The sequence below is a fragment of the Pinus tabuliformis genome, chromosome X, assembly GCF_031772625.1.
Source record: "Pinus tabuliformis cultivar Carrire ecotype Pingquan chromosome X, CPIR1, whole genome shotgun sequence".
NCBI lineage: Eukaryota > Viridiplantae > Streptophyta > Pinopsida > Pinales > Pinaceae > Pinus > Pinus tabuliformis.
In genome coordinates this window covers 1,717,971,900-1,718,100,982 of record NC_142308.1, presented here as the reverse complement: position 1 = coordinate 1,718,100,982, position 129,083 = coordinate 1,717,971,900, and the positions used below count along the sequence as shown (strand labels likewise).

Sequence of the window (129,083 nt, the reverse complement as noted above, 5' to 3'; positions counted from 1 at the left end):
GATCTCCTCAATTGACCAACTGCCCAGAACTTGTTGTAGACCAGCCTTAGAAAGTTGGTCTGAGACTTCATTTTTGTCCCTGTAGATATGGCATATGGTAAAACTGATATAAGAATATTTTAGTGAGTTAATTTCATCAACAAGAGTCTTCAGTATTTGATTTTGACAAGATGCATTTCCATTGACCCATTTAATGACATTGAGAGAATCCCCAAAAATTTGGACTGAGTTGATATTTCTGTGAAGAAGCCAGCATAAGAGAAGGCACAAGGCGGACAATTCAGCATAGTTATTTGTGCCAGTGCCCAACCCTACAGATGCTTTTAAAGAGTGTTCTGGGTTTATGTGTATGCACATGCCCGCTCCAGCCTTATTATTTTGGGATGCCCCATCGAAAAAAGCCCACGGCATGCCTTCCTGAATAATGATTTGGTTTTGTTTGTTTTTGGGGTTTCTAGCTTCAGGAGGCGGGATGGCTGAGTAGATGGCAGCCACATTGGAAGCGGCGATGGAGATGGGGGTATCCTTGTCTTGGAACAGGCTTTTGTTTCTAGCCAGCCATACACCCCAGAAGAAGACAAGTGGCAGATTTCTCATGTTCCCCTCCGGAAAGTTGTGCCACCATTTCCTCCAGGCCTCTTCCAAAGGTTCATGACCCCACTGAGCTTTTACCTTGAGCATGGTAGTAACTTCCTCCCAAATCCTTTTTGTGACTGCGCAAGATGTAAAAAGATGACCAATGGTTTCCTCTTCAGTCTTGCACAGGGGACATCGCCCAGGCCCTGCTAGAAACCTTGCTTGTAAAATCTCCCATGTTGGGATTTTCCTTCTTAGGATACACCAAAGGAAGAGCCTGGCCTTTGCTGGACCCTTGAGTTTCCAAATTTTATTTGCCCACCAGACTGGTTCTCCCCACCCCTTCTTGCTCATTAGAAAAGAGTATCCTTCTTTGGGAGAGTAGTCCCCGGTTTTGCCTTGAGCCCACATCAGGCGATCTGGTTCCTCTTTAATCCTTACATTTGAGCGATGTAGTTCTTTGAGGTAAACCTCCCATTCATTCTTCCATCTGTCATTTATTCCTAGATCTTCGGCTCCCAGCCACGCCTGTCCCCAAAAGGTAGATTGTCCCACTTTTTCCACCTGATTTAGGGAAGTAATTCCAATGCTGTCTAGGTGTCTTAGAAACCCTGGGGACAGGGCATAATCTTCATTGCACCCTATCCAGGGATCTCTGCCAATACGCACCTGTTTTCCATCCCCCACTTTCCAAGCTAAACCTTGTTCAATTACTGAAAAGGCTTCCACCGTGACCTTCCAGATGGCAGAGGTATTCTTTGTCTTCTTGTTCTGACTCCGAATCCAATCTTCCAAGGGGACGGGATCAATGTATTTCCTTTTCACTACCCTAGTCCACAGATTCTCCATAGTTATTAATCGCCAGCCCGATTTTGCTGCTAGTGATAGGCTGAATTCTGGGAGTCTTTTAATACCCCATCCACCCCATTCTTTTGGCCTAGCTACTTTGTCCCATGCTACCCAAGGCAGAACCGAGGCCTCATTTGTTCCAGCCCAAAGGAATCTGCAACATATTCTTCTGATTTTTTCCATTATACCTTTGGGAATCCAAGTCAAGGCAGCCCAGTAAACAGGGATGGCTAACAGAACCGATTTGATAAGGGTCAGTCTGCCAGCTCTGGAGAGCCACCTAAAGCTCCAGTGAGATATTCTGGTTTCTATTTTAGCTACAAGCCAGTTCCAGTCCTCTTTTTTGTATGAACCTGGTTTTAACCAAAAACCCAAATATTTGAAAGGGGAGTCCAAAGCTTGAATGGGGAAAGGGAAAAGATTTGCCATTCTGTCCCTCTCTCTTCTTTCAAAATCTGCCACACAGACTTGAGATTTACGAGAATTTATCTGCATTCCAGTAGCTTTCAGAAACAGTTCGAAAATGCATTTTAATTCCTTTAGTTCATTGAGAGATCCATTGGTAAAAATCAGTATATCATCGACAAAAAGTAAATGAGTGATATAAAGATTGATTGCTACCTCAATACCTTTTACCTTCACCTCTCTTCTGGCTGTGTGGATCAATCTGCTTAGCCCTTCTGCCACAAGGAGGAACAGGAGAGGGGAAAGTGGACATCCTTGTCTAAGGCCTCTTTGACAGTTAAAAAAAGAGGATGCTGCTCCATTGATCAATACTGCAAAACTGACATTTGAGATGCAACCCATAATCCAGCGAATAAAGGTGTAATTGAAGCCCACATGAGTAAGCAGCATCCGGATGTAGAGCCAGCTAATTCTATCATATGCTTTTGAGAGATCAATTTTGATAACTGCACCCTTTTTTTTCTTCAATCTGACACTATGAATAACCTCCTGGGCTACTCCAATTGCTTCATGGATTTGTCTGCCATCCAGGAAACCAAATTGTTCCATTGATATATTCCTTGACAGGATAGGGGCAATTCTGAGAGCAATGACCTTTGCAATGATCTTATAGATACAGTTACACAGGGAAATTGGTCTGAAATCTTCAAAACTCTCCGGATCATCCTTCTTAGGAATGAGAGCTATAAAAGTAGAGTTGAAGGGTTTGTAAACTTCTCCTTTCTGTCTTGACTCTTCAACTACCTTGGTAATCTCAGAGCCTATAAGATCAAAAATGATTTTTTAATCTTATACTTTAATGTCTTTTATGAATTTATTACTAATAATATAATATATATTATATGGTTGTCTTATTTATTTAGCTGTCGCAGAGTATATATATAAACTTTAGATAGAAGGAAATTTATTGAATTTTGAACCGATGGCCAACATTTATTCTTTGAAGAATATACTTCATCTGAACATCTATCTACGGTGGAGAGGAGGCAAGGTGCCTTGGTAGCCTCGAAGGGGTTTCACCATAATGTCAACGCTATGTAGTGACTCCATATTTTGGAGCATAATGTTAATGTTGTGTGGTAAATTGTCTTTGCGTTGTCGTTGTCGGGAGATTCTCCACATAGAAGCCTCCATGTTGTATTGAAGGTAGAGCTCAGTGAAAATAACTTTCGAAAACCATGATTACTAATTGGAGTTTCAAACAATTTCTTAATGCAATGTTTTACTACTAGCAGGTTTGATGTCGTTACAAGGACAGGTTGAAGGATGTTGAATCGATATCAGCGGAAAAATGCTACATAATAGCCAAGATAAACAATGAATGCATTTGTAATGAAAGTGAATCTATCTTAGAGAAAATATTCGACTGCTTCTATTGTTTCCACATCTTCCTCGAAAGTGAAGATGAAGGCCTTTGAAGGTGAAAGTGACAACTCAACTTTTTGAGGCTTGTTCCACACCTACATATATGCGTTCACCCTCCTCTGTCTGTTTGTGCAATGGCAGAGTTCGAATCGTGGGCAGAAAATACTGATATGTCTTTTTGTTGAATTCATGGTTGTCAGTGCAGGAATATCATCTTCATTACAAGATGTTTTGTAAGGTTTTCAGTGGAAATTCCCTTTTCTTTTAAATGTTGCTTGTGTACTTTATTCCGACATAAATCTGTTGGTCTACCGCCATGAAATGATAACCTTCCCAAACTTTAGGTTAAGTTAAATTTGGAATTACAAATATGACTATTATTAAATTTGGAATTACAAATATGACTATTATTAGTCCGGAATTACAAATATGACTATTATTAGTCCATGCCATCTGGCAATGCCCAGGGACTATAGTAATCGAAAACCTCGATGCTAGCATTGGAAATGCCCAGGGACTATAGTAATCGAAAACCTCGATGCTAGCATTAGTTAACCTGCTTGTGAGCTGTTTTTTAATGGCAGTTGATGGAGTATATTGAAAGTTTTTTAGTACATGGTAATTTACCGTGTTATTTGGCCTCTTCCTGAGGCGGGGAGGCAAAAACATAGGTTATATTCAATTTTTTGCCATCAATGTTAGAGGCAGTTTAAAACATCTGCTTAATGCTAGCATTATTGCTAGGCATTTAATGCTTGGGACATTGTACTGAGACATACAGGGTTGCTGCATGAAGATGGGAAGACAGGTAGCCTGCCGCGTGGCGAGAGAAGGGCTACAACTTCTTGAGCATTGCTAAACGACGCTTAGATTTAGGCTCGTTATTACATTTACATTCTTCCATTGATGTGAATGCAGCAGCTTCATTGCTGTACTTCTCCCTTATTCCAGCTGATATTGAAATTATCTGGTCTACTGAGGAGGATCTGGTCATAGGTCCAGTTGAGGAGAGCTTTGGTTGGCCCACTGTGAACAACAACAAAGACGTCGCACCCCTTGCGCACCGGAATCTGCCTTCTGCTGCAATTTCTTCAGTGGCCCCAGGGTGCCACAGCCGCTGCCAACAACCTCTCTGAACAAGAACAGTCAGGCTGCCAGCAACCTGTTTGAATAGGAATAGTCGCCCTAGGGTGCGCTACCAGAAACCTCTTTGAACAGGAACAGTCGTTGCAGGGTGCCATACCCGCTGCCAACAACCTCTCTGAACAGGAACAAAGACCTCGCACCCCCTTAGGCACAAAGACCTCGAACCCCCTTCGGCACAGCGAGTCTGTCTGCTGCAAATCTCATTTCTTTAGTTGGCACAGCGAGTCTGTTTGCTCCAAATAGCCTCACTAGAATGAGCAAATGTTGTTGAACATACGAATGTAAAGCATGTGTCTCAGAAGCTGAAAAGCGATTGGAAACGCTGAAATGCGAGTGGAAGGGCTCGGTTCCTTCACTCATACACCGAAATTATCCCACACAATCTCACCATATTAGGGAAAGTCTCACCATATTAGGGACAGGCGAGGAAGGTTGGAACCAGGGTTGGAATTTGGATTTCTCTTTACCCGTCATACAATTTTTTTTTGACGTTTTGGGTATTTAGGCTTCCCGTCAATAAACGTTATGTTGAAAATTTTGCCCTTCAAGAGTGACGTTCTCATAATAAATTAACCCTTCACCAATAAATGTTTGATTAAAAAATTACCCTTCAATAACATAATTATGTTTAAAAATTTCATATATTTATCCCTTCAAAAAACCAAAATATGAAAAAACTAAATTGTGGAGGTTTCAACAAAAAAGTGTTAAACATTTGAAATTTGTTGATTGAAAGTATATAATTAGTCCTAACTAAAATACAAGATGGTTATCCATTGTATATATCTAAATTATCATTTAAAACCAACAATTTGTAACTCAATTGTGGAAGTTTCAACAAAAAAAAATGTTAAGCATTTGAAATTTGCTTAGTATATATAAGAGTTGTCCGAGGAATTGCTCGGACAGCCAAAAGTGGCCAGAATCTGGGCAAAAAAATTTCAAAAGATCTTGTAGAGGTAATGTTTGAATCTTGTTTTTGATGGTGGAAATGGATTCAGCGCCATCAAAAACATCTAGGACACTTAAAATTTTGAAGTTTAACAACTATAACTTGGATGTACAAAAATCTTTGCCGGATTTTTTCTAAACATAACCGGAATTTCCATAACTTTCCAAGCAATTCCTCCCGCTAATTAGAGTACGCTATATATAATTAGTTCTAAGTAAAATACAAAATGGTTATCCATTGCATATATCTAAATTATCATTTAAAACTAACCATTTATATTATGCAACCTGAATATTTAGATGCCTAATCTTTAAATTATCATTGAAAATCAACCAGATTTCTAATAAAACTAACTTGCATATAAATTCAGAGATAATTTCTGACATTATCTAATATAAAGATATAAAATACCCGGTGGGCAAGTTGACGAGGAAGCTGAGCAGCATCTTGAACATACTTCCCGTCATAGGCCAATCTGGCATGCATCTCCACAGTGATGGCGTCAACCAACTGCCTCAAACGATACAAAGGAGTAGAGCATCCCTCCTCGAAATCTCGCAGAATGCCCAACACACGGTTCCACTTGCCTCGACTCCTCACCGGCCTCGCCGCCAACAAAAAGGCAACCTTGCATGACACTGCAATGCAAGCCACAGCCAGTCCCAACGTTGCTTTACTGTTAACCCCCGCTCCAATACCACCTCCATGGAAATCGACCACAAACACCAAAAATAGACATAAATTCTCATCAATTACCCCCATAGCAGTAGAAGGCGTTCACTAACCCAATCCATCGCTCAAATAGAACCCAAGAATCCAAATCCAACAGAAATTCGCTTCTCTGAGTTCCTTCCTTCGACCCAGAAGAGTCAAACCAACCAAGCAATCGAATCAACTGTCATATCCTATGAAAATGCCTTTCGCGATTCCAAGAATCCCCCGCGCTCCCCCACCGGATGAATTCCTTTGTCCGTCCTCTCAAGACGGGTGCGTATTCCCGAGGACCATACGGGCGCCTGGCTGGTTGGCAGGTCAAATGCATTAAAATCCTTCAAACAAGAATACTCGGAAAAATGCAAGAAACCGCCATAAAATCATCAGCAAGCGCTCAAATTTGCAAGCAAATTACTTGATGAAATGTTTGCACTGCGATGACACAATTTCCCAGCGTTTGATTTAAATTATTATTTTCTGCTCTACGCAAGGGAAAGGACAAGGGCAGTTGAGGGGGCCTTGGTAGCGATGAATCTGCACCCATCTTTCATCACATCAATCCCATTCAAACCAGAAAAAATACCCAAATATTTTGAAGCCCAAATTTTGAAAAAAGAAAAAATAAATATAAACAAAAAGAAACTCTTGGTAATTTTTTGGGCTTTCTATATACCATCCGGAAAGTTACCCTTCCTACTCTGTATCTAGATAATGCGATCCGTAATTTAATATGTTTATTGGTCACCCACGCTGAATAGAATTTAGCATATTTTCAGTGAAAAAAAATTGCCCAAAAATTACTCTATTATATGAAAAATAAAAAAGCATAAGAACGTTTTGGAAAAAATTCCAAACGTCAAAAATACGTTTTTTACTCTTCCGAACAAGTCACTTAAAATGGTCATTGACAAATTCCAGCCGTCAAATACGTTCAAAAAAACCTTTTAACGGGCAAAATGCCCGTCAAATTCCATCCCTGGTTGGAACGACATCCCTCTGGGAAATTCCCCTGGATGATGGGCTACTTCAAATGCCAACCTCACTGATAGCCACTTCCGGTTGAGCTGGATTTCTGAACTGAGTCAACTGAATCACATATATTATCTTTCATGCAACCTCACTGATAGCCACTTCCGGTTGAGCTGGATTTCTGAACTGAGTCAACTGAATCACATATATTATCTTTCATGCAACGTTAAGTGGTGTGGTTAGCGATTGCATGCTATGTAATGGGGACAAAGGAAGGAGCGGTGAGGCACTTGGCTCTCATGCGAGGGCCCACATAGTCCACTAACTTGGTTTTTTATTTTTTTGATTCCACACATTATATGGATATTTTCAGAGACCTTTCTCATCTGGGTCCCCTTAACCTTTTCTGGTAATCCTTTGCTGTGAAATAACTGCAGATTTCATCATTTCGGTGGTAATATCGTTATTTGATTTTGGGCCCTTGATGTGAGGAAAAGGGGATTTGCTCAAGTCGGTTGTAAGTTTTTGAGCCTGAAAGGTATTGGAAACATTGGAATAATGGTCAGTTTAGAGGCTTGGGGGAAGATGGAGGGCGTGCAAGTAGCTGGAATGGGGGTTGCAGACGAAGTGAAGGAACAACAGCTAAAGGAAGGCAATGATAGTGATCTCCTCAAGGGAATGAAGAAGGCAAGGCGTGAGAGAGGATCAACAACAAAGGAACGGATTAGTAAAATGCCTCCCTGTGCTGCTGGAAAACGGAGTTCTATCTACAGAGGCGTCACAAGGTTAGAAATACATGTTACTTCCTCCTAATTTTTATTATGCTCATCGCTTTTACAGATATTTGCCATTGATATGCCCTTCTATTTTTCTTTAACCCCGGCCTAGGTTTATCCTCCTAGCCTCTTGTACAATGCGTGGGCGTGTGTAATTTTCAAGTCAATTGTAAAGTATCAAAGGTCATGTTTATATTCTTAGTGTCAACATATGATCTCAGTACCTGCAATAACTGTTAAGGATTCAAGGAACAACTCTTGATACCAGGGCCTCACCCTTGCCTGCGTAAGTTTTTTCGACAATGATCGTGAATTAAATAGAGTTTTTATATAGGAAAAGTACAGGACTTGTGGCTATATCCGAAGGGTTTCTGGGTACATAGAGACGGAAGCTCTACTGACTGATTCATTACAAAATCCCTATTTATATTGCTTTGACTGAATGTTGCAGAGGGTACTCTTTCTCAAATTTTTAGTATATATAGTACTATGATTTCTTTGACCAGCAACCTTTACACAAAAATACCGAGGGCAGTTTGATTAAAAATCAGGACTCTAGTCCTTATAAAAACCGGTGGCTCTTGCCTCTATAGGAGAAAAAATCAGGACTCTAGTCCTTATAAAAACCGGTGGCTCTTGCCTCTATAGGAGAAAACACAGACTAGACCGATAATTACATACCATATGATATGTGTGTCTGTATGTGTATCTAAGTTTAACAAAAAGAGAACGAATGTTAATGAATTTTTTTATGAGTTTTATGAAAAAAATTAGCTTGTAATTATATTTGCTAAAATACTTGCTATTAAATAAAATTTTCTCAATTAAACTCGAAATCCCCCTTAAATTCACCAATGCTTGGGATTCAGCGATATTCATTTTTCTTTTCAAAAAACTTTGCTGAATGCGTTGACCAAGGCTAAATCCTAAGGGGTTTGTTTGCAGTTGGAATCATAAGTGAGCTGTCATTCGATACCTTTGTCAACCATTTATGTGAAGAAATTTTTAGCTCTGTCATTCTCCAGAGCGAAGGACCGGCTCGAATAGCCTCATCGTCTGCTAGACGGAAATGTCTCGAACTCTTGTTCATATGCTCAAAATGGCACCCACAGTGTTTCATTGTTCACCTTGATTCACTGGAAGTACAAAGCATAGAGAGAGACCCTGCTATCTGGACCATGCCATGGTCCAAATGCTTTGGATCTTGGTAAACTGTTTAGTTATAGAAAATAAGAGAATCAAGCTTCCTCCTCTCAGGGTGGTTTTCACTGCTCAAAAAGTCAAGCTAAATAGGATAATCCTAAGTCAAATTGACTCGCCAGTTTCTGTTTCTCTGATGTTTGGTTAAATTATATAGTTTTCATCTCTTTTTATACTGAGCTACTCAACTGTGGATGTTGTGCATTTTGGCATCACAAAATTTAATACTAAATCTTTCGTTGCCCCTCGAATGATGGATTCGAGCACCCTTGGCGATAGAGCGCCTTTCACCGCATACACAGAAGAGAGAAAATGCTCTAAAGGGGAGCTCGAATTTCCAGTGTTCGGGTGGGAGTCACAGACCGCCATGTCTAAACGTAAAATCGACCTCAATCCCATGCCAGAAAAACACCAATCTACTTCCTGCACAATGCCCCAAAAGCTGCAATGCCACAAAATCTATCTTGGCTTTGAACAGCTCCAACTCCTGTCTGCGAGTATCATTGAAGAAAGGGAACTTGTATGCATGTTCATTTTCGTCTCTTCGTCTGTCCATTGCCTCTGTTTTCCCATTTGTTTCGTCTCTTCATTTACCCATTGTCTCTGTTTTCCCATCCTGTTGGGAAAGGGATCATAATAACAGTCACATTGTCGTGTGCTTCTGCATGTGTCACTGTGGGCATGTGTCGGTGTGCTTCTGCGTGTCAATATGTTCTTCATTTTGTTAGAATTATGGCATTTGTAATTAAAAGCGAGATTAATAATTAACTTGTGACTATAGAGCTTGATTACAGCTTCTTGGTGTTCCTCTAGAGCGCCCAGGTCCACAATAGGCTTAATCATAATTTTTTTATTCTCTTGTATAATGTTTGTATTGTTTCCAATAAGCCGTGTGTGCTTCAATCTAAAAGTCATAGGACAAAATATTTGTAATCTTTTTCATGTTCATTATTTTTATGTTGACAACAAATTTTCTATCTGAAACATATATCAATTACATCTATCAATTATGCTGCCAAATGAAATATATTATAAAGGTATCAAATGTGATCTGTTCTATGAGTGTGAATGTCGGCGTTCCTTTAACATGACATTGACGTTGCTAAGCACATGGAATTTATGCTAATATTTATAATTCTTGCGATCATTCATTCCTATGCATCTACAAAAATATCAAGTTCAATTTATTAATTTGCAGAAATATAAATATACTGTAAAGTGTTAATGTTGAATGCACAAAATATACGAATGCCCCAGTTTGTCTAGTCTTCTTCGGGCGAGCATGTCCCTGTTTATTTGGTCTTCTTCAGGTGAACGTGAGATTGCCATCAGAGAGGCATACTACTTCTGCTTTAGATGACCTGCGACTGTTGCTGGTTTTCGAACAACAAGCTCCCAAAGATCGAAGAGTGAGTGGGACTAATTCAAGTAAGCAAGACCTTACAGCCCATCATATGCATAGATAGATCTCTAAAAATAGAAATCTCTACATCTCTAGATCGATATCCGGTAAACAGAACAGGTCATGCACGTGGGAGGAAGGCCTGTAGGCTCTTTCACCTTCTTCTCCCTGTTTGCTCAATTGAACATAATTCTACCGATCATGCCGATGGATTTAACTACTATCACCCTGGCTGCTTTCTCTACTTTGCATTTCAACTACATTCACTGCTTTGAGGATACTTTACTTTACACAAACATACTTTTGCGACCTACATATTGTTCTAAGTCAGTGCTATGGCTGATTTTTGTGCAGGTCACTGCTTTGATTGCCATGGAACTAAGCCACATGACACTAAGAATATTACACAAAATACATGAATTTAAAACCTGACTGTCTGTCTGTTAGTCTTAGATTGTATTACACAGAATACATGGATTTAAAATTTGACTGTCTGTTGGTCTTAGATTGTATTTGCCTACTCCTGCCTCATACAAATGCATTTTCTTGAAGCTCCCCACCTCGTACAGATTCGTTTTCTTGAAGCTCCCCCCGGCAGGGACTTGCTGCGATGCAACCCTTCTTGTTAATCTATGGTTACAAGCGCATAATGGGTCACTGTATTGATCTCTTTTTCATTAACACATAAATATTATATTTGGTTATTGCGAAACATAAAAAAAATAAAAAAAAAGTTACTATAGTGGTAATATTACAAGTGGTATCGAGATAATAATAAAACCATAAAACACTTAATTATAATTAATTAATTATATTTATTGAAAGAACAAGTTCACATTTAATATTTGAATATTTTTCTCTTGATTAATTACAATTGTCTTACCTTTATATCATCGTGAAGTTTTACTCCAACGTTTTGTGATGGTTCATATACTTACTATATGGTTATTTATGGGGCTAAGTGTTAGAAAATGATAACAATGAGGGCTCCACGATAGCTAGTCCTTGCCTTAAGTGGGAGGAACATGAGTGGGTGGTTGAGGATTGCATGGGTTGACTTCAAAGTTAAGGCAAATCTGAGGAACCCATTGAAGCTCCCAAAACCTGTAAAACGGATTGCAAAGGCATAGAACTACTGCTAAGACATAAGATTGCAAACATGAGAGCGACCAAATTTCACCAAATACAAACCTATCACAGTGACAATCATAGTGAATCACTGAACTAGCATGTGATGTTGAAAACTTGAGCTCAAAACTAAACAATTAGGGTGTATTTCATGTGTTACCCACACCAATGAACATATAAGAACCATGGAATTAAGATTGGGAATGGTTTGTTATGTTTCTGAAATATATATTCCCAACCCTACAAGGAAAAATATCAAAAGGAACTATGTACTAAGGTCACAAATCAGGGCAAAGGCCAAGCGAGCCCAACAATGCATATGATTACTCTACCACAAAAATCAATGTGCATATCAATAACATTGGCAGTGTTCACAAGTAATCTAATACACATATAGTATTGATTGAGGGACTAAGCCTAACACTATAGATAAAGGAGTGTGAAAGTTGTGAGTATGAGAAGCTCTATGTTCCTCTATGTGTTGCTCTAGAGTAGAGTTGTTTAGTGAGGTTCTTGTTCCTAGATCTGTTGATCTAGATATTTAAGAAGAAGTATTAAGCCATAAAGTTCAAGCCCCATGGACTGTCTATAGAGTTCATTAATAAGAGCTATTGAGTTCTCTCATTCATTCAAAGCATGCATCTACTAGAGCTAGCCTCTCATGTAATTCATTGCACAAGCCATGATTGCATCAATTAAAGATTTATCTGTAATGCCCAAATAGCTTAATACAAAGGCTTGATCATTCAATTAGTTATGAATATAATGCTAGTTGTAGGTAGATAATCCCACACACATCTTCAGATGAATTTTTGTAAGGATTCACTTCCATTACCAGCAAAATAATGAATGTGCAAACTCAACACATAAGAAGCCAGAAACTGACAATTCTTTCGACCTCCAACACTTAATAAGACAAATAGATCCACAAACACCACACCACAAACACGAGTCTCTGGGGGTGTCGGGCTGGATACCCCACAAATGAACTCTCCATAATCCAAATAGGTGCACAAAACATACAAGTGGAGTTGGGGTTTGGGATGGATACCCACAAACACATGAGGACACAAAAGTCCTGGGTGTGGGAATGAATATCCATAGACACGGGACACAATGAAACTTATAATAACCTAAACAGATCCACTGAACACACATGTGGGTATCCAGAGCGTGAAATAATGACATGTGATTACCAAAAAGATACAGATAAAGCATCAGGATGGATAATCGGGAAGAGTTAGGTGCTTCCATGATGGTATAGACAAAAATAAAACTTCAATGTACCTTAAGCCATAAAATCAACGGGAACTTTAAAGGTCAAGATGAATATCACATTATTCATTTTATAATCAACTCTTTCCTTACAAAAATTTTGGCCTGCTCTGTTCCTATGGATCAAAGGTTGGTACAAATCCGCTAGTGACATGCTTTCCCAACGTTAGAGTATTATTTGCACTTAGATAAAGTAGTACTGCTTGCCTTTATAGAGTAGAACTACAAGAAGTTGGCCTGTACCCACCATCCATAATGCCTATAGTTATGGCCTTGAGAGAGAGAGAAACACCAACTTAGTGAATATAGAATATTAGCCATCCTTCATGCCTTACCAAATCTGAATGCAAATAAAGAAATAAATAAAGAAAGCCATTCTTCACCTGAGACATTTTCTTTGTCTGGGTTTTTGCTGTGGGATTTTGGTACAGGATGAGAGTTGAAAATGTGGACAAATATTGAGGCATGGTTGATTGACTCAGGTGCATCCTTTCACTTCACTACCCATAGAGAGTGGTTCTGCGAGTATGAGAAATATGATGGTAGTGATGTCTTCTTGGGGGATGACAGGAAGGCTAAGATTGTTGGTCACAGAAAAGTTAAGTTGAATTTGCAAGGTGGAAGGATTATAACACTTCCGGGTGTTCTTCATATTCCTGCACTGGCCAAAAATATAATTTATGTAAGAAAGCTGGATGATGCAGGTGTAAAAACAATGTTTGAGAAGGATACCTGCAAGATGGTTCGGAGAGCACTGGTATTGATGCGGCGAGTTCAGATTGGAACTCTATACAAGCTGCAAGGTAGCACTGTTGTTGATGGGTGCAACAGTTCTGTGGTTCCTGAAAGCGGAGCAGAAAATCTAGTGGTCTCTGGAGAAAATACCATGCTATGGCATCAAAGGCTTGGACATATTAGAGAGAAGGGCTTCCGAATACTTCATGGTAAAGGTATGGTAGAAGGTATGACTAATAGGTCTCTGGATTTTGATTTCTGTGAAAGTTGTGTATATGGGAAGCAGAATCGGGTGACTTTCTCCTCTAGTGGTGTTGAAGCCCCGAAAATTAGGTCTACAACAAGGGGGATACCCACAGGGTCCAGACCTTGGTTAGCAGCTCCTTTTCCGTCTTGTATAGTGGGTCCGACTGGGGATATGGGACCAGTTTCCCAATTTATGTGTGTGTGAGTGAAGGATTGATATTTCTCTTTCTAACAGTTTCTAAATGTAATACTTTTATTCTAAATAAAATATCTAAGTCTACACTAACCCAGGTTGTAATCTTTCCGTTATGCGATCTAAAATGATTTCAAATAACAACTGGTAATATAGATCATTCAACTGTTATGAGAAAAGAATTCAATAAGGATGAACTACTTCGTATAAAAAGTTAGACGAAACAGTTGTGAAAAACATATCACATAATAAGCTACTCATACATTAAGCATAAATAAATAGCTATCACCGTACAAAAGTGCCAAAGGATAACTCAGGCATTTACGCATCAATATATAAACAATTGAACATGAATATCACTTTAACACAAAGGCAGAAATAATTAAGAGACAGAAGTACCATTTATAACTAGTCCTACTCATGAGCTTCAAGTGATAATGATTTATCTCTTCCTGATCTAACACCCACTAAGAGTACAAAAGTGCAACATCAGTAGCAGATATTAAATTCAAATATCAATAAATCTTGTTCCATTCATTCATCAAAACCTCCTCAGAGGGTACAAAAGTGCATGTTCTGGGGATAAGTTTTTGACAAATTTCAGAACCCTTCTCTAAATGCATTAGAAGGGTTTAAATACTACTAACTAAATCTAAAAAAAACTTATTACAAAAACGTAGGATGTGGTTTAAATGATCGTCCTCATTTCAGGAAAAAATAAAACAAAAGTAAAACTAAAATTGAATCTAAAATTAAAACTACTTCTGTATCTGCTCCTTGAAATTGCACGCATTCAACATCTGTTTGAGAAGAGCCGGCTGGCCGACTTCTGATTTTAGCTGACTTGAGAAAACAAAATCGGCAAGAGCTGGCGCCATCTTCTCGGTAGAATTGATGATAAACTTGAGAGTCATCCACTGACTATGTGGCTTTACCAAGTATGCCCAGTATTAGTCCCAGTTCAACTTGGTTAACCCTTAGATTGCTTCTGCCTTTTCTTGAGCTTTCTGCCTCCAGTCTGTTTGTAGTTGCTGTATGTTAGGTAAATACCCTGGAGTGGTTTCTGCGATCAAATTTTCCCTATGCAAATTTTCATTTACACAATCAATAATATTGTTTGCTGCCGTGGCTGCTCCTTCTGTTGCTTGCTCTGCTTCCCTGATTTGTTCGTCCCATTTGTTAAAGAGAATTTCTTTGTGATTTTCATTGATCATTGGTGCACCTGCTCTTTTTCCCTCGTCTGTTTCTTGCCAAGCCAAATATTCAGTAACTCGTTTATCAACTAAATCATAATCACTTCGTAAATCTACAACTTGATTAGTGGTTTTATCACTTATTTCACAATAATAGTTCCACTGCGATATTTTTTGGCCCAATGCTTCCTGCTGCTACAGTAATTGTTCATTCAAGGAAATGGATTCTGTGATGAATTCTGTAAGTTTAGGATTATCCTTGTGCATCTCCTGTAAATCCTGTAACTGCTTTTCTTTCTCAACCAAACTGTTCTGGTAGCCTATCTGCATTTGTTGGAAGTCCTGTTGTAATCTTTCAAGCTATTTTTGTGCTTCATTGTTGGCGTTGGCTTGTTGCAACTATTGTTACAAAACTTGTATCTGGTCTTCCTTTTCTTTTAGCAATTGTTGTACCTCAGATGCTTTATCAATAGTCGCAGAGGCATATGCTCCTACGATCTGAGATAGTTTGGTGAGATTCTCAGTGGGATCGGTAGTGGGATCTTGCCATAGGACGTCTAATTGTTCTATGTCATGAGAGAGCACGTTTTCCAATTTCCTTTTCTTCCTTTGTCTTCTCAGTACTACTTTGTGCTGTGGGCTATAAAATATATCAAGAGGAGGAATTTCTTCTATCTTGAGCATAAGCTCAGAGGATGGGGTAATAGGAATATGTTCCATATCTGAGACATTGGTAATTATTCTTGTGACTACTTCTTTTGTTGCCTGTGCATTGCTCACAGGTGTCTTTATGGTTTGTCCTTCAAGATTGATCAAGTCATTGAAGGTTTCCCATTCTTTATCTAGTTCGGTTCTGACTGATGGTGGTTGAACGATGAGAGGGGGAGGATCTATTTGTGGGGAGGTAAAAACCTGTTGCTGTAGAAGTTTCGTTGACTGGGAAGTATCCTTTACTGACCCTTCGCTCTTATCCTGTTCACTTTCGGATCTTTTAGAATGTTCAGATGTTTCTTTTCCAGACTTGGATTTAGATCCGTTTGTTCCTGAACTTCCACTAAGACTAACACTTGGAGTTGGTTCCCTTACGGGTTCTAGGCGTATTTTTTCCAAAGGAATACTGGCTATCCTTCTTTCCCTATATATTTTGAATTGTTGAAATTCTTCTGGAGAGAATTGCATTTGGGCCACATGTAGAATTTCTTCAAGTGTGCTTTTCTGTTGGAATATGTCATCGAACATATCATCTTCTCCAGAAAACACCTTTATCTTGACTGCAGTAGTGAAATTCTTATCAATATCATGAGGGTCGAACGGTCTTCCTGAAAATTTGAATAACTATAAACATGTTATGTTTTTTACTTCTGTGAATGCATGGCCTACATCAAATAGTGAAAAGGCCCCACAGGCTACAGGAAATTGTGGCCAGATAGCCTTCTTTTTGTCTTTCAAATATTTAGTCAAACCTCCTTCTCCACAGGTTTGATAAGCAATTTCTCGAGCCATGAGTTTATTAGGGACATACAAAGGTAGGACGTGAGGGGAAGCAGAACTTCCGAATACCCTGACATAAGTAAATAGTTCCTCCCCGAACCATCTCGCGACAGGGAGTATGTCTACCTCTGCTTCAAGAGAGCATCTTGGAGCATCTTTATCATACAACATTCTGTACAGGGGCAGCATGATTCCATGAAAAATCTGGTAGAAGTGCGGAGCGAACTTAGAGTCCCACAATTCTTTATGATAGATATGAATGGGTAAGGGGTCTTGAGTTGTCCATTTCCAACCCATCACAGGAAACTTAGAAACATAACATATCGCATCCATCACATACGCAGATAGGTAAAAAGGGGGATAAATTCTCTGAGAAATAGTTCTTTTAGACCGGTAATTTACAATGGTCGTGACTAGGTTATCAGACAATATTTTAGCCCAATCTACAATAGTGGCATTCGTGGTGGCATCCAATAATGGTAGCCATTCAGATGAAAATTTATTAATGTCTGGCATTCCAAAAAGTCTACAGAGCATGGCAGCAACAAAGCAATACGGGGAGGTGAGAGAACCAGTACTATACATACCATGTTTATCTTTCTTCAGCGGTTCATCCCTCCTCGACCAGTCTTTAGTGGTTTCTGCCAGGTCTTGATTTTCTTTTGCAAATTTCTCCATAAACTGCTTGTTATAAGTTGCCTGTGGCTCTGGTAAATGATACATGAGCTTCAAATCCTGTGCAGCGAATGAGCCAATGAGTCCTTGACCCTGAGTTTTAAACTGTCTATTTCTGATATCAACGCTGTCCAGTATCCATTTAACCATGTCCGTGTATGGGAGAATTTTGGGCCTTGCTGCTATCTAGTGTAAGAATGAACAAGCTAGCTCTGTGATGGATTCCTCAAAAGAATTATGTGAGCCCATAGTAGCAGTAAATTCCATTACTCTGGGATTCTCCTCCTCAAGTAGATAGATTATACATGCCTTCCCACGTAGCAATACCGACATCTCTGTTAGAAGCGGTGTCTGTATACAAGGGCGCCATTTCTTTCTCTTCAGAGCTCGGAGCTTTGCTTTTCTTTCCCATAATATCCTGTGTATTGCTTTGTATCATTCTCTGTTCTCCGTTCCTGCAATTCACAAGTGAAGTGAAAATAATGATAAGGAAGGGTGATGGGAAAGTTTTAAATGCCGAAGACGTATAAAATATACCACCTTATGTGAAATGTGTTATGAAACCAGCTCAAGAAAAGATAGAAAAGATAGAACAACGCCTTAGAATTCAGCCTCTTCGAGGGGGCAACCTCCTTTACATTACATAAATGAACAATTCTTGGATGATTCAAATGACAAAACCTCCTTTCTATATATAGGAGTGTAAGGAGTCACAATATAACCCAGCCGACCTAACAATAATAATATAAAGCCACAAAAATAACAATAGAGGGATTCTATGGGGCACATTAATAACAATATGGGGAAAATAGGGGCACAACAATATTAATAAGGGGTACAACTACAATAGTAATGGGGTAATCACTAGTATTATAGGGACCCAACATGCCCCTCTCCTTCAAAAAAGTGTTGTCCTCAACGCTTGAGTAGTTCTGGATGCTTCTGTATAAAATTCTCATCCTCCCATGTGGAATCTTCAGCAGATAAGTTCTTCCACTTGATAAGATACTCTGAAATTGATCGATTTTGTAGTGGTCGAGTTCTTGTTTCTGTGACTGCTTCTGGTTCCAATATAATTTTTCCTTCCTCGTCAAGTTCTAGCAATATTGTTTGAACTGGGAGCTTATCGCCTATAACCTTCTTTAAACATGAAACATGGAAAATTGGGTGCAATTGAGAAGCTGCAGGAAGCTCCAATTTGTATGCCATAGTACCAATCTTTTGCAACACCTTGTACGAACCATAATACTTTGGTGATAATTTATTATCCTTCTTAGCATGCTTGAGGGACATTTTCTTATATGGTTGTAGCCATAGGAATACCCAATCACCTACATCAAAACTTCTTTCACTGCGATGTTGATCTGCCTGTTGTTTCATTCTATTCTGTGCCAACACGAGGTTATCCTTTAAGAGTTAGAGGACTTGTTGTTGATGTTCGATGTGATGTTCCACTGCTTGAACCTTAGAATTTTCTCTTAAATATGATGTGATGGATGGTGGTTGATACCCATAAAGTGCCATAAATGGGGTCATTTTTGTTGCTGTATGGAAGGAAGTGTTATACCACCATTCAGCGAGAGGCAACCATTTTACCCATTGTGTCTGTTTATTAGATACAAAGCAACGAAGATATCCTTCCAAACATTTGTTTACTATCTCAGTTTCCCATCAGATTGAGGATGATAAGATGAGCTATGAGCTAACTGAGTACCAAGACAAGAAAATAATTTTGTCCAAAATTTCCAGTGAAAATGGGATCTTTGTCACTTACAATAATCTTTGGGTTTCCATGTAGCTTTTGAATTGTTTCCATAAATGCAGTAGAAACTGTATTGGATTTAAATGGATGTGATAATGCAAAAAAGTGTGCATACTTGGTAAGTCTGTCAACTACCATCATGATGACACTCTTTCCCTCAGACTTGGGTAAACTTGTGATAAAATCCATTGAAACCTCCTCCCAACATTGGTTTGGAATGGATAAAGGTTGTAATAGACCCGATGTCTTAATTGTTTTAACTTTATTTTGTTGGAAAACCAAACATTCCGCCACAAACTTTTGAATATCGGATTTAAGGCCATCCCAGCAAAATTCCTTCTTAACCTTGTGGTAAGTTTTTAAAAATCCCGAGTGCTCTCCTAAGGGAGAAGTGTGCAATTCCATAAGAATATTTTGTTTTAGATGGGAATTCTTACAAAGGTATAAGCGATCTTTGTACCATAACGAATCATTTTTCCAATTAAATGTATCCGACGTACTGGAATCTTGTTGTAACTTTCGAATAAGTTCCCACACTTCTTCGTCATTCTTCCATTCCTCCCTTGCTTTTTTTATCCAATCTGGTTGGATAATAGAAATGGCGCACAACAATGCTTCCACATCCTCATCCTTTCTTGAGAGTGCATCTGCCACCACATTTTGCTTCCCTTTTTTGTAGATGATTTCAAAGTCATAACCCAACATCTTTGTGACCCACTTTTGTTGCTCTTCAGAGGATAATCTTTGTTCTAAAAAGTATTTAAGGCTATCATGATCCGTTTTTACCTTGAAGTGTCTTCCCATTAGGTAGGGTCGCCATTTCTTAAGTGCATGGAGTATTGCCAACATTTCCTTCTCATAAATAGCTTTGTGTAAAAACTTTCCCTTGATTGGACGACTTTCAAAAGCAATGGGTCTTTCATCTTGCATTAAAATAGCACCAATTCCATTTCCTGAAGCATCACATTCCACAATAAAGGTTTTTGTGAAGTCCGGTGTAGCTAAGACAGGTGCTTGGCACATTGCCTCTTTAAGATGTTCGAAGGCCTTTGTTGCTTCTGGAGTCCATGAAAATGCATCTTTCTTCAATAATGTTGTTAGAGGTGCTGCTATTCTCCCATAATTCTTAACAAACTTGCGATAATACCCTGTCAACCCAAAAAATCCTCGCAGATGCTTTATGGATGTGGGGATTTTCCATTCCTTAATGGCTTTAATTTTGCTAGGGTCTACCTTAACTCCTTCATGAGATACAATATGACCCAGATATTCCACCTCTTGTACTCCAAAGAAACATTTGGATCTTTTTGCATATAATTGTTTCTCCTCCAATAGTTGTAGCACCCTGTCAACATGATCCTTCCAAGACTTGCTGTAGATTAGTATATCATCAAAAAATACTAACACAAATTTTCTAAGGAATGGTTTGAAAATTGAATTCATCAAACCTTGAAATGTTGAAGGTGCATTGGTAAGGCCAAAAGGCATGACCAAAAATTCATAATGACCCTCATGAGTTCTAAATGTTGTTTTTGGAATGTCTTCAGTCTTCATTCTGATTTGATGATATCCTGAACGAAGATCCAACTTGGTGAAGTAAATTGATCCATGCAATTCATCCAGTAATTCATCAATGACAGGAATGGGAAACTTATCTTTAATAGTGAGCTTGTTGAGCTCCCTATAATCCAGACACATGCGCCATGATCCATCCTTCTTGTGCACCAATACTACTGGAGCAGAGAAAGAACTTTGACTCGGTTGAATTATACCAGCCTCTAGCATTTCTGCAACCATACGTTCAATTTCACTCTTTTGGGCATAGGGATATCTGTACAGCCTGATGTTTGGAGGAACACTTCCTGGAATCAGATGAATAGCATGATCATGATCATGAATAGGTGGGAGACCTTTGGGAGTCTCAAATACCTTGGAATGATTGTCCAAGACTTTTTGGAGATCTGGAGAAATAGATGATTCCAATGTGGAAAAATCTAGCGAACATAATTGTGCAATTACACCTTTTTCGTTCTTTTTTAGAAGCTTTGTCATACTGTTAGAGCTGATTATCTTTCCTGGTTTCCCTGCAATACCCCTTAATTCAACTTCCTTTCCTTCCACAGAAAATTTCATGAAAAGTTCTTGAAAATTAAAAGCTATTGTACCCAAGGATTGTAGCCATTGGACTCCTAATACAACATCAACACCTCCCATTGGAATGGAAAGCATTGGGCTAGTCAATACATATTCTCCCATGGATAGCTTGATATTATGGCATTTTCCAAAGAAATTTATTGTTCCTCCATTTGCAACCATCACTTGACACTCTGGTGCTTGATATAAGAAGCAATTCAATTGTTTTGCTACCTTACAATGAATAAAATTGTGGGTACTTCCTGAATCAATCAACACTATTACCTTTTTCTTCTTGATTTGTCCTTCTATCTTGATCGTTTGAGGAGTGGTAATTCCCACCAATGCATTACAAGATATGGTCGGATTCATTTGTTCTTCATCTAGGCTTTGTTCTTGGAGTATATCCTCTTCTTTTGACCTTTCTTGCTCCTTTTCTTCTTCCTCTTCACAATCTATGTAGAATAATTTCTTCTCAGCACACTTATGACCTTTAGTGTATTTGCTATCACAACTGTAACAAAGCCCTTTTGCTCTTTTTTCTTCCAATTGTTGTGGTGTCAACCTTATAGGTTGTGGAAGACTAGCGGCCACAACACTTCCGTCCTTATAGTTGTGAGTGGTATGCTTCCTGGTTGCCATAATTTTTCTTTCCATTTTTCTTGCTAACCTGAATGCCTTCTCTAATGAATCAGGTTCTCAAAGGCGAACATCATGTTGGATATTATCCTTTAAAGACCCTATGAACACATCAATCCTATGCTCCTCTGGAATATTTTGTACCCTTATGTTCAATTTTTGGAACTCCTCAATGTGCTCCATTATTGAACCCTTTTGTTTGAGACTTATCAATTGGCTAAAAAAAGTGTTGATTTTTGTATCCTCATAATGTGCTATCAATTTTTCCGTAAAAATTGCCCAAGTGATAAATTGTTTACGAGAGCAAAGCCATTGATACCATACAAACTGATTTGGTTCCAAATATAAAGTTGCAATACGTACCTTTTGTGTGTTTTTCACATTATTGAGATCGAAAAATTGCTCCATCTGTAATATCCATGTTGCGGGATCCTTGCCATCAAACTTCCTCATATTGATTTTTGGAATATGGTGCATCTTTGATCCAACATTAGAGTCTATGAAATCATGATTAACATTTCCTTTGTTTGCATCATGAGTTTCCTTTACTCCCCTTTCACCATTAGTAAGTATTTCTTGTAGAAAATTTGTCAAATCTGCCTTCAAATCTATCTTCAAATCATCAATCTTGGCTTCCACACCCTTTATATTAGATTCCATGCCATTTATCTTAGCTTTTGTTAGCTTTTGTGAGAGTGAAATTTCTTGCACTTGGTCTTGTAATTTTGATATATCATGTAGCATTTCTTCCTCTTCTTCATGAGTCATGCTAGAGATTTCAGATTGCTTACTAGGTGTTTGCATTTTCTTTCCTCGGGGCATCAGTTACCAATACTAATGCTCTACTATGCCCTTTGAATTCCTTCAACATAATTTTTCAAACCAAGCTTAAGCAAAAATTTAAAAAATCTACACACCTTTTTTCACTTTGTAGGAGCTCGATATTCCCTCTGATGTATCTTTGTAATTTCGGATCATCCAATTATGAAATTGTAACCTGCGATAGCCCTCTTTGTCCTCTTTCCAATGCCACTAGTCCGACTCCAATTAGATTCTCCAATGAAGAGTTATGCCAAATCGCCCACAGTGACTTGATTATAGACTAATTCAGTAAATCGAACTTGTACGACGTTCCACGAGTCACTGTTTTGACCTTTGGCTCTGAAAAATATATACAAGAAACTACAGTCCGTCCTCTTTCTGTACCTTCTTACAAAATTTCAATCCGATGCTCATAGAGAAAGTTATGATGATTTTCCCTAGGTCACATGTTTGGAATGTAATTCAGGAGTCTGCAAAAAGACTAACTTCCTCAGATCATATCTCCTCAAATATAGCGTGAAAAGCTCTGAAATTCGGACCCGAGGTTCAGCTCGATTTCTTCTCAAATGGGTTTTTTTTTAGCTTCTGAAACGTCGCAGAAAAAAAGTTATAGCGAAAATGCCACGATCACCCGTTTGGAGTAGCGAAACCTTCGAATCCAAAGCTCTGAAACCAAATGTTACGAAACCAACTCAAGAAAAGATAGATCAATGCCTTAGAATTTAGCCTCTTCGAGGGGGCAACTATTGTGGTATCAGAGCTCCAGTAATGCTGCAGTGGATGTGAAGAGGAGATTCCAGCTCTACAAGTTTGTGGAAAACTCCGTTGAAGTGATCAGCAAAAAAATGGTATGAAATTTGCAACAATTTTTTTTTATTGATTTTAGATCTGTCAATTCTAAAATCATTTAAAAAAAAAAAAAACAAAAAACGCTACTGGTGGAATGGTTGAGCTGGCATTGAACGTATTTGGTCAACGAATTATGGCGGTTTAAAGTCGGCTCGCTTGTGTCGTGAGTCAGGATTAGAAAAATGTCTGGAAATATTGGATTGGAGGGAATCAGCATAATCCCACATAATTAATTTTCGTTTCGATCGTCACTACTTTATTAATAATCATGTGGACAATGACGTGTAAAATTAAAAATTAGTAAGATTCCTTGGCCTTGAAGGAGACAACGTTGTGTAAAACTGCTGATAATATTATACAGTTCAGGAATATCCAAAACATTCTCTTTCCACTTAGCCTGCCAAAGAATGTAAACTATTCTGGACGCTCTTTACTTTGAATATTCTGTTGAAAGCTGAACAGGTGGATATGTTTAATTTGAGTCATGTTTATGTCTTCTAACCCTGAAGATTTCAAAAATTGACGCCTTAAGATACAGTTTATCTGGATTCATTTTGTCTTTAATAAGCCATTGTGATCAGCATGAGAAACCTCTGCACGTTCTGGCTTTTCACATAAACTTGAAAATGCATGACAAAGGCGAGCAATAAGGAGCTCCGTTCATTACCAGGTAGAAGGCCAGAAACCGTGGATCCCGTAGCCAGGGAAAACACAGTTCTTCACTGAACATGGTAGAGTTTCTACAGTGAGGGATTCTGGAGATTCAATTTCCATTGGATCAGCAACACGTGAATGCAAAAAAAAGCAGTGTCAATAAAATCTCCAAGAAAAGATGAAGCAGAATTAAAAAGAAATGTAAATGGGAGTGACATAGCTTCTGAAGCTGTCCAGAAGGACGAAGGACATGCCATTGGAGGGCCTTACATGACAAGTTGTCTTTCTCAAGAAGTTACGGCTTTACACCCTGGTTTAGCATGTGGATTGAAGATCGGGGGTAATGGCACAACACCAGAGCTACCGTGGGTATCAACAACTGGGCGCGGCGGAAAGACAATATGTGGTGGCCTATGCAGGTCTAATGCAAACCAAGTTAATGTAGTATGCGCCTGCCTGCTAGCAACAAGCCAGCATGAGCCAACCTGCCAGCGACAAGCCAGAGTGCCAGCGATAAGAATTTTTTATTTTGTAATGTTAATGAAGTGATAAGTGGAGTTTTGTTTCTTTTAATGGAGTGATAAGGTGTAATTATATTTTGAAATTTTGTATTTTAGTGGAGAAATAAGGTGCAATAGCAATTTGTAATTTTTGGAGCAATAAGGAGTTTTTTTTGTGTAATTTTTCAAAGGAGATAAATGTAACTCAAAGTAATTTTACTTTGAGGGGGGGGTAAATTTTTTTTTTACCAGATTGTGCAAAAGCACCATTGTAAAAAGTCAAATTTTGAAAGTTGCCTTGTAAAACTTTGAGAAATTGACTAGAGCCAAGTGCAAAGCTCAGTCAATTTTCTCCTGTTTTGACGACTATTCGAGGGTCAAGGCCAAGCCCCGATAGATCGTGTTTTTTGCGTGGTGTGTTGTGTTGACTATCTTGTCCTTTCTATTCTGCTTCTTGGTGCGTCTCTTCATCGCTAAAAATGTCTAAGTTGATTAACTTATTTTCTGATTCCGACAAACTTGAAGGCACCAAATCTTATAAAACGTGGCATCGTCTTATTGAAAGCACACTCATTTACAATGAATTATGGCAAGGAATATGTGATGGAGGTGTTAAGCCGAATAAACCCACAGATGCAGATGCACTGGCAAAATGGGAAATCAAGAATGCTAAAGCCTTAGCTCTTATTAAATCGTCTGTGAATGATGAAATGTATGTTCATATAGAAAATGCCACAGATGCATGGACTGCCTTGAAAACTTTTAAAGACCTCTTTGATACTCAGCCTGAATCAAAGAAGGTTGATCTACAGTCAAAATTGTTGCAACAAAAATTAACTGAAGATGGTGATATTCTTGAATATCTCTCCAGACTTAAGAATATTAAGCAGGAAATTATTAATGCTGGTTTTCCCGCAATTGATGATAGATTTATGGTCACAATTGTAATTGTTGGGCTTCCTTCTTCCTATACGCATTTTTTAGAGACTTTACAAGTAACTGGGAAATTAGAAAAACTAAAGTTTGATGAACTTTGTGAAATGTTAAGTCAACATGATAAAACTTTTGGGAAGAAGAAGAAAGTTGGTGAAGATGTTTTTCTCACAGAAGCCAACACAAGTAAGTCATCAGCAGATAGTTCTCGAGGAAGAGGCAGATGGAATCAGAATCAAGGAGCACATAATCGAGGTCGAAGCCAAAGCAGAGGAAACAATTTTAACAGAGGAGGAAGAAATAATTTTCAAGGTAGAGGAAACAACCAAGGAAGAGGCAATTTTCAAGGACAAGGCTATAATAATCAAGGTCGAGGACAGTCTCAAAATATAAGTCAAAGCAGAGGCAGAGGACAATCTTCAGGAAGAGGAAGAGACTTAAGTCAAATTGTTTGTCAAAGATGTAACAAAGTTGGCCATTATGCTGAAGATTGTCGAACTTCACTTAATAAAATTCCCAAGTTCAGCAGCCTTCAACACAATTTGCAAATGATCAAGATGAAGATAACTAAGAATATGTTTTTACTTCCTCACCAGCATCACAAATTTCATCTCATCTTAGAAGTGACTATGAAGATGACTGGATCTTGGATTTCGGGACAACTCAGCACATGACTTGTCGACGTGATTTTTTCTGGAATTTTCAAGAATGCCATCTTAATTCAATTTTTCTTGCTGATGATACAAAACATAATCCTTATGGAAAAGGAGTAGTAAAAGTTTTTCTCCCTGACGTTGGAAAAAAAATGATTTCCAATGTATGGTATGTACCCAGTTTCAAGAAAAATTTGCTCTCTTTAGTCACGATTCGACAAGCAGGACATCAGGTGATTATGGAAGATGGTTTAGTGAAGATTAATTCAGTGAAACAGAACTTGAAAACAATTATGACAGGTTATGAAGATGGAAAACTGTTACGGATGAAAGGGACAGTTATTCCAAGGCATTCTGATTTTGCAGGGGCAGTGACTACAGGTATTTCACCTATACGACTATGGCATGTAAGATATGGACATTTGAATTTTAAGAGTCTTTCTCAATTGCAGAAACAAGGAATGGTTAAAGGACTTCCCACATTCAAAAGGGAAAATGAAAAATGTGAAGCTTGCATTTATGGGAAACAAAATCGCGAAAGTTTTCCAACAAGTTCATGGCGTGCAAACAGGTGGCTACCACTAGTTCACAGTGATGTTTGTGGTCCACTACAAACTTCATTTGGAGGTTGCAAATATTTCTTACTATTCATTGATGATTTCAGCAGAATGACTTGGGTTTACTTCTTGAAGAACAAGTCAGAAGCATTTGATAAGTTTAAACTTTTTCGCCAACTTGTTGAAATTGAAGTCAAAGAAAAGATAGGTACTCTCAGGACAGATAATGGGGGAGAATTCACTTCAAATGAATTCAAGAATTATTGCAGTGAAAATGGCATAAGACGACATCTCACTAATGTTTACACTCCACAGCAAAATGGAGTAGTCGAAAGAATGAATCGCACTTTGTTAGGAATGGCGAGATCCATGTTAACCTTCAAGAGGTTAAGTCCAACATATTGGGCGGAAGCAATTCATACAGCTGTCTACTTAAGAAACATATCTCCAACTGCTTCTTTAGACGGAATCACACCTTATGAAGCTTGGTTTGGTTTCAAACCTCGAGTCAAACATCTTAGAGTTTTTGGGTGTGTGTTATGCCTTATTTCTGAAAGAAAAACGAACTAAGCTTGACTCAAGAAGTTTAAAATGCACAATGATTGGCTATTCAGATGAGAAGAAATGGTATCGTCTTTTGACCAATGGAAAATTCATTGTGAGCAGGGATGTCATTTTTGATGAAACTGAGAGTAAGAGTGCTAAAGAAATTGAAAATCTTCTTCACAAGTTAGAAACTAAAAGAAGTAAAAGAAATGGAAAAATGCAAAGTCAACCAACTTCACCAAATTGGTATGAACTTGATTTTCCTTCCTCTGAAGATGAGTCATCAAGTCCATCTACATCAACCACATCATCTGGGTCTTCTAGCAGTTCATCCGCATCTCAAAGCAGGAACAGTTCTTCAGACAGTGAGTCTCCACATTCTTCACCTGAACGACGTACATCAGTTTATATTAATCCTCTTTACAATGATGGGGACTTTACAGAAGCACAAACAAGTGAGCACCAACTTCTGAAATGGGCAGTTCAACTTTTGAAAGATGTAAAGCCTGATGAACAGAATAAAACTGGCACCAGAAGGACACATAGAAGTGAAGGCAATTTTTCCTTGATAGCAAATGATTTTACTGAACCTTCCACATACAAAGAGGCAGTAAAACATAAAGAATGGCAACAGGCTATGGTTGAAGAATATAAAGCAGTAATTGATAACAACACTTGGAAACTTGTTGATTGTCCAGCAAATGTTAAACCCATAGGATGCAAATGGGTTTACAGAATTAAGTATAATCAGAAGGGTGAACTTGAAAAATATAAAGCAAGACTTGTCGCAAAGGGTTTTGCGCAGCAGGAAGGCATTGATTATGAAGAAACCTTTGCTCCAACAGCTAAATGGAACACCATCCGATTACCACTTGCATTGGCCGCTCAAAAAGGATGGAAAGTTCATCAAATGGATGTAAAAAGTGATTTTCTCTACGGGGATTTACAGGAGGAAGTGTATATGACCCAACCACCAGGTTTTGAAGTTGAAGGACAACAACATAAAGTCTGCAAATTGATCAAGGCTTTATATGGATTAAAACAAGCTCCCCGAGCTTGGTATGCTAAGATGGACGAATACCTTAAGAAAGTTGGTTTTCAAAGAAGTGAATCGGATGATACTTTGTATGTGCGACAACAGGGCAAATATCTGGTACTTCTTGTTATGTATGTAGATGATTTGATCATCACTGGCAATCATGATGATCATATTGCACAGGTCAAAAAGGAGCTACATGCAGGTTTTAAGATGACAGATTTGGGATTACTTCACTACTATCTTGGAGTTGAAGTCTTCCAACGTCCACATCATATTTTCATTTCTCAGAGTAAGTATGCCGCAGAGGTTCTTCAGCGATTTGGCATGCAAGATTGCAAGCCCGTTCTCACCCCCATGGAGCAAAACTTGAAACTTTCAAAATTTGAAGGGGGGGAAAAGGTGGACAGTACAACTTACAGACAGTTGATTGGCAGCTTGATTTATTTGACAAATACTCGTCCTGATCTATCTTATGCAGACAATATTCTTTCAAGTTTTATGCAGGAACCACGAGACAGCCACTGGAATGCAGCCAAAAGAGTTCTTCGATATATCCAAGGAACAAAAGATTTTGGTCTTCTTTACACAAAGACTAAAAATTTTGTACTTGGTGGATATTCTGATGCTGAATTTGCTGGGAGTATTGATGATCGAGCATCAACATCAGGTTATTTAATGAATATGGGGTCAACAGCATTATCTTGGAGTTGTAAAAAAGAAGCTACAGTGGCCACTTCTTCAGCAGAAGCAGAGTACATTTCAGCATGGGAAGCAGCATGTGAAATTGTTTGGTTGCGCCGAATTTTGCAGGACTTGGGCATTTCTCAGGTAGAAGCTACATCATTGTTCATTGATAGCCAGTCAACCATCAAACTTGCCAAGAACCCAGTTTTTCATTCAAAGACAAAGCATGTGGACACCAAGTATCATCATATCAGGTCTCTCATTGCCAAAGATGTCCTCAAACCAGTTTATTGTCCTTTCGAAGATCAGATCTCCGACATTTTCACAAAACCGCTTGGCAGAATAAAATTTACTAAGTTCAGGGATGAACTTGGTATCTGTTGTAATGTATCTTTGGATCATAGGGGGGAAAAAATTTGACTTTTATTAATCAGAAAAAAATAATTACATAATTGATTTGCAAGAGCTTACATTCGAACAACCAAACACTCTTGCAATGAGCTATTTATAAGCTCCATGTCCTAACTACCTCTAAATATGGATCACTTATTAAATAACAAGTGTCCATTTACAATAAATGCTATTTAAACCAACTAGCTAACTAATCTCCTCTAATAGAGCCTAAGATACGACACATTTGGAGAGTCATATCTAGTTACAACAATATGCTAATTCTAAAAGTCTCCATTAAATAACTAAACATTCTAGAATAATAATTATTAATTTAATATCTTAAATTAATAATTATTTTATTCTAATTTTATAACCTATGATAAAAATGTATTTTTGGATCATCTAACAGCAACCTCCTTTACATTACATAAATGAACAATTCTTGGATGATTCAAATGACAAAACCTCCTTTCTATATATAGGAGTCTAAGGAGTCACAATATAACCCAACCGACCTAACAATAATAATATAAAGCCACAAAAATAACAATAGAGGGATCCTATGGGGCACACTAATAACAATATAGGGAAACCACCGTTGCTGGTTCGAAACGTCGATCAGAAAAGAAAACTAATGCGATGTATCCGGAAGATTATCTACATAAATATGGGGAAAATAGGGGCACAACAATATTAATAAGGGGTACAACTACAATAGTAATGGGGTAATCACTAGTATTATACGGACCCAACAAAATGATTTTTCGATAAGCACGAAACCATATTCCATTAATAACTGGCAACTAACTCATTAACTAGCATTAAAGCGCATAACCAGGTGTCGGTTTATGGAAAATACTTTTTTGAACCACGAGCCCGAAAGATCTGCGATTTTGCAATTTTGCGATTTTCTTCGCAATATCGCAGGGACGTCATATATGGCAATCTTCATTAATCTATTTTCTGTGAAATGCGATTTGCGATATGCGTCATCGCATATCGTGATCTCGCAATGTTAGAATTCGGCTTGTAAGGAGGTATCCTGTTATCCATTTGCGATGCGATATTTCCTAAGGAAAGATTTTGTCTTATCTTATAATAGAACTTAGATTTTTAGATTTTTCAAAGGGGTTTTCCTATGTTTATGATGGTAAGTTTTATTAGGAGAGGAAATTCAAGCACTAACTTGATTTTTTAAAATTTTAACTAAGGGTCCCCACTTATTTAGTATTAGGAATAATACTAAATAAGAAGGGGGGTTGTTGCTGGCCACAACAATTGGCGATTCAATTGGAAGAACCAGTTATCTCTGTTGTTCTTTTGGATTTTCAAAACTTCCAAAACAGAAAATTTTCTAGAAAATTAAACTTTATTATAGAAATATTAAGTACATTATGCTTTTACCTATCAATGATATTTCGTTTCTTCTTTTTTCAACTTTGATTATTTACTCCCTCAAGCTAGTCCTTGTATCTACATCAGTCATTACTTGGTTTATAAAGATAAAAACAAAGTCTTCTCTGCAAATCAATTTTAAATATGCTCATTTGTCGTAGGTAGAGCCTCTGCTACCAGCAAGCGTTTATAGCTTCGACAGGGTTACCTGTTACCCAGCAATGATCCTGTATCCTACTTAGAGAAATTTACAATTTTTAAAGAAAAATTCCATTTCCACACTTTTCGCTTTCATTTTATTTTTATCCTTAAAGAACAATGTCTTGGTTTGGTAGCCAATTCATGACACAACCATTCACTGATTTATAACTTTGCTGAACAAGCTGGCTCGTGATGAGACCCCTTGTCTTATGATTGCAACAATCTTGAGTCATTGCCCTGTTGTGGTATGTAGTATTGGCAAAGTCAGCAAGCTATAATATCTATGATCATGATAAGTCAGCTCGTGATGAGACCTCTTACTCTTTAAGTTAAAGTGTATCTTTGGATCATTCTCCGAATGTTGTAGTTTCCTAGGCGGGGAGGAAGACATTGTTTCCTTAAGACAGCTCTGGACGACAATGATAGAGTTTTTGGAAAGAGCTTTTCTACAAAGAATCTTCATTTTTGTTATTGATACCTTTCATTGGACTGAAATAAAACAATTTCTAATTAAAGGTATTTTTTGTCAAAGTTTATACAGTTGAAACTAGTATCATTTCTAGGTCTAGAGTCTTTAACTCATCTTTCAATAGTAATGATCAATTTTTAGAAAGAATTCTATTTATACAAGTGAAAAAAAAACAAAATCTAAAAGAGAATTTGTGTCTTTTTCGTGAATCTCAAATGTAACCATTTACAACTGGTTTTATTATGGAAAGAAAAACAACTAATCTACAAAAATAGAAGAATGATCTTCTATGGAAAATATTTTTTGAGGATCTGACCATTAATAGGTAAAGAATCTCTTTTCCCTGTTAAATCCTGTAACATGAAAGTAGACGGACCTATGACTTCTATGATTTGAAAAGGACCAAGCCACATTCTTTGAAATTTTGTATGTTTCCCTTTTTCCTCATGAGCCTTGTCCCATTTTAAAACTAGATCTCCCATCTGAAAATCTTTTCTAGATATCATGTTTGAATCAAAAGAAGCCTTCACTAATGCTTGGTGATGAGCGTGAGATATCTTAGCCTGTTCTCGTTGTTCTTCTAAATTAATTAATTCCAACTACCTTAGTTGTAAGGAAGAAGTTGGTGCTTCATCAATATATTGAACCAAGGCTAAAGAGGGAATTGCCAAATGAGTTGGAAGAACCACTTCTTTCCTATAAACTAAATTAAAAGGAGAAGTGCCAATGGAGGCTTTCTGCGTTATTCGATCTGCCCATAAAGGATATATTAAAGACTTATGCCAATTTTTATGATTTTGGTCAATGGTTCGCTTAATGATTCTAATTAAATTCTTATTTGTAGATTCAGCTAACCCATTCCCTTGTGGGTAATTATTGGCAGAGTATTTAAGCTTGAAACCCCTTTTGAGTGCAAATTCAGTCATTGCATTACCAGAAAAATATGATGCATTATCAAATATTAAAGCGGAAGGAAACCCAAACCTGGTGATTATGAACTCAATGATATTTTTAGCATTAGCCATCTTGAGTAGAACTGCTTCTACCCATTTAGTAAAGTAATCTGTCGCTGTAAGGATATATCTATGTTGTTTAGAAGAGTGAGGAATGATCTCACCTATTACATCCAATCCCCACTGATCAAAAGGCTGTTCAATGTTAACTGGTTGTAGTGGCAAGGATGGTTTCTTTTGTCTCCTAGCAGCGGTTTGACAGACTTGACATTTCCTTACGTAGTTATGTGCGTCTTTGAATAATGTGGGCCAGTAATAGCCTGCGCGTCCAATTTTGTGAGCAGTTGCATCTCCGACATAGTGTCCGCCTACTGACCCATCGTGGAGTTCCTGCAAGACTTTTTCAGCTTCAGATTTCTCAAGACATCTAAGGAGAACATAATCATAATTTATTCTAAAAAGAACATCATTCACGAGCTGATATTGTTTGGATTTTAACCTTAGAGCTATTTTCTTGGTATGATCGGGGTTTGAAGGAGCATATCCATTCTTTAGATAATAAATAATATCAACGTATAATGACTCAACATCGTTTAGGATTACCTCATACACTTGTACCTTTGTAGATGGATTTTCAGACATTAGCGATGCTCCAACCAACATTTTGCAAAAGCCTTGACCTTTTACAATACTTGCTGGTTTGATTTCTACGTCATATTCCTGTAATGGAGTAACCCAATTGGCCCTTTTCTCACCCACAGCCTTCTGTACTAGAAGATTTCTTACCGCTAGAAACGGTACTATGATTTTGGTATGTGTTTTGAGTAAAAAAGGTCTGAAATATTTAATTGCTTTGAAAACAGCATAAGATTTTTTCTCCACATCTAAATAATTCAATTCAGGTCCTTGTAAATTGGAACTGAAAAAATCAATTGGGGCTTCCGTCTTTTCTTGATTTGCTTGAGTGAGTATCACAACATATGATCTATCCGAGGCAAATGTATACAAAATAAAAGGGTCGGAAAAATTTGGAGTTGCTAAAGATGGAGCATTAATAATTGCTTGTTTGATCAGATTGAATGCCTCATGTTCATCTTGGCCCCATTTAAAGTTTGCGTTCTTTTTAATCATTGCTTGTAAAGGAGACACAATTCTTGAAAACTCTGGAACAAACCTCTTTACAAAGTTGATATGGCCAAGAAAATATTGCATGGATTTCTAGTTGTGAGGTAGGGGTACTGCGGAAATTTCCTTGATTATGTCAGGATCAATGTGAATTCCAGATTTTGATACTATGAATCCGAGAAGTTTTCCTTCACTTAATGCGATAAAAGATTTTTTCAGGTTAAGTGAAATCCCATACCTTAAACAACGTTGGAAGATTTGTTTTAAATCTCTGAGATGGTTGTTTTGTTTCTTGGAATACACAGTTATATCATCCAAATAGATTACCACTGATTTATTAACTAGCCCCTTGAATGCGATATCCATGGCTCTCTGAAATGTGGCACCCGCGTTAATCAAACCAAATGGAATCTTTTGATATGCGTATGTGCCACATTTAGTTCTGAATGTATTTTTTAATTGATCATCGGGATGTACCAACACTTGATTGTATCCTGAGAATCCATCCAAGAATGACATTAATTCTGAGCCCACAACTACCTGCAGTATTTGTTCCATGGGGCGCAAAGGAAAATTATCCTTTTGGCAGGCCATGCTAAGATTTCGAAAGTCAATGCAGATTCTAATATCTCCGTTTTTCTTTCTAACAGGTACCATATTGGAGACCTATTTAGAATGTCTAATGGGAAAAATTATTTTGGATTTCAATAACTTATTGAGTTCAGTTTTGATCTGGTTTTCTAAATTGGGATGGACCTTTCTCAACTTTTGTTGGACAGGTTTTTCATTATCGATCATTGGAATAGTATGTTTGATGATGGAGGTGTTGTATGTTTTGAGTTCTTCGTAATTCCAAGCAAAGACACTTTTGTATTGTCTCAAGAGACGAATATACACTAATTTTTCTTCAGGGGCTAGGCCAAGGCCTAGGTTGATATTCTGCGGTTTGGCATCAGTTCCTAGATTTACTAATTCATAATTCAAAGTTGAGCTTTGGAGTTTTGAATTGGTAGATCTTTTGAATCGATCTTTCAAATCATAAAGGTCTTCTAACTTGACTACTGATTTAGGTATAGCATTGTTAGTACTATCCTGTTGCAATTGTTGGTCATGTTGGTCTTCGTTAATTATTTGATTGGTGTAGGATCCTTCAGATGTGAGGAAACTCATGATATCAGGATCATCGTTGAAAATCCTCCAATTGGTAATGTTATCAGGAATATATGGTCTAAAAATTAACTCAATTGAAAATCGGTCAGGGCTAAAATATTCTGAAGGAATGAGCTTGGAAGCTACGTTGGCTAAGAGGTCTGCGCTAGCATTCTGGAGTCAGGGAATTGATGAAATATTAAATGCTATAAAGTGTTCAGTCAGATCTTGAACTAAAGGTTGGTAATGTTTTAAATGACCTGATAAAAAATGTATAGTATTACGTACCTGTCTGATTACAATTTCGGAATCTCCGAAAACTTGAAGGTATTTGACGTCTAATTCGATTGTTTTGTATAACCCTTGGATTAAAACCTCGTATTCTGCGGTATTGTTGGTGCAATAAAATTCGAGTCTGCAAGTTAGCATAGTTTTATCTTCCTCTGGGCTTATTAACACGCATCCTGCTCTTGCTCCTTCGTTAGACTTAGAACCATCAAAAAATATCTTCCAAAACAAAGAGTTATTTACAGGACTATCTATAAAATTAATACATTTAGAACTATCTGTTTGAGAGAAATTTTCTACTTGAGATAAAACAGAATGTTCTAAGTAAGGTGAAGTATGAGCATTAAAATTTCCTAGGAAAGAATCTACTGAATAGTTGCCAATGATGTTATTGCTATATGCTACTGGTTCATTTTCTCCCTCTAGTTCTGTTACTATGTATTTCTGATGTCGTTCGCGCTCAACTTTTATTTGGTTTGGTTTACCATTATAGGGGAGCCACATGTGGGACCAGTTAGTTGCAAAGTATTTGTGAAGTTTTTCTGACCAATATCTGCTAAGGATTAAGCCATAAAATTCTGGAATATCAGCAACTAAAATGTCGATAACTTGACATACCTTTGGGTTGGATGACAGCCTTATGGTAACCTGATTTAATTCTCCAATTACTTCGACTTGCGATCGATCTAATTGGACTATGCGCACAACGGATTTTTGGGGTTGAACATTCAATTTTTCACATATTGAATTTGGTAAGATATTCGATGAAGCTCCAGAATCCACTAAGCAATTATGAAATTTTTATTGAAAATTTCATAACTAAGGAGAAATGGGGGAGTATGAGATCTCGATCTTCCTCCATTTAAGGCGATATCGTTTGGATCAACCTTATTCATCGCATTAGTTGGAGGTCTTCCCATGTCATGGGAAGCTTGAGAGATTACAATGGTGGGCAAAGGTGCAACTGGTACAACATGTAATTCTTTCAAAAGTACCTTTTGCTGGTGTTTTAACTTGCTCAATTCGTAAAAAGTGATATTGGCCCTAGTCTTTTTCATGTCTTCTATGATATTATACTCCATTTCATCTGAAACGATCAGCGTTTTAGATGGAGTTGATGGGTCTGTTTGGACTGGGCTGGTTTGAGTCGCTTTAGATGTCGTTTTCTTGGTTGCGACTTTATCCTTGGTCATTGAGCTTGTGCTCTTTGGCTTAGGTGTAGGTTGAGGGGGATCAAGTTGATTTCTACTACGAGTACTAACCGGGAATGCCTCTTGGTCCTCTTCATCTGGGAGGATGAAATCCCACATACCTTGTAACTCTACAACTTCTTCCTCATCGATATGTTCTTCAGTAGCGATTTCCTCTTCTTCTTCTTCTGATTCAGCACTTGTAATTACGTTAGGGGGTTTGGAATCGGTTGAAGGATTTCTTTTAAAAGGCCTATATGGCTTTTTAGAAGAAGTTTCTGCCACTTGTTTCTTAATGTTGACCATCTCGTTAGACATGGTCTTCAAAACTTTTTGTAATCCTTCTAAATCGAATGGATCTTTCGATTGTTTTTTCTTGGGATCTTCTTTGAAAGAAACCTTCTTGGATTTTCATTCTTCTATCGCGTTTTTCTTTTCTAGGGCCATAATACGTTTCTCTACTGCTATTGCTTCTTTCATATTTTCAACTAAGGTTGTTTTGTTAGCCCTATCAACAAAGATTTCTATGTTTGATGGTAAAGCAGTGATGTACCATTCACTTCGCACTTCTTCACTAGGCTGAGAAGCAGTAGGAATTTTTTTTAAGATTTTATTGAAACGTAAATTGAAATCTTTGATAGGTTCTCTTGACTCGGCCCTAAGGTTAGACAAGTCGTTGATCAGTGTCGCCGTAGACCTGTCATCCCCGAACTTGGTCAAGAATTGTTCTTGGAAGATGTCCCAACTAGTAATAGATCCAGATGGTAATGAGAAATACCATGATCCGGCTGTTCCTTGCAGAGTATAAGGAAAAAGTCGAACAACAACGTCTTCATTGGTAACTCCATTGAGATTTATGGATAGCATAAAGTTATTTATATGTTCTTCCGCTAGCATGCCTGCCTCAGGATTAAACTTAGGCAACCATTTTTCAGGATGGGTCGGTAGTTGACTCAAGGGTGCAGGCATTAAGACTGCCCCTGGGTTATTCCATGGAGATTGGGCCATCGCTGAACTACTAACAGAGGAAAGTGTAGAAGATGATCCCTGCGGTTGAGAAGATGAGGATATTACGACTCCAGATGGTTGAGAAGGAGTTGTGGAAGTTCCAGTGGGCTGATGGAAAATGATCTGAAGTGGAGGAGTGGATGGTTGACTTCGCGGTGAAGAGGTTGAGATGGATGATGATGATGAAAGAGTCTTGCTATCTGACCCTTTAGGAGACTTTCTTTCTCTTTTCCTTGTAGGTATAGGTAACTCGGTTGACTGAACACCAAACTTTTCGCTCTTTAATCTGGTAAGAGAATGAGCAGGGTTATATTGCGAAGTCACGCTACCTTGAGATTTATCAGATTTTTGAGGAGATATAGAAAATCGTTGAAGTTTGTGAATCAAATATTCAACTTCAGGAGGTTCAATAGTAGATTGTTCTGAAATGTCAGGATTTTTAGCAGCGGCTGTTGCTCCAGTGAATTCTGACTCTGGATTTAAAGATTCTAAATGCAATGGAGAAGTCGGGGGAGATGGTGAGGGCAATTTACTCTCAGAATGGTATTTAGATTTAGATTTGCTTGCCATTCACAGTTCGGGACCTCCCTCTAGCGCCAAATATGTTGAAGCCCCGAAAATCGGGTCTATAACAAGGGGGATACCCACCCGGTCTGGACCTTGGTTAGCAGCTCCTTTTCCGTTTGGTATAGTGGTTCCGACTGGGGATATGGGACCAGTTTCCCAATTTATGTGTGTGTGTGAAGGATTGATATTTCTCTTTCTAATAGTTTCTAAATGGAATACTTTTATTCTAACTCTAATATAATAATATGGAAATTGTATTCTAATAAGCAGAAATATCTAAGTCTACACTAACCCAGGGTGTAATCTTTCCGTTATGCGATCTAAAATGATTTCAAATAACAACTGGTAATATAGATCATTCAACTGTTATGAGAAAAGCATTCAATAAGTATTAACTACTTCGTATAAAAAGTTAGACAAAACAGTTGTGAAAAACATATCGCATAATAAGCTACTCATACATTAAGCATAAATAAATAGCTATCACTGTACAAAAGTGCCAAATGATAACTCAGGCATTTATGCATCAATATATAAACAACTGAAAATGAATATCACTTTAACACAAAGGCAGAAATAGTTAAGAGATAGAAGTACCATTTATAACTAGTCCTACTCATGAGCCTCAAGCGATAATGATTTATCTCTTCTTGATCTAACATCCACTAAGAGTACAGAAGTGCAACATCAGTAGCAGATATTAAATGAAAATATCAATAAATCCTGTTCCATTCATTCATCAAAACCTCCTCAAAGGGTACAAAAGTGCATGTTCCGGGGATACGTTTTTGACAAATTTCAGGACCCTTCTCTAAATGCATGAGAAGGGTTTAAATACTACTAACTAAATCTAAAAATAACTTATTACAAAAATGTAGGATGCAGTTTAAATGACCATCCTCATTTCAGGAAAAAATAAAACAAAATTAAAACTAAAATTGAATCTAAAATTAAAACTACTTCTGTATCTACTCCTTGAAATCACACGCATTCAGCCTCTGTTTGAGAAAAGTTGACTGGCTGACTTTCGATTTTAGCTGAGCTGAGAAAACAAAATCGGCAAGAGCTGGTGCCATCTTCTTGGCGGAATTGATGATACACTTGAGAGTCATCCACTGGCTATGTAGCTTTACCAAGTATGCCCAGTAATAATCCCAGTTCAACTTGGTTAACCCTTGGATTGCTTTTGCCTTTTCTTGAGCTTTCTGCCTCTAGTCTGTTTGTAGTTGCTGTACGTTAGGTAAATACCCTGGAGTGGTTTTTGCGATCAAATTTTCCCTATGCAAATTTTCATTTACACAATCAATAATACTATTTGTTGCCGTGGCTGCTCCTTCTACTGCTTGCTCTGCTTCCTTGATTTGTTCGTCCCATTTGTTAAAGAGAATTTCTTTGTGATTTTCATTGATCATTTGTGCACCTGCTCTTTTTCCCTCGTCTATTTCTTGCCAAGCCAAATATTCAGTAACTCGTTTATCAACTAAATTATAATCACTTTGTAAATCTGAAACTTGATTAGTGATTTTATCACTTATTTCACAATAATAGTTCCACTGCAATTTTTTTTGGCCCAATGCTTCCTGCTGTCGCAGTAATTGTTCATTCAAGGAAATGGATTCTGTGATGAATTCTGTCAGTTTAGGATTTTCCTTGTGCATCTCCTATAAATCCTGTAACTGCTTTTCTTTCTCAACCAAACTGTTCTGGTAGCCTATCTGCATTTGTTGGAAGTCTTGTTGTAATCTCTCAAGCTATTTCTGTGCTTCATTGTTGGCGTTGGCTTGTTGCAACTGTTGTTGCAAAACTTGTATATGGTCTTCCTTTTCTTTTATCAGTTGTTGTACCTCAGATGCTTTATCAATAGTCGCAGAGGCATATGCTCCTGCGATTTGAGATAGTTTGGTGAGATTCTCAGTGGGATCGGTAGTGGGATCTTGCCATAGGACGTCTAATTGTTCTGTGTCATGAGAGAGCACGTTTTCCAATTTCCTTTTCTTCCTTTGTCTTCTCACTACTGCTTTGTGCTGTGGGCTATAAAATATATCAAGAGGAGGAATTTCTTCTATCTTGAGCATAAGCTCAAAGGATGGGGTAATAGGAATATGTTCCATATCTGAGACATTGCTAATTGTTCTTGTGACTACTTCTTTTGTTGCCTGTGCATTGCTCACAGGTGTCTTTATGGTTTGTCCTTCAAGATTGATCAAGTCATTGAAGGTTTCCCATTCTTTATCTAGTTTGGTTCTGACTGATGGTGGCTGAGCGATGAGAGGGGGAGGATCTATTTGTGGGGAGGTAAAAACCTGTTGTTGTAGAAGTTCCGTTGACTGGGCAGTATCCTTTACTGACCCTTCGCTCTTATCCTGTTCACTTTCGGATCTTTTAGAATGTTCAGATGTTTCTTTTCTAGACTTGGATTTAGATCCGTTTGTGCCTGAACTTCCACTAAGACTAACACTTGGAGTTGGTTCCCTTATGAGTTCTAGGCGTAGTTTTTCCAAAGGAATACTGGCTATCCTTCTTTCCCTATATATTTTGAACTATTGAAATTCTTCTGGAGAGAATCGCATTTGGTCCGCATGCAGAATTTCTTCAAGTGTGCTTTTCTGTTGGAATATGTCATTGAACAGATCATCTTCTCCCGAAAACACCTTTATCTTGACTGCAGTAGTGAAATTCTTAGCAATATCATGGGGGTCGAATGGTCTTCTTGAAAATTTGAATAACTGTAAACACGTTATTTTTTTTACTTCTGTGAATGCATGGCCTACATCAAATAGTGAAAAGGCCCCACAGGCTACAGGAAATTGTGGCCAGATAGCCTTCTTTTTGTCTTTCAAATCTTTAGTCAAACCTCCTTCTCCACAGGTTTGATAAGCAATTTCTCGAGCCATGAGTTTATCAAGGACATACAAAGGTAGGACGTGAGGGGAAGCAGAACTTCTGAATACCTTGACATAAGTAAATAGTTCCTCCCCGAACCATCTTGCGACAGGGAGTATGTCTACCTCTGCTTCAGGAGAGCATCTTGGAGCATCTTTATCATACAACATTCTGTACAGGGGCAGCATGATTCCATGACAAATCTGGTAGAAGTGCGGAGCGAACTTAGAGTCCCACAATTATTTATGATAGATATGAATGGGTAAGGGGTCTTGAGTTGTCCATTTCCAACCCATCACAGGAAACTTAGAAACATAACATATCGCATCCATCACATACGCAGATAGGTAAAAAGGGGGATAAATTCTCTGAGAAACAGTTCTTTTAGACTGGTAATTTACAATGGCCGTGACTAGGTTATTAGACAATATTTTAGCCCAATCTACAATAGTGGCATTCGTGGTGGCATCCAATAATGGTAGCCATTCAGATGAAAATTTGTTAATGTCTGGCATTCCAAAAAGTCTACAGAGCATGGTAGCAGCAAAGCAATACGGGGAGGTGAGAGAACCAGTACTATACATACCATGTTTATCTTTCTTCAGCGGTTTATCCCTCCTCGACCAGTCTTTAGTGGTTTTTGCCAGGTCTTGATTTTCTTTTGCAAATTTCTCCATAAACTGCTTGTTATAAGTTGCCTGTGGCTCTGGTAAATGATACATGAGCTTCAAATCCTGTGCAGTGAATGAGCCAATGAGTCCTTGACCCTGAGTTTTAAACTGTCTATTTTTGATATCAATGTTGTTCAGTATCCATTTAACCATGTCCATGTATAGGAGAATTTTGGGCCTTGCTGCTATCCGGTGTAAGAATGAACAAGCTAGCTCTGTGATGGATGCCTCAGAAGAACTATGTGAGCCCGCAGTAGCAGTAACTTCCATTACTCTGGGATTCTCCTCCTCAAGTAGATTATACATGCCTTCCCACGTAGCAATACCGGCATCTCTGTTACAAGCGGTGTCTGTATACAAGGGCGCCATTTCTTTCTCTTCAGAGCTTGGAGCTTTGCTTTTCTTTCCCATAATATCCTGCGTATTGCTTTGTATCATTCTCTGTTCTCCGTTCCTACAATTCACAAGTGAAGTGAAAATAATGATAAGGAAGGGTGATGGGAAAGTTTTAAATGCCGAAGACGTATAAAATATACCACCTTACGTGAAATGATTTTTCGATAAGCACGAAACCATATTCCATTAATAACTGGCAACTAACTCATTAACTAGCATTAAAGCGCATAACCAGGTGTCGGTTTATGGAAAATACTTTTTTGAACCACGAGCCCGAAAGATCTACGATGAAGAGATTTTGCAATTTTCTTCGCAATATCGCAGAATCACAACATCGCAAAGTTGATAGCTCGCTATATCACATTATCGTATTGCCGCTTTATCGCAAAACTGCAATATCGCAATATCGCAGGAATGTCATATATGACAATCTTCGTTAATCTGTTTTCTGCGAAATGCAATTTGCGATATACGTCATCGCATATCAACAATTTAAGGGGCTTCAATGTAAGTTGTCTTTGATGTATGCGATGCGATATTTGTTTATTATCGCGTATCGCGATCTCGCAATGTTAGAATTCGTCTTGTAAGGAGGTATCCTGTTATCCTTTTGCGATGCGATATTTCCTAAGGAAAGATTTTGTATTATCTTATCATAGAACTTAGATTTTTAGATTTTTCAAGGGGGTCTTCCTAAGTTTATGATGGTAAGTTTTATTAGGAAGGGAAATTCAAGCACTAACTTGATTTTTTAAATTTTTAACTAAGGGTCCCCACTTATTTAGTATTAGGAATAATACTAAATAAGAAGGGGGGTTGTTGCTGGCCACAATAGGTGGTAAGAGGGAGAAACAAATATTAGAGCTTGTGCACAATGATGTATTTGGACCTGTGAAGGTTCTATCACTGGGTAAGTCTATGTATTATGTATCATTTATAGATGACTTCTCAAGGAATACATGGATATATTTCCTTGAGAAGAAATCTGAAGTCTTTGACAGGTTTAAAGAATTTAACGCTCTCGTGGAAAGCCAAACAAAGAAGAAGATAAAGGTGCTAAGGACAGATAATGGTGGAGAGTTTTGCAAGAAGGAATTTGAAGAATTCTATAAGAAGTGTGGTATAGCACGGAAGAAGACTACTCCATACACACCTGAGAAAAATGGAGTTGTAGAAAAAATGAACAAGACGTTGATGGAAAGGGCAAGAAGCATGCTTAGTGGTGTTGGGTTAGGACAAGAATTCTGGGTAGAGGCGGTGGAGACTGCATGTTACCTGGTCAACAAATCACCTTCATCAACGTTGGAGGATAAGACTCCACGAGAGGTATGGACTGGTAAGAAACTATCTCTTTCACATCTGAGGGTATTTGGATGTGATGCATATGTACATGTTCCAAAGGATAAAAGAACAAAGTTGGATAGTAAATCTGAAAAGTGCATCTTTATTGGGTATAAGGATGGTTTAAAGGGTTATAAACTTTGGAACCTAGTAACAGGGAAGGTTGTGTACAACCAAGATATGGTGTTCAAATAGGTGAAAGATGTTATTAAACATGAAGTCCAACCAAAGGAACCTAAGAAGATAGAATTTGAGCTAACGGAGGAAGAATCAGACTCTACAACAGAAGAGGAATCAGAAGATGAACATCCACAAACTCCAGCTATGAGAAGATTAGTTTGAGAAAGAAGGTATCCAGAAAGGTATAGTCCATCTTCTTTCTATTCAAATCTTGCTTTATCTATTACTGATGATGATCCCAGAACTGTGAAGGAAGTAGTAGATTCATAGGATGGAAAACTCTGGAAAGAGATAATGGTTGATGAAATGGTATCTTTGCACAAAAATGAGGCTTGGGATCTGGTGGAGTTGCTGGCTGGAAGGAAACCCATTGGCAGCAAATGGGTGTTCAAGAAGAAGACAAATGTAGAAGGAAAGGTGGAGAAATACAAATCTCGATTGGTAGAAAAAGGTTATTCCTAGGTGTCGGGAGATGATTTTGGTGATATTTTTTCTCCTGTTTCCAAGGTAGCTTCTATTAGATTACTGTTATCTATTGCTGCTGATTTTGATTTTGAGGTAGAACAGATGGATGTGAAGACAAAAATTATTCACGGGAATCTGGAAGAGGAGATATAAATGAAGCAACCTGAAGGCTTTGTGGTGAAGGGTAAGAAAGAACTGGTATGCAAGTTAAAGAAGTCTCTGTATGGGTTAAAACAGTCACCAAGGACGTGGTATCACAAATTTGATACATTTATACGGAGACTTGGTTTCATCAGAAGCAAAGCAAATTATTGTGTGTATTTTAAATTAATTGGTGACCGTGTTATTTATCTAGTCTTGTATGTGGATGATATGTTGCTGGTTGGAAATGACAAAAAAATTATATAGGGTTTGAAGACCCAATTGTCCTCCAAATTCCACATGAAAGATATTGGTGCTGCAAACTATATTTTGGGCATGGAAATCAAAAGATACTGGGCAAAGAGGAAGCTCTGGTTAAACTAGAGGAAGTATGTCAAGACAATAATGCAAAGGTTTAAAATGCAGGATAGTAAATCGGTGAAGTTTCCTATTCCTGTAGGTGTAAAGTTATCTGCTGAACAATGTCCCAAGACACAAGAAGAGGAAGAGGACATGTCCCGTGTTCCATATGCAAGTGCATTCGGTACCCTGATGTATGCGATGGTCTATACTAGAACAGACATTGCACATGCAATGGGAGTATTGAGCAGGTTTATGTCAAAACTAGGGACGGAGCATTGGACATCAGTGAAGCAGGTTTATTTTTGGGTCAAACACATGGCTCAGAAATTAGCTAGAGTCCTGTCAAAAGAAGTCAATGCAATCCCCTGAAATTTGTCTTTAAGCCCATAAGAATGCCAAATTCTTTAAACACACAAAATGAAGTCTGGATGAAAAAGTATGGTTTTGATACATAGCCAGATTACATATTTGAAACGACAAACATAAATAAATGTTGGGCATGGCAAGGTAACAACGAAGCCAGATATGACTTTACGAAGAACAATCTCGATAAAGACTTGGAAAAAACTGAGTTTTGTTAAATTAATGAGGCTAATAAAGTCCATACTCCAAGTTATTTATAAAAATGACTAGCTTTCCAAATTTTTAGGCTTCCATGATCCATCTAGTAGAATATGCATTGACATGTTTAGAGCATAGAATATATCCAAACTATAAAAAAATAAAACTAAAAAAGCTCCATGCCAGTTTGAGAATTAAAAAAATTATAATATCATTCAGACATTGCTTAATCAACATAGCTTACACACGTAATTATAAAAAGATGAACACTAGCTCAAGAACTGTAAGAATATCCTGATATCTTTACGATGTCAACAGTAATATGTACACTTCTCTAAATGAAAACTAGAAAATGGGAGACAATGACTAGTTCTTAATGAATTGTCAAAATGTAATTAGCATAATTATGTATAGAAAAGGAAATGAGGGATTAATACCGCATGTCCTCTTCCATAATAGTGAACTTTCATCAACTGTGACACAATTATATCATTTTCAACACCTTTTGGAAACTCGATAATGGGATCTAAAGGTTCACCATCCTTTGTTATCTTCTGTGTCTTTGTATGGGTCTGTAAGAAGTACATCAAAATTTAACAAAAACAAACATATTAGCTATTAAAGGTACATAAGACTTACTAAAAAAATCAAGATAACAAATCATTCATGCCCATAATTTTGTTTATATAGACTAACAAACAAGAAACTTGAGTGATTTTCAGAACAGAACAGATAAAATCCCTATTCCCTGATATAGCATACCTGCATATGTGTAACGACAACCCATATTGGATTTGTCAACAGTACATTTAAACACCTACATAGAGAATGGCATAATAACTAAGTTTTACAATGAATTTCAAATTCAAAACTATAATGGTAGTCATAATGACGACAACATAGTCATGTGAATTGATAAACAACATCAAGCAAGACAAATTTTTAAATCTATGCATCAATTACCATATCCTTTCAGCTGAAGGGATTGAAAGACCCACCCAGATAATGCTGCAACAAGAAGAGAAGAAAGCCTTCCAACTGAACCATCTCTTGCACCCTTTTTCTCACGATTGATTGCAACATTTTCCACTTTACTTCTAAATATTTGATTGAAATAATAATATACACCTTGTACATACAACAACCAAATATAATTCTGACCTCTTCTACAAGTGATATACGGTCATGATTAACTGTGTTCATACAGTCCAAGCTCAATAGGAATCCAACAACTAAATTTGGTTGAGTAATTTACTAAAACTATATCAATCTATTGTAAAAATATTCCAACTTTAACACAACACTGTTTAGGCTCTGTCATAATTTCATTAATATGATACTTAGCATTGAATATGAAAAAATAGTAAAGGCCTATTAATAATAAACATAAGGTAAAGGCCACATATGCAATTGGACCTATAACGTTCATGAACCTGATGACTACTTTGGGGGTTTCCAATGCGGAGTGGGCTTGCACTGGTGGGTTGTGGCTTAGTGGTTGGGATGGGTTGCTACCCTGCAAACAACCTAGGTTAAAACCTCAATAGGTGGAATGCCTTTGTTTGTGAGTGAGGAAAGACATCTGACCTCCCTAAAGTTAGTTTCCCTACATCAATAAAGGGCCTTAACACATATTCGACAAGCCAAATCAGTTTGAATGAGCATTAATATGGTATTTTATCCTTTATCCTTACTCGGGATTGCCTGTGGTTAAACATCAAATACTGGAAAATAGACTAGACCTACTTCATTATAAAAGAAATGGTTACTTCTAGCTAAAGTTCATACAGTTTAAAACAAAGAGTGTGTAAGTTGCTCCAATTATGATCTAATACACATGTGAGATTCATCAGCATTCAACTGACATACATAGATATATATGTGTGTATGTATGGTAGATCACCTCATTTTTTTATTAGGAAGCATGCCTGATAATAGTGTTCTAATGAAATTGAACACAATATCAATTGCATAATGTGAAGACCATTTTTCTTCTTATTTTTCGTGCTTGTTTCTTCTAACATGTAGCATTTTAGCCTTCATTATTTAATGAAATAACAGATTCCAAAAGAACAATTTCAATTACTTGAGATGCGGTAGTTCCCACTAAAGAAGGCGTAAGCCCACCATATAATCTACCCCAACCTTCATCCCTTATAACCTGCAAAAGAAATTATGCTTGAAATATGGGTCAAGATTCACTTGTACTTTCGTCATCTATCAACATCCCTCTGATAGAAAAATAAATAAATAATATGAACTTAGAAACAGGACAAAAGCATGTTTGTCACTATTCTAAGATATAAACATAAGCTTGGTAAGATAGAAATCCTCAATTGGTAAATTCCATTTGATGAACCGAGCAGAGAACACAAATACTTTCATAACTTCCAATCCATTTCAAAACATATATATATATATATATATATATATATATATATATATATATATATATATATATATATATATATATATATATATTATTTTTATTTTCTGAATGAAAAATCAAAGGGTGGGTGGGAGTAAAATAACCTGACACATTTTGATGAAAGGTCCCACTATATATATATATATATATATATATATATATATATATATATATATATTATTTTTATTTTCTGAATGAAAAATCAAAGGGTGGGTGGGAGTAAAATAACCTGACACATTTGATGAAAGGTCCCACTAGGCTTCTGACGTTGTTCTTGTGATATACTCTCCACATCCTGTGTTAAATATTTTTTGAGTTTCCTCTCAGTTTGTTGTCTTGTATTGACCTGCTTGTAGGCATGTGTATAATTAGTGCCAATATATATCAAAATGATTGAAAACTTAAAAATATAAACCTACTTTTCGGTAGAGATATAATGCATTTTTCTACTCCTTTTTTTAGAGTGATGCTTCATTGTTCCATAGGAAGAATTACGCCATGGTCCTCTTTTGTGGACGCAACCACCTATCACGGGTCAACTGCCTAGAAAGGGTCAATCTTCTATTCGGTTAGGATGCCGAAACAACAGGTTAACTATTCTATCAGAGTTGCTCAGGACTTGCAGCTGGCCCCAACTGCACCGTTGCAAGCCTGAAAGTGAGAGGACCTCCCCTATATTTGAACACTCGTGGATAGCATAACAAGTCATCATCCTCACCATTGTGACACCCCATTGACTGATATAATTACAAAATATAGATGTAGTGTAAAAAAAAAAGTACAAAATGTGAAGCTGGATGAAAAATAAAACTTTCACAATTGAAATATTTTTGTACTTCCAACAAGATCATTGTTTCACAGATGAAGGCAATGAAAAGTTAATTTGTCCCATTCATGTTGTGGTTTGGACCATGCCCCACCCGCATGACATGAATTTCAAAGGAATGAGACCATGTGTAAGTCCTGGGAAAATTTGGTAGAATTGTTATACCTTGGATTTTGTAACCTGAGGCAAAGGGCATCTGCTCTTTGCAGTGTTGCCTATCAGTACATGTTACTCAAATAAAAACGAATAAAATTGGGTATTTTGCTGTAATTAGGACAAAAACAGATAAAAATGTTGAATGTGTAAATGCTGACCTTGATTCTGGGATTTGGAGAAATAGGTATTCCAAAAAGAAAGAAACAAGAAAGAAGAGGAGAGAAATATATGAACAGTATTCAGAATCTGGATCTGGAATAGAAGAATAAATATTTTCAATTTAAAATATAAGCGACAAATATTTTAAAGTAGAAAATCTGAGTATGGGTTAAACACAAATGAAATCTTAAACCTCCTATAGTTTTTGCTTACAGTTTGTAAAGGGTATGTGATCAGCTGAGTAAGAATCCATGTCACGAGACCAGCCAAGCCGTTGATCAACGCGTCAGACATTCTGTCTATTAACAAAATATATGAAACTAATAAACAAGAAACTAAAAATATTTTCTTTACAACTTAAATTACCTGACCTGGGTTCCAATGCAGACTAAGAGAGCAAAAGAAAATATTACCTTCTAGAATGATTACAAAATAAGACGAAATTTGAAAACCACTACAATAGAACCCCAATTGAGAAAATGTAGTGTTGGGTGTGGAGCCTGATTATCTTCTATATTCAAAGGTATCGCCACATAGGACCCCAGTTCGAAATGGGGGTGGCAACGTCGCCCATAAAATATTCGCTGCAGGGGGGGTCCAGGGGGGGCGGTTGCGACCTTTGGGAGCCCCCCCGAAGCTAAAAACAGCTGTAAAATTGCCTTGTAAAAGTATAGTAATTTTTAGTCAATCTGGGCCGTTCATTAGGCGGATGATTTGACGGTAGAACTTATGTTTAGTTTAGGGTTTTTTTCCCTAGAAGGCAACCCCTCTCTTTGTATGAGGGTATTGTATTTGAGGCTGTGAGATAGATGTGTATTCTGTGAGCGAGAAACAGAGAGGTGAGACTGTGAGAGAAAACAGAGGATATTACAGCGGATTTGTTGTAGGTTGTGTCTCTTCATTTTGCTGGATAATAAAAAGGAAGGACTGGATGTTCGGGGTGGACGTAGCCCAAACTGGGTGAACCACGTATATCTGTGTCTCTCTTGTTTTGTGCGTTTTCTGTGTTTATATTTCTGCAATATTTTATGTGTTCCATTGCTCCGTAATATATAATTTTCTAACAACTGGTATCAGAGCCGAAGGTCTATTTGGCTAATAAACTCACAGGAAAGAAGGATTCCTGGTTCGAGTGGGAGCAATGGCGGAAGATGGTAAGTTTAGGGTCGAGAAATTTAACGGCCAAAACTTCTCGCTGTGGAAGATGCAGATGGAAGATTATCTGTATCAGAAAGATCTATACCTACCATTGGGCGGAAAAACAAAGATGCCGACGGCTATGAAAGACGAAGAATGGAACCTTCTCGATAGAAAGGCACTCGGAACAATACGGTTGTGCCTTGCTGCATCATTCGCCTTCAACATTTCGAAGGAAACCACGACAAAGGGTTTGATGCAGACGTTGTCGAAACTATATGAAAAACCCTCGGCCTTAAACAAGGTATTTCTTATGAAACGGTTATTTAATATGAATATGTCGGAAGGTGGATCTGTTGCAAACCATTTAAATGATTTTAATACAGTTACAAGTCAGTTAAGTTCTGTAGGGGTAAACTTTGATGATGAAGTTAGAGCTCTGTTATTCTTGTGCTCATTACCAGAAAGTTGGAATGGTTTGGTAATGGCCATTAGTAACTCCGTTTCTGGATCTAGTACTTTAAAGTTTGATGATGTTGTCGGTGCTATCCTTAGCGAGGAAATGCGATGGAAAAGCTCAGGTGAGACATCGGGAAATGCTTTGAGTGCAGAGTCTAGAGGAAGAAAAATGGAAAGAGGAAAGAGTTCAGGATATCGCATTAAATCAAGGAAAGGCAGATCCAAGTCCAGATCGGGGATAGTGTGCTGGAAATGTGGAAAGAAAGGACACCTAAAGAAAGACTGTAGATCTCGGAAGGGAAAAGAAGGAGATGCACAACAAGAAAACAATCATGAAGCAAATGTGACAGGTGAGGTGTTACAAGATGCTTTGATTCTTTCTTTCGAAAATATTACTGATTCCTGGGTGGTAGATTCAGGGGCTTCATTCCATGCCACACCTGATAAGAAATACTTTCATGACTATGTTCAAGGAGATTTTGGACAAGTTCGTCTAGGTGATGATAAACCCTGTAAAATCGTTGGAATGGGTAAGGTTCTTGTAAAACAGCAGAATGGAAACCAATGGCTTTTAAAGGAGGTAAGGCATGTTCCAGATCTAAAGAAAAATCTGATTTCAACAAGGCAGTTAGGCGGTGAAGGTTGTGTGACAACTTTCATAGATAAAGCTTGGAAGGTCACTAAAGGAGCCCTGGTAATAGCAAAAGCCGAAAAGGTTGGTACATTGTATTTATGCAATGGTATTTCTAACTCTGTTAATTCTTTAACTTCCAGAGGAGCAGATGCAGCATTATGGCATCATAGGCTCGGACACATGAGTGAAAAGGGGATGAAGATTCTTCACTCAAGGAATTTGTTGCCGGGTTTGAAGAATGTTGGTTTGGACTTCTGTGAGAACTGCATTTATGGAAAACAGAAGAGAGTCAGATTTCTCAGAGTTGGGAAAGAAAAGAAGAACGAAAAATTAGAGCTTGTGCATACAGACGTATGGGGACCTGCTCAGGTATCATCTCTCTGTGGCTCTCGTTATTATGTTACTTTTATTGATGATGCAACTAGAAAAACTTGGATTTATTGTATTAAGAATAAATCTGATGTATTTGATACTTTCAAGAAATGGAAAGCTTTGGTTGAGATTGAGACAGGAAAGAAATTGAAGTGTCTTAGATCAGACAATGGAGGTGAATATTGCAACAAAGAGTTTGATAGGTACTATTCAGAGCATGGAATTCGCAGAGAGAAGACAGTTCCAAGAACACCACAAGAAAATGGTGTGTCAGAAAGGATGAACAGAACAATCATGGAGCGTGCAAGGTGCATGAGATTGCATGCAGGATTGCCTTTACAGTTTTGGGCAGATGCTGTAGATACTGCCGTTTATCTAATAAACATAGGGCATTCAAGTTCCTTGGATGGTGGTGTTCCAGAGGAAGCATGGACGGGTAAAAAGGTAAACTACTCTATTTTAAAGCCTTTTGGTTGTGAGGCCTTTGTCCATATTGATAAAGAAAATAGAACAAAGCTTGAGGCAAAGTCAAAGAAATGTACCTTTATTGGATATGGTGTTAATGATTTTGGTTATTGCTTATATGATTACGAAAATCACAAAATCATTAGGAGCAGAGATGTAATATTCAATGAAAAGGTCTTGTATAAGAATCACTTGCAGGAAAAGAAACAGGAAAAGGAAAACAATGAATACGCAGTCCTTGATGAAATCACTGAAAAAGTAAAGGTGCCTGAAAATAATAATAATCAACAACCACAACAACAACAACCACCACAACAGCAATAGGCACCCCAAATACCTGAAAGTGGTGTTAGAAGATCTACGAGGATAGGTAGACCCCCTGAACGATACTCTCCTTCATTATATTATTTATTGTTGACTGATTCTGGTGAACCCGAATGTTATGAAGAAGCAATGCAGGTTGAAAGCAGGAAGAAGTGGGAGGTAGCCATGGAAGAAGAGATGGACTCCTTAATGCATAACCAGACTTGGGATTTAGTCAGGTTGCCTGTAGGAAAAACTACATTGAAGAATAAATGGGTTTACAAGCTGAAGGAAGAAGATGGAGGAAAACAGAGGTATAAAGCTAGACTTGTGGTGAAGGGGTTTGCACAGAAGAAAGGTATTGATTTTGATGAAATATTTTCTCCTGTTGTTAAAATGACTTCAATCAGAACTATTTTAAGTCTTGTAGCAGCTGAAGATTTGCATCTTGAGCAGTTAGATGTAAAGACAGCCTTTCTCCATGGGGATTTGGAGGAAGAGATATATATGCAGCAGCCACAAGGATATGAGGTGAAAGGGAAGGAGAAACTAGTGTGCAGGTTGAAGAAGAGCTTGTATGGCTTAAAACAGGCTCCAAGGCAGTGGTATCTAAAATTTGACAAGTTTATGTCTGAGCAAGGTTATACTAGATGTCACTCTGATCATTGTGTTTATTTGAAAAAGCAAAATGATGGCAGCTATATTATATTGTTACTGTATGTAGATGACATGCTTGTTGCAGGATCTAACATGCAGGAAATAAATGTGCTCAAAAGAAAATTGGCAAATTCATTTGCAATGAAGGATTTGGGAGCTGCGAAACAAATCCTTGGTATGAGAATAACTAGAGACATGAAAAATCGTAAATTTACATTGTCTCAGAATGAGTACATACAAAAGGTGTTGAAAAGATTTAACATGCACAATGCAAAACCAGTTAGTACACCTTTTGCTAGCCATTTCAAACTTAGCAAGGAAATGTGCCCAAAGACCCAAGAAGACATGGATTATATGTCTAAAGTTCCATATGCATCAGCAGTTGGAAGCTTAATGTATGCAATGGTCTGCAAAAGGCCTGATATTGCACATGCAGTGGGAGTTGTAAGCAGGTACATGAACAATCCAGGAAAGGAACATTGGATGGCAGTGAAATGGATTCTCAGATATTTGAAAGGTACCACAAATCAAGCATTATGCTTTGGTGGTTCAAACATCTCCCTACAAGGATATGTTGATGCAGATATGGCAGGTGACAGAGATAACAGGAGGAGCACTACAGGATATGTATTTACTGTTGGAGGAACAACTGTCAGTTGGGTTTCAAAAATCCAAAGTGTTGTTGCACTTTCAACAACAGAAGCAGAGTATGTTGCTGCTACAGAGGCTAGTAAAGAAATGATTTGGTTACAAAGGTTTATGGGTGAATTGGGTAAGGAGCATGATATGGGCACGTTATACAGTGATAGCCAAAGTGCCATTCATCTTGCAAAGAACTCAGCATTTCATTCCAGGACTAAACACATACAGCTCAAGTACCATTTCATACGATCAGTGTTGGAAGATGGAGAGTTGAAGCTGGAAAAGATACACACTAGCCAGAATCCTGCAGATATGCTAACAAAAGTTGCAACCAGGGAGAAACTGAGAATATGCTCAGTTTCAGTTGGTCTTCAAGGATGACGATGAAGATGAGAAACAACCAGGTCCAAAGAGGAGTCATTGTCCAACAAATGGAGCAGCGGTGGAGTTGCTACAATCAGTCTCCAAGTGGGAGATTGTTGGGTGTGGAGCCTGATTATCTTCTATATTCAAAGGTATCACCACATAGGACCCCAGTTCGAAATGGGGGCAGCAACGCCGCCCGTAAAATATTCGCTGCAGGGGGGGTCCAGGGGGGGCGGCTGCGACCTTTGGGAACCCCCCCTGGCGGGAGGTTTCGGGGGCAGCGCCCCCGAAGCTAAAAACAACTCTAAAATTGCCTTGTAAAAGTATAGTAATTTCTAGTCAATCTGGGCCGTTCATTAGGCGGATGATCTGACGGTAGAACTTATGTTTAGTTTAGGGTTTTTTGCCCTAGAAGGCAACCCCTCTCTTTTTATGAGGGTATTGTATTTGAGGCTGTGAGATAGATGTGTATTCTGTGAGCGAGAAACAGAGAGGTGAGACTGTGAGAGAAAACAAAGGATATTACAGCGGATTTGTTGTAGGTTGTGTCTCTTCATTTTGCTGGATAATAAAAAGGAAGGACTGGCTGTTCGGGGTGGACGTAGCCCAAACTGGGTGAACCACGTATATCTGTGTCTCTCTTGTTTTGTGCGTTTTCTGTGTTTATATTTCTGCAATATTTTATGTGTTCCATTGCTCTGTAATATATAATTTTCTAACATGTAGCATGTTTTCGAACATGTCAACAATATATGCATAAGTTGTAGAGACATGGACTCCACGACGGAATGAATGAGGCTAAGGTTAAGGAGGGCAGAGTTTTGATAAATGGAATGATGAGACACATGGCCCCCATGGTAGGTCCCACATATTGTTTTGTGTAGGATGATTACTATGCTATGTCCACAATGGTTACATACAAATAAAATGATAGTCAATTGTAATATATATAATTTGCATGGGATACACATACCTCCTGCCTCACCACGAGAGGTGTAATGAGAGAATGAGTGCCTTCAGAGAAACTCAATTGGAAAACACATAGTCTTTCATAGAGGATGGACTGGGAGTAGTTGTAATGTGCCTCTTGCCTCACCACGAGAGGTGTTCACCATGGGAAGTTCGACTTGCCTTCTCATGAGCTATAATCTTTCCCAATAAACCCTACACTGCGGGAGGGAGTTAGAAGCTTAGGTCTATGCAGGGATACATCAATTTTATTTCCTACGTTGAATTAAATTATAGTGAATTTCTAAAAATAATATATTAATATGATTTTTAATAAATAAATAATTTATAAAAATTTAAAGTATAATTTTAAGTTTGACTAAAAAATAATAATTTGTTTAATAATTGAATTTAAGCTTTTGTAATCTATATCTTATTTTCATAAATCTTTCGGAGATAATCACATTAGAGATACTTTTGTCGATGGGTTTAGAACCATTCAGTTTGTTTCTCAATCGTCCACATTCATATTCATTTTAGACTTTAAATATTTATAATATAAAATTAAAAAAATATTTGTGATTTAGGGAACTAATTTGTCGTTTAATAAATTGTTACTCAATGGTATTTAAGTCATTCTAGGTCACAACAACTTTGAACATGATTGACATTGTAGTGTCTCGAAATTTTATCTCCAACATAAATTCGAACTCAAAAAATCTACATTCTAACATTTTAGGATTTTTTGAATGTGTCTCCGTAATTGTCTCAAGTTTGGAAACTTCAAAAATAAAATCCTAGAAATCAAATAACCCAAATGAAATTTGACCTAAATTTAATTTACTATCATAATTTTCAAAATTTTCTCATATGTTTAATTTTTTTTTATTTTTGAATTCAAGAAAATAATTTAAATTACAAAACTACAATTTAATTCGAATTATATCACCTTACTCAAACTAAAACAAAACATAAATAATAATAGTACAAAGTAAAAATAAATATTTGTCGATCTCGTATTTATTAATTTAAGGGTTCAAGTATGGTCGAGCATGGTCCAATGTTGCATTCTAACAAACATTGTTTCAATATGAAAATCAACCATGGTCAACCATGTTTATTTAAGTGTTTATAATATTTATCTTAGTGTTTATATACCTCGGTTTTATATTATTCCCCTGGGTTTATAATATCAATCATGGTCACATGTTTATTAGAAGGTTTATAATATTTATCTTAGGGTTTATATATCTTGGGTTTATAATATTAATCCCTTAGGTTTAATATTATTCGCTTGGGTTCATGATCCCTTGGGGTTTTAGTATTAATGTGTTGGGTTTATTATTCCCTTAGGTTTAGAATATCAATCCCCTGGGTTTGTTAATCTAAGGGTTCATATTCTTTGGCTTTAATATTATTAACTTGAGTTTATAATCCCTGGGGTTTTAGTATTAATCTCTTGGGTTTATAATACCACTCATGGTCAACCATGGTTCAACATTGCATTCTGACAAATATTTTCTTGATATGAAATTCATTCATGGTTAAGCATCGCCAACCATGGTCCAATGTCACATTCTCACAAGGATTGTCTCAATATGAAAATCAATCGTGGTCAATCGTGTTTATTTTAGGGTTTATAATATTTATCTTAGGGTTTATATACCTTGGATTTATGGTATTAATTCTTGGGTTTAATATTATTCCCTTGGATTCATATTCCCTTGGGGTTTTAGTATTATTCCCTTGGGTTTATATTATTCCCTTAGGTTTAATATCATTCCCATGGGTTTATAATATCAATCATGTTCAACCATGTTTCATAAAATCAATCATGGTCCAACGTCGCATTGTGACAAAGATTATCTCAATATGAAAATCAACCATGTTTATTTAAGGGTTTATAATATTTATTTTAGTGTTTATATACATTGGATCTATAATATTACTTTGGGTTTAATATTATCCTCTCAGGTTCAAAATCCCTTGGGTTTTTAGTATTAATCCCTTGGGTTTATAATATCAATCATGGTCAACCATGGTAGCCATGGTCGACAATATTTTATAAAATCAATCATGGATAGCCATGGTCAACCATGCTTATTTAAGGGTTTATAATATTTATTTTAGTGTTTATATACATTGGATCTATAATATTACTTTGGGTTTAATATTATCCTCTCAGGTTCAAAATCCCTTGGGTTTTTAGTATTAATCCCTTGGGTTTATAATATCAATCATGGTCAACCATGGTAGCCATGGTCGACAATATTTTATAAAATCAATCATGGATAGCCATGGTCAACCATGCTTATTTAAGGGTTTATAATATTTTTCTTAGGGTTTATATTACTTAGGTCTATATTATTCCCCTTGGGTTTAATATTATTCCCTTGGGTTCATAATCCCTTGGATTTTTAATATTAATCCCTCAGGTTTATAATATCTATCATGGTCAATCATGATCAACCACAGTGAACCATCATCAATCAAGCTCAACCATGACCACCAATAGTCAACCATGTTTATTTTAGTGTTTATAATATTTATCTGAGGCTTTATATACCTTGAGTTTATAATATTAGTCTCTTCGGTTTCATATTAGGTTTAATATTATTCGCTTGGGTTCATGATCCCTTGGGGTTTTAGTATTAATATGTTGGGTTTATTATTCCCCCTAGGTTTAGAATATCAATCCCCTGGGTTTATTAATCTAAGGGTTCATATTCTTTGGCTTTAATATTATTAACTTGAGTTTATAATCCCTTGGGTTTTAGTATTAATCTCTTGGGTTTATAATACCACTCATGGTCAACCATGGTTCAACATTACATTCTGACAAATATTTTCTTGATATGAAATTCAGTCATGGTTAAGCATCGCCAACCATGGTCCAATGTCACATTCTCACAAGGATTGTCTCAATATGAAAATCAATCGTGGTCAATCGTGTTTATTTTAGGGTTTATAATATTTATCTTAGGGTTTATATACCTTGGATTTATGGTATTAATTCTTGGGTTTAATATTATTCCCTTGGCTTCATATTCCCTTGGGGTTTTAGTATTATTCCCTTGGGTTTATATTATTCCCTTAGGTTTAATATCATTCCCATGGGTTTATAATATCAATCATGTTCAACCATGTTTCATAAAATCAATCATGTTCCAACGTCGCATTCTGACAAAGATTGTCTCAATATGAAAATCAACCATGTTTATTTAAGGGTTTATAATATTTATTTTAGTGTTTATATACATTGGATATATAATATTACTTTGGGTTTAATATTATCCTCTTAGGTTCAAAATCCCTTGGGTTTTTAGTATTAATCCCTTGGGTTTATAATATCAATCATGGTCAACCATGGTAGCCATGGTCGACAATATTTTATAAAATCAATCATGGATAGCCATGGTCAACCATGCTTATTTAAGGGTTTATAATATTTTTCTTAGGGTTTATATTACTTAGGTCTATATTATTCCCCTTGGGTTTAATATTATTCCCTTGGGTTCATAATCCCTTGGATTTTTAATATTAATCCCTTAGGTTTATAATATCTATCATGGTCAATCATGATCAACCACAGTGAACCATCATCAATCAAGCTCAACCATGACCACCCATAGTCAACCATGTTTATTTTAGTGTTTATAATATTTATCTGAGGCTTTATATACATTGAGTTTATAATATTAGTCTCTTCGGTTTCATATTATTCCCTTAGGTTCATAATCCCTTGGGGTTTTAGTTTAATTCCTTGGATTTATCAATCTAAGGGTTCAACCATGGTCGAGCATCATTTATAATTCCTTTACTTCAAAATATTAATCCATTTAGTTTAATATTATTCACTTCAGTTTATAATATTAATTCTTAATATGTATAATAATATCTTAGAGTTTATAATTTTAGGATTTTTGACATCAATGTTAAGTTTGATATATTAATCTTAAGGCTTGTAGTATTAATATCAAAATTCAATATTAATTTTTTAAGTTTATAATCCATTCAATTTATAATATTAGCCTTATGATTTATGTTGCTAAGGTTTAATATTAATTTTAGGGTTTATATTTCTTTAGATTTAATTAATTAATTAATATAAATTTATTATTTAATTGTTATTTTATTTTCGATTAATTAATTTATATTATAAATCGATTATGGTTAATTTTTAATGGTATGAATGGTTATCTGCAATAATTAATATAAAAAAAATAATATCTATTTTTTTAATAAATAATAGTAATAATTAATTTAACTATTATGAATTAATTATTTGTCATTTTATTTTTAATTAATTAATTATTTGTTATTTTATTTTTAATTAATTATTATTTTATCTGCTCAGTAGAATGTTTTATGTTTATCCCATATGAATAACACATACAGCATGGATTTCAATGAAGGGCAGCAGTCTGCCACGGTAAGTCGCAGAAGTTCGGTGGTGAAGTCTGTGAATGGAGGCATCCAAATCACCAACAGCGACATCTCCTGCTACAATTTTAACGTCTACTCAACTTCTGCATGATCAGAGATTGATTATGGAGACAAAGGACGTTTATAAGGCATGGGATATTGCGTTGGTTGCAAGCCCCGTCTAATAAGCAGAGTGCACCAAATCATTAGGTTAGGTTTGGTGTCGCTGATAAAATAAAAAAGTTATGTTTCATTACATAGAGTTGAAGACTGCCTCCATAAATAATTATATTGGGAAAAATAATCTGGTTAATAATCTGGTTATTACAATGATTTGGTATGCAAATCTATTTACGATGTTTCTATTCAAAGAATAAGCAATATGTATATATATTATAATTAGTTTGTAGCTAGTGTGTTTTGTTGTTTGGTTTAATTATTGAAATTTGAAAGGTATGAACCAATTTTCACATTTAAACAAAGGCTATAAAGTAAAGTAGTTCAATTGTTGATTACTTGTTCTATGTAAACCATGAGATTCAAAGTCATGTGGGCCAAACCAACAAAGAAAATAAACATTCTTAATTCATAAAATTCATATATATCATTACTTAGACACATCAATTAAGAAAACAAGTTTTAGATTCCTTATATTGAAAATTTGCTCTGACTCTCTATATATGAATTAATAATACCTAGTATAATTGTTAGAATAATGTTTTTAACAATGTTTTTAATTCCTAAGTTAAGAGTATATTTTTTTTTAAAACACCAATTGAATTAGTATAATAAGTTTTTTATATATAGTATTTTGTGAACAATAGTGTGGAAAGATGTTTTAATTCATTAAAAATTAAAAAGATATTTTTATTCATTCAAATTAAAAATAAAAAAATAAAATAGGAAACTTCTTTAACATACCAAATAAAATAAAATATAATAAAACTTTAATTTTAAGATTACAACCTAGTTGTAAATCAAATTGATGTATAATATTATTTTTTATTGGCTGGAAAACAATAATGTTTTCATAAGAATTTCACTACATGAACTTTTTTGGACAAATATATATAACCACTTTATTACATAATAAGAAATTACACGAACTTTAAAAATTCTCTAGATGTTTTATGCTTTATATGTATCTAAATTATTTGCTGCGTTTACTGGGTGATTGTTAACTGCTAGAAGATAAATTTACGAATAGGTGAGATAGTGCCAAAAATTTGTTTCTAAAATACATAAGAAAGAAACCAAGATAAGAATAACTCTCGAGTAGAACCCAACCTTTAAAATTGAGCTAGGTTAGTGATTGTAAACTGGTGAACTTCAGCGACTTTACTCCCCATAGCAGCCTAAAAAATCTTTGAGGAGTGAGAATATTGCCATGGAAGACACTTTTTCTATTGAATGTCATAAGAGGATGTTTATTAAGTTTGAAATTATTTTTTTGGTAATTTATTTGTAATCGCTGAAATAAAAGTTTTAAATTTGAATGTATGAATTATTATTTTTTATTATTTTATTATTTTTATTTTTATTTGTATTTTTTTTTTTGGGGTAAAGACTATTTCTATTAAAAAAGATAAAAATATTTACAGAGAGGCCTAGACCTCTGAGGGGGCCGTAGCCAGCCCTCCACCAAAGAAGCTTATACATATAGCGTTCTTCAATCATCTTACATAATTGATAGACTTTGAAGCGAGAATTGAAGTAAGCTAGAAGACAAAAAACTAAGCAGACCTATAGTTGACATATCAACTTCAGAGGCAGCTCTTCATTTGCTGAGATACAATCTTTTAAAGCTGCCATTACAAAAAAGTCAAAAACCAGGCTATCTAGGCCGTAAGTGTTTCTGAACTGAAAACTATAGCGATTCATGTTGATACCAAAAACAATGCCAGAGGCATGAACAGATAGAACAAAAACCATAGAAGCATAACCTGAGGACGACATATCATAGAGGAGAATGCTGACAGAGCATTTGAACCAGAATTCTTTAATCATGAGTAAGAGAGTCGGTCGCGTCCTTGTTTGCCTGGCTATGAGAGCCAATCCAGGTAACCATTTCGTTATCTTCAGCGCCCATAACACTGCCATCTGGAGGGATTACTAGATTCAGAATGCTTCTTGAAAAACGCGCTGGTTCACAAGCAAGAACTTGATCCTGTGAAGATGCTGGCTGGGGTTGAGGGGCTTCCGAGAATGCATCCTCGTTCTGCATATTGTCCGCGTTGAGCACTACCCAAACAATCTCACCCTGAAATTCACTCGCATTCTGAGACTGAGACTGAGACATGGAAATGTTGTCCGAACTACTGGGCTCATCTTCCTCCTCCGTGAAAATTACAGTGATATTGGCAGAAATCAAAGGCTTATTGAGCCTGCTCCTGAACTTAAACCGGGTGGTTTGAAAGGAACTATTTAGAGAGGGCCGAGAATGATCAGAAGGCGGGGAGGATGGAGAGGCAGAGGCTAAAGGAGTGATGTTCTGAGGAGCAGAACCATGACGACGACGTGAGACTCTGCGATTGCCCAAGTTACCACCACGGCGTGGGACGCCGTGACGTCGAGCCATGGCTGGATGCACAGGGAACTTAGGTAGAGAAGATGACCATAACTGGAGGGGAGGGGACCAGGCACAAGCTGAACAAACCGAATTTAAGAACCAGAGGAGCTTCCAGACACCCTGAACAGAGCAGGGGTGCGGAAAAATAACGAGCAAAGGAAGAAGGGGCTTCGAATGTCATCCGCAGAAACCAGAGAGCGCGCCATGGTTAAATCGCCTTATCAAATTTCTCGAGCTGGATGCACATTGAATGCCATTAACAGAGCCTTAATGCTGCACTTTTCACCTTTCATATCATCTGCTGCAGGAGTGTGTACGCTGTTGGAACCGTCCAAGTGCCAGGACAGCTGCCGTTGCTGCATGCGGTTCATTAACTCATATTAATAACACCCGCATCCGGGGTGTAGCCAACTTCTGATACATGTCATTCTTCACAATGGTATGAAAATCTAAGAGTTGATTCTCTGAGGCTATGCTGGAGATTGGGCCATCAAAGAAATCCATTTCGGTATCCACTCCTAGATTAGCAAGAAAGTCAGCCAACTTATTTCCTTCCCGCCTGATATGTTTGAAAGAAATTGCTTGGTGTTGAGAGAGCCATTGGTTTATTAGCTCGAGTCTTTGAGCCATTCTCCAGCTGCTACTGACTTTATGAATGGGGGATCCTTGCATGATCTTTGTGGCCATGTTTATGATGATTTGCGAGTCCCCTTCAATAATTAGTGGAAAAAATCCTTTGTCTTGAGCAAGATTAAGACCTCGCCACAATCCTTCCAATTCCGCTGCATTATTGGTGTTCCAGCCTTTTGAGCCAAGAAAGGTCAGTAAGGGAATGCCCTGATGGTTTCTGAAGGCTCCTCCATATCCTGCTTTCCCAGGATTACCCCTTGAAGCTCCGTCAAAGTTGAGTTGAAACATGTTGATTGGCGGTGGAGTCCAACTTATTGGAGGATTGTGACACCTAGTGGGATTGTCATTAGTAGTGAATTGATGATCTAAGTGAATCTTCCAATTGGCCCAGATAGTTTGTTCCTGCGGGAGTGATGGATAATATTCTTGGGACCAGGCTTTGATAGTGTTGGGTCCCTATAATACTAGTGATTACCCCATTACTATTGTAGTTATACCCCTTATTTATATTGTTGTGCCCCTATTACCCCCATATTGTTATTTCTGTGCCCCATAGAATCCCTCTATTGTTAATTTTGTGGCTTTATATTATTATTGTTAGGTCGGCTGGATTATATTGTGACTCCTTAGAATCCTATATATAGAAAGGAGGTTTTGTCATTTGTATCATCCAAGAATTGTTCATTTATGTAATGTAAAGGAGGTTTCCCCCTTGAAGAGGCTGAATTCTAAGACGTTGATCTATCTTTTCTTGAGCTAGTTCCATAACATTTGGTATCAGAGCTTTGGATTCTAGGGTTTCGCTGCTCCAAATAGGTCATCGTGGCATTTTCGCTATAACCTTTTTTCTGTGACGTTTCAGAAGTCGCCAAAAAACCCCATTTGAGAAGAAATCGCGCTGAACCATGGGTCCGAATTTCAAAGCTTTTTGCGCGATATTTGCAGAGATATGATCTGAGGAAGTTGGTCTTTTTACAGACTCCTGAATTACATTCAAAACAGGTGACTTGGGGAAAATCGTCATAACTTTCTCTCTGGGGATCGGATTGAAATTTCGTAAGAAGGTACAGAAAGAGGACGGACTGTAGTTTCTTATGTGTGTGTTTTAGATTCAAAGGTTGAAACAGTGACTCGTGGCACGTCGTACAAGTTCGCTCTACTGAACCAGTCTAAAAGCAAGTCACTGTGGGAGATTTCACATAACTCTTCCTTGGAGAATCCAATTTGGCTCAGACTTGTGGCATTGGAAAGAGGATGCAGAAGGCTACTACAGGTAGCAATTTTAGAACTGGATGATCCGAAATTACAGAGATACATCAGATTCAATATCAGGCTTCTATAAAGTGAAAAAAGGTGTGTAGTTTTTTTTAAATTTTTGTGTAAGCTTGGTTTAACGGAATTCAAAGGGCATAGTAAAACATTATTATCGGTAACTGATGCCCCGAGGAAAGAAAATGCAAACACCTAGTAAGGAACCTGAAAGCTCTAGCATGACTCATGAAGAAGAGGAAGAAATGCTACATGATATATCAAAATTACAAGAACAAGTGCAACAAATGTCACGCTCACAAAAGCTAACAGAAGCTAAGATAAGTGGCGTGGAATCTAAGATAAATGGCGTGGAATATAAGATAAAGGGCATGGAAGCTAAGATGGAGGATTCGATGGCAGATTTGAAGATAGATTTGAAGACAGACATGGAAGAATTGAAGAAGTTGCTACAAGAAAGGGTCACTAATGGTGAAAAGGTAGTAAAGGAAACTCATGATGAGAACAAAAGAAATGTTAATCATGATTCCATAGATGTTAATGTTGGATCGAAGAATCACCATATTCCAAAAATCGATATGAGGAAGTTTGATGGCAAGGATCCCGCCACATGGATATTACAGATGGAGCAATTCTTCGATCTCAATAATGTGCAAAATGCACAAAAGGTACGTATGGAAACTGTATATTTGGAACCAAATCAGTTTGTATGGTATCAATGGCTTTGCTCTCGTAAACAATTTATCACTTGGGCAATTTTTACGGAAGAATTGATAGCACATTATGAGGATACAAAAAGCAACACTTTTTTTAGCCAATTGATAAGTCTCAAACAAAAGGGTTCAATAATGGAGCACATTGAGGAGTTCCAAAAATTGAACATAAGGGTAAAAGATATTCCAGAGGAGCATAGGATTGATGTGTTCATAGGGTCTTTAAAGGATAATATCCAACATGATGTTCGCCTTTGGGAACCTGATTCATTAGAGAAGGCATTCAGGTTAGCAAGAAAAATGGAAAGCAAAATTATGGCAACCAGGAAGCATACCACTCACAACTATAAAGACGGAAGTGTTGTTGCCCCTAGTCTTCCACAACCTATAAGGTTGACACCACAACAATTGGAAGAAAAAAGAGCAAAAGGGCTTTGTTACAGTTGTGATAGCAAATACACTAAAGGTCATAAGTGTGCTGAGAAGAAATTATTCTACATAGATTGTGAAGAGGAAGAAGAAAAGGAGCAAGAAAGGTCAAAAGAAGAAGATATACTCCAGGAACAAAGCCTAGATGAAGAACAAATAAATCCGACCATATCTTGTAATGCATTGGCGGGAATTACCACTCCTCAAACCATCAAGATAGAAGGACAAATCAAGAAGAAAAAGGTAATAGTGTTGATTGATTCAGGAAGCACCCACAATTTTATTCATTGTAGGGTAGCAAAAGAATTGAATTGCTTCCTATATCCAGCACCAGAGTGTCAAGTGATGATTGCAAATGGAGGAACAATAAATTGCTCTGGAAAGTGCCATAATATCAAGCTATCCATGGGAGAATATGTATTGACTAGCCCAATGCTTTCCATTCCAATGGGAGGTGCTGATGTTGTACTAGGAGTCCAATGGCTACAATCCTTGGGTACAATAGCTTTTAATTTTCAAGAACTTTTCATCAAATTTTCTACGGAAGGAAAGGAAGTTGAATTAAGGGGTATTGCAGGGAAACCAGGAAAGATAATCAGCTCTAATGGCATGACAAAGCTTCTAAAAAGGAGCAAAGAGGTGTAATTGCACAATTATGTTCGCTAGATGTTTCCACATTGGAATCATCTATTTCTCCAGATCTCCAAAAAGTCCTGGACAATCATTCCAAGGTATTTGAGACTCCCAAAGGTCTCCCACCTATGCGTGATCATGATCATGCTATTCATCTGATTCCAGGAAGTGTTCCTCCAAACATCAGGCCGTACAGATATCCCTATGCCCAAAAAAGTGAAATTGAACGTATGGTTGCAGAAATGCTAGAGGCTGGTATAATTCAACCAAGTCAAAGTTCTTTCTCAGCTCCAGTAGTATTGGTGCACAAGAAGGATGGATCATGGCGCATGTGTCCGAATTATAGGGAGCTCAACAAGCTCACTATTAAAGATAAGTTCCCCATTCCTGTCATTGATGAATTACTGGATGAATTGCATGGATCAATTTACTTCACCAAGTTGGATCTTCGTTCGGGATATCATCAAATCAGAATGAAGATTGAAGACATTCCGAAAACGGCATTTAGAACTCATGAGGGTCATTATGAATTTTTGGTCATGCCTTTTGGCCTTACCAATGCACCTTCAACATTTCAAGGTTTGATGAATTCAATTTTCAAACCATTCCTTAGAAAATTTGTGTTACTATTTTTTGATGATATACCAATCTACAAGCAAGTCTTGGAAGGATCATGTTGAACATGTTGACAGGGTGCTACAACTATTGGAGGAGAAACAATTATATGCAAAAAGATCCAAATTTTTCTTTGGAGTCCAGGAGGTGGAATATTTGGGTCATATTGTATCTCATGAAGGAGTTAAGGTAGACCCTAGCAAAATTAAAGGCATTAAGGAATGCAAAATCCCCACATCCATAAAGAATCTGTGAGGATTTCTTGGGTTGACAGGGTATTATCGCAAGTTTGTTAAGAATTATGAGAGAATAGCAGCACCTCTAACAACATTATTGAAGAAAGATTCATTTTCATGGACTCCGGAAGCAACAAAGGCCTTTGAACATCTTAAAGAGGCAATGTGCCAAGCACCGGTCTTAGCTACACCGGACTTCACAAAAACCTTTATTGTGGAATGTGATGCTTCAGGAAATGGAATTGGTGTTGTTCTAATGCAAGATGAAAGACCCATTGCTTTTGAAAGTCGTCCAATCAAGGGAAAGTTTTTAAGCAAAGCTATTTATGAGAAGGAAATGTTGGCAATACTCCATGCACTTAAGAAATGGCGACCCTACCTAATGGGAAGACACTTCAAGGTAAAAACGGATCATGATAGCCTTAAATACTTTTTAGAACAAAGATTATCCTCTGAAGAGCAACAAAAGTGGGTCACAAAGATGTTGGGTTATGACTTTGAAATCATCTACAAAAAAGGGAAGCAAAATGTGGTGGCAGATGCACTCTCAAGAAAGGATGAGGATGTGGAAGCATTGTTGTGTGCCATTTCTATTATCCAACCAGATTGGATAAACGAAGCAAAGGAGGAATGGAAGAATGACGAAGAAGTGTGGGCACTTATTCGAAAGCTACAACAAGATTCCAGTACTTCTGATACATTTAGCTGGCAAAATGATTCGTTATGGTACAAAGATCGCTTATACCTCTGTAAGAATTCCCAGCTAAAACAAAAGATTCTTATGGAATTGCACACTTCTCCCTTAGGAGGGCACTCAGGATTTTTAAAAACTTACCACAGGGTTAAGAAGGAATTTTTTTTGGATGGCCTTAAATCAGATATTCAAAAGTTTGTGGCGGAATGTTTGGTTTGCCAGCAAAATAAAGTTGAAACAATTAAGACACCGGGTCTATTACAACCTTTATCCATTCCAAGCCAACGTTGGGAGGAGGTTTCAATGGATTTTATCACAGGTTTACCCAAGTCTGAGGGAAAGAGTGTCATCATGGTGGTAGTTGACAGACTTACCAAGTATGCACACTTTTGTGCATTATCACATCCATTTAAAGCCAGTACAGTTTCTACTGCATTTATGGAAACAGTTCAAAAGCTACATGGAAACCCAAAGATTATTGTAAGTGACAGAGATCCCATTTTCACTGGAAATTTTTGGACAGAATTATTTTCTTGTCTTGGTACTCAGTTAGCTCATAGCTCATCTTATCATCCTCAATCTGATGGGCAAACTGAGATAGTAAACAAATGTTTGGAAGGATATCTTCGTTGCTTTGTATCTGATAAACAGACACAATGGGTCAAATGGTTGCCTCTGGCTGAATGGTGGTATAACACTTCCTTCCATACAGCAACAAAAATGACCCCATTTATGGCACTTTATGGGTATCAACCACCATCCATCACATCATATTTAAGAGAAAATTCTAAGGTTCAGGCAGTGGAACATCACATCGAACATCAACAACAAGTCCTCCAACTCTTAAAGGATAACCTCGTGTTGGCACAAAATAGAATGAAACAACAGGCAGATCAACATCGCAGTGAAAGAAGTTTTGATGTAGGTGATTGGGTATTCCTACGGCTACAACCATATAAGAAAATGTCCCTAAAGCAAGCTAAGAAGGATAATAAATTATCACCAAAGTATTATGGTCCGTACAAGGTGTTGCAAAAGATTGGTACTATGGCATACAAATTGGAGCTTCCTGCAGCTTCTCGATTGCACCCAGTTTTCCATGTTTCATGTTTAAAGAAGGTTATAGGTGACAAGCTCCCAATTCAAACAATATTGCCAGAACTTGACGAGGAAGGAAAAATTATATTGGAACCGGAAGCAGTCACAGAAACAAGAACTCGACAGCTACGAAATCGATCAATTTCAGAGTATCTTATCAAGTGGAAGAACTTATCCGCTGAAGATTCCACATGGGAGGATGAGAATTTTATGCAGAAGTATCCAAAACTACTCAAGCGTTGAGGACAACACTTTTTTGAAGGAGAGGGGCATGTTGGGTCCCTATAATACTAGTGATTACCCCATTACTATTGTAGTTATACCCCTTATTTATATTGTTGTGCCCCTATTACCCCCATATTGTTATTCCTGTGCCCCATAGAATCCCTCTATTGTTATTTTTGTGGCTTTATATTATTATTAGTTCGGCTGGGTTATATTGTGACTCCTTAGACTCCTATATATAGAAAGGAGGTTTTGTCATTTGTATCATCCAAGAATTGTTCATTTATGTAATTTAAAGGAGGTTTCCCCCTTGAAGAGGCTGAATTCTAAGGCGTTGATCTATCTTTTCTTGAGCTGGTTTCATAACAGATAGATAGGGTTTCTTTAATGTTTTGGTTTAGCCCAGTCCATATCTGCTCAATAGACATTGATTGATTTTTGAAGATTCCCCTATTCCTCTCTTTCCAGATGTTCCACATCAGTAGACCAGGAATAAGCTGCCATAATGTATTTAAGAGTTTGATTTTATATGGCTCTTGACTCCAAGTACGAAGAGTGCCTTTAATATCCCCATGCACTCTGCCTTCTTTTTGACAACGGAATGTAACCTTTTCCCACAGTTTCCTTCCTAGTTGACAGGTTTGCATTAGATGTAATGCTGATTCCTCTGCCTGCTTGCAGTTAGGACATATGGATGGTCCAAAGAAACTTCTTTTTCTGAGGTTATCCCAAGTGAGAATCTTGTTATGACACAAAAGCCACAGAAAAGTAGACACCTTCGGCCAATTAGATGAATTCCAGATCTTATCCCATAAAATATCTTTGGTTATCCTTTCCTTAATAATTACTTTATATGCTTCCCTAGTGGTGAAAATACCTTTCTCTTCATATCCCCATCTGAGAGCATCCATTCCTGCTGAGGAGAGGATTTGCCGCTTTTGTAATTCTGAGGAGAGAGAGAGCTGAATTTGCTCCGTGCTGTGCGGTATAATCTGATTGGCTTTCTTCCATTGTCTGTATTCTTGTGTGGAAGAAGAATCCCAGAATTGACTCACCTTGTCGAACTGATTTATATCTTGTTCTGGAAGGTTGGATAGAATGTCTCTGATTTTTGGGAGCTGCTGCCAGGAGTCTTCCCAGAACCGTGCTGTATTACCATTCTTAACTTCCCAGAAGCTATGTTGTTGTATTAGATTTCGATGTTGAATGGCTGAATTCCAGATAACTGAACCTGTACTTACTTCTGACATTCTGATTCTATCTTCTATGGGGGTATTGTTCGCATATTTTGCCATCCATAGGGAGGCCCAAGGAGTGCTGGGATTTGAGAGCCATCTCCACCAAATTTTGGCGCCCATTACCGCATTACTGTGCCTAGGGTCTCTTAGCCCAATACCTCCAGCTTTCTTTGGAAGACAGACATTGTCCCATTTGACCAGAGCCCACTTTCGATTGGGACCTGAATTACCCCATAAGAAATTGCGCTGAAGCTTCTTTATTTCTTTTAGAACCCATTTAGGAGCTGCGAGAATTGAGAAAAGGTAAAGGGGCATGGAATGAAGAACAACTTTAATGAGCACAAGCCTGTTGGCCATGTTGAGAGCTCTGTGAGTCCATAGGAACAGTCTTGCTTCTAGCTTTTCTAAAATGTCTTTCTAGGTTGAATGCTTGAGAGCCGAGGCAATTAAGGAGGCTCCCAGGTATTTAGAAGGAAGAGACGCAATGGTAAAGCCAAGAATGCGGGCTATGGCTCTTTGGGTGGGAGGAGGGGTATTAAAGAAAAAAATTTGTGACTTGACTCTGTTAATAAGGGCCCCGGAAGCATCAGAGAAATTTGAAAGGATGGATTTGAAGATACGAGCTTCTTGAACAGAGGGATGACCAAATAGCATATTATCGTCCACGAATTGCTGATGAGAGTAGGAGGGAGAATGGTGAAAAGAAAGGCCTTTGAGGCTTTGGGATAGAAGAGCAGATTTAATGCTGCGACCCAGTCCTTCTGCTAAAATGACAAAAAGAAAAGGTGAGAGCGGGTCTCCCTGTCTGATACCTCTGGAGGGACAGAACGTGGGTGACGGGATACCATTGATGAGAACAGAGAAGAATGAGGAGGATAAAAGATTAATAACCCATCTAACCCAAGAAGGGGCAAATCCAAAGGCATTTAGAATTTTTTGTATGTAAACCCAGCTTAGACTATCAAAAGCTTTAGACAAATCAATTTTGAGCAACATACCTGGTTTTTTTGAATGCTTCAGGGAGTGGATTATTTCATGAGTTAAAATAATGCCATCCGTGATCTGCCGTCCTTCCACATATCCAGATTGTTCTGGAGAGATAATAAGAGGGAGCAGAGGTTTCAATCTGGAAGTTATCACCTTGGAGACAATTTTGTATATGATGTTACAAAGAGCAATCGGTCTGTATTTGTCCGGAGTATTAGATTCCTCTGCTTTGGGAATTAATGCAATGAAGGTGAATGAATTATTATTTTTAAGATATATAATTAATTAGTTTTGTTTTGAATGATTAGAAAAAAGAATTACAATTTTTTAATTTAAATTTAATTTTCAAATTAAATTTATATCAAATATTTTGTTTATTATTAATTTTAAGTTTTATCGTTAAACAACACTATACCATAAAAGTGTATTTATTTAACTTAAATTTCAATCCAAAAGAAATTATGTTTTTGGCATTTCTTATTTGGTTTGGCAGTTAGCCACTTGCTAAGCTGCTATTGTACATAAACTATAAGTCTATTGTACATGAACTAAATATTTTTAAAGCAACTTGACTAATGAATAGTTTCTTAATATAAATTTAAGCTTTAAAGAGCTGAAGATTTCAAATCAGTCCCCATCATTTAAAAACTCAGCTTTTGCAAACCTATTAATGATTATTATTATGTATTTCCAATGCTTTTTTGGTATGTTGATTGGTAATGAAAACCAAACTAAAAACTCTTTCTAGAATTCTTAAATCCATTGGAGTTAACTTGAAAATTTATAATCTGAAAACAGATATATATATATTTATTTACGGTCCTAAGGAAAAAAAAAATATGATGGAAGAAAACAACCTTAAGCTCTCTTCTAATTGTCTCAATTTTTTATTAATTATTTTCGTGAAAGGTTTAAAATGGATATTTTGTCATTAATATGCACTTATCAGCAAATACATTTTATTTTTGTTAGATATTAAAAGTGTTTATATATATATATATATATATATATATATATATATATTACCCTACAAAATATTAAATGCATGATTACAAAGTGCATATTATACGTGTTTCTTTTTCGTAATATGCTCATTAAAAAATAATAAAAAAAACTTTTTATAGCTTCTATCTATAGTCAAGTAGTGATAAAACCACGCATAGAAGTAGCCGCCAGAATATCTCTTCTTACTTCGTTCGCTTCCATTAACCCAAATCGCTTCTTTATCTGCATAATTCACCAACGAATTTAGTTATGTTAAAATTAATGCAGTGTAGCATGCTATATATCATTATGTTTTTTCGAGCTTTAATATAAAAATACTATCATTTGCACCACATGTTGCAAAGGAAACGCCGTAAGGCAATGATATAAGAAACAATAACATAGAAGAAAGAAGTCAAAGTTTTATGTAAATGACATAAGAAAAAATAGCATAGAAGAAAGAAGTCCAAATTTTATGCCATTTTCTTTCTTTACTGGTGTTTATTTTTTATCATCAACAAATGCCTAGATGAGCTATCCAGATTACCAAGAACCTTCACATTTGAGGGCGTTGCCACAATGCCACAAAGCTCATTCCAATGATCACCGGGAAAGGACTTGTTGTGAGAGACGCAAATTGTTTCCATTGTTTCTCGAATGGACTTTGTTGTAACGCTAATTGAAAATGGTCTCATACAAAATAGTGTGGCTGCAAGCATAAGCAATTACTTGCCTTTTGTGACAAGCATATGTTTGATAGAGAAAAATGGGCAAATGCAAAAGCAGAGGGGATTAGTACAATATTTGATGTGTATCAGTTTCTATTCAGTGTATTCTAGGGTGCATACATAGCAAAAACATACCTGGATAGTTAGTGACATTTTCATAGGACAGATTGAATTTCTACCTGGATTCATTTCTTCATATCGGCCATAATTTTACAAAAAATGTCAAATAGGGGTTACATTGAGTATAGTATTGCTAGCAATTTGCATAATGCAGTGTTGTTGGGTGGTATGCCAATGGTGACACATCATGTGATCATATTTCATTGATATAGACAGTGTTTCGAGCATAGTTATTATTGCTAGCAATTTGCATAATGCAGTGTTGTTGGGTGGTATGCCAATGGTGACACATCATGTGATCATATTTCATTGATATAGATGGTATCTCGAGCATTGTTATTTAAGGTTACATGTAGAAGATTTGAAGAGAAGCTATGCATGGCAGATTCTACCTACTCTAACATAATTCACCCAAAAGATACAAAATTTATTTGACAAACTGATTTATTTTGGATAATGTGATTGTTATATGAGAAGGCATGCATTGGGCTTAAGATTGTGTAGGGAATAATAAATATGCGTAAAATCTAGGACATTTATAACATAGTAAGAACTAGAATGCTATTTGGACTTACCTAATTGTCTAATCTAATGTGCACTGACTATTAAAGCATGATTCCATGATCTGTTTTTCTATGTTCTCTAAAGCCTGGAAGAGCTCATCTGTCCTTGTCCATGTGGGGGCATTTGGTTAGATAAAAACTTGATAATAATACTACTCACTCCTCTCAGATTGGACTATATGAATTTTATAAGACCTTTATAAGACCTTAAATGGACAAGAACAATCCAAAGCCATGAGGCCTCTTTTAAGTGGGCAAAGCCATTAGCAAGTGCTTCTTATACAGGGGTTCTTGCAAAAATAATCATGGGCCGCTAATGAATTATTTTCTTTGCTTTAAATTTGCATTTCCCTAAAATTTGGGTTCTATTCAGCGATTCAGTGACTCCAACCTCATCATCAATGTTTTAAACTGGAATTGCTCAGTTAACCCAAATTCCATTCACCCATCTCTTCTAAGAACTGAGCTAGAGTGTGGACAAAGTCTTGAAAATAGATCTCTATATCCCTGAAAATAGGATTTATCTACAACGACTTTCCAGATGGGTAGGCTTTCGCCCATTTCTGTTTCGAATGTGAAAGGAATAAATAAATGAAACATATAGCATCAAAATATAAATAAATGATACAAAGTAGAATTAAAAAGAAGATAAAAAACACATTATGAACCATTATTTCCATATGAACGCAACGGTATAAGTCCGTATACATTTTATTTAAATCTCATCATATTTGATGACATTATTCCTATCATGATCACAACAAAAGTGATCACCACATTTCCATATGAACGCAACGGTATAAGTCTGTATACATTTTATTTAAATCTCATCATATTTGATGACATTATTCCTATCATGATCACAACGAAAGTGATCACCACACATAGAGAAGATAATAACACTACACTAATTAACTCCACATTCTACGTAGTACTAGATATGCATATTCGTATTCGGCAGTGCAACAATAACCGAGAAACCTTTCAACTGATCCTGCAACCAATGAAAACAAAAGCAAAACAAAATTAGGATCAGAATGGAAAAATCACAGTCAGAGAGATAAACGGTATATGGAAATTAAAATCATAACAAGGGAGGGAAGGGATGGTACGTGTTGCAGTTGGTCTGCAGAGAAATTTTGAAGGGAAGATTAACACCGTAGGATGTCGGGAATTTCTGGTTATTCCAAACAAAATACAGTGGAAAAATCCTCTGTTTCCACTGTTGAGAATTTTCTGATAAATTCAGAAACAACAAAAATATGAACAGAGAACAATACTCTGTTTTCTGATAATTCAAAAACACAAGAACAGAGCGTAAAATAATACTCTACTTTGCCTCAGGATCAAAAACTGATCAAAATAATACTATGTTTTTGACACAGAAAAATACTCTGTTTTTAACTCAGAAAAACAGAAAAATTCGTTCTCTGGAAACGGTGTTGCAGCAACACAGTTTTTTTTCAGTTGCTGTATCTTGTGTTGCAGCAACGTAAATTTATTTCAGTTGCTGTTCGTGGTGTTGCAACAACGTAACTTTTGGTGTTGCAGCAACGTAACTTTTGACGTCAAGTATTTTTCGACTTACGGTGTAACAGCAACAGGAAATTTTTGACAAAATAACTTTTGGTGTAACAACAACGCACAGAAAGAAACTTCTATTTATGAAAATAAACCAACAGATAAAACTAAGTCTTCCTCACGTAGAGGGATCTTCACAAAATATTATGCTAAAGAGCATCTTCCTCTTGACAGAGGGATTACAACAGGAATGCTTCAGTTCCACAAAACAACTATCTCAGAAAATTTCAGCACTGCTGTGCAATACAAAAAAAAAAAACTCTCTTGTTCTACATTGCTGTTTTTTTTTTTTTTTTTTTTTTTTTTTTTTTTTTTTTTACCGTGTGGTTCACGGGGCACCGGAGGTGGGCCGCTACGTCCACGTAGAGAAGCACGACCGTCAGGCCTAACCCCGAGGGCGTCGAGGAGATTTGACCCCGTGACCTCCCAAACCGGGAGAGTATCAACGGGAACTCGACCATTTGAGCTATCCCTCAGGGCTCGCACTGCTGTGTGTTACAAAAGGACTTTCAATCTATTTCCTCTTTTTTCTACTTCTGTTTCTGTTTCTATTTATAGTGCGGGAAAGGGTCATCACCACTTTAACTTGCTAATAAAGTTTCTGCTGCTCATGATTAACAGATTTAATCTTTTGCTGTATTTCTTGAGTCGGTGGTGATGAAATCTATGGTTGATAAATGCTGCGTCGGCTCGAGGCTGGTTCTTTTCTCTTTCAGCCGTTCTGCTCCTTAATATGGTTGTTGAAAAGTAATGATGTAGTGCTGTATCAGATCTTCATCCTTCGGGAACTCAAAAATAATTAAAGAGTGAAAAGATGGTAATGGCGGTGACATAAAAGATCGGGAGAAAATGTGGGGCGCCGGATCACGACAAATGAATAAAGTAGCTACTGCTATTCTGTTCACTGCAGTTGAAATTATAATTTCAACACTCCCCTTTAATTTCAACTGTTGGGTTATCAATCATACCCAGAAGTTTCCTTAAAAACTCAAAACTTTTCTGATCCAATGGCTTTGTCAGAATATCTGCAACCTGTTCCTGAGTCCTGCAATGTTGTAAAATGATTTCTCCATTGTTCACCAATTCTCTGATGTAGTGAAACTTTGTGTCTATGTGTTTTGTTCTCTTGTGGAATACAGAGTTCTTGGATAATGCAATAGCTGAGCTATTGTCACAAAAAATAACTGTTGTTGTTGCCTGCTCCTGGCATAGACTTCTCAACATTCTCCTCATCCAAACCGCTTGACATGCTGCTGCTGTAGCTGCCACATACTCTGCTTCTGCTGTAGACAATGCCACAATTGGCTGTTTCTTGGAAGCCCATGAAATGGCTCCTGAACCTATGTGAAAAATGTAACTAGATGTGCTTTTCTGGTCATCTACACTTCCAGCCCAATCACTATCTGTGTATCCAACTAAATCTGAACATTCTGAAACAGTATAAAATATGCCATACCTTTTTGTACCTTTAACATACCTCAGAATTCTCTTTGCTGCCTGCCAATGTGTTTCTTTTGGCTTCTCCATGAATCTGGAAATTAAACTAACAGCATACATTATGTCTGGCCTAGTTGCAGTCAAATACATGAGGCTGCCAACTATGCTCTTGTACACACTAGGGTCAAAATCTTTGCTGCTGTCCTCTTTGCTGAGTTTTAATCCCATCACTGTGGGAGTGATTGCTGCCTTGCTGTCCTGCATGTTAAATCTGCTCAACACTTCATTTACATATTTTGCCTGTGAAATAAAAATTCCATTTTTATTTTGATCTACTTCTATTCCTAAGAAGTATCTCAGCAAACCCATGTCAGTCATCTCAAATTCTTCTTTCATGACTGATTTGAAATTTTCAATAAGGTAGTCATCATTACCTGTAAAAATCACATCATCAACATATAACACAACAATTAAAATTTTACAGTCTTTTTCTTTGATGTAAACAGTGGGTTCTCCCTCACACTTCTCAAATCCGTTTTCCAGTAGATAGGAATCTATCCTACTGTACCACGCTCTTGGTGCTTGCTTCAGCCCATAAAGAGCTTTCTTCAATCTGCAGACTTTGTGCTCTTGGCCTTTCTTCTCATAGCCTAGAGGTTGCTCAATGTAGACCTCTTCCATTAATACTCCATTCAAGAATGCTGACTTCACATCCATTTGGTAAACTTTCCATTTGTTTTGTGCTGCTATGGACAGCACTGCTCTTACTGTTTCCATTCTTGCAACTGGTGCGAAAGTCTCCTCATAATCTCTCCCATATTGCTGCTTGTATCCCTTGACAACAAGTCTTGCCTTATGCCTTTCTATCTTGCCTTCAGCATTACTCTTGGTCTTGTAGACCCATTTAACTCCAATGACTTCTTTACCTTTTGGTAGCTCAACTAAATCCCATGTCTTATTTCTTTCTATGGCATTCATCTCCTCATCCATAGCTTCTATCCATTTCTTATCTTTAATTGCATCTTCAAAATGAACAGGGTCATCAACGTGACAATACAAAGCAAACAGGGAATTCATTCCTTCATCATAAATATCACTTAAATTTCTGAATTTCTTACCTCTTTCATTCGGTGTGCAAGTGCTTGTAGATGCACTTGAATTTCCTCCTTGTGGTGTGCTTGGGGAAGCACTCTCATTTCTCCTCAAGGGTGTCTCTTGCTGCTCTGTTGTTGGCACTGTTGTTTGGGTATGTGTTTCAGCCAACTCCTCATCATCATCATCATGAGACAAACAGTTTTTAACATTAACTGTTTTATCTATGCTTCCATCCCAAGCTTCCTCTTCAATAAATTGAACATCTCTGCTCACAAAAAACTTCTTGGTGAATGGGATATATAACCTGTAAGCTTTGGATTCTTCACTGTATCCAATGAAAATACATTTCTCCCCTTTGTTGTCCAATTTCTTCCTTAGCTGATCTGGAATGTGTGCATAAGCCACACAACCAAAAACTTTCATGTGGGAGACTCCTTGCTTTCTCCTACTCCATGCTTCTTCTGGCACTTTGTTCATCACTGCTTTTGTAGGACATCTATTCAAAATATATACTGCACAATGTACAGCTTCAGCCCAATAATCATTTGGCAAATGCTTTGCCTTCAACATGCTCCTCGCCATATCCATGATTGTTCTGTTTTTTCTTTCAGCAACTCCATTTTGCTGCGGGGTGTACCTTGCTGTAAATTGCTTATGAATTCCATTTTCTCTACAAAAACGTAAAAATTATTTGGAGATATACTCACCTCCTCTGTCAGTTCTCAAAACCTTGATACGCAGCCCACTTTGATTTTCTACAAGTGCTTTGAAATTTTGGAATTTTTCAAACACTTCACTCTTATTCTTCAGAAAATAAACCCAAGTCTTTCTAGTAAAGTCATCAATAAATGTTTGAAAATATTGGCTGCCTGCAAGTGATGGAGCTTGCATCGGTCCACATAAATCTGAGTGGACAATTTCTAAAGGTGCTTTTGCCCTTATGCTTTTCCCAGTTGGAAAACTTTCTCTGTGTTGTTTTCCCAATATACAACCTTCACAAAGGCTGTCTGGCTTTTCTATCAATGGTAATCCTCTTACCATTCCTTTTCTACTCAACAAATTAAGACCTCCAAAGTTGAGATGTCCAAATCTCAAATGCCAGAACCAATTTTCATCCTTTGGTACACTTTGGAGAGCCTCTTGTGTCACCGCTGCAATTACTTCTTTATTTTTCAGATCTGCCCTTATTCTGAGAGGGAACATCCTGTTCCTTGTCATCTTCACTTCAGCAATACAACGTTTGCTGGGTAATCTATCCATGATGGTGCATACATCATTCTCAAAGAGAACATTGTAACCCTTCTGAACAAGTTGTCCAATACTCAAGAGATTACACTTCATTCCAGGAACATAATAGACATCTGCTATGGTTTTCTTTTCACCTTTCTTTGTGAATATTTTAACTTCTCCTTTTCCCATAACAGAAATTTTACTATCAGTCCCAAGTGTGACTTGTGACTGCACACTTTGATCTAAAGCAGAAAACATGGCTATGTTTCCTGTCATATGGTTGCTGCAACCAGAATCTAGAAACCATATATCCTCACTATTTGTTTCAGCCATATTACAAACTAACAACACATTATCTTGACTGATATTTTCTCTAGTGATATTTGCACTAGATCTATTACTCATATCATGCTGCTTCTTCCTACATTCATTTGCATAGTGCCCATATTTTTTACAATAATAACATTGGACATTAGATTTTTCATACCTTTGTCCTTGAGCATGATGTTGTCCACTTTGCTGGCTGCTGCCATGGCCTTGGTTCTGATTTGGATTGCTGCCTCTTCCTTGAACGTTTGTTGGACTGTTTCTTCCACCTCTGTATTGGCTTCTGCCTCTTCCTCTCTTGTTTCCTCTGCCTTGACCTCTTCCTCTTCCAAATGACATCTGGGTCTTGAAGGCTTGCTCTAGACATGAGTTTTCATTTCTGCTCAACCTCTGCTCATGTGTTATCAGTGATGCATGAAGTTCATCAACTGAAAAATTTGAGAGATCCTTTGTCTCTTCTATGGTGGTGACAATCACATCAAACTTTGAGGGTAGGCACCTCAATAGTTTCTCCACAATCCTCCTTTCTTCAAGAGTTTCTCCATGAGACCTTATCTGTGTGACCAAACCAATTGCTTGTGTGAAGAATGAGTCAATATTGTCTGACTCCTTCATACGCAGGTTCTCAAAATCTTTCCTCAGCAACTGTAGTTTTGCTGTCTTCACTTTCTCCATGCCTTGATAGGTTGTCTTGAGAGTTTGCCATGCTTCTCTGGATGTATTGGCTGCTGCTATCCTCGGAAACACACTCTCATGCACTGCTTGATATAAGAATACAAGGGCTTTTGAGTCCTTCTTCTTATTGCTCTTCAACAACTCTTTCTCTGCCTGAGTTAATCCAATAAACTCTTCTTCATTTGCTGGTTCTTCAAATCCATATTCAACAAGTTCCCATAAATCATGTGAGGCAAACACGGCTTTCATGGTTATTGCCCAGTAGTCATAATTTTTCCCATTGAACTGTGGGAGCTGGGTATTAAACATACCCACGCTGGTGCTGGCCATTCTAGTAATACTTGACTGAAAAAAAACCACTTAATTGTCTTCAGCAGCTACACAAAAAACTAATCTGAAAAATACCTTGACAGCGTTTTCGCTCTGCTGGATAATTTGCTGCAGCAACAAATCTTCTTTCAGCTTCTTTGATGTCTTCAAAGAGCCTAGACTAGCTCTGATACCATGTTGGGAATTTCTGGTTATTCCAAACAAAATACAGTGGAAAAATCCTCTGTTTCCATTGTTGAGAATTTTCTGATAAATTCTGAAACAACAAAAATATGAACAGAGAGCAATACTCTGTTTTCTGATAATTCAAAAACACAAGAACAGAGCATAAAATAATACTCTACTTTGCCTCAGGATCAAAAACTGATCAAAATAATACTCTGTTTTTGACACAAAAAAATACTCTGTTTTTAACTCAGAAAAACAGAAAAATTCGTTCTCTGGAAACGGTGTTGCAGCAACACAGTTTTTTTTTCAGTTGCTGTATCTTGTGTTGCAGCAACGTAAATTTTTTTTCAGTTGCTGTTCGTGGTGTTGCAGCAACATAACTTTTGGTGTTGCAGCAACGTAACTTTTGACGTCAAGTATTTTTCGACTTACGGTGTAACAGCAACAGGAATTTTTTGACAAAATAACTTTTGGTGTAACAACAACGCACAGAAAGAAATTTCTATTTATGAAAATAAACCAACAGATAAAACTAAGTCTTCCTCACGTAGAGGGATCTTCACAAAATATTATGCTAAAGAGCATCTTCCTCTTGACAGAGGGATTACAACATGAACGCTTCAGTTCCACAAAACAACTATCTCAGAAAATTTCAGCACTGCTGTGCAATACAACAAAAAAAACTCTCTTGTTCTACACTGCTGTGTGTTACAAAAGGACTTTCAATCTATTTCCTCTTTTTTCTACTTCTGTTTCTGTTTCTATTTATAGTGCGGGAAAGGGTCATCACCGCTTTAACTTGCTAATAAAGTTTCTGCTGCTCATGATTAACAGATTTAATCTTTTGCTGTATTTCTTGAGTCGGTGGTGATGAAATCTATGGTTGATAAATGCTGCGTCGGCTCGAGGCTGGTTCTTTTCTCTTTCAGCCGTTCTGCTCCTTAATATGGTTGTTGAAAAGTAATGATGTAGTGCTGTATCAGATCTTCATCCTTCGGGAACTCAAAAATAATTAAAGAGTGAAAAGATGGTAATGGCGGTGACATAAAAGATCGGGAGAAAATGTGGGGCGCTGGATCACGACAAATGAATAAAGTAGCTACTGCTGTTCTGTTCACTGCAGTTGAAATTATAATTTCAACATAGGAGCCCGGGAGACCAGAGACAGTAGTTGATTTAACATTTGGGAATTGGGAATACGCACTCTTCAGGCAACTACACACTGCCCTCCTTGCAGGGGTGGTGGTGGCCAGACCTGCCAACTTCTTCACTCCTCCGCAGCAACCAGGGGTTGGTTTCCCCTGGCCGGACATCAGATATCCAATACACTGACTCAGATCCGAAGTGACTGTTCCACAACTTCTGCTGGCAGCTTCTACCTGCATCACCATCATCTCCATAGATACTAGAAAAATGGCAACTGCTCCGACCAACATGACAGCCTTTTTCTTGCTGCTGATTCCCTCCATGATAAAACTTTCACCTCTCTTCTCTTGCGACTGATGGACTCTCACACTATCTCAGCTTCTGCTTCACCTTGGGACAGTCTAATCGTCCGTTCCTAAGTCTCTCAAACACGATATGGACGAGTATAAATACACAAATTGGTTGGGTGGGGCAATCAATTGCCGAACCAGAACCTCTGTCAATGACAATCTATGTATTGAAGTTTTTCCATGACTCGAAATAATGGTCAGTAGGAAATGAATTTAGGTTTAAATGCTAATGGTGTAGGTATGCTATTTTGTTCAAATGTCGATACTCAATCATGTACCTTATAAAGTCGGGTCCCTCTGCAACATTAAAGTCGGGTTCACATGAAAAATTGAAGTGGGAATTAAATGGGGAGATCCATTGCCACAGAGCAGAGAAAACTATTCATTAATCAGTGTTACAAAGCATTTGATCATGGTAATTAGGTTCTATGGATGAAAAACACATTTGGGAACAGTAAGATGCAATGGGCATTTTGCAAGAAAATTTTTTCTGATAAAGGTCTGGTGGGTTCTGACCAGGGCCAACAGGTCCTGGCAATATAAATGCTAGGTTGTTGAGACATATTGCAGGTTGAGACATTCCTTTTGAGATAAAGTACATCAAGACTATAAATGCAATTCTGTATTCGCAGACAAAAAGAACTATACTCATAATTAAAATTAAGACACGAGCACGTTACAAGAGAAGCTGTTAGTACCAGATCATGGAGAGCTGATTAGGGCCTAAAAAACCCTACAAGTGAGTATATAAACGATTTAGATATATATCGAGAGAGATACTGCTGCGATCATGAATGATATGTACTGTAGCTGCATGTGCTGAAGATCAAGGCATGTATAATTTGTTACCACATTTGCATCTCCAAGCCTCAGGGTAGTATTCAGCTGTTACCAGAGTGAATACGCACTCTCCAGGCAACTGCACACTCCCCTCCTTGCAGGGGTAGTGGTGGCTAGACCTGCCAACTTCTTCACTCCTCCGCAGCAACCAGGAGTTGGTTTCCCTGAAAATAGGATTTATCTACAAGGACTTTCCAGATGCATAGGCTTTCGCCCATTTCTGTTTCAAATGTGAAAGGAATAAATAAATGAAACATATAGCATCAAAATATAAATAAATGATACAAAGTAAAGAAAATGATACAAAGTAGAATTAAAATGAAGAAGAAAAAAAACACATTATGAACCATTATTTCCATATAAACGCAACGGTATAAGTCCGTATACATTTCATTTAAATCTCATCATATTTGATAACATTATTCCTGTCATGATCACAACAAAAGTGATCACCATACATAGAGAAGATAATAACACTACACTAATTAACTCCACATTCTACGTAGTACTAGATATGCATATTTGCATCCGGCAGTGCAACAATAACGGAGAAGCCTGTCAACTGATCCTGCAACCAGTGAAAACAAAAGCAAAACAAAATTAGAATCAGAATGGAAAAATCACAGTCAGAGAGATAAACGTTACATGGAAATTAAAATCATAAGAAGGGAGGGAAGGGAAGGTACGTGTTGCAGTTGGTCTGCAGAGAAATTTTGAAGGGAAGATTAACATTGTAGGAGCTCGGGAGACCAGAGACAGCAGTTGATTTAACATTTGGGAATTGGAAATACGCACTCTTCAGACAACTGCACACTGCCCTCCTTGCAGGGGTGGTGGTGGCCAGACCTACCAACTTCTTCACTCCTCTGCAGCAACCAGGGGTTGGTTTCCCCTGGCCGGATGTCAGATATCCAACACACTGACTCAGATCCAAAGTGACTATTCCACAATTTATGTCGGCAGATTCTACTTGCATCACCATCATCTCCATAGATACCAGAAAAATGGCAACTACTCCAACCAACACGACAGCCTTGTTCTTGCTACTGATACCCGCCATGATAAAACTTTCACCTCTCTTCTCTTGCGACTGATGGACTCTCACACTATCTTAGCTTCTGCTTCACCTTGGGACATTATAATCGTGGACGAGTATAAATACACAAATTGGTTGGGTGGGGCAATTAATTGCCGAACCAGAACCTCTGTCAATGACAATCTATGTATTTAAGTTTTCCATGACTCGAAATAATGGTCGGAAGGAAATCAATTTGGGTTTAAATGCTAATGGTGTAGGTATCCTATTTTGTTCAAATGTCGATACCCAATCATGTACCTTATAAATTCAGGTCCCTCTGCAACATTAAAGTTGGGTTCACTAGAAAAATTGAAGTGGGAATTAAATGGGGAGATCCATTGCCACAGAGCAGAGAAAACTATTCATTAATCAGCGTTACAAAGCATTTGATCATGGTAATTAGGTTCTGTGGAAGAAAAACACAATTGGGAACAGTGAGATGCAATGGGCATTTTGCAAGAAAAATTGTTCTGATAAAGGTCTGGTGGGTTCTGACCAGGGCCAACAGGTCCTGGCAATATAAATGCTAGGTTGTTGAGACATATTGCAGGTTGAAACATTCTTTTTGAGATAAAGTACATTAAGACTATAAATGCAATTCTGTATTCGCAAACAAAAAGCTCTATACTCATAATTAAAATTAAGACACGATTAAAATTAAGACACAGGCACGTTACAAGAGAAGATGTTAGTAGCAGATCATAGAGAGCTGTTGAGGGCCTGAAAAACCCTACACGTGAGTATATAAACGATTTAGATATATATAGAAAGAGATATTGTTGTGATCATGAATGATATGTACTATAGCTGCATGTGCATGAAGATCAGCTGGGTGCTGAAGATCAGGGCTTGTATAATTTGTTACCACATTTGCATCTCCAAGCCTCAAGGTAGTATTCAGCTGTTAAAGGAGTTCTTGGGGGTATAGGCATGTGAACAGGCTTGCATGGTGTGCATTTTCCACATTTAGAGGTGCAACGAGGTGGGGAGGAGCCTAACCCACTCAGATACCTTCTTCCTCCAATTCTGTAATCCAAGGCTCCATTTTCATGGCGTTGTTGCTGCAAATCTATTGTTGTTTCTTGTAACCCATGAAAAATGAAAAATTATGTCATTGGATCAAATCATAAATAAACAGTAATGTACTCGTAGATAGAAGAGTTGAAGAGAATATGAAGTTAGGTTATACTTAATATCTTTTGAAAAGTTCACTAGTCCTTTTTGTTTCAGACTGCAAGGGTCACAGGAGTTCCTGGGGGTGCAGGCACATGAACAGGCTTGCATGGTGTGCATTTTCCACATTTAGAGGTGCAACGGGGTGGGGAGGAGACTGGCCCACTCAGATACCTCCTTCCTCCAATTCTGTAATCCAAGGCTCCATTGTCATGGCGTTGCTGCTCAAATCTAATGTTGTTTCCTGTAACTCATGAAAAATGAAAAATTATTTTATTGGATCAAATCATAAATAAACAGTAATGTAGTGGTAGATTTCTTGAAGAGAATACGAAGTTAGGTTATACCTTAATATCTTTTGAAAATTTCACCAGTCCTTTTTGTTTCAGACTGCAAGGTTTACAGGAGTTCCTGAGGGTATAGGCGCATGAACAGGCTTGCATGGTGTGCATTTTCCACATTTAGATGTGCAACGAGATACATCAAGACTATAAATGCAATTTTGTTTTGAGAATTATTAGTCTCATAAATCTTACATGGTCTCCATGGTTTTCAGTGGACGTAAAGAAAAATATGATATTCTGCTATTATGAATAGGTCACAGAGGAACAATACCTCTCTTCTCTTGTGACTGATGGACTCTCACACTATCTCAGCTTCTACTTCACCTTGGGACATTATAATCATCCGTTCCTAAGTCTCTCAAACACGATATGGACGAGTATAAATACACAAATTGGTTGGGTGGGGCATTTAATTGCCGAACCAAAATCTCTGTCAATGACAATCTATGTATTGAAGCTTTCCATGACTCGAAATAATGGTCGGCAGGAAATGAATTTGGGTTTAAATGCTAATGGTGTAGGTATCCTATTTTGTTCAAATTTTGATACTCAATCATGTACCTCATAAAGTCGGGTCCCTCTGCTATATTAAAGTCGGGTTCACATGAAAAATTGAAGTGGGAATTAAATGGGGAGATCCATTGCCACAAAGCAGAGAAAACTATTCATTAATCAATGTTACAAAGCATTTGATCATGGTAATTAGGTTCTATGGATGAAAAACACAATTGGGAACAGTGAGATGCAATTGGAATTTTGCAAGAAAATTTGTTCTGATAAAGGTCTGCTGGGTTCTGACCAAGGCCAACAGGTCCTGGCAATATAAATGCTAGGTTGTTGAGACATATTGCAGGTTGAGACATTCTTTTTGAGATAGAGTACATCAAAGACTATAAATGAAATTCTGTATTCGCAGACAAAAAGAACTATACTCATAATTAAAACTAAGAGACGAGCACATTACAAGAGAAGCTATTAGTACCAGATCATGGAGAGCAGTTGAGGGCCTAAAAAACCCTACAAGTGAGTATATAAACGATATAGATATATATAGAGAGAGATATTGCTGTGATCATGAATGATATTTACTGTAGCTGCTTGTGCATGAAGATCAGTTGGGTGCTGAAGATCAGGGCATGTATAATTTGTTACTACATTTGCATCTCCAAGCCTCAGGGTAGTATTTAGCTGTTAACGGAGTTCCTGGGGGCACAGGCACATGAACAGGCTTGCATGGTGTGCATTTTCCACATTTAGAGGTGCAACGAGGTGGGGAGGAGCCTGGCCCACTCAGATACCTCCTTCCACCAATTCTGTAATCCAAGGCTCCATTGTCATGGCGTTGCTGCTCAAATCTAATGTTGTTTCCTGTAACTCATGAAAAATGAAAAATTATTTTATTGGATCAAATCATAAATAAACAGTAATGTAGTGGTAGATAGAAGAGTTGAAGAGAATACTAATTTAGGTTATACCTTAATATTTTTTGAAAAGTTCACCAGTCCTTTTTGTTTCAGACTGCAAGGTTTACAGGAGTTCCTGGGGGTACAGGCACATGAACAAGCTTGCATGGTGTGCATTTACCACATTTAGACGTGCAACGAGATACATCAAGACTATAAATGTAATTCTGTTTTGAGAATTCTTAGTCTCATAAATCTTACATGGTCTCCATGGTTTTTAGTGGACGTAAAGAAAAATATGATATTCTGTTATTATGAATAGGTCATAGAGGGACAATATATGCAAATGGGAAAAGGAGAAATGCAAGTGCCATGCCTACAAAATACACTCTACTAGACATTCAAAGCATACTCTGGATCAATTGATTATCTTGTTATGTAAAGACAAGTGAATTGGTGAAAAAACTGACCAACATAGGACAATACAGCAGCGATGGCACAAGCCAGCAGAAGCAATGCAGAGAAAACTAGTATAGCAAAGCAGTAGAGAACTCTGAAACGGCTCAGGAACTGCTACCGCCACTTTGAATTAAATCTCAGCTGCCTGGTCCTCATGACGATGATCCTTTGGCGCGGGATCAAATCCCGCCGCCACCACTTGATTGTTATAAATACACAGCCCAACTAATCTGAAAAAACAAAAAGCCCTAATCCATAAGCCTGCTGCAAATCTCTTTGAGGACGAAGATTAATGTGACATTGTGACCCCTTGGTGAAAAAAACTAACCAACATAGGACGATACACCAGCGATGGCACAAGCCAGCAGAAGCAATGCAGAGAAGACTAGTATAGCAAAGCAGTAGAGAACCCTGAAACGGCTCAGGAACTGCTGCTGCCTCCTTGAATTAAATCTCAGCTGCCTGGTCTTCATGATGATGATCCTTTGGTGCGGGATCAAATCTAGCTACCACCACTTGATTGTTATAAATACAGGGCTCAACTAATCTGAAAAAACAAAAAGCCCTAATCCCTAAGCCTGCTGCAAATCTCTCTGAGGGTGAAGATTAATGTGATCACCATACATAGAGAAGATAATAACACTACACTAATTATCTCCACATTCTACGTAGTACTAGATATGCATATTTGCATCCGGCAGTGCAACAATAACCGAGAAGCCTTTCAACTGATCCTGCAACCAATGAAAACAAAAGAAAAACAAAATTAGAATCAGAATGGAAAAATCACAGTCAGAGAGATAAACGGTACATGGAAATTAAAATCATAAGAAGGGAGGGAAGGGAAGGTACGTGTTGCAGTTGGTTTGCAGAGAAATTTTGAAGGGAAGATTAACACCGCAGGAGCCCAGGAGACCAGAGACAGCAGTTGATTTAACATTTGGGAATTGGGAATACGCACTCTTCAAGCAACTGCACACTGCCCTCCTTGCAGGGGTTGTGGTGGCCAGACCTGCCAACTTCTTCACTCCTCTGCAACAACCAGGGGTTGGATTCCCATGGTCGGACATCAGATATCCAACACACTGAATTAGATCCGAAGTGACTGTTCCATAATTTATGCTGGCAGATTCTGCCTGCATCACCATCATCTCCATAGATACCAGAAAAATGGCAACTGCTCCGACCAAAACGACAACCTTGTTCTTGCTGTTGATACCCACCATGATAAAACTTTCACCTCTTTTCTCTTGCGGCTGATGGACTCTCACACTATGTCAGCTTCTGCTTCACCTTGGGACAGTCTAATCGTCCGTGCCTAAGTCTCTCAAACACGATATGGACGAGTATAAATACACAAATTGGTTGGGTGGGGCATTTAATTGCTGAACTAATCCCTAAGCCTGCTGCACATCTCTCTGAGGGCGAAGATTAATGTGACCCCTTGGTGAAAACACTGACCAACGTAGGACGATACACCAGCGATGGCACAAGCCAGCAAAAGCAATTCAGAGAAGACTAGTATACCAAAGTGGTAGAGAACTCTGAAACGGCTCAGGAACTGCTGCTGCTGCCTTGAATTAAATCTCAGCTGCCTGGTCCTCATGATGATGATCCTTTGGTGCGGGATCAAATCCAGCCACCACCATTTCATGGTTATAAATACATGGCTCAACTAATCTAAAAAAACAAAAAGCCTTAATCCCTAAGCCTGCTGCGAATCTCTCTGAGGGCGAAGATCATTACCATCTCTGTTCTGCGCTGGTTACCCTTGTGTGGAGCTGGTTACCTCCGGATGAAAATCTGTGCCTAAACCTGGTGGGAAGCAGAACGCTACGCGAAACGGCCGTTCTGGTAGGAAGCAAAACGCTACGCAAGACGGCCGCTCTGGTAAGAAGCAGAACGCTAGGCGAGCTACGCGGCCGTCATGCAGGGAAGAAACAAAGACACGTTTCGTGTGCCGCGGTGGAAAAAAAGACATTTTAAACTAAAAAAACATATTAAATCAACGGCTGAAAACACCCCAATCGTCTAACACAGAATCAATGGCTCAGGATCGCACACGTCACATTTTAGGGATGTCTTTCTCAGAGGGAATGCCTTACGGCGTAATAAAAGTACTTTGTACATAAAAACATATAATGTAATGTTAAATTTCGTTTTGTATTGCACAATTGGTTGTGTATTGTTCAAATCAGATTGTTTGGATTTTTAATTCAAGCAGAGGGACATATTTTTTCTGCAACAGTTTGCATGTTTGCATCGGATTTCATGGCTAGATATATCCAAAAAGACCATGCGACTTGGTGCATACATACAACGATATGAATGGTAAGGTGTTTCTGGTCCTTTGATATCGATATGTAGCATTTGATGTGTTTTCCTAATATGAGGTAGGTTTCATGGCGAGGAAGGTATCGAACAATGAAATCACAAGCAAATGTAACTTTTATTTCAACTTCACCAGTAGAAAACACTTCTTTTGCGATTAGCTTCATTGATTCTACTTCTATTTTTTTTTAAATTACTTTTTGCTTGCAATAAGATGGATAGAGAATGTGGGGTTGTCTCGGCTCATTATATTGATAACATAAAACTAGTTTCGAAATTATTAAATGTGTGAATTCTTTCGCCGATCATTCCACTCCTTGTAGGCACTGGATGTAAAAACACATCGATGGTCTTCTGATAGAATTTGGCGTGGTCTGTCTGCTACTAAGTAAGAGAACACAAAGTTGTATGTTTTTGATATAGAATTTGTTGTGAATCGTTTTGAATATTTATGTTTTTTTTGCATCTAATGTCTAGTAAAAAGAGATAAAAAAACTTAAGGTTTGTTAAACGAATATGGAATTCGGCAACCAATTCTTTAGGAGAATGTATGTTAACCAAAAATTACGAGTGGCAGAGTGAATTTGAAGTTCTTTCTTTGTAATTAGAAAGAAGTTTCTGTAGAAATTCTGCAGATCCAGCTCGGATACCATGTAGAAATTCTGTCTACAAATCTAGCTCTGTAGATTTGTTGCAGGTTAACTTGATAATGCAATATAACCAAAGAAAAATACTATAACCTACTTTTACTATCAATTTGCCGAAGCTTAAAGATTGAGCAAGATCGAGCTGAACACATATAACCATAAGAAGAAGAATCAATGCATATGAAACATAGAAAATACTGAGGGGAAAGCCTCAGCTAAAAACCCCACTATCTGTATTATCATACAAGGTGGAAATACATCAGAATTTTACAAAGCCTTAGCTTTCACAGCTAGCCATATCTTAGTACAATCCCTCTGGATGCTCACAAGCAAACTTGGCTTCTCACAAGCCTTCTCCTCTGCCCTCCAAGATCCTATTTCCTTGCACAGTTTCTCATGGGTGATCCTCCTGTTACCAAGTGGAAAACTCTCAACCAAGTGGAACACTGATCTCACACCCTGTCAGAACTACGCAGTTTTCAAGGAACCTTACCTTGACTGCATGCATGAGTTTCCTTTATAGGAGAAAACATGCAATTGATAATACATTGTCCCTGTCTTTAATTTCAATTGGGTATTTCTCAGAATAGACATGCATGAGTTTCTGATGAGGGAATCTTCAGTTATCTAGAGTACACAAATTGAGTGCATGCATGCATCAACTAACTGATAACTCACAAGTAGTTCCTGAAACAGTTTGGAACTAATTTAACTGGACTTAACTCAGTAAACTGAGTTAACTAATTACAACTCAGATATAACTCAACCTTATCTCCTTAATTTAAGGGATAACTGTTGCATGACTTCAAAAAGAATTCTAACTTGAATTTCTCCAATTAATTAATCCAAGATGAATTAATTAATTATTTTCAAGTCGCTGGTAAGACTAAATTCGAATTTTAATTCAAGGACAAATTAAAATTGGAATATTCTGGATTCTATTTTTGTCATTTCTTGTTGCTATTTTCAATAGTTTCAGAGAAGCAATGTAAAGATGGTGTCAAGAAGAGATTATAAAATACAAACCACAAAGGAGGAAAGCAGGTAAATTTTGTGAAAATTCTTCGGACCAGTGATAATATAGTTGGATGGAGGTGAGGTCGAATGATTAGATGTTGTATAAGGTTTAACTTAAATATAGACAATTGCAATTTACAGCTTATTTTATAAAGAAACAAAATGAAAGTATAAGAAAGTGATTGTTGACACATAAATTGATAACAACAATATTTTAACCATAGTTGGAGCTGAAGTCAGTTAGGTAGTCGAAAGTTGAAATGGTATTATATACAAGTTATTTGCAGGGGTGGTCCCAACCCCGACCTACAATGAACTCTGCATAGGGTGGATGTCCAGAGTGGGAATGTCGAACAAAAGGAAAGTAAGAGAAAGTGATTGATGTCATGGAAATGATAAAAATAATATTGTATTGATAGTCACAACTAAAGTCAGTTGGGTAGTTGGAAGTTGGGATGGTATTGCATACAAGTTATTTGGAGGGGGGGGACCCCGACCTCGACGCACAATGTAGTCGGCGCAGTCGTAATATATTAAAAAAAAAGTCGATAATGTTATTTTCCAAGGATTGTTAGTTGAAATAATGTTTTAAAAGAAAAAATGATTTTTTTTTTAAGAATGCAATTTTTTCTTAAAATTGTGTTAAAATAATGTTATTTAATTTTTTTTTAAGTAACTATTTGCAAAATATATTTTTATCATGTTTTATATGATAATCTGAATGTTTAATAAGATAAGTATTTTTTAAGGATTTTATTCTTTGCAAGTTATCATACAATATTTGGTTTGGTTTCGGGAAAGTTGTTGATTTTATGATGGATCCAAGTACTTGGAAGTTTCTACCATTTGAGATTTTTGAGCTTATATATTACTGGATTCCTTTATTGGTGCTGATAAAAATTTTGGTTGGTTTGTAAAAGACTATTCTATTGGAAAACCTAATTTTTCTCACTGCTTGCAATTGATGTGCCGACAAAGAATTTGGATTTATTTCTTTTCTAGTTGGTATCGAGGATAGTTGCTTTTTTGGATCTTACCTTAATGACAAAGGACAAATATCTTCATTGGTTTTTCCTTTTCTGCACTTTGGATAGTACATAATTCAACATACAATTGGATCGATGATTGTATTCAGTATTCTTGGAACCTCTTTGCATTCTAATAATTATTTCATAGTAAAACCTTTTACAAATACCTTTAGAAATCTTGGACCTCATACTGTTGGAGGAGGATTCTTCTATTTGTTGGAGAAATTTAGTTTGCAAAAATATGATTGGGTTATGCTGAAACATGTGTGCAAAAACATGGAATCATATTTTTTTATTTGCATGAGTGTAGACATGGTTTGGAGAAGGACGAAACCTCATTTTGGTGGTGTAACTTCCCCAAAGGAGGGCATATTTAACAAAGGAGAAATTTTCTAATTATATTTAGACAAAAATTATGATGATTACCTTTCGTTTGGTTATGCTATCTATTGGTTGGATCTTATAAGAAACGAGTGGAGTTTTTCATTTGTTCTTATCGCTGATATACAATGTATGTCATTGGGATTATACAGGAACTAATTGGTGTGTCGTGTAAACAATCGTTCAACTTTCATTTCGTTGCTCGAAGAGATAGAAAACTTTGAATTTTGCCAACCTTCAAATGGACGAAACTTATAATATTTCGAAGATGATTGGGGGTTCATATGGAGATTTCTTCATACTATCTAAATGGATATAAATAATAAATTCCCAGGTTATGTACCTTTTCCGGTAGTTGAAGGAAAAGTACTTATGTTGGGTTGCATGGAAGTGCAACTAAAGCTACATGATGTTGTGACTAGATTATGCACAATGACAATTGACGATGGTGTATCCCTCTTAGAATGATTTGAGTTCCATGTGCAATCGGTTAAAGGTTTCAATGATGTTATTGAAAATGGAAATGTTTTCTCACTTCTTCCAAAAATAGATTCTGTCACTGACATACCACTACTGCATGTGGATATCGTGATTTAGCCTTTAAGGCTTCAAGAATTTTTTTGGTAGAAATTGTTGTAGATGTCATGTTTGTTTAATCTTTGTAGAGATATTTTGGAGATCATTGTAATATGAATTTGGACTATTTAATGAAAACATAGTCATGTCAAATTTTCATATTTTTGTTGGAGATTACTTGCATTGATCTGCTATTTTGCAGATCAAACAATGCACTTCAATGTGAATTTTTTTTATGTATATGTGGATTGTATAAAGTCTTTTGCTATTGCTTATATGAGGCTGCACAAATGATGGTTCTTTTTGTATTTGTAATATGGAAGGCTAATTGTTAGTATTTAAACTTATTTAGTAATGAAATTTAGTTGATGTATAAATTCAGTGAGCATAAAGACTTAAACTTGTTGAAGATGTAACAAGAGATGCAAGATTGAAAATTGAAATTTCAGACAAGTAGTGTAAATACGGTGTGAAGAACAGAGAAAGCAGAAAGCAGGAAACTTACTAAATTTTGTTTGAATTCTTGGGACGAGCAACAATAAGTACGAATGAAAGGGTGCTAATTTTTCATTGAAGTGGCCATTAAGGGAAATTTTAGCCTAAAAGTGGCCTCCTAAAGAAAAATCAAGAAATTAATTAAAAAATGCCATATAGACAATTTTTTAATATTACTTCACTTTTATTTATGTTCCACAATATTTATTAGCATGAGATTTAATAAAATTTTTAATATATTATTTCTAATTTTTTACTTTTATTGAAATCTATTCATATATGACAATTATATATATATATATATATATAATTAATATCATTGGTTAACCAAATAGTTTCAAATTTCTATTTAAAATCTTAAATGTAAAGGAAAGTTTGTTAACCAAAATTTCTATATAAAATCTTAAATATAAGAAACTTTATTATATTGAAAAAAAGTTAATCATTAGTAAAAAACAAATAGTATTAATATCATTTTTTTCATTGTTCTTTATATTTTTTAAGATTAGAATGTATTTGTTTTTGGGAATTTAAATTTACACCAAAAAAATTACAACACAATTTCTTTTGATATTTTTTGGAGAAATATTTGACATACATTAAGCCTTCCACGTAAGTCTTTCCAAAACCGCTATTTTCATTTTAAAAAAATCTAAAAAACTATTTTATATTAAAAAAATTAGTTATTAATATTATTTAATTAAAAAATGATAAACTTATTGTATTATAATTTATAACCATTTATTTAAAAAAATTAATAATTAATATTATAATAATTTATTTAATAGTTTATAATAATTTTGACAAAAAAAAGTTGCATTACTTTTAATACTCTTAATAATTAACAAGAGTATTTTTGGAAGAAATCACATAGGATAAAATTTTGCCAATGAGTTTCTAACTAGCTAATATGATTCATCATCAGGACTTATTTAAAATTGATAAATTTGTTTAAAAAAAATAATTATTGTAACTAAATTTCATGGACGAATTTGCAAACAGAATGAAACTAAAAACTCACACTATGCAAAATGGAGCAGAAAAATTTCTCTGGCATCACGAGTTTGCAATATTTCTCTGGCATCATGCATACAATCACTCTAAAGGTACAAAAAAAATACACATGCTTAGTAATGAATGGAGTTTCCGAGTGCAAAATTTCTGAGGAGTGATTTCTCATAGTAGCAAAATTTCAATGGGGTTTTGCAAAAAAAATTCAGCGACATGAAAATTACATTAGGGGTTGAAATTTCTATGGGAAAACTGATTATAGTGAAATAATTATTTTATTCATGGGGTTGCGAAATTTCCCCAAATAGAATAAAATTTCATCAGGGGTCTGTAAAATTCCCCCCGGGACACTGATTATCTCCAAATTTAATGGAGCAACATTCATAGCGGTAAAATTTATAGGGGTTTGCAAAAATTTACCTATTGCTTCAACGACATATGAATCTATTGTAGGTGGATATTCTTATTACTCCGCCACTACTAAACGAACTAGTTAGGGGCATTGACAGCGAAGTCGAAACTAAAACTAGTTGTTCAACTATTGCTTCAACAACACCTAGCTCCCTGTGTGTTCGAGTGTGCTGGCCCTCTCCACGTGTTTTAAGAAATAGACTCTCAATCCAATTTCATGACCATTCTATATTTTCTTTCTCTGAACCCCATTTATTGGAATTATGTAGACCCGTGTGTAATCATTTCTCTTATCTAGGAAATATTCTATTGGAAGGAGTTGGTGGGCATCACTAGCTAGGACGGTTAGCTAGGATGGACGGTACAAATTCCTATAATAATGAATAGGTTTGGTTCCTTCCCCTCTTCTTTCTTATTTTCCGACATTACTTGATCATGATCTTTCATGTATCTCTTAGTTTAGTTTACCTTATGCTTTCTGAGTAGCCTTAGGTACTCCTGCAAATGCTTATCGCTAATTGTACTTTGTTCTTCAGTCCCATTGACCTACGTTTCGTTAATTCATTGGACATTAATATAATTCTATTATCTTATGATATCTAAGTTGAATTATCTCTCTGAATTTATGCACATTTTATTAGAGTAGTTCAGTAAATAGGTTAATTAGGAAGTTGTGATGTTGGGATTGAGCTCAACATAGTGTTGAATAACTTGTAATGGAGGAAGGCCCTAAGGTTATTTAAGGCTATGGCTTCTTCTTTGGATATGTTGCTGGGGGGAGGTCTGGCATTTCTGAGAATTCTGGAAACATCTTGTTTAAGGTAGCCTTGGTGGGGCTTTCTACCACTGTGATTTATGAAATAGTAAGCCCCACCAAGGCTACCTTAAACAAGGATCAAAATTACCATTGTGCTTAACTGCCTTAACCACGTCCTTGACCAACTTCCTAATTTTTGGGTAGTATCTTCCTCCCACACTATCTATAGTCCCACTTATATCTTTTTCCAGCTGACCATCGATTATAGAGGAACTGTGTTGTAGTGAGCCTCTCATAAGATGAAGAGGAGCATCATTTTGGACTGTACTCAGATCATTACTCAACACTATGTCTCCATATGTGAGAGAACTTTCTTTAGTGGGTATATTCAAGGCCATTTTCATCTAGTGTGGGCATTGTCTTCTTTGTTTAGTTCAATGTTGAATACACTGCCTGTGTATATTTGAACAAATACATGCCCCTTCCTTATTTTCTTTTGATCCATGCTCTTAAAGTCATGACAATATCTGTTAATAACACCATCTAAAACAACAATATTCATTTGTGTTTGTACCAAACTATCCTTGTTGGAAGGCATAAATTATTATCTGCTTGCTTTAGAAAGCCAAAACTCCTCAAAATTGGAGATCAACACCAAAATCTAGCCTTCAGCATGCAACAAGAAGTAAATTATGCAATGAATAATTTTCAAAATTTGTGACAATGGTTTGATTGATGAAAGTGAATCAACATTAGGTTCAACTATAATAGATTGAGGTGTTGAACTAATCCTAGCTTTTGAGTGAAAAGAAGATGGCAGTATTGTGAATTCAAATTTCTTGGATTTGTTGAGTTTATGTGTCTACAAATGTAAAGGCAAAGATCTTAACTTTATGATCTTCAGAAATAGTTGCTCCATTTCTAGTGTCTACATGTACTTTTTTGGAAAAATTATTTCTCCAACTCCTTGCCCATAATTACTTCCTTGGAATCCATCTTGAATTGCATATACTTCCTTGAAACCACTTCTTTTCAATGTTTGAGGTACTTCCATTGAATTTCCATTATTCATGTCAAGAATGTACAATGTCGTTTGAGCTAGCTCCCTGAATCTTTTCTGTATCTCATACAAAAATGCATCCTCATCTCCTATGTAGGTCACCTAAACATCATTTTTTGTTGAAACTTGAAATATATAGAGAACCAATATCTATAGTCTCATCTATACTTATGATATCTACCAACTAAGGATTTACTTCATCCTTCATATTTGAGTAAGTAGTTTTCTGCTGAAACCCATTTCCTTGATCTCTCAACTAGATCCGATACAAGGGGAATCACCAAGAACATAATAAAATAAAATCCAAATGTGAGTAGAGGATTCTTGTATAGGAAAGGATTCTTGTTCTACTAAAAGTTATAGTGGAGGAGGATGAGCACAAGACAACCCTTAAGTGTCTACTAAAGGTGACAATTGATGAAGATGAGCACCTGATAGACTGGTAGAATATGACTTGTATGTCTACCTAGTTCATGCTAATGAGTTAGGGAAAGTTATAAGGTTTTCAGTCTTTGAAGAGGGCCTTTTCCTTGGTTTTCAATAAAATATGTAATAACATTTTGTGGAATGTGAGATATGAGTGTCAACATTGGCTTACAAGCTCGATGAATTTATGCCTACCATGGTTCAAGTCTTCCCAAAAGTACTATCTTTCTTGTGCTCTGCTGACTTTAGTGGAATAAATACCTCTCACTAGTGGCCTATTATGCCAAAGGGTGTCCTCTATGACATGGAAAAAAATTCTTCCCATTGAATGTATCATCTACAATAGTTGTCACTTACTCATGTTGACTGGAAACATTTAGTAAAAATAAACATTTATGAGCTTGTCATCATCTAGATCTCCTTTATTGTTTCCTTGTTTTTGTTTCTCATGTTGATAGGTAATGACACACCTACAAGTTGATCACAACATGCTCACACAATTAAGAAAGTATGGACTTCAACTACTCATAAATATCAATCTTTTTCTTAACCTCTATCTCTGATTGTGAAATTGGGATTACATTTTTAGGGGTAGTATGTTAATAGTATGGTTACATATCATTGATGGAATCCTTTCTTTGTAGATTTTTCTCTTGGATAATCATGATGTTTGAAAACAAATATTACTAATTAGAAATAAGGTTATCTCTCGTTTGCTCTTTGCGTGTGCTAAGTGTTCTTTTTGGATCTATCTAATGGGTAGATATGAGGTTAAGATTGAGTTGTGCTAGATTGGTTATTTTTTTACACCCTCTTGTTTGATTGTGTTTTGATGATGTTAAGGGGGATTTCTACTATCCTAATAGATGCAAGGTAGATATGAGGTTAAGATTGAGTTGTGCTAGCTTGGTTGTTTTTTTACACCCTCTTGTTTGATTGTGTTTTGATGATGTTAAGGGGGATTTCTACTAGCCTAATAGATGCAAGGTTAAGGTTGATTTATGAAAAACTGGTTGTTGCTTATATTGCCTTGTTTTATTGGTTTTGTTTGATCTTGTTCATGCTTAACATTTCCAAAGTTAACATGGATAGATCCAAGGTTAAGATGGAGCTATGGTAGTGTAATAGATAGAAGGCCAAGGTGGGTTAAGATGGGGCCGTGGTAGTTTAATAGAAAAAAGGCCAAGGTGGATTTATGTTGCATTGATTGATGTTTACATCACTATGTTTGATCCTACTCTTGTGTATTAAATATAAAGTTAACATGCATATATCTAATGTTGAGATAGATATATGCTAGTTTAATAGTTCCAACATTAAGGTGGATCTATGCTAAACTGTGTAAATTGATAAAAGTGGTAAGCTAAGCTTCCAAGGTTCTTCAAGCTCCACTAGTTAAAAATATATGGTCTTGTGCATTGATGGTCTTTGGGTATGGATTGCATGTGCATGTGATGGAGGTTGTGTTTTTGTTACTTTGAACATGGTTTTAGTGACTAAGGTTGCTTGTTCTAAAATAGTCACTTGGTTGTTGTAAGACTACTTTTATGGTGTTCTTCTACTCACTAATCTTTAATTTTTGTTGTCTTCAAATCCAGATATACACGCTTAGTTGGATTTACCATATTGTACAATATGCATGATAACTTCGAGGTATGCCTTCATATCTACATAGGTTGGTTTTTTCTTAGAGGATCTCCCAAATTGTTCCTTAGGCTAGTTGGATTTTTCATTTTTTATTTTCTATTATGTTTTGGTTTTGTATTTTTGATTGTTTATAAAGATATCCAACACATACAGAGTGTATAAGAAAATATCCCTATGTTTTGCACATAAATTTAAGTAAGGATATGGAACCGATCCATAAAAAAAATTAGAAATCGGCCTCTAACATTGATTACAATGCCTTAAGGGAATCTGGAGCTAAAAATGTTGATCTTTGGGTAAAAGGAGAATTATATCCAATTGACCTAGTGTCCAACTCTCATCCTAATTTAAAATCAATAATAGGGTTATGCATGTTTATATGCCTTGGAAAAAATGTCCTTCTAGGATATTGTAAAAACTTGGAAGGTAATCGTATGTCTTTTGAACAAAAAATTCGTGACCTTCATATGAATTTTGAACAAAAAATTTGTGACGTTCATATGTCTTTTGAACATAAAATTTGTGACCTTAATATGAAATTATGTCATCTCCATCAGTTATATAGGGCTCAGTGTGAAGAAAATATAAGATTACAACAAGCCTCATCCAACTCATTAGGAGAAAATGAGAGTTTGAAAACTAAGATTTGTCATCTCCAAAAAAGACTTTCCACAATGAAAGAAACTCTAATGGGGTGGAGGAATATGTAACAACCCGGGTAAAAATTCCACATAATAAAAGTTAATAAAGGTAAAATAATAAGCATGGTTGATGGGACACTTATTCCAAGATGAATGTTGGGAAAAAAATCCTAGTGGGTGTTCATTTGGTTTATTATGGCTAAGGAAATTGGCAAAGGCAATGACGAAGGCTTTGGAAAGGAAAAATGGCATTTTGGGACATTTATTTATGAAAATAATGGAAATTAGGAGAAAAGGAAGGTGAAAGGTCACAGGTTGCATGTGAGGAGGAAATTGGATGAAAATAATGGAAAATGAAGAAAATAGAGGCCTAATTGATAAAAAGGCTTCTGAGGATTAGTTTGTAACCTTTTTTCAGTTCAATTTTGGATCTCTCTCATTATTCTCTTTCTCTCTCTCACTCTTGGACACTTAAGAGTTTTCTCGAAGCACTTTGAATTTGGATCAAGAAAGGCAGATAAGGAAAGAGGAAGCAGAGATCAAGCAAGGAGGAGCGGGATCAAGCAGCTACAACAATATTCTTTGCAGGTATCGATTTGCATGTGTATTTTCCTTGCTAGATTTCGAATGAATGATATTTCATGTGGTTCTTTTTGCTATTATTGCATGGGTTTTTCTAGGTGTGCCAGTGGTTTTGGCCTAGCGTTTCCATTTCCAGATAGCCATGGTGTGATGGGGTTCTCATGTTTTGGTGGATCTGGATTGCCGGATGGTTTCGAAGATGAGTGAGGTAGATATCCGAATGATAGAGCACATGGCTTAGTGGTCACTGAACCCGACTTTGGATCACAGTAAATCCATTGACCTAGTTACCCCTGATCCAGACTTTGGGTTGCGATAAAGCCGAGATTGTGTTGCCTCAGTGGGCCTAGGAATCCTTTCCATTGAATGGCGGGATATACAGTAAATCCTATAGGGTGGGGTTTCTATTTATGGCCTAGTGATCCTTGGATCAAACTGTTGATTGTGATAAATATTGAGAGACTAGGAGACAAGAAAATTCCACATGGTGTAGGTGGATAAATCGGTGGAATCCATGCTTGTTTAGCCTAATGATCTGGTGGAGATCATGGTAAAGTCTATTATCACATGTTCATTGTGTTGGCCTAGTGATCCAGGATGGATTAGAGTAAAACCTGGTTTCTATTGATGAGGGTGAGGTGGTTTATTCTCGGGATGCCCTAGTTTGTTCTTTTTGTTTGAGTCCCACGTTCATGCTTGGAATATGGCACGGGGGTGAATGACTGAAGAGAGATTGGGCTCAGCCATTCTATGGTCCAGTGGAACGTGGTAGTCCCATCCTAGGTTTGGATTTTGAATCATCAATATGAGGTTATTTATCCTTTTATTTCTATGAGTATTATACTGGTTTATATGTGGATCATATGGCTATGATTTCATTGGTATTTCTTTTGCTATTATGTTGGTATGGATATCATCATGTTTTTACTTGTAAATGAATGGACATTGTATCTATGACCTAATAGATGATAATGCAATAAACGATATGAGGGACCAATGGTTCTTAGTGATTCTCAGATAAGTATGAGATCCCTGTGCTTAAATATGTTGTTTACACATGTAGATTACATATTTTTTATATTTTTGACGAAATGCCTATCATGGCTAGTCAGAGTCTGGTTAAGGGCTTGCTCAAGTATTTACTTTTGCATCATTGTTTCCCTGTTATCTTACTGTTCTGAAGGTGTCATTCAATTCTGGGTAGTGACCTGGGCTTTGGGCATGAAAATGTGGCTCAAATCCCAGGAATGCTGGCATAGTAATAAGCAAAATAGTCCTTGGATGTTGGCATGCCTTGTCATGAAAACATCCAGAGCCTCCTGGATGCTGGAAGGCTTATAGCATGGGAGCGTCCAGAGGTCAAGTGGTCAAAAACCTCCGTGAGACCTAGGGGCTAGATACCTGAGTGGTTGGGATGGTTCCTAGGAGTCATGTAGCTGATGTGGAAGGTATATATGTTGTGTTTCAATCAATTTGACTTCCTTAAGGTCACATAGGAGGTTGAATCCAATCATAGTACCCTCTCATCACATGTTTACCATGGTTGGTTGGTTACTTGGGTAGATATGGGAGTAGGGTGTTACAAAGTGGTGTCATAGCATGATTCACCCCTCAGAATGGATGGTCGGTGTGTTGGTCATGCATTCATGTCATTTTCACATGTAATTAATCATACTTGTTGCATATGAATGGTGTTAGTCATGGTTGTAGTGATGTCACCATGTGGAAGAGGATGTTGTTATTATGAAGTATGTCATCATGAGTGTATGATTGGTTACATGTTGTTTATGCTTGAGTATTTTCAGTGTACATTGGTATGATTGTTGTTTTCATACATGAGGTTATGGTATGTGTAGTTGATATGGTCATGCATTGATGACTGGACTCTGGCTAGACTAATGGCTACAGGGTTATGTGCTTATGTATTATATGTATATATGATGTTATGATTGTGTTTATACATGTATCACACTGATTTGATGCTCTCACAGATGAGATATCCTCCCTGAATTTTGCTAAGGTACTTTGTTTTATTATGATTTGGTTTAGCTGACATAGTATGCCTTGCAGGAAAGAGATCAAAATGACTAGCAAGATGGTAGACTACAAAGACTCTCCCTATGAATCATATGAGAAATGTGGTGTTGGGAAATCTTATGATTTTGAAGGAACATTGAGAAGCTTGAAGGAGGAAATAAAGAGTTGTAAGGAAGACAATGACATGATCATACAGGCACAAGAGAAACAAGTAGAGGTTAATGTTATACTTCTTCAGAGTTTGTCAGAATTGTAGTGATAAGGGCCACTTCAGATTAGCCATGGACAAGAAGACTAAACTAATGGGGCGTATGGCAGTAGGTCTCATGGTGGTCACATTTGAGATAGAAATGACACCATTAGAGATGGCAGGTTGTTGGATACTCTGGATAGGAGAGGTGATGAATACAAGTACTATTCTAGTTCTGTTTCTCATAGGCATCGTGATTGTTATCGTTATCATCCTTTTAGGAGGAGTTATTGAGGATAATTTTCATATGAGTTTAAGTAATAAAAACCACCTAATTTTGATGTAGATGTGAAGAAGCCGAAATATGTAGAGGCTTGGATACTTCAGATGAACAAATTATTTGAGTTGCATGAGTGCACAAAAAACATGAAGGCTATAATTGATATCTTCAGCTTGAAAGGTAAAGGAAACATTTTGTGAGAATACGTGAAGTGGATCAGAGACTTGAGGATGGAGGACTTGAGTTGGAATGAGTTCAAGAGGTTTTTCAAGAAGAAGTACTTTTTAGAAAGATACTACAATAGTAAGGCCAAAGAATTCTATGATCTAAACATGGGATCAATGAAAGATGAAGAGTACATGACTAAGTTTCTGGAGCTATTGAGGTATGTACCATATTCAAATATTTTTCAGTGGATTTCCATTAGCATTTAGAGATCGGATTGAGTATGATGAGCCTCGGTCACTTGAGGAAGTTATTGGGAAATTGAGGCATTGTTATGAAAAGTCAAAGGGTAAGAATGAATCTCAACAAGGATGGAAAGGAAAAGACAAAGGTAAAGGTAAATGGAAGCCAAAAAGAGCAAGGCTTTAGAATGCAGACAAGAAAGAGAATGTGGCACCACAAAAGAGGTTCAATGCAACTAGACAAGGACATGGGTCATATCAGCAACATAGAGGTGAGGGTACTAGTCGGTTGGAGTGTTGGGCATGCGGTAGGAAGCATTAAGAGAGATTTTCCATAGAATTAGGTTGGTAGTTCTGAAAATAGCAACAAGAAATGTTAAAAATAACATCTACAAAAATCATAATTTAATTTTTCCTTGAATTAAATTGGGATTTAAATTGTAATTCTATTCTCATAGCAGCTTGTAGAAGTTAACTAAGTTAAGTTGACTTATTTGGCTTAGTAAATTTGAGTTGGAAGCCTATCTAAAGTCATGTAGATTGATCCCTAAATTTTAGGGCCCAAGTTGAGTTCTTCTGAGTTCTAATTATTTAATTCAGTTTAGTTAAGTTAAATTCAGTTAAACTAGTTCTAACTTTTGGAGGAACTAGTGAGAGTTCAAGTGAATTAAATTAGATTTAATTTACATGTATTGATCAATAAAATAATTGAATATTCACTCATAAATAACTCATGCATGTTAGTTCAAAGGAATACCCAGTTGAGATTAGAGTTCAGGGACAATGTACTATCAATTGTATAATTTTTTGAGTTGTACAGATGATGCATGTAATCAGTAGAATGCTTATCATGGATTGCGCAATGGTGGTGAGGGAATTTCCCAATTAAATATGGACTAATTCCCAAGGGAAAAATGCAAGGAAGTAGGATCTTGGAAGGATAGGAATTTGGCTAAGTATTGGCCAAAGGAAATCAATTAGGCAGAGGATAGAAAATACCTGTGCAGGTTGAGCTAAAGGTTGAGCAGAGCATATTGTATTCATCCAAGGCTTGTTGAGGAAGCAGAGAGATAGATTGCACTTGTGCAAGAATTGTTCGAGTTGAACAAGCATTGTTTCTTCTTAGATCTTCTAGTTAATGCAATATAGGTAGTTAAGCTTTTGAGAAGTTTCTTTCCCCAGAAAAATATTGTCTTATGTGAGATTGAAATCCTTCCTTTTCTTCTTAGTGTATTGATCAATTTTGGTTCGCGCTGAAGAGTAGAGTAGATTCTTGTGTTTTGTTTTAGCATATCACATAAAATGTTGAATATATAGTAAAAATCTACATGGAATCATAGCTGAAGAAAGTATAGAAGAGGATAATTCACATTTGTTGTGTAGGTTAAATCGAATTTGCAAGTTCATACTTCAGAGGCAACAATATGTCATTCTACGGTGTGATACTTGAGTATGCTCTAGAGGGCAGCTCAAATTACATAGCTTGGAACGAAAAGATAGAAGTAGTGCTGGAAGACAATCACCTCAAGGAATTCATAGATCATGATACTTCAAAGCCTCCAGCAGCTAATGCTAAATATCTGGCTGAATGGAGAAAGTGTGTAGCAAAATCAAGAAGGATTATACTTGAAGGATTTCGAGATCACATTGTCGCAAATATCCACAGTAAGGACACTCCATTTGCAATGTGGGAGGCATTGACGAACCTGTTTCAAAATAACAGTGACCATAGGAAGTTGGCACTGAAGGACAAACTCAGAAAGATAAAGATGGAGAAGGGTGACTCAATTTCGAAGCACATGACCAAGTTCACCCAATGTCGGGATGAGCTTGGAAGTGTCAGGATTACTGTTGCTGAAGACGATTTGGTGATCCTAGCACTTCTATTACTTCCCAAGAGCTTGCATAGTTCCCAGGACTCTATTGATGGGAGGGAGAAGTAACCAAAGTAGAAGTGGTTGTGGTCCGACTTGGTACAAGAAGCGTTTCAATGGAACACCAGAGATGGGACCTCTTCCAAATAAGTGGAAGAGGACTTTGCATTAGCTAGCAAATAAAAGAAAGCCAAGGGAAAGAAGTCCCAAGGCGTTGAGGGTAGAAATAATAAATACTTTTTGAAAGTCAAGTGTTTTCAATATCACGAGTACGGGAACTATGCCACAAATTTCCCACAGAAGAAATCAAGCAAGAAGGAGCTTGCAGTAGCAGTAGCAGGTGAAGCTCTAGCTTTACAATTTGAACTTGATTTCACTCTCATTGCATGCATGAAAAACACAATAATGGGAATCATGTGGTATTTAAATAGCGGTGCCTTGTTCCATATGATGGGGAATAGAGATCTCTTTAGTGAATTTGAGGAGAAAGACCTCAAACAAAACATAGAGTTTGGAGATGATGGGAGGTATAGCGTGACTTTCGTCAGTACAATTACCTTTCAGAGGGAGTCTGGCTCCCCTCTTAGAGTCACAAATGTAATTTATTTTCTAGGACCAAAGAAGAATCTTATTTCGGTCGCGATATTGGAAGATCGTGGCTACGATGTGATTTTTAGAAAAGGAAAGGTTTTCCTTAGACACATCGCCATGAGGTAGGTGAAACAAATCAGTGTGTGAGTCAAGAAGCTATATGCTGTTGATGTTCAAGATGCATGCAAAGCCTTGAGGAGAAAGGAAAATGTTAGAGACTTGGTGATTGAGAGGGATCATGAATTACCTCTCAATATGTAGCCCTAGTGATCTGAAAATGGGGCACTTAGGCTTCTTGTCTAACTTACAAGAACCTCTCCCACTTCCAAAGCTTTAAATATTCCCAAGTCTTATTGATTAACCCATGTTGAATAGATAATATGCTTGAAATTATATGTGTATGCTTATGTTTATTGTTGACTGTTTATGTGCTTTAAAATCTGCTATGTGTGTTGATATGTAAATACATACAATAACAACTAATGCAGCAATAAACAAAACACACAGAACAACAATTTAATTAGGAGTTCACCCAAAACTCTTTGGCTACATCTCCGTGAGCTCTATTCAACTCAACTAGGCTCTCTAGGATTATGGCAAAGTCATTTTTACAAACTCTTGGCTCAACTCCACTATTTTACCCAGAAACAATGGGTTTAGACACCATTTTATCCTCGACTCTTGAAGCTCTCGACTTTCCGGCTTTCAACTCTTGCTCTGGCTCTTGGCTCTGGCTTTGGCTCTAGCTCTTCGGCTTTGGCTTCTTTGGCTCTCTGCAATGTATAGCTCTTTGGATTTCCACTTGAACTCCAAGTGACTCCCTTGGCTGCTCTATTCTTTAACTTTTGCTTTTTGTGCTCTTGCTCTCAATTGAGCTCTTTTTGCTCTCGTTTGCCTTAGCTTCCTGCTTTGGCTCAGCTTTCTACTCCTGTCTCCACACTCCTTCTCTCTCTATCATTCATGGCTTTTAAGCCAACTGGCGTTGTCCATTCATTTCCTCTTCTCGGGCTCTCTAGCTCCCAACCTCTATCCGCTTGAATCCCTTTTTGAGCGTTAGCAATCATGGCATAACGTCTCCAGGGAAGGTGGTCATCTGTTCCATAATGGAATGGACCATCGGTGCCCTTGAAATCCCAAAGATGATCTTTCTCAGCTTACATAGGAAAATACACAGAAAGCCTATAAAAAACCGCCCAAACGCGTCTATCGGACTTCAAAAATTATAAACTCCACCTTATATTCCATCGAGTCTGCCTTTTAAATCGCTATTGCATGTCGCAAATGCCCTGTTCTATGGTTTCCCATTGTATTTTAAAAATACATTAAAACATTGCAAAATCCCGTAAAAAGGCCTTATAGCAGACTTGAAATGTTTATGTAGTGGAATTTACAACCCTTTCAGGCCCGTTCGCGTTGCATCAATGCATATATATGTGGCCCCACTCCGTCGTATGACTCCAACGCGATATTGCGATGCGATCAATTGCATTCGCGTATCGCATGGACCTGGGGTTTTGTGCATATGGCATGGCCGATAGCAACGCCAATTGCGATCCACTGATATCGGCGATCGCGATATTGCTCGGCCTAGGGTCCCGCCTTTGCCTCGTAGAATCACCAATTGTTATCTGTTGATATCGGTGATCGGCATATCACTTGGCCCACTCTTTATGCAACATCGTTTGTCTTCCTCTGACTCGATATGTCGGGGATTGGTGATTGGGGGTGCTTCCCCTTTTTCGCTTAAATCCGCCTTTGACCTCCTCCGATGCGATTTTCTTCATAAAGCCTTTTAGGCCATTTTTTAAGGATTTTGCCTCTTTTTCTAAGGAACAAAGGCATCTTCCTCATGCGATAACTTCTGCATCCTAGGTCCATTTTTTCCCATTCAAGTTGCAGCAGATTCAGAAGGAAAGGATCTCTGTAATGGGACTATTTCCAGGAACTTTCTTGGACTTTCATTTTTCCTCAGTGAGGAACACCTAGACTTAGGAGTCTATCCAAAATCCATTTTGGATCACGCGGTCTCCAAAAGACTGATATACTAATCTGAGCAGTAAATGAGAGTGACTCACCCTCTTCTTTCAGCCTCCCTACACTTTCCTTGCATGGTGCCTCCGAACCAAAGTTTCTAACCACTTCCCTTCTGGATGGAATGGCCTTCCTCCTTGCCTTCCTGCAGAACTTCTGCTGAAATGGTTATAGAAGGTAGTTTGAGCTTCTCTGCCTTGATCATTGATCTAAGGTGGCTCAAACAAATGTGAAGTAAACCTGCTCCACAAAACTTTCATTTGTACCTGTTTGACAAGCTGTCAACAACAACTGTTAACAACAACAGATATACAAACAACAACTGGATGGACTAAACTCCTGCTTCAACAAAAGAAATAGATTTCACATCTTGTGAACACCTCCATGTCTTACATCTGCATACAAATGATGGAATAGACAACAAGCCCACAAAACATGCCTTTAAAACAAATGACCCTTCAAGTCAAGCATGTAGAAAAAGACCATTAGGACTCTTTTCAAAAGATGAAACATTTCATCACTATCTCCATCTTGGAGACCAAGTCAACTTTCCTCAAGTCAACATTACATGCATGTTTACATCAAAGAAATCAACCCGGCAAGTTAATCACACATACATGCTCAAATACAAGCAAAACATCAACATCCCTGTGTTCATACACATCATGCTTATGCATGCATTTCATCCTTCAACTTTCACTTAAGTACACTGTACTTTCGAAGCTGAAATGAAATATAATGCTACAGCAACAAAGTAAGTCCCCTACTCAACCTTTTTCTATTCACCATCTTGGTAGAAACCTGCAACTTGCATCTCATCAACAAATAAATCCAAATAGATGCATCAATAGACATGCAATCCTTAATTGGAAAAGAAATCTAACCATTTCTTACCAATCCAGTTCAAAAGGCTTGCCTTTGTCTGCACATCAGCATCAACATGTGAATCATTTTAAAACACATTGTTGGTCACTTTAATTGTTTAATAATAAAACAGTCGAGTGCCACATTAATTATCAACCCGGGAAAGTCTGATTATTCCAAAGGTGACTACATACTGTATGTACTCAATCTTAATGGTATTAAAAGTTGTAGTATAAACAGTCTACTATCTATTAAATCCCTACTCTGTGTTACAGCAGTTACATTAGTTACAGCCTATTGCAGGAAATGAAGTAAGAACAAGTAACTTAAAGGAAACAACTCCGCAAAAGGAAGTGATGGTTGTCCTGCAACAAAGGATCAGGACCCTATCCTCAGAGTAAGGACTTTCAGAACCTGCCTCTGTTGTCCAGTTCACCAATACACTCTGTAAATCTTAATCACCGGTGAGGCACTCATATGCAACATCAACCAGTTAAAAAGGAGAACAGAGTTTCAGCAAAAGTAAATATCATTAGAAGCAGTAACTGTGATCTAAACAGAAATCACACGCACACCACACAACAAAAAGAGATGGGTGAATCTTGTGATGAAGGTGGGCCCTGTCCTTCTCATAAGATTCCCCAGAACACAGGAATTAAAATAAAATACTCAGAACAGAATTGTATTCATATGCCAATAAACCATATTACAAAAGGAGATTCAGTCTCATCCCTTCACTACCAGTTCTGTGTTACAGTTTGTTCCCTCCTTTCTTTGTCCTTCTTCTCTAATGTAGAGGTCTCCTCTTTATAGAGGAGACATCTATTACAACAGATTTTTATACATTCGGATTCAACCCTTTTGTACCAAAAATAAGAAAGTCAGTTCTTGATAACAAAATATTGTTACAGTCATGAGGATCATGATCATTACGACCAATATAGTAATCGGTCAGACTCCTTTGCCGATGCAGATTTGTTACGCAAATCTCAACTGTTCCTCAAAGTGCGCATGTTGTTCGTGTTGTTTCAGCTTGAGGTTCATGCTGTTCTTGCTGTTTCATCTTAACAGTTTGCGATGTTTCCGCTGTTTCAGCAACGACAAAATGTGATCCTGCCAGTTAGGCAGTTTCAGCAATTAGTCAACACTTTAATCAACTTAAGGGAATAATTATAAAAATAGCATGATTACGTGTTGAATAATTAAACATGTAGCAATGAGGAAAGTTATTCTGTACCTTTTGGAGTGATTAAGCCAAAACACTAGCAAAGGCTTTCAATTAAGGGTTGAAGAGGGTAATACAATGGCAAAATATATAGTCAAAAATAGACAAAATGGGAACCTAACATCCCCCCCAACTGAAAATGTTGCATGTCCGCATGCAAATTCTACTCTGAATCGGAATCAGAATATTGGGCTGAACAGTGTAGATTGCTTATACAGTAAGTGTAAAAGGTGTTGTCAACCATGTCTTTGAACCCTTTGACATTCTGAATTCTTTTCCATGTTGCCAATTCTTCCTTTTTAGTCAATGTAAATTGAGCCTTGTATTGTTCTCCAGGAAGCCATAAGAGAGGGAAATGAAAATGGTAACCAATCCACTGTTCAGCGCATTGTCTCATGCATTTTACATAATTAGGTATCCTTGAGATTGTTTCCTGCAGATTGAGGGAATTGTAGGGATGATATTCCCTTCTTTCTTTGGGACAGTGTTCCCAGAAGAATTCATGTGTTTTTATGGGCAGAGGTCCTTTAGCTTTGACATAATGTTGGCAGTCGGCCAAGACTGTTGCTTGCAGATTCCTAATGTGATTGGTCATCCCTGGTTCTCTTAGATTCCATTGATGTTCCATAAGGAAGATAGTTGCATTCTGTGGTTCCGGATGGATCTAGAGGAGACAGTTCTCCTCATTGTGTTGTGCAGACATGAAAGCATTCTACCAAGTGAGTTGGTTGGCCAAAAAGAAAATAAAATCTCTTATTTGAATATCACCACAAATAGGAAGTAAATTAATCTTTCTATCTTCATGCATAGCCTTGTTGTGAAGATAGAGTTCGCACAACAAATTCTGATCATTGTTTGGTGCTTCTGCAAAAGTTTCAATGAATTGCTATGGTGTAGAGACCTGGTGTGGTCTTCCACCCTTTATTGATTTCAATTGGAGGAACGCTAAGCGTTATCTCAAGAATACAAAGTAATTAAAATAAGGATTTCTTGTAGCTAGTAAGCGTTGGACCAAATCGAAGATAAGGGACAGTCTGGCTTTTAATTGCTTATTTTCTTTGTGCTGTGCACGAGACTGTTCCATTGCTTCCCAATTCCTATAGGCATAGTTAAACCATAATGACTTCTACTGTTGAAATTCCTTTCCTTGGGAAAGCTCGTATTCTGCTCTCCATATGTTGCTTAATTCTTGAAAAGTAGAAGTCTGTGCATGAGCATCGCTAACACAGGGAGGTTCAGTTTGTATATGCACAATTGTAAAAGATTTTGATTCTGGCTCTTGCTCATCAATAACTTGGGTAGGCCGGGGTGGTTCTACTTCTTCTTCTGAAATCCTTGAAGACCCTGCTGGTTTTTGTGTAACAGCAGGGTGTTCCTTTTTAAATATAACAGGGCTGGCTCCAGTCAATGGGACTGCAATTATTTTATATCCTGCTTGAGTATATATATCCCCACATTCATTGCACATGTATTCACTGTATTGCTCTTTCTCTACACTCTTTTCAGCTTGAGATGCTACTTGAGCTAACATGTACAAATTGAGTTCTTCTTTATAGGCTTCCCTAGCCATTGCTAACTCTTTCTGATAGGCCTTAATTTATGATTTTAAGAACTCATTTTCTTCTTGTAGGGAGGCTAGAGTAACTGGGGCTTCTACAGTTACAAATTCCAAAGGAGAAGAGAATTGTTGTTCAGCATTAACTTCATCACGCGCTTCCCCAACAGGTGGTTCTTGTGTTTCACCTATTGGGTCAGTTTGTGTATCAGTTTCACCTAGGGCATCTTCTTCTTGCTCCCCAACAGGTGGTTCTTGTGTGGCACCTATTGGGTCAGTGGCTGGTTTTTGTGTAACGGCCACATGCAGGTCGTCTTCTTTTTTCTCCCCAACAGGTGGTTCTTGTGTGGCACCTATTGGGTCAGTGGCTGATTCTTGTGTAACAGCCACATGTAGGTCGTCTTCTTTTTGGTCCCCAATAGGTGGTTCTTGTGTGGCACCTATTGGGTCAGTGGCTGGTTCTTGCGTAACAGCCACATGTCCTATATAAGCTTGGATGTCTGGTTTGAATTTGTCAGGCAGCTAGTTCTTGTGGAGCAACTGCCTCTGTTGAGAAAAATGATGTTACAAAATCGTGAACACTTTGAATTTCGGCATCTTAGGGTGAAGGAGGTGAAGGTTCAGGGCTATGGGGAATACGGGGATTTAAAATGATAGGAGGAACGGCTTCGGTTGCTACAAACAACCTTGTTCATTGCCGAGGTATGGAACCGGGAGAGACAATAGTTTTCCTCTTGCGAGGAATTTTACTCAGGGAATCATCAGGAATAGTAGCTGCCTTTACTGAGGCCCTGGTTCTTCTTTTTGACGGGGTTGAAGTTTTCTGTTGCTTTTTCCTTTTAAGAAAAGTGATGAGGGTATCCTCGTCTGAATCATCGGTAGGGATGTGAACTATGGGAGTGGATGGTTCGGCTTCATCATGGGGTGAGGACTGCAACAGATTTTCAGTGCTTAATTGGGGTGTTCCTGCTGCTGATTGCTGAGTTTCAGCATCTTGCTGGGAATTTTCTTCATTTTGCTGAGGATTTTCCTCAGCTTGCTGGGGAGGGTTAATGAGGGGAGGTGGGTTATGCAGGGTGAGGCCTCTATTTATCAGGAGTTGGACCAAATGATGGTGCGTGAGGCAGAGGAGTTGGTGCCTAGCGTTCACAGTGTAGTGTGCCATATTTTTCAGACATCCAAGGAGATAATAAGGCATATTTACTAGACGACCATGCCGCAAAGGATTTAATAAGACAAAGTCATGTTAGTAGACTACCTGGTAACGACCCTCGCAAGTGAAGTAGTGCTTGATGAATTCTGCAACTTTTGGCCGAGGCGGTGGTAATGACCGAAGCGCAACACCCCTGCCTTTGGCTTCCACCTGCTCCCCAGGTAGCAGGAAATCTTCCTGTGTATTGAGGATAAGATGCTTGTTGTTGAACCAGCAAATGTTGTTGGTTGGAAGCCCTGAAACTTGTGCTATATCTTCTTATGTTACTGGGATTCTCACCCCTTGGACAGTAGAATACCTCTCCCTCAAATTGCATGCGAATTCGAGAAGCTGCTGCAAATCAAATTCTGGAAGTCTTCTGAAATAGTCCACCCATCCTGCTTGAAGGAAGATTTGGTATGCATCTGGGTAAAGTTCCAGTAATGCCGTCGAGCCCAGTTCATGTCTAATAGCATCTCCTCCCATGGTTACTGTTTTAGGCAGAATACAAAGTGCAGAGCTGAGTTGCTGAGGTCAAAACAGAGCAGAATGTTGCAAAATGAAATTCTGACGTGGTAAGGCATAAACGAGGTGGATTAGACACAATCGGGAGGAATAGGGATGGCGGTGATGGGCGTGTCCTGTAATGATTATGATATTTCGGTAATCCCCCACAACTGTAGCTGAATGATATGGTTGGCAGTACAACGCTTTTAGCGGTCATGTCAACTATCTCCTCATTAACTACAATTTAATATTCACACATAACATGCATACCTTTACAATTACCTTTGGTTGTTGCGCCGAAAAGTGTTATCTCGTCCTTAATAGGTCAATGATCATTATAAAAAAAAGGGTTTGTAAGGTGTGAGGGTTTTTATCCACGAGGTTTTTATTATTCACGAGAGGCAGTAGTGAAGGGGTATTATTAACAGGATAAATGGCTGATTCCTTTGAATAAAGAATGATATATTTCTTTTTGAAATAATAGTTCATTCTCGGGAGTAAAAATGGGGATATTTAGGAAAATAGAAAAGATTGGTGTTTAAGCAGTGGGATTTGGTGTTTCGACACTGGAAAGTAGTGTTTCAGCAATGGAAAATGGTGTATCGGCAATGGGAAATGGTGTATCAGCAACGGGAAATGGTGTATCAGTAACGGGAAATGGTGTATCAGCAATGGGAAATGGTGTATCAACGATGAGAAATGGTGTATCAGTAACGGGAAAATGGATTATGATCTGGAATGACATGGCATTGCTTTTCCAATCTGCAAATTAATTCTTCCTATATTGGAATCTTTCTTTTTCAGCCACCATCCAAAGCTAAGACCTGCAAAATAATTAATTGTAACATGGCAACCCTTGACAGAGATTATTAGTTAAGAAACCTAATCTAAAAATAAATATATAAACAGGAAATTAAGTGCATTGAGGGATAGCCGGTTCCCCCAAAAAAACATAGTGTATGTCTGTCATGCAAGTAGCTTTGAAATCCTCTTTAGAAACAGGTCATTGATACAAATGGAGTTGATACCCATTCACTAATAATGGTGTTCTACTATCATCAATCGTTAGGAGTCTGACTGTTCCATTTGGAAAAACAACATCTACTTCATAAGGTCCTAGCCACCTTGTTCTTAATTTCCCCTGAAAATTTTCGAAACGGGAGTCATACAGTAAGGCCCAATTACCTTTTTGGAACTGCTTGTGCTTAATAGTTTTTTCATGCCACCTGATTCTTTGCTGTTGTATCATGGTTATTTGATGGATGGCATCCAACCTCTTTCCATCCAATTCCTGAAGCTGCTGCAACCTAGCTGTCTGTGGATCAATCAAATCAAGGTTAACAGCTAAAGCAGTCCTTAAGGTTTTGATTTCAAATTCCACAGGAAAAACAACATTTTTACCATAAACTAATTCATAAGGTGAAAATCCCGTAGTGTTCCTCCAAGTAGTTCTGTAAGCCCATAATGCTTCAGACAACCTTTGAAACCAGTCCCTTCTATTCTCCTTGACTGTCTTTGTTAAAATGGCTTCTATGACTTTATTTGTACTTTCCACTTGCCCATTTGCCTGGGGGTGATAAGGTGTAGTCATTTTATGCTTAATGTGATATTTCTGGAGTGTATCTTTGAAGCCATGAGAATTAAAAGGAGGTCCTCCATCTGTGACTAGTTCTCTAGGCAAACGAAACCTAACAAAGATTTCTTCAAATAGGAAAGTTAACACTGATTCTTCATTAGCTTTGATGAGTGCCTTAGCTTCTACCCACTTAGTCATATACTCTGTGCAAACCAGTATATAAACTCTTTGATTGGATGGAGGATTGATGGGACCTATAAAATCTAGTGCCCATCTTTCAAAAGGTTCAAGTATTACCTGGGGGTTAAGTGGCATTTCATCCCTGTGATTAGGCTGGCCCATTCTCTGACAGCTATCACAGGCCCTAACATATTTCTTTGCGTCCTTGAAAAGTGAGGGCCAATAGTAACCCATTTTGAGAACCTTGTGTGCTGTTCTTTTATCTGCAAAATACCCTCCACAAGGGCCATCGTGGCAAGCTTTCAATATATCATAAACTTCATCTTCTCTGATGCATCTTCGAATTTCTTGGTTGAGTCCTGTGTGAAAGAGACACCCACTTATCTAGCTGTACCTAGCACTTTGCTGAACGATCTTTCTTTTCTGTCTATGCGATAGGTGTGATGGTAGTTTCCCTGCAACTAAGTAATTGGCAATGTCTGCATACCAAGGTGAGTGAGCAGATACTGCAAATAAATATTCATCAGGAAAAGAATCATCTACTGGAATATTTTCATCAGTTTTTAACTGAGAAAGAAAATCAGCAACTACATTTTCTTTACCTGGTCGATCTACAATTGTGATATCAAATTCTTGTAATAATAATAACCATCTGGTAACTCGAGAATTTGTAACTGATTTTTTCATTAAATATTTAATGGCCGAGTGATCAGTATGCACAAAAGTAGTGTAACCAGTAATATAATGTTGAAACTTATTAATAGCATAAATAACTGCTAAGAATCCTTTCTCGGTGACTGTATAATTAAGTTTAACAGGGGTCATATTTTTACTAATAAAATAGATAGCATAGGGAAGTTTGTTTTCTTCTTGACCCAAGACAGCTCCAATTGCAGTATCTGAAGCATCAGAGGATATATGAAAGGGGTGTGCCCAGTTAGGTCCTCTTAAAATGGGAGCTGTAGACAATTGATGTTTAAGTTCATTAAATTCTTTTTGAAAACCATCAGTCCACTTAAATTCAACATTTTTCATAAGTAACACAAACAAAGGAGAAGCTATTTTAGAAAAATCCTTGATAAATCTTCTATAATATCCAGCATGTCCTAAAAAACTTCTTACATCAGTTTGTGTTTTCGGGATAGGCAGAGTCTGAATTACTTGTACTTTAGCTAGATCAACTTGAATTCCTAGGAATGAAATGAAGTGTCCCAAAACAATACCTTGATTCATCATCATATGACATTTTTCAGTACTTAAGGCAAGATGTGCTTCTATACACCGTTTAAGTACTTTTTCAAGGTTTTGTAAAGCATCTTCAAAAGTCACACCATAAGGAGTAAAGTCATCCATAAATATTTCTAAGGAATCATTAAGCATATCAGAAAAAATTCCTATCACCGCTCTTTGAAATGTTGTTGGGGCATTACATAGTCCAAATGGAAGAACTTTATAGGCAAAAGTCCCCCATGGACTAGTAAAAGTGGTCTTGTCCTGATCTTGGGGTGCAATCTTGATCTGATTATAACCACTAAATCCATCCAAAAAGGAAAAGAATCTCTTACCTGCCAAATTATCTAGTACCTAATCAATAAATGGTAAGGGAAAATGATATTTCTGAGTAGCCTTATTCAGAGCTCTATAATCCACACACACTCTCCATTTCCCATTTTTCTTAGGTACTATTACTAATGGTGAAACCCATTCACTATCAGATATAGGATATATAAATCCTGCATTCAACAGTTTTTGAAGTTCTTCTTTCACAATTTCCCTTAAATTGGGATTCATTCGTCGTTGGGGTTGGCAGACTGGGCGGGATCCTTCTTTAATATAAATTCGGTGAGTACATAATTCAGAAGAAATTCCCTTCATATTTGTGTAATCCCATGCGAATGCTTGTTTATTCTCGTGGAGTAACTTCATTAACTGTTGTGTTTTAGCATCTGTTAGGTTAGGGTTTATATTTAATGTTTTTCCAGGCTCGATTTCGACAGCTATACTTTTGGAGGGGGTGTCAGCTGATGTCTGAGATAAGTTTTCAGTTTTAAGATTTTGCTGTGATTCAGATTCCAATATTGTAGTCAAGTGATCATGTATTTTAGAGTTAACCGAAGAAGGTTCAGAAATAAAGCTACTAATTAATTCATCTTCGGTTGAATCTTTAAAAGTTAGGGCTTGTCCGACAGTCAAGATGGGTTGAGTCTTATCATCCTCATAATCTAACCACACAGAGTTATCATTGTTAATCATAGGTGTGGCATGAGGGTACAGAGTAAGCTGTTTGGTTTCACATCCATTAGAAATTGTCATTGAACCTGACCTACAACTAATAAAGGCATTTGCTGTAGCCAGCCAAGGTCTCCCTAAAATCAATGGATGACCCCCCAACTTATTTTTGGTCTGTAACACCACAAAATCAGCTCGGTAGTTCCAAGATTCGACTGAAATTATCAGGTCTTCAATGACTCCTTCAGGTTTGATTGTGGAGCAGTCAGCCAGCTCTAGAATGGTTGGGGTTTCCCTAATAAAAAAATTTAACTGCAGTAACTGTGTTGTTTCAAGTGTCATGATGTTTATTGCAGCACCCAGATCTACTAGAACTCTAGAGAAAAAGGTTTTACCAACCTGAACTGTGACTGTAGGGTGACCAGGGTCACCATATTTCACAGGGGGATTTTTTTCTGACATTAGAGCAGCTAGATCACCCATCACATGAACTGTGAGGGGGTCTTTAGCTTTTCTTCCAGGTTTCTTAATACAAATATCTCTAATAGTTCTAGCATAAATCGGTACATCTCTCAGTGCTTGTAAGAGTGGAATTTTAACATATAAATTCTGCAGCTCTCCTAATAGATTAAAGGCAGGTGGCTCAAGTGTATTGGTAAGAACCAAACATTCAGGGAATGGTGGCTCTGCTGCTTCAGCCTTCTTTTTAGAGGATGTTTCAACTGTTTCAGCATTGTTATTAGAGGATGATTCAACTGTTTCAGCATTATTATTAGAGGATGATCCAACTGTTTCAACATTAGATGACTTTTCTTTTCTGATTTCTTCTTTATCAGAATCCGAAGTAATGTCATCAATAATGGGTTCAACTATTCTTCCAGAATGTAAATAAATGTTATTACATTGCATAGGGGAAACCAGTTGGTTTTGAACATCAATTACTTGCAGAGCTTTATTATTATTTGGGTTGGGGTTAGGTTGTACAGGCAGCTAGTGTCTTATTGTCTGATTATTTGGTGGGGCATTTGATGGTAAGGAGAGAGATTGCTGATACTGAGGTAATTGGTTTGGAAATGGGATCTGTGGAGCTATCCAATTCGGGTTCCATTGATTAAAATAGGTTTGCTGTAGAGCCCAGGGATTCCACATCGTAGGATCAACAAAAGGAGGGTTTGGTTGCTGCATGGGTGGGAAATTCATTTGATTAAGGTGTGGGTACTGCATTTGGTTGAAGGGTGGGTAATTTGTTTGAAAAGGAGGATGATTATTCCAACGATTAAACGACATGTTAGAATTCGTACCTTGTCCTCGTGGTTTCCATCGTCTTCTCTGTGTGAGGAGGTACACTGCTTCAACTTCTTCTTCAGTTGGCTGCAGTGCTGCTTTTATTCCTGGCAAAGAAGGGCATTATTGAGTCTCATGGTCCTTTTCACAAATAGTGCAGATTGGTACCTTGTCCAGGGGCATTCCCTTAGTGGGTGTTTTCCCCTGCATTTAGAGCAAAAAATAGCCAGAGCAGCTTCTTCTTATGCCTGCTTCTTTGTAACCTGCAAGGTATCAATTTGTGAAGCAAAAGAGCTTAACATTTCAGTTTTAAATTATTCAAGTAAGTTACCTATTTCGGCCCGTGTTTCTCCTCCAGTTGCTGATTTCTGGAATCTTGAGTATGTACTGTCTTTGCTCTTTGGTCTGCTTGCTGCTCCTCTCGAACATATTTTACAGATATTGATAATCTCATCATAGGATTCCTTAGATATGTCTCCTTTTCCAAGAATATTAAACATATCTAAACAATCATCTCGTACCCCTTTTAGCAATATTGACTTGAGAATATCCTTACTCATATCAAGATGATCAGATCACTGTAAGTTATATTGTAGCCTTTCAACGAAGTCCTCCAGACTTTCGTCCTCCTTCTGAGTCATCTTGAATAATTCCTCCTTCCTTTCTCTCGTTTGACAATAATCTTGGTATTTAGCCAAAAATTTCTCCTTCATCTGGTCCCATGTTGTAATCACATGAGCTCCCAAGCTCATGAACCATCTTAATGCGTTCCCTTTTAATGTAGCTGGAAACAACTTTAATATCTAAGTAGAATTATCATAGCCATAGCTTCTACACAGTATATCAAATTCAAAAAGAAACTCATCAGGATCTTCTGTGGATAACCCATGGAAATTAGGTAATGCTGAAAGTGGGATATTCTTCATAGGAGTTGCTCCTCTGGGGAAATCTCCAATGGGGAATTCCAGGGTGGAGAGAGAATTTTCTCCCCTTCCCTCTATTCTGCGACCTCCACCGAAAAGTCCTTCATTGTTATCCTCCATTGGTTGTTTTCCTGATGCGCTTGCTCGGTCTTCAGAATTTTCTGTTGGGATTTCAATGTCCTGCACTGGTTCCTCCACCTTAACTTCCTCTATTGGTTCTTCTACTGGTCGTTCATCTTCTTCCACCAGTTCCTCAGTATATTCTGATGGTTCTATAACCCTCTCTGGTCCAACTACTTCCTCTGTCTGAAAATCTGTCTGGGAAGAGTGTTGGGTATGTGGCCTCCGAGAGCTTAACCTCTGGGATGTCTCAGCTTTTGAAATAATATCGTCAATAAAAGTTTTTCTTCCTCCTCCTTTGCCTTTGCTGCCTGAATGGTTAACCTTCTTGCATCCTCTCATGCATCCTGCATTTCTAAAGAAAAATGTTAATACCCTTAAAATCTTCAGTCACCTTCCCTGGAAACGACGCCAAAATGTTGGTCACTTTAATTGTTTAATAATAAAACAGTCGAGTGCCACATTAATTATCAACCCGGGAAAGTCTGATTATTCCAAAGGTGACTACGTAGTGTATGTACTCAATCTTAATGGTATTAAAAGCTGTAGTATAAATAGTCTACTATCTATTAAATCCCTACTCTGTGTTACAACAGTTATAGTGGTTACAGCCTATTGCAGGAAATGAAGTAAGAACAAATAACTTAAAGGAAACAAATCCGTAAAAGGAAGTGATGGCTGTCCTGCAACAAAGGATCAGGACCCTATCCTCAGAGTAAGGACTTTCAGCACCTGCCTCTGTTGTCCAGTTCACCAATACACTCTGTAAATCTTAATCACCGGTGAGGCACTCATATGCAACATCAATCAGTTAAAAAGGAAAATAGAGTTTCAGCAAAAGTAAATATCATTAGAAGCAGTAACTGTGATCTAAACAGAAATCACACGCACACCACACAATGAAAAGAGATGGGCGAATATTGTGATGAAGGTGGGCCCTGTCCTTCTCAAAAGATTCCCTAGAACACAGGAATTAAAATAAAATACTCAGAACAGAATTGTATTCATTTGCCAATAAACCATATTACAAAAAGAGATTCAGTCTCATCCCTTCACTACCAGTTCTGTGTTACAGTTTTTTCCCTCCTTTCTCTATCCTTCTTCTCTAATGTAGATGTCTCCTCTTTATATAAGAGACATCTATTACAACAGATTTTCATACATTCGGATTCAACCCTTTTGTACCAAAAATAAGAAAGTCAATTCTTGATAACAAAATATTGTTACAGTCATGAGGATCATGATCATTATGACCAATATAGTAATCGGTCAGACTCCTTTGTCGATGCAGATTTGTTACGCAAATCTCAACTGTTCCTCAAAGTGCGCATGCTGTTCGTGCTGTTTCAACTTGAGGTTCATGCTGTTCTTTCTATTTCAGCTTCACAGTTTGCGCTGTTTGCGCTGTTTCAGCAACGACAAAATGTGATCCTGCCAGTTAGGCAGTTTCAACATTTAGTCAACACTTTAATCAACTTCAGGGAATAATTATAAAGATAGCATGATTACGTGTTGAATAATTAAACATGTAGCAATGAGGAAAGTTATTCTGTACCTTTTGGAGTGATTAAGCCAAAACACTAGCAAAGGCTTTCAATTAAGGGTTGAAGAGGGTAATACAATGGCAAAATATATAGTCAAAAATAGACAAAATGGGAACCTAACACACATCATTCATGGAAACTTCCTTTCCATTTCTGCCATCTTCTCTTTACGCTTTCTTCAACTTTTGTGGAAGCATTGTTGGATTCAGAGTCCAACACCTTTCAACAAGATGCCCTTGCTTATGGCAGTAAGTGCAACACAAGTGCATCCTCTTAATAGCATGATTTGCCTTGTCCAATGGACCTTTGGCACTTTGCTTCTTTTCCTTCCAAAGTTTCCTGTATGTGGTCATTCTCTTCCAACATCTAGAAACATTATTGTTATCCAAACCACAAAAGGAACATGCAATTCTTTTCCCATGTTTATGTGGAAATTTCCATGCTTTACAAAATCAAAAGGAATATTATGAGAACCAGATTTATACCTGCCTCTTTCACCTTTATTGCCTTCATGAGGGGGTGAATTGAGTGAAGAAGTAGCTCCATTTGGAACACCATCAATCTCTTCAAGGTTGTTAGAGTTTCCACAACTCTCTGGTTCCTTTCCTGCAATGCAACTCCTTCTTGGAGCTATTTCAATGGCCTTCATGGCAGCTTTGGAACTCTCTCCATAAGATTGTCCATATCCAAGACCCAAATACTTAGGCCTTTCCTCAACCATTATTGGTTCAACAATACCTTGTGCATGCTTTCCCAAGCCCTTTCCTTCATAGCCCATCTTGGACATTAGCTTGGAACCTATGCCTCTAGTATGTTTTTCAAAAGAACCAATATAAGCATTCTTAGAAGAATTTGAAGAAAAACTAGAATGGTTTACCTCTTCTTCAAGCTGATACTTGACTAAGGCTTCTTGGGCAACAAAGAGCTGTGACTCCAACTCATGCAACCTCTTCAGGTTCATATTTTCAATATGAAGTTGCCTTTCCATTTCCTGCAGTCTGTCAGAAAGCAACTTCTTCTCTTCCTTCATGGAATTCAACTACTCTCTAAGTATGCTGCCCTTTCTTCCATCCTCACACATTTCTCCGACCTTGTCCATCATGATGAACAAGTCTTGCTTCAAGTCTCCATCAAAGAGTCTTGTGATGGAGAAGGAATTTGAGGATACACTTGAGGAAGTTGTCATTATGCCAATGAACAAAGAACTTCAAACAAGATTAATAAAGATCTTATTTCAGCAACCTTTTGCAACAAACCTCTTGTGCTTTAAGGACTGCCTTGAGGTCCTTTGGGATAGAAGAATGCCTTTATCCCTTCTTCCTATTTGTCCTTCCTGGATTGAGCTATCACTAACTTTCCTTGCACCTCTGTAAACGCAAACAATAGTCAGTCTGCAAAGCAAGCATACAATCAACCTCTTACTGTTCAAACACCTTTCAGACAAGCAGTCTTTGCTTTGTCACTCAAGCATTCTAATATAACCTTATTTGAAGGTGGGTTAATCAAACTTAGGCTCTAATACCACCTGATCTGGAAATGAAGCACTTAGGCTTCTTGTCCAACTTACAAGAACCTCTCCCACTTCCAAATCTTTAAATATTCCCAAGTGTTATTGATTAACCCATGCTAAATAGATAATATGCTTGAAATTATAGGTGTATGCTTATGTTTATTGCTAACTATTTATGTGCTTTCAAATTTGCTGTGTGTGCTAATATGTAAATACATACAATAAAAACTAATGCAACAATAAACAAAACACACAGAACAACAATTTAATTTGGAGTTCACCCAAAACTCTTGGGCTACATCTCTGTGAGCTCTAGTCAACTCAACTAGGCTCTATGGGATTATGGCAAAGTCCTTTTTACAAACTCTTGCCTCAAATCCACTATTTTACCCAGAAACAATGGATTTAGACACCATTTTATCCCCGGCTCTTGAAGCTTTCGGCTTTTTGGCTCTCGGCTCTAGCTCTGGCTCTTTGCCTCTGGCTTCTTTGGCTCTCTGCAATGTACAACTCTCTGGCTTTCCACTTGAACTCCAAGTGACTCCCTTGGCTGTTATGCGCTTCAGATTTTGCTTTCTGCGCTCCTGCTCTCAATTGAGCTCTTTCTTCTCTCATCTGCCTTAGCTTCCTGCTTTGACTTAGCTTTCTACCTCCTATCTCTACGCTTCTTTTATCTCTGTCATTCATGGCATTTAAGCCAACTGGCATTATCCGTTCATTTCCTCTTCTCAGGCTCTCTGGCTCCCAGCCTCTGTCCACTCCAATCCCCTTCTGAGCATTAGCAATCATGGCATAACATCTCCAGAGAAGGTGGCCACTTGTTCCGTAACGGAATGGACCATCGGTGCCCTTGAAATCCCAAAGATGGTCGTACTTGGCTTACACAGGAAAATACACAGAAATCCTGTAAAAATCCACCCAAACGCGTCTATCGGACTTCAAAAATTATGAACTTTACCTTATATTCCATCGGGTCCGCCTTTTAAATTGCTATCGCATGTCACAAATGCTCTGTTCCGTGGTTTCCCTTTGTATTTTAAAAATACATTAAAACATTGAAAAATCCCGTAAAAAGGCTTTATGGCGGACTTGAAATGTTTATGAAGTGGAATTTACAACCCTTTTGTGCCCGGTCGCATCGCATCGGCGCATATATATGTGGCCTTGCTGCGTCATATGACTCCAACGTGATATTGTGATGCGATCGATCGCAATCGCATATCGCATCGACCCGGGGTTCTGTGCATATAGCATGGCCGATGCCAATGCTGATTGTGATCCACCGATATCGGCGATCGCGATATCACTCGACCCAGGGTCCCGCCTTTACCTTGTGGCATCACCGACTGCGATTTACCGATATAGGCGATCAACATATCACTCGGCTCGGTCCTTATGCAACATCGCCTTTCTGCCTCTGACCCGATATGTCGAGGATCGACGATAGGGGGTGCTTCCCCTTTTCCGCTTAAATCTGCGTTTGACCTCATCCGATGCAATTTTATTCATAAAGCCTTTTAGGCCATTTTTAGATTTTTCCTCTTTTTCTAAGGAACAAAGGCATCTTCCTCCTGCGATAACTTCTACATCCTAAGTCCATTTTCGCCCATTCAAGCTGCAACAGATTCAGAAGGAAAGGATCTCTGCAATGGGGCTATTTCCAGGAACTTCCTTGGACTTTCATTTTTCCTCTGTGAGGAACACCTAGACTTAGGAGTCTATCCAAAATCCATTTTGGATCACCTAGAAGCAGGCTCAGATGCACCCTCAAAAGCAGGCTCAAACGCAGCCTCATAAATTTGTGGAGCAGCCACAATTAGAGAAGCCGAGAGGAGATCGAGTGGAGGCATCCACTTAAGCAGAGAACTCCAGTAGGGGGAAATTTTGAGCCAATTGGGCACAAGGAGAATACGCAGCCATACCTCCAAGCGAGAGGTGGGACGATGTGAAGTAATAGTCCCAAGAGTGTAGAAATTTGGGCAGGGCCCATTGAGATGTTTTGTCTCATGGATCATTACCTTGCTACAGGAGCCCCCAATGCATAGTAGTAGGATGGATCAGTGTTAGTAGATGTAGTTAGATGTCATAGTGACATAGGCAGAGACTAGCAGTAGTTAGATACTGGGGATTGCGGAGCAGAGTTCGCAGTAGTGCAGATGGCATAGTGTAGAGTCAGCAGAAGCGTAGAGTTTTTAGTACAGTGCAGTAGCTAGTAGCAGTTAGAGAATCTGGTGACAGATGCATCATAATGATTTGTTGAGGGCCCCGAGGTCGGGTCAACAACAAGGGGGATACCCACCCGGTCCAGAACCTGGTTGGCGGCTCCTTGCCCGTTTGGAGTAGCAGGTCCGACTGGGGATAATGGGACCAGTTTCCCAATGTGAAGGGTGTGCGTGTGTGTGTAGAGTTTGATGATATTAATCTAAAAGTCTTCTCTGAACTAGTCTTAATTCTAACAGCTAAACTACTTCTATATTAATGTGATCTAATGAAGAGAAAACAATACATCTAATCTACGCTAACCCGGGGTGTTCTCTTTTGTTATGCGATCTAGAAAGATTTCTAACAACAACTGGTAATAAAGATCATTCAACTGTTATCAGAATATAAATCGATAAAGATAAACCATTCTGCATAAGAAGTTAGGCAGAATAGTTGTGAACAGCATATCGCATAATCAGTTTTCCATATGTCAAGCATAAATACATGACTCCACCATACAGAAGTGCCAAATGGTAAGACAGACATTCATACAGTAACATATAAAGAACTCAGTTGTATATCACTTTGAGGATACTAGCAGAATTTAGTCAAGAGATAAAAGTACCATTTATGACTGATTTCACTAATAAACTTCAAGCAGTAATGATTTACTTCTACTTGTTCTAATATCTGTTAAGAGTACAGAAGTGCAACATCAGTAACAGACATTAAAATGCAAACATAAATAAATCTCGATCCATCCATTCATCAAAAACCTCCTCTGAGGGTGCAGAAGTGCATGTTCTGAGGATAAGTTTTTTTACAGATTTCCGGACCCTTCTCCAAATGCCATGAGAAGGGTTAAATACTACTAGCTAATTGATATTAATTACACGAATCTAGGGAATCGGCTTCAAATGACCGCCCTTTACTAAAAGAAAATTTATTTCTAAAACTTTAAATCTAATCTCTGACCGTTTCTGTATATTCTCTTTAGTGCTGTCAACTGCGCAACGCTTTCCTGGAAAGAGTCGGCTGGCTGCCTTCTTCTTTTGCTCGGGAGATAAAAGTGGAAATAACAAGAGCTGACACCTCCTTCTGATAGACCAGAAGATATTTTCGAAAACCTTTCTCTAGCTTGGTGTATTCGCCGCGTGTATACCTAGCACACCCCAGGTTCTTCTCGAACTGATTTTGCTGTTGCTGTTTTGGTTTCCGGTAATGCGAATGACTGAGTGGGTTAGGAGTTGCGCTGTATGGACAACCCTCTGTTTCGAGAATTGTTTCCGCTCTTTGTTCCAGGCTTTTCTGGGGCGTCCTCCTTCTCTTGCGTTTCTCTTTTTGCTTTTGCCAGTCTGAGCTTTAAGATCCTTTGTGAACATGCTGCTTTTGTGCGCCTTTGACTCTGAGTCTTGGATAGTCTAATTTCATCAGTGCCGGTTGTCTGATAGTCTGGAATCCGCGGTCCTGCTGTATGCGGCATTCGTTTGTGGAGGCATCTTCTCTCTACTATTTAATTGGTTCTTTCCCCTTTCTCTCAGATGTTTCCTGCATATAGATTTATATCAGTTGCGTGTCTTGCAGTCTACGATAAGGAGGGAAATGAAAAGATTGACATAAAAAGCATTAAATTCTAATGAATGCGTAATCCTGACATGAATCATGACTTGACTCTTCGATAAATGCGATGCAATCATTTCTTGATACTCAAGCATGCGGTCATTAATTTCTTTTAAGGCATGCGCTTGGCCTTGGGTTTATCGTGTGATGAGTCTTTTCGGATCGCAGATCGCAGATCGCAGTTTAGTGATATCGCAGTCATCGCAGATATCTCAGATCGCAGATCGCAGATCGCAGGTCGCAGATCGCAGATTTTATTCAATGGTTCATGGTGCCATAACGTGACGTTTGCGATGTGTGATGTCGCATATCGGCGATCGGCGTTTCTTGGAGTTCCCCTTTTTAGAGCGTGTTTGAGGTGCATGCGACGCGATGAACTTCGCGTCGCATTTTCGCATTTTTACTTTTCGTGCTCTAAGTAATGCTTCGACCTTTCTTTGCGATGCGATTTAAGCCTTAGGGAGAAAAATACAAAAATTTAACAAAATACTTTTTTGGGATTTTTTGTTCAGGGTCCCCCCTTTGCTCGACGTTATTACTAATATCAAGCAAAGAGGGGGGGTTGTTGGTGACCACAACAATGGCGATTCACTGTGAAGAACCAGTTATCTCTGCTTGTTCTATTGCATTTTCACTTCCAAAACAGAAAAATTTTCTTATGTCTAAATTTTGTTATGGACGGATAGAGTATTACCCCTTATCCTGTCAATGATGTTTCGTCACAACTTTTTATTTCATTCCGATTGTTTGCTTCCTCTGGGTTATTTCTTGCATTCACACCTAGACATTACTTAGTCCCTTCAAAGACGAAATAAGGTCTTCTCTGCGTACTGGCTTTGTAAAGTATGCTCATTTGTCGTAGGTAGAGCCTCTGCTTCCCGCAAGCGTCCATAGCCTCGACAGGGTTACCATATTATCCAGCAATGATCCTTTTTCCTGCTTGAGGTTATCTACAACATTCCAGAGAAAAATCCTTTTGACACTTTTCTTTCTTTTTTTGATTTTATTTTTTATATTCTCTAAAGAACAATGTCTTGGTTTGGTGGCCAAATTATGACACAATCATTCACTTGATTTACACTTTTGTTGAACAAGCTGGCTCGTGATGAGACCCCTTGTCTTTTGATTGCAACAATCTTGAGTCGTTCCCTGTTTTGATAGATAGTAGTGGCAAAGTCAGCAAGTTATAATATCTGTGATCATGATAAGCCGGCTCGTGATGAGACCTCTTATTCTTTGAGATATAGTGTTTTCTTGGATTGTTTCTCTAGATGCTGCAATTTTCCTCAACAGGGAGGAAGTCATTGTTTTTCCTTAAGAAAGCTCTGGACGACAATAATAGAGTTTAAGAACAACAGTTTTGCAGAGAATATTTATTTTTCTATTGATGATACTTTTCATTGCGTTGGCATAAAACATTTTTTTGCCAAAAGTTACTTTCACCCCAGATTTCTTTGTGAAGTTGAAACTAACATCATATTCAGGCTAAAGTTAACTCTATCTGTCAATAATAAAAGTCAGATTTTTTCGAAAAGTTTTGCTATTTATACAAGTGAAATCAAAATCTGATAGAGAAATGGCATATTCTTCATAAATACAATTTATGATCACTCACAACCAACCTTATTTATAAAAATAAAACTAAAATAAAACTAAAATTATCCTACAAAAATTAGAAGGATAACCTTCTATGGAAAATACATTTTGAGGATTTGTCCATTTACAGGCAGAGAATCTCTTCTGCCTGTCAAGTCCTGCAACACAAAAGTCGATGGGCCTATGACCTCTACAATCTGAAAAGGACCAAGCCATAGCTTCTGGAATTTCGTATGCTTGCCCTTTTCTTTATGTGCCTTATCCCACTTCAAAACTGAATCTCCCATCTGAAAGTTTTTTCTGGTCATTATGTTCGAATCAAAAGAGGATTTTATTAGCGCTTGGTGGTGAGCATGGGTTTTCTTGGCCTGTTCTCGTTGTTCTTCTAGCTTAATTATTTCCATTTGCCTTAGTTGTAGGGGAGAAGTGGATACTTCATCAATGTATTGTACTAAAGACAAGGATGGAATGACTAAGTGAGTAGGAAGGACTGCTTCTCTCCCATAAACCAAGTTAAAGGGAGAAGTGCCAATAGAGGCTTTCTTTGTAATTCTGCCTGCCCATAGGGCGTTTACTAGCGCTTTATGCCAATTCTTTTGGCTTTGGTCGACTGTATTTTTGATAATCGTGATTAGGTTCTTGTTCGTTGATTCAGCCAACCCATTACCTTGCGGATAGTAGTTGGCAGAATACTTTAGTTTGAACCCTCTTTTGAGCGCGAACTTAGTCATGGTGTTTCCATAAAAATATGAAGCATTATCGAATATTAAGGCCGTTGGCAATCCAAACCTAGTAATGATAAACTGATCTATGAATTCAATAATATTTTCAGAATTAGCTGTCTTGAGAGGAACTGCCTCTACCCATTTAGTAAAATAGTCAGTTGCCGTGAGGATATACCTGTGCTATTTAGAGGAGTGAGGAACGATCTCACCTATTATGTCCAGGCCCCATTGGCTGAACGACTGCTCGATGTTAACCGGTTGCAGTGGCATGGATGACTTCTTTTGTTTTTCTGCAGCAGTCTGGCAGACTTGGCATTTTCTTACGTGATTGTATGAGTCTTTGAACATCGTGGGCCAGTAGTATCCTGCACGTAAGATTTTGTGCGCGGTGGTTTCTCCAGCATAGTGTCCACCTGCTGGTCCATCGTGGAGTTCCTGCAAAACCTTTTCGGCTTCAGTTTTCTCAAGACATCTAAGGAGCACAGAATCATAATTTCTTTTAAACATGACATCATTCACGAGTTGGTATTGTTTAGCTTTTAATCTCAGGGCTCTCTTCTTGATGTGATCCAGGTGAAATGGAGCATGCCCGTTCTTCAGGAAATAAATGATGTCAGCATATAATGATTCAGCGTCGTTTAGGCTTACCTCATACACATGTACCTCTTCAGACGATTCTTCGGGGATTTGCGATGCTCCAGCTAACATCTTGCAGAAGCCTTGGCCCCGAACGATGTGTGCCGGCTTGATCTCCAAGTCGTATTCTTGCAAGGCGGTGATCCAATTCGCTCTCTTTTCGCCCACATCCTTCTGTATCAGGAGATTTCTTACCACTGGGAACGGTACTATGACCTTGGTATGGGCTTTTAGCAAGAATGGTCTGAAATATTTGATCGCTTTAAAAATGGCATATGCCTATTTCTCTACGTCCGAATATTTCAGCTCAGCACCTTGTAAGTTTGAGCTAAAGAATGTGATCGGAGCCTCTACCTTTTCTTGATTCGCTTGAGTCAAGATTGCAGCGTAAGAATTCTCTGAGGCAAACGTGTATAAGACAAAAGGCTCTGAAAAGTTTGGGGTTGCTAGAGATGGAGCGTTGATGATGGCTTGTTTGATTAAATTAAACGCTTCATGTTCGTCTAGACCCCATTTAAAGTTTGAATTCTTTTTTATCATTTTTTGTAAAGGAGAAATAATACGTGAAAAATCTGGGACAAATCTTTTGACAAAATTGATCTGTCCTAGGAAAGATTGCATGGTCTTTTGTTATGGGGCATGGATATCTCGGAAATTTCTTTGATTCTGTCTGGTTCAATGTGAATGCTAGATTTGGACACTATGAATCCTAGCAATTTTCCTTCACTCAACGCGAAAAAAGATTTCTTCGGGTTAAGCGAGATCCCATATCTTAAACATCTCTGAACGATTTGCTTCAAATATTTGAGGTGGTCATTTCGGTTCTTGGAGTACACGGTTATATCATCCAGGTAAATCACTACCGATTTGTTGACTAAACCTTTAAACGCGATGTCCATAGCTCTTTGAAAAGTAGCGCCGGCGTTGATCAGACCGAACGGCATTTTCCGATACGCGTAGGTACCCCATTT

General features: G+C 37.6%; 2 protein-coding genes and 1 long non-coding RNA gene across 3 annotated transcripts; 1 reads left to right on the top strand and 2 right to left on the bottom strand.

Moving 5' to 3' along the window:
* The first annotated feature begins 7,511 nt into the window (after nucleotides 1–7,511).
* LOC149146627 (AP2-like ethylene-responsive transcription factor At2g41710) lies at nucleotides 7,512–92,278 on the top strand. Its single transcript, XM_089452907.1, has 2 exons — nucleotides 7,512–7,821; nucleotides 91,761–92,278. Exons 1-2 carry the CDS (start codon nucleotides 7,595–7,597, stop codon nucleotides 91,765–91,767), a joined length of 234 nt encoding a protein of 77 aa, XP_089309033.1. The 5' UTR covers nucleotides 7,512–7,594; the 3' UTR covers nucleotides 91,768–92,278.
* LOC149146629 (uncharacterized) lies at nucleotides 46,990–48,679 on the bottom strand. Its single transcript, XR_016264479.1, has 3 exons — nucleotides 48,643–48,679; nucleotides 47,518–47,634; nucleotides 46,990–47,021 (listed from the first exon to the last, which is right to left on the bottom strand). It is a non-coding gene; the product is annotated as an uncharacterized LOC149146629 (long non-coding RNA).
* LOC149146628 (non-specific lipid-transfer protein 1-like) lies at nucleotides 86,803–87,430 on the bottom strand. Its single transcript, XM_089453203.1, has 2 exons — nucleotides 87,057–87,430; nucleotides 86,803–86,938 (listed from the first exon to the last, which is right to left on the bottom strand). Exons 1-2 carry the CDS (start codon nucleotides 87,428–87,430, stop codon nucleotides 86,929–86,931), a joined length of 384 nt encoding a protein of 127 aa, XP_089309329.1. The 3' UTR covers nucleotides 86,803–86,928.
* Nucleotides 92,279–129,083: the final 36,805 nt, after the last annotated feature.

Bases quoted from the DNA above. Each gene is read 5' to 3' on its own strand.
- LOC149146627 (XM_089452907.1), top strand. From the start codon at position 7,595: ATGGTCAGTTTAGAGGCTTGGGGGAAGATGGAGGGCGTGCAAGTAGCT.
- LOC149146628 (XM_089453203.1), bottom strand. From the start codon at position 87,430: ATGGTGGGTATCAACAGCAAGAACAAGGTTGTCGTTTTGGTCGGAGCA.